General features: G+C 47.2%; 3 protein-coding genes across 3 annotated transcripts in view; 2 read left to right on the top strand and 1 right to left on the bottom strand.

Moving 5' to 3' along the window:
• Positions 1-26,895: 26,895 nt before the first annotated feature.
• Positions 26,896-75,274, top strand: LOC137531658 (CD59 glycoprotein-like). Its single transcript, XM_068251601.1, has 3 exons — positions 26,896-27,002; positions 70,202-70,330; positions 74,573-75,274. The coding sequence occupies exons 1-3, from the start codon at positions 26,954-26,956 to the stop codon at positions 74,668-74,670; spliced, it is 276 nt and encodes a 91-aa protein (XP_068107702.1). The 5' UTR covers positions 26,896-26,953; the 3' UTR covers positions 74,671-75,274.
• A 15,617-nt stretch (positions 75,275-90,891) lies between these two features.
• On the top strand, positions 90,892-113,587 carry LOC137531659 (muscarinic toxin-like protein Tx-NM3-2). Its single transcript, XM_068251602.1, has 3 exons — positions 90,892-90,944; positions 94,676-94,807; positions 113,378-113,587. Exons 1-3 carry the CDS (start codon positions 90,896-90,898, stop codon positions 113,473-113,475), a joined length of 279 nt encoding a protein of 92 aa, XP_068107703.1. The 5' UTR covers positions 90,892-90,895; the 3' UTR covers positions 113,476-113,587.
• A 25,574-nt stretch (positions 113,588-139,161) lies between these two features.
• Positions 139,162-144,179, bottom strand: part of LOC137533455 (trichoplein keratin filament-binding protein-like) — an 11,943-nt gene continuing 6,925 nt past the window's right edge. Inside the window, exon 5 of the mRNA XM_068254841.1 lies at positions 139,162-139,397. Coding sequence (XP_068110942.1) covers positions 139,162-139,397 — 236 coding nt within the window. The remainder of the gene's footprint in view (positions 139,398-144,179) is intronic.

Raw genomic sequence — 144,179 nt, forward strand, 5'->3', positions numbered from 1 at the left:
GAGTGAACTCACCTCACTGCATATACCTAGCATCCCCCCGAGATGGACAAAATGGACAAACCAGGTAGAGTGAACCCACCTCACTGCATATAACTACCTTTATTGTTCAGTGAACCCAGCTCACTGCATATAACTACCTGTTGTCTTGAGTGAACCCACCTCACTGCATATAACTACCTTTATTGTTGAGTGAACCCACCTCACTGCATATAACTACCTTTATTGTTGAGTGAACCCACCTCACTGCATCTAACTACCTTTGCTGTTCAGTGAACCCACCTCACTGCATCTAACTACCTTTATTGTTCAGTGAACCCACCTCACTGCATCTAACTACCTTTATTGTTCAGTGAACCCACCTCACTGCATCTAATTACCTTTGTGTTGAGTGAACTCAGCTCACTGCATATACCTAGCATCCCCCCGAGATGGACAAAATGGACAAACCAGGTAGAGGAAGAGGTAGAGGCAGACCCAGAGGAAGGCCACCTGGCACCGGCAGGTCTGTGTGAGGTGGTGTTGCTTTGATTTTGTGCGGACCTGGCCCAAAGTACAGTGCTCAGAAGAAGGCACGTGCCATCACTTCCCAAAATTGTGAGGATGTGCTTGAGTATTTAACACAGAAAACCTCATCTCCCGCAGCAAGTGCCACCAGCGCTACTACAAGCACCACATCTGCTGCATTTGACACTTCGCAGGAGTTATTTGGTGGTGGTGGTGAAATCACTATTTCACAGCCACTACTGCAACAACAAGAAGAAGACGCAGGTACACCACCTCATACGTCTGAGTTAGGTGGCGATAGTATGGACGTAACGTGTGAGGAGGGGGATGATGAACCACCTGATGTTGGTGCAGTTGTGGAGGTGTCTGAGGAAAGCGAAGCTGGGCAGGAGGATTATGATGACGATTATACGGATGCCACGTATGTTCCCGATAGAGGAGATGACCAGGGGGACAGTTCAGAGGGGGAGCCAGAGAGGAGTAGGAGGAGACGAGCTAATGATAGAAGCAGAGGGAGCTCATCCTCAGAAACAGCTGGGGGCAGTGTCCGGCGCCATGTATCGCCAACTATGGACACCCAGCTAGTGTTGGGCGAACAGTGTTCGCCACTGTTCGAGTTCTGCAGAACATCACCCTGTTCGGGTGATGTTCGAGTTCGGCCAAACACCTGATGGTGTTCGGCCAAACTGTTCGGCCATATAGCCGAACTAAGAGCGCGTGGCCGAACGTTCCCCGAACGTTCGGCTAGCGCTGTGATTGGCCGAACGTGTCACGTGGTTTGGACCCGAAGGCGCTCTGATTGGCCGAACAGGTCACGTGGTTCGGGTAAATAAATACCCGATCCACGTCATTTTTCTGCCATTTGTCTGTGGGTTTAGCTTTGGGTAGGCAGGCAGGGTAGTTCTCTCTCCAGCCAGGCTAGCCAGGGTCCCCCGGTCATTGTGTCGCTGCTGGGAATAGTAGTACACCGCTCACCCACACTATATAGCATTGTGTTTACTGCCACTCTGTGTGTCTGCTGGGAACAGTAGTACACCGCTCACCCACACTATATAGCATTGTGTTTACTGCCACTCTGTGTGTCTGCTGGGAACAGTAGTACACCGCTCAGCCACACTATATAGCATTGTGTTTACTGCCACTCTGTGTGTCTGCTGGGAACAGTAGTACACCGCTCACCCTGTATAGCATTGTGCTCTGTGTGTCTGCTGGGAATAGTAGTACACCGCTCAGCCACACTATATAGCATTGTGTTTACTGCCACTCTGTGTGTCTGCTGGGAACAGTAGTACACCGCTCACCCTGTATAGCATTGTGCTCTGTGTCGCTGCTGGGAATAGTAGTACACCGCTCACCCACACTATATAGCATTGTGTTTACTGCCACTCTGTGTGTCTGCTGGGAATAGTAATACATCGCTCAGCCACACTATATAGCATTGTGTTTACTGCCACTCTGTGTGTCATCTGGGAACAGTAGTACACCGCTCACCCTATATAGCATTGTACTCTGTGTCGCTGCTGGGAATAGTAGTACACCGCTCAGCCACACTATATAGCATTGTGTTTACTGCCACTCTGTGTGTCTGCTGGGAACAGTAGTACACCGCTCACCCTGTATAGCATTGTGCTCTGTGTCGCTGCTGGGAATAGTAGTACACCGCTCACCCACACTATATAGCATTGTGTTTACTGCCACTCTGTGTGTCTGCTGGGAATAGTAGTACACCGCTCACCCACACTATATAGCATTGAGTTTACTGCCACTCTGTGTGTCTGCTGGGAACAGTAGTACACCGCTCACCCTGTATAGCATTGTGCTCTGTGTCGCTGCTGGGAATAGTAGTACACCGCTCACCCACACTATATAGCATTGTGTTTACTGCCACTCTGTGTGTCTGCTGGGAATAGTAGTACACCGCTCAGCCACACTATATAGCATTGTGTTTACTGCCACTCTGTGTGTCTGCTGGGAACAGTAGTACACCGCTCACCCTGTATAGCATTGTGCTCTGTGTCGCTGCTGGAAATAGTAGTACACCGCTCACCCACACTATATAGCATTGTGTTTACTGCCACTCTGTGTGTCTGCTGGGAATAGTAGTACACCGCTCAGCCACACTATATAGCATTGTGTTTACTGCCACTCTCTGTGTCTGCTGGGAAAAGTAGTACACCGCTCACCCTGTATAGCATTGTGCTCTGTGTTGCTGCTGGGAATAGTAGTACACCGCTCACCCACACTATATAGCATTGTGTTTACTGCCACTCTGTGTGTCTGCTGGGAATAGTAGTACACCGCTCAGCCACACTATATAGCATTGTGTTTACTGACACTCTGTGTCTCTGCTGGGAACAGTAGTACACCGCTCACCCACCACTGTATAGCATTGTGCTCTGTGCCGCTGCTGGGAATAGTAGTACACCGCTCACCCGCCACTGTATAGCATTTCTGTACTGCCACTGTACTGCTGCCAGTCAGCGTGTACTTTTACGGATAAGTGAAATGAAGAAGAAATTCTGTGAAAGAGGGAGGGGCAAGGGAAGAGGTGTTCCCCCTGACGGTTCACGTACAGGCCACAGTGGAGCACCGAAGAAAACCCACTCAATACCGCCCATGTTGTCCAGGAAATCAACCCTCACAAATCCAAAAGAACAGGACCAGATAATTAATTGGATGACCTCTCAAGCGTCCAGCAGTGGGTTAAGCAGCACCAGCACATCACGCACGAGGTCCGAGTCCTCAGCCAGTTACAAGGAGCCAGTGGGCACAAAGCAGACACAACCGGCAGCGACACCACGCACACAACTGCCAAATAACCAGTCCGAAGAATTTCCTCAGGACACAATGGGGTATGCGCAGGAGCTATTCCCAGCCCAACAAACTTCCACCTTTCAAAGGTCAATGGAACTGCCAGAAATTTTGTGCCCGGATTCACAACCATTGACTGTGGGAAATGCACCGCGCACTGAAATGCAAGGCGAGTCCGAGGAGGACTCGGAAACCCAAATCCCAGAGCAAGTTGGGCAGGAGGGGTTTCAAATGCAGGAGGTCGGCCGAGAAGATCTTGAAGACGACGTTAGAGTGTGCTGCGCAGAGGTTGTTGTGGGGAGCTCTACTCCACAGCAGCGGCCCACAATCACATATGACGAGTTTGAGGAGATGGAAGAGGAGGGTATGGACAATGTTGACAGAGACCCAGATTTTGTATGTGAAGGAGAACATCGCCGTCGTAGCAGCAGCACAGATGAGTCTTTTGAAGAACCCACTGCTGCACGAGTTCGACTTGTGCCACAAGGTAGGCGGCGCGAAATTTCAGGCACCACAAGTGGAAGTTCAAGTGAGACAAAAAAGAGGCGCAAACAGAAATCGCCAGCAAGGCAGGTGCTCCAAAGTCTGGCCTTTCTTTGAAGACTGCAGTGAGGATGGTACCATGGTGATTTGCAAGGTGTGCAAGACCCGCCTGAGCAGGGGGAAACATATTAACAACCTCTCCACCACCAGCATGACCCGCCACATGGTATCCAAACATCCCACTCTGTGGCCACCAGGACAGGGTACCAGCAGCAACACTGCCTCCCTTGGGGTCACCAGACTCACCACCAGACCCTCCTCAGCAGCAGCAGTAGCCCAGCCATTGCGTGGTTCACAACAACATTCACAAACATCAGACGACGCTGACACTGTCACTTTCCGGAATAGTGCTCTTGAGGTCTCCCAGTCATCAAACACAACAACCAACAGCCGTTTGGTGTGCAGCCCTACGGTTCAGTTGTCTGTCTCGGAGATGCTTGAGCGCAAGAGGAAATTGCCAGAAAATGACCCCCGGGCCGTGGCACTAACAGCCAGCATAGCCAAGCTTCTGGCCTGCGAAATGCTGCCATATCGAGTGGTGGAGACAAACAGCTTCAAGGGCATGATGTCAGTGGCCATCCCACGTTACGTGGTTCCCAGCCGCTACCACTTTGCGCGCTCTGCAGTGCCTGAGTTGCATGAGCACGTGGTCAGCAAAATAACCCGAAGCTTGAAGAATGCCGTTGCCTGTAAGGTTCACCTCACCACTGACACCTGGACGAGTGCGTTCGGCCAGGGTCGATACATCTCCCTTACCGCGCACTGGGTGAACTTTGTGGAGCCTGGCAGCGATTCCTCACCTGCTACGGCGCGGGTGTTGCCCACGCCGCAAACAGCTGCACCGCCGTCCCTCCCACTGGATAACAACAGCAGCACCTACCTCTCTGACTCCTTCTCCTCCAACGCATTTCAAAGCTGTACCTCATCCGGAAACGCTAACCCAGCAGCACTAGGATCGTGGAAGCAGTGCAGCACAGCTGTTGGCATGCGTCAGCAAGCGTTGCTGAAGCTGATCTGCCTTGGGGATAAGCAGCACACAGGGGAGGAAAATTGGAGGGGAATAAAGGAACAGACGGATTTGTGGCTGGCACCGCTGGACCTGAAACCGGGCATGGTTGTGTGTGATAATGGGAGTAATCTCATTCGCGCTTTAAGGTTGGCTAAGCTGACACACATCCCTTGCCTGGCGCACGTGATGAACCTAGTAGTTCAGCGGTTCCTGAGGACATACCCAGGCGTGGCCGATCTTCTGTTGAAGGTGCGACAAGTGGCCAAACATTGTAGAAATTCCAGTGCTGCTTCGGGGGCACTCGCCAAGATGCAGGAGCGCTTCAATCTCCCCCACCATCGCTTGCTGTGTGATGTCCCTACGCGCTGGAATTCTACGCTGCACATGCTAGCCCGCTTTTGCGAGCAGAAGAGTGCAGTGGTCCAGTACATGACGGCGCAATACCGAGGCGCATCTGGACAGCTGCCAAGCTTCTGTGGATCCGATTGGGCCAACATGTTGGACCTCTGCCAAGTCCTCCAAAATTTTGAGCAATCCACGTTGCTTGTGAGCAGTGACAACTCTTCTTTTTTTTTTTCGTCAATCAAAAGTGTTTATTTAGGATTAACAACAGTACAAAGAGAATATATCGAAAAGTACAGCAGTATACAACGGACATTTCAAATCAAGTGGTTTAAGACCTATATAAATTAAGTACCATACATCATAACAGGATAATAATGGTTATAGTAAATATCAAGCGAGATGCCTGTAAGTAATGTACATATAGTTTACTCTAGGACAGGTTTTTGTCTATCCATTTGTCCCAAACTTTATTAAATTTATTCGGGCAGTTTCGGTGTGCATAAATCAGTTTTTTATAAGGAAGGGATTTTCTAATTTTACTTTTCCAGACCTCTAGTGTGGGTGCAGTAGGAGAGAGCCATCTAAAAGTCACACACAACTTGGCAGTGAACAAGGTTTCAGTTAGTAAAACTTTATCAAATTTGGGGGTGTCTTCATCTAGAAGATTTAATAGACAAGTTTTCATATCCAAGGAGACAGGAGAACCCATCAGATCATGTAGAAAATCAACGACCTGTTTCCAGAAGTCTGCTATTGGTGGACACTTCCAGATAAGATGGATGAAAGAGGGGTTAAGGGCGTAGCATTTGGGGCATGCCCTGGAAGAAGTGGGAGAATACTTAGCGATACGAGCTGGGGTTAAGTAACTTTGATGCAGGGTATATAGTTGTGTTAGTCTATCTTTTAAACAGGGGGAAACACGTTTAGGGGAGGATAAGCATTCCTCCCAGTCCTCCTCATCTATTTCAACTTCCAGAGCCATCCATTTCTCTCTTGCTTTATCAGTTATGGGTATAGTGTGTGGTTCTAGTAGTATCTGGTATAGTAGGCCGATGTGATGTTTATGCGGGCCATCTTTCAGTTCCTCCATAATTGGGGATACTCTAGTGGAGGGTAAGCCTATTGGGAATTGGGCCAGCAGAGCATGGCGCAGTTGGGTATACATGAAATGGTGTATAGGTAGAAGTGGAAAATGTGCCTTAAGAGTGGAGAAGGTGATGAGATTGGAGGCATGTATTATTTGTCCAAGGTAGACAATACCTGCATTCGACCAGACATTGGTATTGTCCAGCTTTGTTAGTTCGGGAAGTTGAGGGTTGTGCCAGAGTGGGGTGTGGTATTCATAGACCTCTTTGGGGTATAGCTTAGATATTGCCTGCCAGATTAGGGCGGCCTGTCTTAAGATAGTGTTTTTGGGTTGCCTTAGAAGTAGAGTACCTCTAAGTAACGCAAAGGGAAGATTATGTAGTTTACTTAGGGCTGAGTGACCAAGCAACTCCGGAGATTGGGATGAATTTGTAATAAACCAGTGTGAAATATGTTCTAATTGGGCAGCGTAGTAATAGAGGCGCATGGCTGGGAGAGCCAAACCTCCCGAGGTGGTCGGGCATTGGAGTGTTTCATAGTTGAGTTTAGAGCGAGATTTGGCCCATATAAGAGATATTAGTAGGGATTTTAATTTCCTAAAAAAGTTTGTTACTATAAACACTGGGGAGTTATGAAGGATATAGAGAATTTTAGGAAATAGTACCATCTTTATTAAATTTATGCGGCCGACCACTGACAGGGGTAGTTTAGTCCATGAAGAGATTTTTGCCTGTACTAGGGTGAGTAACGGGAGTACGTTGTCAGTGTAATATTGCTTTGGGTTAGCAGTTACCAGAACGCCCAAATATTTAAATTTGGTCACAATTTGCAAGGGGCATAGTAATGGAGTTGTGGAGACCTCAGCCTTGTCCAGCCCCATTATGGTTGATTTTCCCCAATTTACAGAGAGGCCCGAATATAGACCCATTTCTCTAATAAGGTCAAAGGCCCTATTAAGGGAAACGTATGGGTCGGCCAGATATAGTATAGTGTCATCAGCGTATTGGCTGATCTTTTCTTCAATACCCTCAATATAAAGACCCTTAATTTGTGTATCAGCTCTAATCTTGCATGCTAATGGTTCAGCTGAGAGAGCATAGAGTAGTGGTGACAAGGGGCATCCTTGCCTGGTACCACGGCCTATCTGAAACGGGGAAGATAAGGAGGAATTTGTACAGACTCTCGCCATTGGTTTTGTATAGAGTATCTGAACCCATTTGATGAAGTGGTCGCCAAAACCAAACCTCGCCAGTGTGGCCATCAAAAAGGGCCATTCCACTGCATCAAAGGCCTTTGCCGCGTCTAATGATGCAATGACTCGTTGACCAGTATTTGAGTGTGATGCTTGGATATTGGAAAATAGCCGCCTTATATTGAGTGAGGTTTTTTTCCCAGGCATAAAGCCTGTTTGGTCATTATTAATTAGGGTAGTAATTACTTGGCTTAATCTATTAGCAAGTATCTTAGCTAAAATTTTGACATCTTGGGTAAGTAAAGAGATAGGGCGGTAAGAGTCACAATAAGTGGGATCTTTACCAGGTTTTGGGATTAGAATAATTAGGGCCGTGCGCATGGATAAGGGCAGTTCTCCAAGCTCAAAGGCGTGTTGCAGGGTTAAGAGTAAGGGGTTGGCGACCACCTCACCAAATCTTTTGTATATCTCTCCTGGGATACCATCTAGTCCCGGAGCTTTCTTGTTTGGCAGTGAATGTATCGCTAGTTCTACTTCTTCCATAGTAATTGGAGCTTCTAACAACTCTCTGTGTTCTGGAGATAACTTAGGCAGATCAATCTCTGAGAGGTAGATTTCAGCTTCCGGTTTATCAAACTCTGACTGTGCAGTGTATAGATGTTTAAAATAATCAGTGAAACAGTCATTGATTTGCGCAGACCCTACTATCAGTTTACCTGTAGGATCTCGAATATGTGGTATAGTAGATATAGCATTCCTATCTTTTGCCATTCTGGCCAAGATAGTCCCGGTCCGCTCCCCTTGTTCATAAAATGATTGTTTATGGAAGAAGTTTTTAGCTTGTTGCTTCTCCTTTAGTAGATCTCTAAGTTGGTTTTGTGCAGACTTCCAAGCTCTCTCCGTGTCCCCAGAGGGGCCCGATATGTAAAGTTGTTCCAAAATTGGGATTTGTGCTTGTAGTTTCTGGATTGTATTATTGGTGTCTTTTTTGTAGTGTGAAACTGCACTAGTAAGTGTACCTCTGAGATATGCTTTAAAGCAATCCCAGATCAAAGAGTGATTCTCCTCGTCACGATGAGTGAAGAAGAACGACTGTAATTGGTCCACTAACCAGTCCTCTGAGGGAAACAGAGAGAGCCAGAATGGGTTGAATTTCCAAATATATTGTTTAGGGGTATCGTACCATCTCAAAGTAACAAAGATAGGGGAGTGATCTGAAACAATCCTGGGCAGTGTGCCTATATCGCCCACCAGAGGCAGCAAATTCGCAGAAAGGAAGCAATAATCCAGTCTAGATAGCGTATTATATGAGGTAGAAAAACAGGTATACTGCAGTGTGTTCGGGTTTAAAAGTCTCCATGCATCTAGTAGTAATAATTCTGCAATCAGGTTGGCAAATGGGGTGGTTTTGGCCGCCGCAGCTGGAAAGCGGTCTAGAGCCGGGTTACATACCGAGTTAAAGTCTCCTATCCATATATTTGGACATGGGGGAAGTGTTAAAGTGAATTGAAGGCCTTCTTTAAGAGCTATAGAAGAGTATGGTGGAGGGATGTAGAATGCCAGCAGATTCAGCGGCTTACCATCAAGAGTACAATGCATAAAAACGTATCTGCCTGTGGAGTCTGTTTTAATTTTAATTGGCAGGAAGGGTAAGGAACGATTTATTAGGATTGAGACCCCACGTGAGTATTGGGAGTATGTTGAATGATATGCTTTCCCCACCCATCCCCGTTCTAGTGCCCTGATTTTACTACCAGTAATATGTGTTTCAAGCAATATTAAGATATCGGGTTTCTGTTTGTGCATATAATTTAGAATTAGGGAGCGTTTAAAGGAGTCGTTCAAACCACGAACATTCCAACAGATAAGTTTAAATTCTCTATCAGCCATTGCAAACCTCTGGGGGGAATAACAAAACCTGCCCAGGGATATCCCAGTATACATCTATTGGGATCAAACCCGTTGCCTATATACATTCTAGTCATGTACCGTATACACTTTTGATTAAAGATTGACGTGTGTAAGCAAAATAATAAACTAAAGAGAGAAAAGAACAAAAGTAAATTCCCAGTGTAACATGTAACACCCTGTCCCAAAGCAAACGGCTTCAGGGACCTTAACCCAAACAGTAAAACTTTAGCTTGACACAAGCGCATCCAGGCTATCCGCCGTGTGGATGCGTTTAGTCGCAGTAGTGGAAGGTACTCAAAGAGTAAATATCTAGCTGTATGTGGTGGGGGGGTGTTTGGACACCACAGAGAACAGCCGTCTTACAAACTTTATAAAACTTAGAGGGGGGTTCATGTCAGAACGGGGCCAGCCCACCCTTAAACAGCATAATGTGGAAACCTATAACGAAGTGAACATAGAACACTCTGAAAATAGACATAATACCCATAAATGACATTTCAGCGTAGAGAGGAGTCTTGAGGCCATCATATTCAGCACGTAAATATGGCAATCTGTATCGTGTAGTCACACTGTAAATATTAATATTGCATTGCCAGGGCATTACCCTATAGCCAAAGTACTTGAGTTTAGCGGAGCAGTGTGCCCAGCTACAAACCAGGTGTGGGTATATAATAACTTCAAGCTTGATAAGAGTTATTGCCAGGTATCATCACAAAGGGACATGTTTATATCTAGAGTGCTTCAAGTGACCTGCAGCCGCAAGTCAGGCGCCCACTGTTCCTATGACGCAGTGTCTCAGTAATAAGAAAACATGAACATATATCAAGGGCAGCTTGAGAATATCAAAATTCCTATGAGAGTTCATCTAGGGTAATAGTTAGTGTATGGCCGGGACTTTGTCTTATAGCCATTTGAGTATCCAGGTTGATCAAGTCCGCAACAGAGGGGCAAGTCGTATTGGGCCCAAGTCCATATCAGCGTGGTGGTGACGTAGCATTGGCGCCTCGCGGTCTAGATTCCAGCCAAGTAAATACTTCTGAGGGTTCCGTAAAGAAGTGGACTTTTCCGTCCGCTTGTATGCGGAGCTTAGCTGGATATAGCATAGCATAAGGTAGCTGTGATGCACGCAGCTTCTTTTTAGCTTCCGTGAATTTAGCGCGGAGTTTCTGGACCTCCATAGTGTAGTCCGGGTAGAAGGATATTACTGTATTTTCATATTCTATGGAGCCTTTGGCACGAGCAGCTTTTAGAACTGCGTCACGGTCTCTATAGTTCAGCATTTTAAATATAAAAGTACGTGGTGGTGCACCCGGGGCTGGGATCTTAGCTCCTATGCGATGAGCTCTTTCCACAACAAAAACTTTTGAGAAAGTGGACTCACCAAACAGTTCTGAGAGTAGAGTCTCTGTAAATTTCTCGGCGTCCGCTCCCTCTGTCTTCTCCGGGAGTCCCACTATTCTAATATTCGAGCGGCGCTGCCTATTCTCTTGATCTTCTTGGCGGTCGGTTATTACCTTTAAACCTTTCTGCGAGGCGCTCATCTCCAAACTCAGGGGTCTCACTGTGTCTTCCAGGGAGCCAACTCTCTTCTCCACATCAGACACGCGGCCCTTCAGGTTGCGGAGGTCCTGCCGGAGCAAGGTGACGTCTGATTTCACAGAGTCCAGGGTAGAAGTGATTTGTATAAGGCTAGCCTGGCATGCCGTTACTGCTTCCAGCACTTGCGCCAGCGTAGGGCGTTTTGCTTTAGGTGCCGAGGATGATTCATCATCTGAGGGAGCTTGAGAAGACGAGCCGGCGCCATCTTGGTCCTCGTGGCGGAACTTCTGCAGCTTGGTAAGAGCCTCGGAGCTCCGAGATTGAGCCATCTAGGATACTGGTAGGGCTGGGATCTCGATCCAGACAGTTTAGGAGCACTTTGTGGGGTAAATAGACCCTCTAGGATCAGTCCAGGATACAAACAGACGGGAGCTCTTCAGCGGCACGTCCTCACGCCATGAGCTTCCGGTCACGCCCATCAGTGACAACTCTTCAGTCAGCATTACTATACCACTGCTGTGTTTACTGAAGAAGTCAATGTTGAAAATCAAGGAAACAGCTGTCATGATGCAACTGGGGGAATCTGAAGGAGAAAACGATCAGCGTGATGGTACCAACATCAGGCCATCCGCCTCAGGAAACGCTGGCCCCAGCAGCTATGACGAAGAAGAGGAGGAGGAACAGCTGGAGTTGGAGCAGGAATTTCATGCCACCACTGACGAGGGCCAGAGCGGTGCACGTTGGACTTCCACAATTCAGCGCGAATGGTCAGCAGAAGCAGACCAGGAAGAAGGTGACGACTATGATGCATCACAACAACTATCACAACGCTCACAAGAGGATGATGAGGATTCTGGCAGGACTCTGGCACACATGGCTCAATTCATGCTAGACTGCATTGAACGCGACCCACGCATTGTGCGCATTCTGGAGAACACCAATTACTGGGTTTATACCCTTCTGGATCCACGGTACAAACACAATGTTCCAAAACTGCTTGAAGAAAGAGTCAGACAGGTCAAAATGGAAGAATACCGGCAGGCCCTTGTGGAGACTTTAGAGAGGAGATTGACATCCTCCCCCTCCTCTAGCCAGTTGTACGCCGACAGACTGACTTCCGCAAACACAGGACGACCAGGAGGGCAGCAAACAACACAAGCCGCAGCTAGTGCCCAAAAGGGAATGGTATCGGCAGTGTACTTGGAGTGGGAAAATTTTCTGACACCCATGCAGCAGCCCACAGAACAGCAAGCGTGCAGATCCACCTCTAACACCGATCGCCTGGAGAAGATGGTCAAGGACTACATGTCAGATGGCATAGCTGTGTTGAACAATCCATCTGCACCCTTCAACTATTGGGTATCGAAGCTAGACACCTGGCACGAACTGGCAATGTACGCAATAGAGGTGCTGGCTTGCCCGGCAGCCAGCGTTATGTCGGAACGCTGTTTCAGTGCTGCCGGAGGCATCGTCACAGATCGGCGTATCCGCCTCTCCACAGAAAATGCAGACCGTCTGACTCAAATTAAAATGAATCAATCCTGGATTGGAAACGACTATGCAACACTCCCGGACCCCAACCAAGTAACATGAACAATGAACATCTGTGATGGGTTAGCGTTTCCGGTCCCTGTTTATTGAACCTCTCATCTGTATTACATTTATGACTGCATGGCGACAAAATGCATTGCTATTCGCACGCTTCTTGTCCTCATGCAAGGCCTGAGTTGTTGTGTCTCAAAGCGTGGCCTTCTCCTCCTGCGCCGCCCTCCTCCTGTTCCATCACGTGTGCTGCTGCTGGGTTAGCGTTACCGGTCCCTTTTCCTGGAACCTCTTATCTGTATTACATTTATGACTGCATGGCGACAAAAAGCATGTTACCTGTGCAAAGAAAAATGACATTTTCCGCATTTAAAAGACATTTTTTTCTTTGAAACTTTACAATCAATTTTCTCAAAAACTATAAGCTCTTTTTCAAATATTTTTTTTCCTCTTGTACCCACTCCCAAGGTGCACATACCCTGCAAATTTGGGGTATGTAGCATGTAAGGAAGCTTTACAAAGCACGAAAGTTCGGGTCCCCATTGACTTCCATTATGTTCGGAGTTCGGCGCGAACACCCGAACATCGCGGCCATGTTCGGCGAACGTTCGCGAACCCGAACATCTAGGTGTTCGCCCAACACTACTCCTGATCTATTATCCCGTTGATGATCGGGAGCAGATCGGACATTTAGGAAATAATTGTCAGATCCTGTCAGTCGGACGGGAAATTGCATTATGTGTACCCAGCATGATGTCCTACCATATTATTATACTGCATTATGCGTGGCTGAGGGAGACCTTTCAGGAATCCTCCCCTCCCCCCCCCCCCCCCCCTTGAAAATCCTGTTTTTCCCCTGCACGTTATGATTATTTTCTAATAAAACATTGCCACATTATGATTATTTTCTAGTGAAACATTGCAGCCTACCAATTCTTTTCTGGTGAAACTTTTCTGCATTTTGTTTATTTTGTAGTGCAAGATTGCTGCATTATGATTATTTTCTGGTGAAACACTGCCCACATTACGATTATTTTCTAGTGAAACATTGCCACCTTATGATTATTTTCTGGAGAAACATTGCTGCTTTACGATTATTTTATGGTGAAACATTGCTGCATTACGATTATTTTCTGGTGAATAATTGCTGCGTTACGATTATTTTATGGTGAAACATTGCTGTAATATGATTATTTTCTGGTGAAAGATTGCCGCATTATGATTATTTTATAGTGAAACGCTGCCCACATTACAATTATTTTCTAATGAAACATTGCCACATTATGATTATTTTCTGGTGAAACATTGCTGCATTACAATTATTTTCTGGTGAAACATTGCTGCATTATGATTATTTTCTGGTGAAACATTGCGCATTACAATTATTGTCTGGTGAAAGATTGCCACATTACGATTATTTTATGATGAAACATTGCCGCATTACTATTATTTTCATGGGGGGCACCACGCTGGTGGTGGTGGGGGGTCCACAAGTTTTCTCGCCTGGAGTGACAAAATGGCTAGAAGGGTCCCTGTTTGCACTGAGCCAATTTTGTGCTTTCTGGAAACAGATAGTGGGCTTGACATTTCAAAAGAGCTAAGGGTGACTTATCTGTACCAGTATTACATGAGAGTGGTTACAAACTTATCTGGTGTGGTCTCTGGAGGCTGTTCTGATAGTGTGAAGCAGCTGGAGGAAGCTTCCTCTTCCTCTTTGGTCAGTCACATCCCCGGTTCCCCTGTAGATGTGAATCAGCATGTTCGCATCCCCGGCTCCCCTGTAGATGTAGGTCAGCGTAGTCTCTCTAGAAGGACGTGCACAACACAGAGCTGCCTTTATAGGTTAAGGAGGTGTGTCTGAGGCGTGTCAGCTGATTCCTGCGGTCAGCTGACACTTGCTGCAGGGATTTTGCTGATTGGTCTAATTTTCCTGGGGGCTTGGTCTGTGCTTTATTCCTGCTATATACAGTGGCTTGCAAGTTTTTGAAGTTTTCCACATTTTGTCATATTACTGCCACAAACGTGAATCAATTTTATTGGAATTCCACATGAAAGACCAATACAAAGTGGTGTACACGTGAGAAGTGGAACGAAAATAATACATGATTCCAAACATTTTTTACAAATAAATAACTGCAAAGTGGGGTTTGCCCCCTTTGGTCTGAGTGCAGTCAGTTGCCTATAGACATTGCCTGATGAGTGCTAATGACTAAATAGAGTGCACCTGTGTGTAATCTAATGTCAGTACAAATACAGCTGCTCTGTGACGGCCTTAGAGGTTGTCTAAGAGAATATTGGGAGCAACAACACCATGAAGTCCAAAGAACACACCAGACAGGTCAGGGATAAAGTTATTGAGAAATTTAAAGCAGGCTTAGGCTACAAAAAGATTTCCAAAACCTTGAACATCCCACGGAGCACTGTTTAAACGATCATTCAGAAATGGAAGGCGTATGGCACAACTGTAAGCCTACCAAGACAAGGCCATCCACCTAAACTCACAGTCCGAACAAGGAGAGCGCTGATCAGAAATGCAGTGAAGAGGCCCATGGTGACTCTGGACGAACTGCAGAGATCTGCAGCTCAGGTGGGGGAATCTGTCCATAGGACAACTATTAGTCGTGCACTGCACAAAATTGGCCTTTATGGAAGAGTGGCAAGAAGAAAGCCATTGTTAACAGAAAAGCATAAGAAGTCCCGTTTGCAGTTTGACACAAGCCATGTGGGGGACACAGCAAACATGTGGAAGAAGGTGCTCTGGTCAGATGAGACCAAAACCGAACTTTTTGGCCAAAATGCAAAACGCTATGTGTGGCGGAAAACTAACACTGCACATCATTCTGAACACACCATCCCCACTATCAAATATGGTGGTGGCAGCATCATGCTCTGGGGGTGCTTCTCTTCAGCAGGGACAGGGAAGCTGGTCAGAGTTGATAGGAAGATGGATGGAGCCAAACACAGGGCAATCTTGGAAGAAAACCTCTTGGAGTCTGCAAAAGACTTGAGACTGGGGCGGAGGTTCACCTTCCAGCAGGACTCAGATCCTAAACATAAAAACAGGGCAACAATGGAATGGTTTAAAACAAAACATACCCATGTGTTAGAATGACCCAGTCAAAGTCCAGATCTAAATCCAATCGAAAATCTGTGACAAGATCTGAAAACTGCTGTTCACAAATGCTGTCCATCTAATCTGACTGAACTGGAGCTGTTTTGTAAAGAAGAATGGGCAAGAATTTCAGTCTCTAGATGTGCAAAGCTGGTAGAGACATACCCTAACGCCTGACAGCTGTAATTGCAACAAAAGGTGGTTCTACAAAGTATTGACTCAGGGGGCTGAATAATTATGCACACCCCACTTTGCAGTTATTTATTTGTAAAAAATGTTTGGAATCATGTATGATTTTCGTTCCACTTCTCACGTGTACACCACTTTGTATCAATCTTTCACGTAGAATTCCAATAAAATTGATTCATGTTTGTGGCAGTAATGTGAAAAAATGTGGAAAACTTCAAGGGGGCCAAATACTTTTGCAAGCCACTGTAAGCCCTGGGCATTCAGTTACTCGCTGCCCGTTATAGCTATCAGGTCACTGAGCACTGGACCTTGCTTTGCTACTCAGTCTAGTTAAAGTTCTGCTGAGATAGATATATATGCAGTGTTTGCGATATATATCTATCCTTAGTTAGTATTGTATATTGTATTATTGTGATTTTTCTCTGTGTATGACCCGGCAAGCCCTCCACTCTGATTAAAGTCTCATTGCTCTGTACTACTGTCATCTGATATTCGATATTGACCTTGGCTAGCCTAACGACCCTGTCTCTGCCTAATCCTTAACTGTACCTCAGCCATCTGACCTATGTGTATGACTTCGGCCTGTATAATACAATACAATACAATAAAATTTCTATAGCGCTTTTCTCCCATAGGACTCAAAGCGCTTAGGCTCTCTCAGATTCAGTAATTGGGAGTAGGATGAAGTATTCACACAACAAAAGTTATATTTCTGCAAATGCCAAACTGAACAGGTGGGTTTTCAGTCTGGATTTAAACACGTCCAGGGATGGAGCTGTCCTAATCTGTTGAGGTAAGGAGTTCCAAAACGTAGGGGCAGCATGACAGAAGGCTCTGGGACCAAAAGGTTCCAAGTGGACTCTCGGTATGAGTAGATTATTAGAACCTGTGGATCTGAGAATGCGGGGATTGCTACGTAGCTGCAACATATCTTTCATGTATCCAGGGCCTAGATTATTCAGGGATTTAAATGTCAGTAGGCCGATCTTGAATAGGACTCTCAATTCTATAGGTATAACGTTTTCACACCTGTCTTAGCCTACTGCACTTTAGCCATCCGATTACCAGTGTATGATCCTAGCCTGTTATTGACCTTGCTCTGCCTCAGTCCCTGCGTACCGCATATCTCTGACTTCCCGTGTATTACCTCAGTTGCCGATCTGACCTAGATTATTGTATATTCAGTGTACACTTCATAGCCTGCATCACAGCCAGCGTTACAAAAATTTTGCAGTTAATCATTCTCAGTTTTTCCTATAGAAAAAAACAATTTTATACACACTGTATGTCATTGTTCTGTGGTAACTGTAAATTCAAAAATGATTGTTTCTAGCACTCTTGTAAAAAGAGTTTTGAAAGACAAAGAGTCTGGTTGATCTTTCGTTACTCCAGTAAGGTGGCCGTACATCAGGCGACTTGGCAGCTGATCAACCATCCAATTCGAGTATTATAATCGAATTGAATAAATCGGTGTCGCCAAGTGCATGCCTGACCAACAATGTGACCAATTTCAGGATGAAATTGCTGCAAGATGTTTGGCCAACTTGCTCGATCAGGTACGTAGTGAGAATGGTGTGCACTTTCGCGACGATCAATGAATGCGACAAAACCCTTGGTGCTGCCGCTGTCCCCCTAATGAAAATTGCCCCCGTGCCCTGTGTAAAGTATACATTACCTGTCCGCAGCCTGCGCTTGTCCCTCCGCTGCTCTGGGCGCATCCCCTCTCCATACACGCACGCCCCATGTAGTTTTCTAGTAAGGGCGCACGTGCGTGAAGTCACACACATGCTCTTACTAGGAAACCATGTGGGGCATGCATGTATGCAGGAGGAATCCCGGAAGCCAGCAGGGGACAAGCACAGGCCACGGATAGGTAATGTACACATTACACGGGGCAAAGGGGGACATTTTACATTAGGGGACAGTGGCGAGGCGGACGTATGCGGCGTCACAAGGCCGATTCCAGATCGATTTCAGCATGAATTTGATCGGGAATCAGCCTGTGGTGTATGGGCAGCTGACAGACAAAAACCCTTGACAGTTCAAGTAAGTGTGCTTAGGCCCAATTGCCTTGCATTGTCGTTGCGTTACCCTGTGTAAAACGTTAATGCAATGCACATTTGCAAGGCAAGTGCAAAAGGGGCCTTAACAGGTAATGGGGTTCCAACACCCATACACACACGAAAATGGCTGATGTGAGTCATAAAGAATATTAATTAACCCAAATCATAATACATTTGTATGAACTAAAGCATGCAGAAAAACTAAAATCCACCAAGTTGAAGCTGATGATTGAGGTCAAGCAGAGATGTATTTGACTCTTTTCGTGAAAAGAATTTCACTTTTTTAGGAGGGTGCTTCAGCCCAGAATTTGTATTAGAAACAGTGGTAATTCGGTCACGATCCTCCTGCAGCTCCTTGATAAGACACTCGGAGGAGTCAGTAATGTATATGGCAAACACTGTCATGTGAGAGCAGATGGCCATCCACACCTGATGACGTCCTGATGTATAGAATTATGTGGTAACACTAAAGTGGATCCCCACTGTAAATTCCAAAGTGAAAAAAAGGTAGAATGATATTACTAACTATGACTGTCCCCCTTAAATTTTTACCTAATGTAGCAATAGTGACTTCTGCATTAACCACTTAAGGACCAGCGGTCTCTGGGCACTTAAGGACCAATCCCAACGGAATCCCGATGAATCGCTGCACATACCCGCTGCAACCGATGTCGGCGCCACAAGCTGGGACCCCCACGAGATAGACTCTGCCATCTCTATGACGGCAGAGTCATGTGTGCAGGTCAGGAGCCGCTTTCATTGGCTCCTGACGCTGTCTGTCAATGTAAGCCAATAGGAACAGCTTACATTGATAGACACGGTCAGGAGCCAATGAAATCGGCTCCTGACCAGCTCACATGGCTCTGCCATCAGAGAGACAGGCAGAGCCTGTGAGATGCGGCAAGAATCATTGGGTTTGAGCGGCGCGATCGGTGGGGAATGGCGGAAACAGCGGATGCGCACTGCGGACGGTGATTGAAATCTACATCCTGCCAGCCAAAAGCCCATCAAAACAGGACGTAGATTTTAATCACCGCGGTCCTTAAATGGTTAAGCAGTGGTGAAGCAGAGTGGCAGCTCTGTAATGCAACATACTGTAGCAGGCTCTGCACTGCTTCTCTCTCGCCTTCTCTCCTCTCTGAGATAGTGTGACTTAGTGGCAAAGGTAGAAGTAGAGAAATCTTATCACACTATGAGGCTCCTCCCAACTACAGAGGACACAATCTCTAAGCAGTTTTTGCAAAGGCAGAAGACTGCCATGGCATTTTTTCCAGAAAGTGGGAGTGGCTAACCAACAAAGCCGGTGTTTTATGTCACAAGGAGTACATGTTTAAATATTTTTTCCTTCTACATTGTTATAACATTTACTTTCTGAGCTGATAGTGTTTTTAATTTTTACACAGGAAGTCTGTTTTAACCACTTATGCTGTTCACGGCAATATATCTACGCCCCGCAGGACTTCAGTTCCTGCCCAGGGACGTAGCTATACACATCTATTGCTGAAACTGGCTGCTGCTTGCTTTTTCTCTTGCTTCCGCGTGGGTACTCATCGCCGCCCATTAGAGGGGAGATGAATGAATGGGAACACAGTTCCCATTTATTAATCTAAGTCCTTGTGTCCATGATTGCCAGCATCAATGAGATGCCTTGATCATTTGTAACTTTTGAAGTAACACGTTCACGGATTACTTCCAGTTAGCGTACTTATAGTGCGCTAATAGGAAATAATGAGCAAGGACATCTTGTAGCCAAATAGTAAAATTACACTTACATTCATTTATTTTAATAAAAATACCCATTTATACATTTAAAATTATCCCCGGCAATATATAAAATTATTATGCAGTAAACTGGCGGCGAGTGGGAGATCGGCCATGTCCCACGTGTTCAGGAGTAAGGCGGGCGGGCGGCCATCCATCTGTGGAAATACATGCAGTAAACTGGCAGCGAGTGGGAGATCGGCCATGTCCCACGTTGTCAGGAGTGAGGAAGCCATCCATCCATGACCTGAAAGAGTCACATGGTCTTTCAGGTCACGCGGTGATAGGATGTCATACACCAGGAAGTACGGGAAGCCGGTAGTGGTAGCGCTGCGTGATTTTTTAAACCGGCTGCATACGGAGAAAGACTGAGGCAGAGGAGAGGAGCGTGCGGGCTGCAGGCTAGTCTGCAGCATGTGTCATGCCCACGGATGGATGGCTTCCTCACTCCTGAACACATGGGACATGGCTGATCTCCCACTCGCCGCCAGTTTACTGCATGTATTCCCGCAGATGAATGGCCGCCTGCCTCACTCCTGAACACGTGGGACATCGCTGATTCATCCCCCGCCGCCAGCTCTCTGTGTGTATGCCCGCGGGTGGATGGTTTGAGACATCACTGATTAACACCAAGCCAGTTCTCTGCATCTATGTCTGCGGATGGATGGCCGCCAGCCTCACTCCTGAAAATTGGGGATATCGCTGATTAACACCCGCCACCAGTTCTCTGAGGCCCTTCTTAAAATCGGCTGCAGACAGAGGAGAGGAGGGTGTGGGCTGCAGCATGTGCGCATCTAAAGATGTAAGTTCACCTTTGGCTCAGTTCCTCACAAGGGGAATATATACAGTAAACCAATACTAGATAAATCAGGATTGTTCCTCTGACCTGCAAATGGGGGTTATTCTGGGTAGTGACAGTTTGGGGGAAAAGGTCCATTAAACACCCCTGCACTATAGACCTGATTTTTGACCTCTAAACCTAGGTGCGTCTTATAGTCCGGAGCGTCTTATAGCCCGAAAAATACGGTATTTAGAATAAAATAATTCTTAGTAAAATGTACCACCCAAAGAAAGCCTAACTGGTGGCGAAAAAAAACAAGATATAGATTGTTTCATTGTGATAAGTAGTAATAAAGTTATAGGCGAATGAATGGAAGGAGCACTGAAAGGTGAAAATTTCTCTGGTACAGAAGTGGAAAAATCTCTCAGTAGTGAAGGGGCTTAAGGCCCATATACACATTAAATGTTAAGTTTTATCCTTTTGTGAGGGAACTATTGTTATATGCTGATTAATTCAGGTTCTGTGTTGTTTATAATTGATTTAATTTGGTGACCTGACACCAATTACCTCTATAAAGGAATCTTCCTACTTCAAAAAAATGGCGGGTTTTTTAGATTCAATACCAGATATTAATATACTTGTTGCTGAGGCAAAAGAGGTGTTCTCTAATAAAGAAGAAAATAGTGATCCTGATCCAGTCACTATTACACAATCTGATTCCGAAATCAATGAGGCTTTTAAAAAGATCTTCAGCATATATAAAGATCACAATCGCAGTTGGTGGGAGATCTCAAGCTTTAATACTTACTTAAAAGAAAATATTACTGTACGGGGGCTACGCAATCTTGTAATACCACACAAACATACTGAGAATGCTGACTTTATGCAGGGGTGGAACAAATTAAAAACCAAACAAACGTTGGAACTCATGACATTCCTAAGGGATTTCGAGTTGAAGTCCTTGGAAAGTATTAATAAAAATTTGGCGGAAGAACACAAAAAAATCATGCGTTTTAAAGCTGATCCCGCCTTTAAAGAACTTGAGCAAAAATTACAAAATAAGGTTCATTCACATAAAGAGATGATTAAAACCAAGAAACACAGGAAGTATGTACGTGATACAAATGATTTCAAACATGGGAAGGTATATAATTGGAAACGTACCCCCACAAAGCCAAAAAACCCCCCTCAAGGCCCTATCAGTTCAGACACGGAGACAGGTACTGAATCCGAAAGTGAACAAAGTGTAGGATCTGAGTCAGGGGAACCAGTGGCGAAACCCAAAAAGCCGAAGGGGAGGGGGAAACCAAGGGGACAGGATCCACCACCTGTCCAGACCCCCAGAAATTTAAGGAACAGGAAGAGATGGGGTTACAGACCCAATCAGAGAAGGGAGAGAGAGGAGGAATGGTAGGTGATGCTATACGAGAAGATAAAATGCAAATTATTAATCTTACCGAACATGTACTTGATGAAGCCGAGATATCGGTTTTGACAAAGGGTCTCTCATATGTTCCTACTCCCAACTTTGATCTCTTTGAGACAATAAAAGATGTAAACCTCTTTGCACGGAAATTAGCCTTACATAAGTTTATGAATACACCAACGATGATGAATAGGAGAGCAGATGAGAAAGATGAGGTGGCTCTAAATGTTTTAAATTCCCTGCTAGAAGAAAACAACTCTGGGGTGGTACAACTGGGTACACCAGCTAGTAACTTGCCGATAAAGAGTAAATTTTGTCCAAGCATTAATAACTATCCCTCTATTCAATGTTTTTTGGATGTGGTCACAAAAGATCTGGAGGATCTGGCCAATAATCATGATATACGTCCGGGTGGCAGACGGTCGAATTTGAGCAGGGAAGAGGAAATAGCTCTTGAAAAACTGATGAAAGATGATCAGACTGTGATAAAAAAATCAGACAAAGGGGGGAATATCGTATTGATGACTCGTGAAAATTATGTACAGATGTGTCTAAAATTACTAAAAGATCGTAAACAATATCGAGAATTGAGAGGCAATCCCACTGACTTGTTTTATAGAGAACTGGAGGAAATACTCAAGACAGCAAGGGATAATGGAACTCTCGATAAAAAAGACTTTAATAACATCTTAAATAAATTTCCAACAATACCCACCTTTTATGCCCTCCCTAAGGTGCACAAGGATATTATCTCCCCCCCAGGACGTCCAATAATATCTGGCAACGGTAGCCTGACGGAAAATGCTAGTAAATATGTTGATTATTTTTTACGCCCGTTTGTGGAGACCCTACCATCATATATAAGGGACACAATGGACTTGCTGAATAAACTTAATGACATAAAGATCACAGAGAATACATGGTTGGCAAGCCTTGATGTGGAAGCCCTCTATAACAACATAGGGCACAACTTGGGCCTTCAGGCTATTGATTATTTTTTGAAAACTAGAAGTATACATATGAGAGAACATTCCCTGTTTTTATTGCAACTATTGCAGTTTATCCTTACACATAATTTTTTTCTGTTCCAGAACCAATTTTACTTGCAGGAGAGGGGCTGCGCCATGGGCACAGCATGTGCCCCCTCCTATGCAAATTTATTTCTTGGGTGGTGGGAGGATACGGTTGTGTTCGGGGAGGAGCTGGCAGTTTATGCGTCTCATGTGGTTTTCTGGGGCCGTTTCATTGATGATATATTCATTTTGTGGGACGGCCCCAGGGATATGTTCATAGATTTCGTGTCCCTGCTTAATAGTTATCAAATTGGTATGTTCTTTACTCACGAAATTGATCGAAATGAAATTAACTTTCTGGATGTGCAGATCCGTAAAAATCAGGACGGTGGCCTTGATACAAAAATCTATCGAAAAGCCACATCCACAAATTCCCTTCTTGCATGGGACAGCTACCACCCTGAACCATTAAAGAGGGGTATTCCAAAGGGACAATTTTTACGAGCAAAAAGAAATTGCTCGAACCAAAGGGATTTTAATAATGAATGTCGTAATTTGAATAGAAGATTCCAGGCAAGAGGATATCCAGAGCATGTTTTATTAAAAGCAGAGGAGAAAGCAAGAGAGACTGATAGACAGGAACTCCTCATTCCAAGAAATAGAGAAAAGACAAATGGGGGGAAGACAAGAATTATTAGCACGTTTACTAATAGATCCCAAAATGTCAAGAGGATCATGGAAAAACATTGGTCGTTACTGATGCTAGATCCACAATTAAAAGAAATTTTACCAACGTTTCCACAATTTACTTACAGGAGAGGCAGAAACCTTGGTGACTCATTAACACACTCCTTCCTATCACAAACTAAAAAAGCACAAAAAAAGAAGAGAACCTGGCTGAATACAGATTTAAATGGTATGCACAGGTGTGGAAAGTGTAAGGCATGTGGTTTTGTGGAAAAATGCAAACAGTTTAGGGCCCCAAAAAATGGTAGACTCTTCGACATTTGGGACTTCTACAACTGTGATACGGAAGGAGTTGTGTATGCTTTGAAGTGCCCTTGTTCATACATATATATTGGTGAAACGACGAGAGCAGTGAAAACAAGGATCTTAGAACACATAGGTGATATTAAACACAAACGCAACACATCAGTTGCCCGACATTTTTTGGAATGTCACGAGGGAGATCCTGGGGGACTTAGATATTGGGTGATTCAACAATGGAGGATGGGCCCGAGAGGTGGTAACTTAGACCAGAAATTGAGGCAAATTGAGGCCCAATGGATATATAGGATGGGCACTCTGTCCCCGGGTGGCCTCAATGAGGGGTTTACATATACCCCATTTTTATAAGAATATCTATAAGAATACTCACCTTCCATATTGGGTTACATTCTGAGAGGTCTAATGACCATCTGCCCCTGAGGACCTTCACAAATAAAGAATAAGAATACTTACCTTCTATGACCTGTTGGATTTCAAGGTGTCTGAAAACACTTGTTCTGGAGATTCCTTGTCACTAATGATCTTTGTTTATTCCCTCTTTATTTACTATATATATGTTGTTCACTATATATATGTGGATTACCTGGATCAAGGAGGTTGACAATAAAATTCTCCTGTCGCCTGCAGCAGTTATATTTACCCATCTTTGTCTGTTTGCTGTCTGTTTTTTGTTGTTCTAATAATGAGGAGAATGGTGCCCCTTTAAGATATATGTTTGTTGGTCAACATAGATACTAATAGCTGATATATACCTTTATATGTGTAATAGACAATAGGGGTTGTGACCTTATGTCAGCACTACGTTATTCTATGGGCCTCTAGCCTCTATTGAATCGTCCTGATGTGGGATTTGGCTGGTAGTCATGTGAACAAATAAACACATTGAGGAGAGTGTTTGTATTAGGATGAAGGAGGGTTTGTTTACACTGGATTGATACGCCCCCTGCTGCGTTTGACCTATAGCAGCGAGACGGGCGTCATCTGTAGCCGGCTTATCATGGCCTGTACATTGGCAACATTAGCCGTCTTCAATGACGCACACTTGGCCCCTCCCCTCCCTCCCACGCTGCGCTGTGAGCCTATAGCGGAGGACTGTGCGGATTTACCTCCGCATATGTGTCCTGCGGATTGGCTATTGGTATCTGGACGAATCACCGTCGCCCTCTGTATGCACCCGTATGCGGACATATGGCCGCATGGGGGTGCTAATTTGGCTGGGAACGCGTAGTATCAGCCGCGTTCCCCAGCCTGACGGGTCCTGACGGCGAAACCGGAAGTGGCCGCCAGCGGGACCCGGAGCATAAGAGTGACTCGTCGTGGGCACCGATCAGATGCAGGGGGCTGAGGTAAGCCCCAGGTGAGTAAAACTCAATTTTTTTGGGACACTTAAGGTACACTTTAAGTTGTAAAATTGATAGATCCTAGAAAGCTTGCATATATTTAACTTTATCAGTTAGCCATTAAAAGGTATTACTTTTACAAGATTTTGTTTTTTTCTAGCTACTCATTAAAGGGAACCAGAGACGAAAACAGCCTCATGTATTTACCATATATATCAGTGGGAACATTAGAGAAAACACCTAACCTGCTCTCTGTTTCATTATTTACTGTTCAGATTGCTTCTTGTGAACCCTGATAAAATCCCCGACTGAGCATTCAGTCTGGTTTTGTTTAGGAATCTTTATAGCTGAGTCTGTCTTCTGTGCTGTCTTTTCAAGCCCAAGCCTGCCCCCTTGTGGCTCTGCTCAGGAATCATTACAGCTGAGTCATTATAACAAAGCCAGACTGAATGCTCAGTCTGGGATTTTATAGAAGCAATCTGAACAGTAAATAATGAAACAGAAAGCAAGGTAGGGGTTTTCTCTAATGTTCCCACTGATATATATGGTAAAATACATGAGGATGCTTTATATCTGGTTCACTTTAAGTTGCAAACAGGGCTGCTCAAATCACGAATTCGGATGATTTAGGTGTTTCATCCACTTAATTGCAGCAGCTGTGCGGGTGGCCGAGAAGGGGTTAATCTTACCCATCAGACGTCTTCTTCGCTCGTCCCTCGGCGCCTCCCACACTGCATTCCAATCCGGCGTCACGTGACTATACACTTCCTCCTTCAACCCTGAAGGAGGAAGTGTATGGTCACGTGACGCCGGATTCAAACGCAGCGTGGGAGGCACCGAGGGACGAGCGAAGTAGACGTCTGATGGGTAAGATTAACCCCTCCTCGGCCACCCGCACAGCTGCTGCAATTAAGTGGATGAAATACGAATAACACCTATTCGGATTTCATCCGAATTCATGATTTGAGCAGCCCTGGTTGCAAACAGTAAAGTTACTAAAGGACAACCGAGGTGACATGTGACATGATGAAATAGACATGTGTACGTACAGTGCCTAGCACACAAATAACTAGGCTGTATTCCTTTTTTTTCTTTCTCTGCCTGAAAGAGTTAAAAATCAGGTATGCAAGTGATAGTTTCTGTCCAGGTCAGGACCGGGTCTTACTGGGTCATACTATAGCATAACCCCCACTGTTAAGTAATTACAGCCATAAAATACTTAACTGTCAGTAAATGGCTTCTGAGAGCAGGAAAGAGACAAAAGGGTCAATATTTCATAGATTTGAGCTGTAGCATACTTCAGTGAAGGTGTCATTGTGCAAAGACAATGAAACAGTAAAAAATTAAAAAACTAGTTTTAAATATAAAATAAAACTGTGGGATATCTAAAAAAAGTCATTTTCAGGAGACGGAGGATAGCTACAATTGTTTTTCTTATCAGTTTATTTTCACCTCGGATGTCCTTTAAAGATGATTTTATTCAGTAGGTGGGTACAAGGTGGACAACGTGTTTCGTGAAAGAGTACACATTGTAATAATATCGAGAGTCGCTGCTGTGTACACAAGTTCTGATGATGAAACAGAAGTCTCTGTACACACAGATCGGGAAGTAAGAGTCTATTGAGCAAGATTGCGTGGAGTTTCCCAGCAAGATATACAAAGGTGGAATTGTGAAATGTGACCACTGCTCAGCAGTGACGGTTACCTGACCATGATATAAGTGAGAGCTCTCAGGACACCTGCACAGCTCAGCGCAGCAACAACCACAAGATCCCAACATGAAGGTGGCCGTTACTTTACTGATCCTGGTAGTGATCTTCCTCCAAGGTAAACAGATGCTTTTATATTACAAACAACTTGTTTTTTGGGGATTGTTAGAATTGTTTATACAATCTCCATAGCAAAAGTAAAATTGCCTGTGCAGACAACTTTGTATGTGTCTCTAGAGGGTCAGTATCACAAGGAATTGTGCAATTTAAAATACATGGTGGCACATATTTATAAGAAATACATGTATACCAGAGTAAAATGTACTAGAAATTACTTTTATGTTTCTGTTGTTTACAGTAAGTATTAAAAATCTGACAGATATGAAAGGTTTTGGTCTAGGCCATCTCCTCATTGGGGATTCTCAATATCTCTTTTATTCTTTATAATCATTTCCAACTGTCTCTGCATCCAGTGTGTGTCCCTGTGTGTGTGTGAGTGTCCCTGCTCTGAACTAACTGCGCATGTGCGCAGAGACACTGAGGGGGAGTGACACGCAGCCTTAAGGGGCGGACGGGGCCGGGAGGCAAGCGTGCCAACCAGCATGGCCGTTTCTAGGGCCGTGCGGCCCGTGCTGGCGCACTGAGCGCTGAAGTAGGGGTGGGGGGCGCTGTAATAGAGGGGGGAGTCAGCCGCAGGGAGGGCAGCCCGACCTCTCCCTCCCTTCCTCTCCGGGCCGCCCTCTGTGCTCCCCCCTCTGATGCAGAGCGCAGCAGCCAGCAGGGAAACAATGTAATAGTCACAACTCACCTCCCTGGTTCCAATCGTCGGTCACTAGCCGCTGGTCTCCTCCTCTGCATACACGCTGATACACACGCTGCTTCCTGTTTCACCTCCCTACGGCAGACTTCCCCCTCTATTATTGGGGGGTCACCTACCTACCTACCTAGGGGGGCAGCTACCTATCTAACCTATACTGGGGCGCACCTATCTAATTAACCTATACTGGGGGCACCTACCTAATTAACCTATACTGGGGGGGGGGCACCTACCTAATCTAATTTATACTGGGGGGCAGCTACCTAATCTAACCTATAATGGGGGGCAGCTACCTATCTAACCTATACTGGGAGGCAGCTACGTAGTCTAACCTATACTGAGGGGCAGCTACGTAATCTAACCTATACTGGGGGGCAGCTACTAGAGGTGTAGCGAACGGTTTGCCGGCGAACGGTTCCAGGCGAACTTCAGGGGTTCGCGTTCGCCTGCACCAGGCGAACTTTTGCGGAAGTTCGATTCGCCCTATAATGCACTATGAGGGTCAACTTTGACCCTCTGCATCACAGTCAGCAGGCACATTGTAGCCATTCAGGCTACACTAAGCCCTGGAGCCCCACCCCCCCCCTTATATAAGGCAGCCTCCGGCGGCCATTACACTCACTCGTGTGCCTGCTAGTGAGAGGAAAGGGACAGCTGCTGCAGACTTTTTCTCCTAGGGACAGAGTAGTTAGGTTCTAGGCTGCTTTGCTTGCTCCTGACTGATTGTTATTGCTTTTATAGCACCCAGCAACAGCTCTTGTCAGAGCTCATCCTGTACTTTTTTTTTTTCTGTGTGTCAAACTGACACTTTTGTTGCATGCACAGCATTGCTAATTGATAGTGTGTGTGTGCCACTGCCAGCAGCCCAGCACATTCAGTGACTGACTGCCTGTGTGTGTGACAGGGAGCTGCACATTGTACTACCCAGTACTGCATATACCCCAGTACCTGTTGTGTATACTTAACCCACCTCATCACTGCATATACCTAGCTTTGTGTTGAGTGAACCCAGCTCACTGCATCTAAATACCTGTTGTGTTGGGTGAGAACCCACCTGGCCACCTCACTGCATCTAACTACCGGTTGTGTTGAGTGAGAACCCACCTCACGGCATCTTAAGTACCTTCACTGTTCAGTGAACCCAGCTCACTGCATCTAACTACCCAGTACCTGTTGTGTATACTTAACCCACCTCATCACTGCATATACCTAGCGTTGTGTTGAGTGAACCCAGCTCACTGCATCTAAATACCTGTTGTGTTGAGTGAGAACCCACCTGGCCACCTCACTGCATCTAACTACCGGTTGTGTTGAGTGAGAACCCACCTCACTGCATCTTAAGTACCTTCACTGTTCAGTGAACCCAGCTCACTGCATCTAACTACCCAGTACCTGTTGTGTATACTTAACCCACCTCATCACTGCATATACCTAGCTTTGTGTTGAGTGAACCCAGCTCACTGCATCTAAATACCTGTTATGTTGAGTGAGAACCCACCTGGCCACCTCACTGCATCTAACTACCGGTTGTGTTGAGTGAGAACCCACCTCACTGCATCTTAAGTACCTTTACTGTTCAGTGGACCCAGCTCACTGCATCTAACTACCCAGTACCTGTTGTGTATACTTAACCAACCTCATCACTGCATATACCTAGCATTGTGTTGAGTGAACCCAGCTCACTGCATCTAAATACCTGTTATGTTGAGTGAGAACCCACCTGGCCACCTCACTGCATCTAACTACCGGTTGTGTTGAGTGAGAACCCACCTCACTGCATCTTAAGTACCTTTACTGTTCAGTGGACCCAGCTCACTGCATCTAACTACCCAGTACCTGTTGTGTATACTTAACCCACCTCATCACTGCATATACCTAGCGTTGTGTTGAGTGAACCCAGCTCACTGCATCTAAATACCTGTTGTGTTGAGTGAGAACCCACCTGGCCACCTCACTGCATCTAACTACCGGTTGTGTTGAGTGAGAACCCACCTCACTGCATCTTAAGTACCTTCACTGTTCAGTGAACCCAGCTCACTGCATCTAACTACCCAGTACCTGTTGTGTATACTTAACCCACCTCATCACTGCATATACCTAGGGTTGTGTTAAGTGAACCCAGCTCACTGCATCTAAATACCTGTTGTGTTGAGTGAGAACCCACCTGGCCACCTCACTGCATCTAACTACCGGTTGTGTTGAGTGAGAACCCACCTCACTGCATATAGCTAGCATCCCCCCGAGATGGACAAAATGGACAAACCAGGTAGAGGAAGAGGTAGAGGCAGGCCCAGAGGAAGGCCAACAGGCACCGGCAGGTCTGTGCGAGGTGGTGTTTCTCTGATTTCGTGCGGACCTGCCCCAAAATACAGTGCTCAGAAGAAGGCACGTGCCATCACTTCCCAAAATCGTGAGGAGGTGATTGAGTTTTTAACACAGAACACCTCATCTCCCGCAGCCACCAGCGCTACAACAAGCACCACATCCGCTGCATTTGACACTTCGCAGGAGTTATTTGGTGGTGGTGGTGAAATCACTGATTCCCAGCCACTACTGCCACAACAACAAGAAGGCGCAGGTACACCACCTCATACGTCTGAGTTAGGTGGCGATAATATGGACGTAACGTGTGTGGATGGGGATGATGGTGGACCACCTGAAGTTCGTGCACTTGAGGAGGTGTCTGAAGAAAGCACAGCTGGCCAGGAGGATTATGATGACGATTATACGGATACCACATATGTTCCCGGTAGAGGAGATGACCAGGGGGACAGTTCAGAGGAGGAGTCAGAGAGGAGTAGGAGGAGACGACTCCATGATAGAAGCAGAGGGAGCTCGTCCTCAGAAACAGCTGGGGGCAGTGTCCGGTGCCATGTATCGCCAGCTATGGCCAGCCAGCACACATGCCCTTCAACGTCAGCTGCTGATGCCACCGTAGCGCCATCAGCCCAGGGGGGCTCAGCGGTTTGGAAATTTTTTCACATGTGTGTCTCAGATCGGAGCAAAGCCATCTGTTGTCTCTGCCAGCAAAAATTGAGCCGTGGAAAGGCCAACTCTCACGTAGGGACAAGTGCCTTACGAAGGCACCTGGAGAGAAGGCACAAACAGCTATGGCAAGAACACCTGAGGAAAAGCAGCACCCCTCAAAAGACAAGCCACCCTCCTTCTCCTCTTCCTCCTTCAGGTGCATCGTCTTCATCCACTTTCTCCCTTGCACCTTCACAGCCACCCTCCTCCACACCGCCTCTTCCCTTGAGCGGTTCCTTCTCCCTTGCCCACCGCAGTACCCAGCTGTCCGTGAAGGAAGTATTTGAGCGGAAGAAGCAAATGTCTGCCAGTCACCCTCTTGCCCGGCGTCTGACAGCTGGCGTGGCGGAACTATTAGCTCGCCAGCTATTACCATACAAGCTGGTGGAGTCGGAGGCTTTCCGTAAGTTTGTGGCCATTGGTACACCGCAGTGGAAGATACCAGGCCGCAATTATTTTTCACAAAAGGCCATACCCAAACTCTACCGTGCAGTTGAGAGGCAAGTGGTGTCATCTCTGGCACACAGCGTTGGGTCAAGGGTCCACCTGACCACGGATGCCTGGTCTGCCAAGCACGGGCAGGGCCACTACATTACATACACAGCCCATTGGGTCAACCTGGTGACTGATGGCAGCAAGCAGGGAGTACGTGGCCGCGCAGCAGACCGACTTGTCACACCTCCACGGCTTGCAGGCAGGCCTCCAGCCACCTCCTCTCCACCTGCTACCACCGCTTCGCTGTCGTCATCCTCCTCTTCCTCCTTGGCTGGTGCCACTATCTCCTCTCCAGCTACACAGCCCCAGCACCCCAGGGCCTATGCTGCATGCCAGGTATGACGGTGTCACGCAGTGTTAGACATGTCTTGCCTGAAAGCGGAGAGTCACACTGGAGCAGCTCTCCTGGCTGCTCTTAACAAACAGGTGGAGCAATGGCTGACCCCGCACAAGCTTGAGATCTGCAACGTGGTGTGTGACAACGGCAGCAATCTGATTGCTGCGTTGAATTTGGGAAAGCTGACACACATACCCTGCATGGCACATGTGCTGAATCTGGTCGTGCAAAGATTTGTGTCCAAGTACCCAGGCTTAGAGAACGTCCTGAAGCAGGCCAGGAAGTTGTGTGGGCATTTCAAGCGCTCTTACAAGGCCATGGCACGCTTTGCGGAGATTCAGCGTAGAAACAACTTGCCGGTGAGACGCCTGATTTGCGATAGCCCGACTCGCTGAAATTCCACCCTGCTGATGTTCTCTCGCCTGCTAGACCAGGAGAAAGCCGTCACCCACTACCTGTATCATTACAGTACAAGGACACAATCTGGGAGGATGGGGATGTTGTGGCCCAACAACTGGACACTGATGCGAAATGCATGCAGGGTCATGGAGCCCTTTGAGGAGGTGACAAACTGTTGAGTCGCGATGAGGGCACCATCAGCGACTTGATCCCCTACGCCTACTTCCTGGAGCGTGCCGTGCGTAGAGTGGTGGATACAGCTGTGGAGGAGCGTGAACGAGAAGAGTTACGGCAGCAGGAGTCATGGGAGCCATTTACACACAAACCCGATGTTCCCACAACACCTGCGGCAGCACAGAGGGGGAGGAGGAGGAGGAAGAAGAGGAGTCGTGTGGGGAAGGAGAGGAGTCAGACTCTGATGATGGTGATGATGAGGAAGGTTTTTCTGTGGAGGAGGAAGAGGCGGCGGAAGAAGAACAACCGCGGCAGCCTTCACAGGGGGCTTCTGCTGCTCCACGTTCCCGTGGTATTGTTCGTGGCTGGGGGGAGGAAGAGGAGTTGCGTCCCGTCACTGAGGAAGAGCAAGAGGAGATGGAGAGTACGTCTGCATCCAGCTTTGTGCAGATGTCCTCTTTCATGTTGTCCAGCCTGTTGAGGGACCCCCGTATCAAAAAACTCAAGATGAATGACCTGTACTGGGTGGCCACGCTACTAGACCCTCGGTACAGGCACAAAGTGGCGGACCTCTTAGCAACTCAACAAAAGGCGGAAAGGATGCAGCACTTGCAGAACAAGCTGTCGATGATGCTTTACAATGCATTTAAGGGTGATGTGGCTGCACAACGCAATCAAGATACCACTGGCAGTAACCCTCCTCCTCCCAAGTCCACGCAGGCAAGGACAGGACGCTCCAGCGATCTCAGGGTGATGTCGGACATGCGGACATTCTTTAGTCCAACTCCTCGCCATAATCCTTCCGGATCCACCCTCCAACAACGCCTGGAGCGGCAGGTAGCCGACTTCCTGGCCTTGAGTGTGGATGTAGACTCTGCGAAAAGCGACGATGAACCCTTGGAATACTGGTTGACCAGGCTTGACCTGTGGCCAGAGCTGTCCCAATTTGCCATACAATTTCTCTCTTGCCCTGCCGCAAGCGTCCTGTCAGAAAGGACCTTCAGTGCAGCTGGAGGCATAGTTACTGAGAAGAGAAGTTGCCTAAGTCACGACAGTGTTCAGTACCTGACCTTTATCAAGATGAATGAGGAATGGATCCCGGAGGGCTACTGCACGACCGAAGACTAAGTCAGTCCCCACACACTGCATCTCTGCCTGCAGGCCGCTTGACTGCCTTCTCCGCCACCACCAACAGGGTCCAGGACTCTAGGCGGATTCCTGAATTTTTAAGGCCGCTGCTAGCAGTGGCCGCTACACTAATTTTTCTGGTGCGTGTACATGCCTGCCTAATTTTTCTGGCTGCACTGCGGGCGGCTGCAACAACAAAACAAAAGGCATGTACATGTGCCCATCCCCCTTCATGATCATTACCTTGCCGCGGTGAAGGGGCTTGCGCATCACAATGAAGCAATGACCGCCGGCTATTTGAGTGTCTCGGGTGGGGGTGGCACACAAAAGATAATAAGGTCGTTGCTTCATTGTGGTCAGACCAAATTTGATCAGCTGGACAGTCACTGTTGTTCTATCATTGAGCTACCACAGCCCGGCGACCATATGGGCTTGAAAAACGCCACGGCCTACACTCTGGCCACGGTGCACACCAGTCCAGTACGGCCGTCACTACGCAAACAGCTGTTTGCGCTGCGTTACACAGTGAGTTTGGTGTGTCAGTGTGTAGCAGAACTCTAATTACACTCCCTGATTGATGTATACCCATGCAAGACGTTTTAAAGCACTTTAGGCCTGCAATTTAGCATTCAATGTGATTTCTGCCCTTAAAATGCTGCTTTGCGTCAAATCCAGATTTTTCCCCGGGACTTTGGGCATGTATCCCACTCCGCCATGCCCCCCTCCAGGTGTTAGACCCCTTGAAACATCTTTTCCATCACTTTTGTGGCCAGCATAATTTTTTCTATTTTTGAAAGTTCGCATCCCCATTGAAGTCTATTGCGGTTCGCGAACTTTTCCGCAAACCGAACCTTCCGTGGAAGTTCGCGAACCTGGTTCGCGAACCGAAAATCGGAGGTTCGCGACATCTCTAGCAGCTACCTAATCTAACCTATACTGGGGGTCAGCTACCAATCCAAACTATAATGGGGGGCAACTACCTATTTAACCTATACTGGGGGGGGACCTAACTAATCTAACCTATACAGGGGGGCAGCTACCTATCTAACCTATACTGGGGGGCAGCTACCTAATCTAACCTATACTGGGGGGCAGCTACATAATCTAACCTATACTGGGGGGGCAGCTACCTAATCTAACCTATACTGGGGGTCAGCTACCAATCCAAACTATAATGGGGGGCAGCTACCTATCTAACCTATACTGGGGGGCAGCTACCTATCTAACCTATACTGGAGGCACATACCTATCTAATCTATACTGCGGGCACCTAGTTATCTAACCTATATTGGGGGCACCTACCTACCTAGCTACCCTATACAGGTGGCAACTATACTGGCTACCTATATTGGAGGCACCTAACTAACTATCCTATGCTGGGGGCAACTGTTCTGGCTCCCTATTAGAGGCACCCACCTAGCTAACCTGTACTGGGGGCACCTACCTATCTAATCTATACTGGGGGCACCTACCTATCTAACCTGTACTTGGGGGTAGTGTTGGGCGAACAGTGTTCGCCACTGTTCGGGTTCTGCAGAACATCACCCTGTTCGGGTGATGTTCGAGTTCGGCCGAACACCTGATGGTGTTCGGCCTTTTAAGTTCGGGTTCGCCCCGAACTACTAATTGGCCACCGAACAGGGCCGAACAGGGCCCCTGTTCGGCCGCACAGGGCCCTGTTCGGCCGAATACTGCCCCCCTATGGAGTCGCAGGCATAAGGGGGGAGCATGCCCCGATCGCGGGGGGGGGGGGTCGGAAATTCCCCCCACCCCCTCCGCTAGCGCTCCCCCCTCTGCCCGCTTCCCCATACAAAAGTTTCAGGAAGTACCGGTCCGGTGGTAGTGGGTGGCTGGCAGTGGGCGGCACTGTGAAGTGAGTGACTGAGGAGGAGGAGTCCGGAGAGTGACGCGTTGAGGGAGGCCGGGCAGCGGGCGGTTCAGCAGTAGTACCGTACTACTGCTGAACCGCCCGCTGCCCAGCCTCCCTCAACGCGTCACTCTCCGGACTCCTCCTCCTCAGTCACTCACTTCACAGTGCCGCCCACTGCCAGCCACCCACTACCACCGGACCGGTACTTCCTGAAACTTTTGTATGGGGAAGCGGGCAGAGGGGGGAGCGCTAGCAGAGGGGGTGGGGGGAATTTCCGACCCCCCCCGCGATTGGGGCATGCTCCCCCCTTATGCCTGCGACCCCATAGGGCCCCCAAAAGCGGGATGTTCGGGGAGTTCGGGGTTCGGCCCGAACATGCCGAACATTGCGGCCATGTTCGGCGAACTTTCCCGAACCCGAACATCCAGGTGTTCGCCCAACACTACTTGGGGGCACCTACATATCTAACCTCTACTAGGAGCACCTGCCTATCTAACCTCTACTGGGGGCACCTACCTATCTAACATCTACTGGGGGCAACTATACTGGGGCACATATGCCTGGCTACCTATACTGGGGGGACCTTTTAGCTGGCTACCTATACTGGGGTACCTATGCCTGGCTACATATACTGGGGGGACCTATAGCTGGCTACCTATACTGAGTGCAACTAGACCTGGCTAACCTAAACTGCAGGCACCTATACCTGGCTAAACTGGGGGCACCTATACCTGGCTCTGCGGGGGGGGGGGGCGCAATTTTTACACCCTCGCCCTGGGTACATTTTAGACTAGAAACTGCCCTGCCAACCAGCCTCCATACTCATTCCCACACTTTTCTGGCAGTTGGATTGAGCAACTGCTGTTTAGTAAATGCTTCTGAAAATAAAGGAAAATAAAGGAAAACCCTGAGAAACCCCCACAAGGAGAAAGCCTGATTTTTACTACCTACTGGAAGTGAGAAAGACATAAAAAAGTATGGTAATTTACAGCACATTTTACTCTAGGATATGTACATTATATACGTATACCGTATGTATTTTGTATACAACATTTTTACATTTGCATGGCAGATATGCTTGAGGTACATCATAATAACTTAGATCATATTGTAGTCTAATTTTTTTTTTACTTTAAAGGGTTCATGAACTGAGGAAAAAAGGCAATACCTTGGGCTTCTTCCATGCACCTCTAAACTTTGTGTTTGATCATCATTATTGATCAATGTGATTGGATAAAAAATTTATGGGAGAGTATGGTCTTGGTTCAGTTTGGGAATCAAAGAAACAAACGCATTGGTGAGTTCCTGAGGGAATCTTCTGCCTTTTAAAGAGAGTCTGAAGCGAGAATAAAACTCGCTTCAGCTCTTATATTCAGCAGGGGCATGTGTGCCCCTGCTAAACCGCCGCTATCCCGCCGCACAACAGGGGTCCCTTACCCCCAAATCCCCTCCATCCTCACTGGGGATCTCTTCCTGGTGAGGCAGGGCTAACGGCCGCAGCCCTGCCCTCACACGCGTCTGTCAGCGCGTATCTCTGCCTCTCCCCCTCCCCTCTCAGTCTTCCTTCACTGAGAGGGGCAGCGATGCGCTGCTGATAGACGCGCTGTGAGGCAGGGCTGCAGCTGTTAGCCCTGCCTCCAGCTGCAGCAAAATCTACGACCAAGTTGGTCGTAGATTTTGCAAGGGGGGATTTGGGGGGTAAGGGACCCCCGTTCAGCTGCGGGATAGCGGCGATTTAGCTATATATAAGCTCTGAAGCGAGATTTATTCTCGCTTCAGAGTCTCTTTAAAGCACTATTGAACAATAAGTTGGGGGGGGAAATTTTTTTTTTTTTACTTTTTACAGTATAAACCTGAGAGGCCTTTAGGAGAACCAGGTGCATTAGAGCTTTTGAGGGAAGAAATTGCCTCTTCTATTTCCAGTATAGAGATCGGTGAATTAAGGGAGGCCCTCTGTTCATTAGTGAGAGAGGGTATCGTTAAAGAGTTTAACCACCCATCTATATCCATGTCGGGTTGTGGTTGAGGTGTGTTATATAATTTAGAGTAAAATTCACTACTGTAGTGCGGCATAACTTTATGGGGAGCAGTGTTAACCATGCCATGCTTATTTTGAAGTTAATACAGATGAGGGGGGGGGGGGGGGTTGTAGTACTGCACTATGTACATGCGCAGTTAGTTCAATGCACCAAGCATTGCCATACAGCAAAAATTTAGCTTTTGAAACCTTTAAAGTCTTCTCCTCAGACAAAAGCTGATTCAGGGATTGTTTATCTCTGATTTGAAACAATTTATTGCGAGCTAAGGAAGAACTGTGTTGTTCATATGACACATCTCGTTCTGCTGTGAGCTTAAAGCGGTATAAAACCCTGACATAATATTCAATAAAAACATGTTTTCCTACTTTTTATATGCCATACAGTTATCATATTTGCATTTGTGCATAAGTATTATTATTCATTTAGAAATTACAAGTTCCCAAAAGTACAGGTTTTTTTTGCTTTGAGAGCTACCTTTGCATTTTATTCATGACTGGTTTTATTCATGTTGTATTGAAGGCAGAAATGCTTTCTGACTGTCTGTCTGTCTCCAGGAGCTTCTGCACAGTCAGAGAATGTGTCACATTCCTCACTTGATACAGTTAAGTAAACACAAGATAACATTATCTACACTTCAGATGCATCCACATTTCTCTGCACTGAACTTTCAAGCGCTGTGTTTAACTAATTGAATGCTGTTCTAGTAAAAAAAAAAATGCTGGTTGTACATTATATGCTGTAAATGCTTTTTTTGAGCAAAGAAGAAATGCTGGGTTTCATTCCGCTTTAAGAATTATAGGGAGTCTTTTCCCTCCTCCTTCTGAAAGCCATCTGCATAAACTTTCCTCGCATTACTGTTTTGTGAGCAGCCCATAAAGTTCCCTAAGAGACCTCCCCATTATCATTAAAGCTGAAGTACATTTGCGTTTTTCATGCATTTTTCATGTGTTATGGCCCGTTTACACTTAATCAGTTGCGTTAGCACATGCGTTTCTGCGCCATGTGTTAGCACACGATGTTACACATTTTTTCCCCTCTCAACCGAAATGTCAAAAAAGAACAATTTTTTTATAATAAACTTTTATAAAAAATAAACTTGCTACATGTTCTGGTGACTTCTAACTCTGACCATGGGCGTAACAATAGGGTCTTCAGCCCATGCAGTGAAGGTATGTAGCTGCCGCTTCCCGATGCTGCACACATATGTTTATTGAAGCTGGAGGGAAGCGCAGAGGGGAAAGCCCGAGGTGAGGGAGGGGGACCGTCCCCCCTTCCCACCGTGTGTGGCCATAGCTTTCCCCTCATGCTGCGACCCCTCCAGCCCCCCAAAACGGCCCTGAGCGGGTCCGGGGGGGGGGGATAGGGGCTCACAATTTCTGCAGGGGCGCCCAGTGGGTCTTAGTTACGCCCCTGACTCTAACCTGAGCTGCAACTATGATCTATGGTCGGCCTCTCTTCCGGCTTTCCTCCAAACTACTTTCTCCGCCTCTGCTTCCCTCCAAACTTCCCTCTTCTCTTTCTGTCTCTCCCTCAAAGCACCTGTCACTTTCTCGGTCTGTCTCTCCCTCTAAGCTTCTGTCTTCTCCTGTGTGTCACTCCCTTACTTTTGGTCCTCCGTCTCTGTATTCCTCTGATGCTATATTCCGCCTCTCCTCCTCTGTCTGCCTCCCCCTCCCAGAGGAAACAGTAAATTCGGGCGCCTGAGGCTAGTGGACAAATCGGGCGCCGCCATTCACTCCTATAATAAATATCGTTTAATGGGCGCCCGATAGGAAAAAAGGGCGCCGGAGATAAATAACGTTTTAAAAGCGGCGCCCGGAGACTTAATGTTTTATTACTGTTTCTCATGATTACACATTATTTAATGATTTATACATTTTTAAATTTTATTTTTAAACGAAAAACAGTACAATATTTTTTTTAAAACATTATTTTTAAACGAAAAACAGTACATTTTTTTTAACATTATTTTTAAACGAAAAAACTAACAGGGGGGTCTTAGGTTTAGGCACCAACAGGGGGGTCTTAGGTTTAGGCACCAACAGGGGGTCTTAGGTTTAGGCACCAACAGGGGGGTCTTAGGTTTAGGCACCAACAGGGGGGTCTTAGGTTTAGGCACTAACAGGGGGGTCTTAGGTTTAGGCACCAACAGGGGGGTCTTAGGTTTAGGCACTAACAGGGGGGTCTAGGGGTTAGGGGTAGGTACAGGGAGGGTTACTTAGGCACCAACAGGGGGGTCTTAGGTTTAGGCATCAGCAGGGGGGTCTAGGGGTTAGGAGTAGGTACAGGGAGGGTTACTTAGTATTTTTTTTTTTTTTAAACGTTATTATACGTTTCACTATTTAAACGAAAGATTAACGTTTTTACAATTGCCGATTTAATGCACATTATTTAATGATTTATAACTTTATAAAACATTAATTTTAAACGAAATACAGTACAATACATTTTTAAACGTTATCCATGCTTATCGTTAAAAACCCGGCGCCCTTTTTTCCCAGCGCCCCTTTTTAACGTACGCCTCCCAGATTCTCCTTTTCACCAAGTCAGCCACTTCTAGGGCAGGGGTCCCCAAACGTTTTGGGTCGAGGGCCGGGTCAACGTACTTCAGACTGCTGGGAGGCCAGAGTATACATAAAATGATGTAGAAGTATTTGCAGGCCAGACAGTGAAGCATATCCAGGTGACAACCTGCAGTGGACAGCAGTGTCACCTGATGTGGAATTTTATTGGAAACCAGCGAATTACTGCTTTCTGGCTTCCATGTGGATGGGTGGTGCCAGCACTGCTATTCTACATGCAGACCACCAATATTTAAAGATGTAGCTGACCGCATCTATAAGTGATACAATTTGTGTGTGGGGGGCCGGTAAAAAAGCCTCAGGGGGCCACATTCGGCCCGCAGTCCTTAGTTTGAGGACCACTGCACTAGGGGCTTCAAGAATCTTTTGTCTCGCCTCTCCTCTCTGCTGTGCCAATGTAAAGTATCTTCTCGGCTGCAGGAAAATAAAATTCATAATTTTTGTTTTACAATCCACATGCTGGCATCCGCAAAAAAAGAGTTCAGCACTTTGTTGCTAATAACACAGGCGATGCAGCAGACATGGTGTAAAACACACCACAGGGGCGTTCCTAGGGTCCTTGGAGATCAGGGGCACCTGTGGGCACTAGGCGGGGGGCGTATGCACCGCGGCAAAAATGGGTGTGGCTATACAGTGAGTGGGCGTGGCCATGGGTGGGGCCAAATGTACATGAACTTAGCAGCGGTGTAAGCTACAGATAATGGGCCTGCCCATCAAAATATTGGATGGAGCCCCCTGTCCTTTATTTAGATAATTTACAATCAGCATAGGCATAGATCAAAGACGTATACGCACATACAATTTTGATTGGTCAATAACTGACCAATTTTACCACCCCCATGCAGTAAGTGGGCCAACAGACAATGCATTTGATGAACGGAGCTAAAATTGGCTAATCAAAATTGTATGTGTGTACTAGGCTTTACAGCTAATACTGTACATACTGAAAGTAGCAGGGATCAGCATACAATACAGCCGGTTTACAATCAGTAAAGGCACAGAGTAACACCTTATACTGTACACACTGGAGGTAGATCAGCACACAGTGCAGGCACTAGAGAACAGCTTATACTGTACATACTGTAGGCAGCAGAGATCAGCACACTGCAGCTAGCGTGCCAAAAATATGAGGGTTACATTGCCGAAAAATGAGTGTGGCCATGGACTAGAATGTGGGTGTGGTCACGGGTGGAGACAAATTTACATGAACTTAGCAATGGTGGGACATTAGATTAGGACAGTGGTGGCGATTCTGGCGAACCTTTTGGAGGCCGAGTGCCCAAACTGCAACCCAAAAGTCACTTATCTATTGCAAAGTGGCAACAGCAATTTAAACTAAATACTGTACAAACGTTTTAACTCATACATGAACATTATGGAAAATCCAAGTTGAAAATAAACTGTGAAGATAAACTATTTCATCCATCCTACTCCTGAAAAAATGTACTAATTTTTTTTTTTTTTAGAACCTCCCAGTTTTATTTTCTGTTTTAAAAAGCGAAAAAAGTAGGTTTAGTGCTATTGTCTCCAGGGGCAAACCGAGAATTTTCAAGGGGGAAGGGGGGGGGGGGGATTCCTGAAAGGTTTCCCTCAGCCACACACAGTACAGTATAATAATATGGTAGGACATCATGCTGGGTAAACATAATGCAATTTCCCATCTGACTGACATAATCTGACGATTATTTCCTAAATGTCCGATCTGCTCCCAAACGACAACGGGATCGATCAGGGGCAGTTTGGATACAGATAATAATGAGGACAGCCGATATTAAAGGATACCCGAACTGACATGTGACATGATGAGATAGAATGTGTATGTACAGTGCCTAGCACACAAATAACTATGCTGTGTTCCTTTTTTTCTTTCTCTGCCTGAAAGAGTTAAATATCAGGTATGCAAGTAGCTGACTCAGTCCTGACTCAGACTCAGTCCTGACTCAGTCCTGACTTTTTTTGTTTTGTTTAGTGGATGGAAACTTCCCCTGTCATGTTCTTAGTTTCGAATGTAGTGCAAAAAGTCTGAAATTTCTGGAAAATGCACAGTTTTTCAGGATAACACTATGAAGTTACATTTGATTTGGCGCTGGCTGCGTGCGCATACCCTGTTTGGAAGGCGGAGCTCAGAGACTGTTAGACGGTGAAACCGCTGTCTAATTACTTTGTACAGCTCTGCGATCTGCAGCAGCGCTGTACCGAGGACAGCCATGTGACACAGCTGTCCCCCTGGGACACTGGAAAGCAAACGTGCTGATAGGCTGGCGGGGGGAGGGAGGAGGGAAAAAAAAGAACATAAATATTTATTCAAAAATAAATAAACGGGGGGGGGGGGGGCTATCAGACCTATCAGACCCCACCAACAGAGAGCTCTGTTGGTAGGAAGAAAAGGGGGGGGGGGATCACTTGTGTGCTGTGTTGTGCGGCCCTGCAGCTTGGCCTTAAAGCTGCAGTGGCCTGTTTCTATAAAAATGGCCTGGTCTTTAGGGGGGGGGGGGGGGGTTAACACTGCAGTCCTCAAGTGGTTAAATAAGAATAACGGCATTTAATTTGTAGAAGGAAAAAAGTTTGCCCTTTAAAAGTTATCAGCTACAAAGAATGCAAATATTTGGTTCCATTGCAGCTTTAAAGATACCATTTTAAGTGTTATCTTTAAACACAAAAGCTTTTCTGTAGTCTGCCTGAAAGCAGCAAGTTATTTAGACACGGCTCTTGAAAGCTAATATTTAAGCCCTGTATACACGCTGGATGGTTCTTGGACGAGGCTGCTGGTCACGGGCGGCCACATTTAGGTGAGAATATAGTGTGTGTACAGGCGAGTGATCTGCCTGGGGGATTGACTCATTTGACCACTGGCTCAGGGCATTGTTCTCCCCGCTCACCCCTCCCAGTTTATGTGGTCCGTTGTACGCTCCCCTGTCGCCCCGTCTCCTCTCCTCCCTCCATAGCAACAGAGGCTAGCAAAGGGTCTGTACAGCCTCAGTCCCTCACCCTCAGAATCGCGTCTGACCCTCCCAGGAGACAGTGCTTCTATGTGTGTTCAAAGCCAGTGGTGCTCATCCAATATTCGGATACCCGAACTACCCTGATAATCCGAACTTGTTCAGCTATCCGACATCGGATTCGAAATCCGGATATCTGTGCAAATCCGAATAGCACTAACCAAGTTAACTCGGATATCTATCCGAAAACTGGAATCTGGTCGGATATCCGGTCGGATATCCGAATCCGGATACTGTAACCATGGAGATGATGTCCATTAACTCATTGAGCCAATCAGAGGGCTCCCAGCCTAAGCCCAAGCAACCAATCACAGAGGGGAACCCTGGCCAGCCCCTCCTGACTTCATTGAGCCAATCAGAGGGCTCCCAGCCTAAGCCCTAGCACCCAATCACAGAAGGAAATCCTGGCCAGCCCCTCCTATATATTAAGGAGGGGTGCCATGAAGAGAAATCTCGTCCTTTGTTGTGTGACTGCTCACTGAGAGCAGAGCCGGCCTTTGGGGGGGCCAACTGGGGCAATCGCCCCAGGCCCTGCGCTTGAAGAGGCCCCGCGCCACCTGACCACCCACTGACCCCCCCGGCCGTGTGCCCGTGTGGCCAGCAGGAGGAGAGCAGTGCAGTGGAAGGAGAGATGCGAGCATCGGTGGGGGACCAACATCCTCCAGTGGTAGACAGGTCATGTGTATGCTCGGTGTGTATTCGACCCCACAAGTGGGGCTTGCACACTTTTGCAGGTAGGCACTAGTCTGTTTAAGTAGCGCTGCTCATTTCCTTGCTATGTACTAATCTAATTCGTTTTTGGTCAGCTGCTCCCACTTAACAGCCATGTTTTTGGTGTATATGCAGAGCTTCTGTTTGGGTTCAAGGTGCGGTTGTAGTTCCTTGGGGGACTGAGCGCATCTCTGATTGGAGGCCATTCGGAGGCGGCCTGGTGTTGCGCTGATCCACCTTTTGCGCAATTTTCAATTTTTCAATTTTACTTGGTAGCGCACCCAGGCTATGCATATACATAGGTTAGGATTTAGTTAGTGTTAGGCCCCTCCCATGGAGGATTGACTTCTTCGCAGTGGGAGGGCCGAGTACTTAATAGGTTGCATGCAAGCTGTTACAGGAAACCAACATCCTCCAGTGGTAGACAGGTCATGTGTATGCTCGGTGTGTATTCGACCCGACAAGTGGGGCTTGCACTCTTTTGCAGGTAGGCACTAGTCTGTTTTTAAGTAGCGCTGCTCATTTCCTTGCTATATTGCTTAGATAGGTAGGTGCCAGTATAGGTTAGATAGGTAGGTAGGTGACTGCAGTATAGGTTAGATAGGTAGGTGCCTGCTGTATAGGTTAGATAGGTAAGTGCTTGCAGTATAGGTTAGCTAGGTAGGTGCATGCAGTATAGGTAAGATAGGTAGGTGCCTGCAGTATAGGTTTGGTAGGTAGGTGCCTGCAGTATAGGTTCGATAGGTAGGTGACAGCAGTATAGCTTAGATAAGTAGGTGCCAGTATAGGATAGATAGGTACGTGACTGCAGTATAGGTTAGATAGGTAGGTACCTGCTGTATAGGTTAGATAGGTAAGTTCTTGCAGTATAGGTTAGGTACGTAGGTGCCTGCAGTATAGCTTAGGTAGGTGACTGCAGTATAGCTTAGATAAGTAGGTGCCAGTATAGGATAGATAGGTAGGTGACTGAAGTATAGCTTAGGTAGGTGACTGCAATATAGCTTAGATAAGTAGGTGCCAGTATAGGATAGATAGGTAGGTGACTGCAGTATAGGTTAGATAGGTAGGTGCCTGCTGTATAGGTTAGATAGGTAAAGCTTGCAGTATAGGTTAGGTAGGTAGGTGCCTGCAGTATAGCTTAGATAAGTAAGTGCCAGTATAGGATAAATAGGTAGGTGACTGCAGTATAGGATAGATAGGTAGGTGACTGCAGTATAGATTAGGTAGGTAGGTAGGTGCTGCAGTATAGATTAGGTAGGTGCTGCAGTATAGATTAGGTAGGTAGGTAGGTGCTGCAGTATAGATTAGGTAGGTAGGTAGGTGCTGCAGTATAGATTAGGTAGGTGCTGCAGTATAGATTAGGTAGGTAGGTAGGTGCTGCAGTATAGATTAGGTAGGTGCCTGCAGTATAGATTAGGTTGGGCACAGAGGTACATCCAAGTCCCCCCCCCCCCCACAGAGGTGGTGTCCACTCAACATACCCCCAGCAGTGGGTGCCGGGTGCAAAGGTGCTTCCTCCCCCCCCCCAGGCAGGAGTGACCATGGGTGCCGGGCACAGGGGTGTCCTCCCCCTAACCCCGACCCCAGACAGTGAGTGCTGGGCACAGAGATGCTCTCCCTTCCAGCAGACAACGGGTGTTGGGCTCAAAGGTTCTCTCTACCCCCCCCCCCCCAACAGTGGGTGCCTGGCACAGAGGTGCTCTCCCTCCCCTTAGACAATGCGTCCTGGGCACAGAGGTGCTTCCCTCACACCCCCACCCCAGATGCTGGGTGCTGGGCACAAAAGTACATCCAAGCCCCCCCCCCCCTTCCTCCGTTGGTGCTGTGCACAGAGGTGGTGTCCATGCAACACCACCACCACCCCCTCCCAGCAGTGGGTGGCAGGTGCAAAGGTTCTACCTTTCAAGAGTGCTCACCCCCCCCCCCCCCCCGATGTAGGTGCTGTGTACTGGGCACAGGTGTGCTTGCAACCCCCGTTTTTTCACACACCCCCCCCCCCTAGCAGGGTGCTCCCAACCCCAGACAGGTGTGCTCAACCCCTACCCCCTTCCCCACCGTGGGTGCTGAGCACAGAGGCAGAGGTGCTTTTGCTTCCCCTCCCCAGACAGAAGTGCTGCTTAATCCCACCTTAACCTGTCGGCAAAATAGGATCCACGCAGGGGCCATCAGTGCTTCAGTTTTATTGGTTCCAGGCTGAAATGATTTGCCCCGCCTCCATCCTCCGCGGCAGCCGCTCGTTCTCTATCCCTCAGTCTTCTCTTCTGCACCTCACGTGTAATCACGTGCAGAGGAACCCTGAAGTGGTGAACAAGTAGCCGCCGAAGGTAGAGGGAAAGATCATTGTAGCCTGGAGGCAATGAGACTGAAACAGCGCTGGCCGCTGCGTGCATTCATGATAATGGTAAGCCTACCACCCCCTTAAAACCCCCATACACCACCATCCCCCATACTCCATCCCCTCTTAACCTATTAAAATAATAGACACGGACTACTTGGCATTGGATTAATTTTAAGGCCATAGCAGCCCCTTTCTTTATTCAGCCAATTAACAATGTTCCAAACAAACCAAATAACCATCATAACCAAAATAACCAAAACAGCATTCACAAAGAGCTGGGGTAAGGGGTCCGGAGGCACCGAAAGTCTGTCTGTCATAACACCCGTGTGACATGCAGCCTTGTACCGGCCCCCAGCCGCGGAACTCGGCTCGGGGACAGCTGCATGCCCCAAAGTCGTCTCTCTTCACTCCGTTAAAACCGCCGGATTTGTCCCGCGACAAATCTCTTTCCCAATAAACCGACCTCCGGAGCCCCTTTTTACCCCTCCGGCTGCAATGACAAACAAAGACATACCACACAAAAACAGAAAATAAGGGAGGGAGGGTGGGAGCTTCTTCCTTCACGCTGCTCCAAGCCGGAAGTGCCCGCCTCCTTACATCCGCCGCCTGCCCGGGAAAATCCGCCTACACCTCCCAGCGCAGAGCTGCCCGCCCCTTGCCCCAGTTAACCCCTGCACCGCCCCAGCAATACATGGCGGCTACCCACTAGCCCACCTATCTAGCGCTACCCGGGGAGGGGGGACGGCTACCTCATCATGGCCGGGCCCTCCGCACTACGCTAGCTCCAGCTTCTGGCCCTATCTTGATAATGGTAAGCCTACCACCCCCTTAAAACCCCCATACACCACCATCCCCCATACTCCATCCCCTCTTAACCTATTAAAATAATAGACACGGACTACTTGGCATTGGATTAATTTTAAGGCCATAGCAGCCCCTTTCTTTATTCAGCCAATTAACAATGTTCCAAACAAACCAAATAACCATCATAACCAAAATAACCAAAACAGCATTCACAAAGAGCTGGGGTAAGGGGTCCGGAGGCACCGAAAGTCTGTCTGTCATAACACCCGTGTGACATGCAGCCTTGTACCGGCCCCCAGCCGCGGAACTCGGCTCGGGGACAGCTGCATGCCCCAAAGTCGTCTCTCTTCACTCCGTTAAAACCGCCGGATTTGTCCCGCGACAAATCTCTTTCCCAATAAACCGACCTCCGGAGCCCCTTTTTACCCCTCCAGCACGAAAGGGCATGACCCCTTATGACCTTGAGGCCCCCAACCTCAAAGCTCTTTGTATCCCGTCTTCGATACCTAGGGCCCACAAGTCCATCCCAATGTCATTAAGATGCACCCCGTCCCTTCTAAGGAACAAACCAATGTCTTCCTCCAGTTCGAAATGACGGATAGCCAACCCCCCATTCCTGATAAAGAACCTGGCCACCTCCTTGTTCAATTTTATCCTTGCTTTGTTGACCTTTTGGACCGAATTAGCCAACCTCCAAAATTCCCGAGCCACAATGTCTGACCAAACTACAATGGTCTCGGGAAACAGGGACCGAACCCTCAAGAAATCAAATTTGATCTCCTTTATCACAATTCTGGTAGATCTAGCCGCCAGATCGTTCCCCCCAACGTGCAACACGAGGATGTCAGGGGCTCTATCTATGCGTGCCAACTTGTGAAGTTCCGGCAAAAGGCCGGGCCAAACCATCCCAGGGAAACCTATCCACCGAATACGTACCTGCTCCCTAGGGAAGCCAAGCTGCCGGCCCTCGGGCCTCACATCGGCCCTTCTCGCCCCCCTACTAACGTAGGAGTGTCCCACAATCCAGACGATGACCTGCGGACCTGCAACAAGAGAGAACAAACTAACAGCAATTGCCCTAGACCCATCTACCCCCACCCCACCTACACTAAGTGGGGCCTGATGTATGACTTGAAACGAGCCGACTCCCAGCGCCCAATCTGCTTTATGACCCCCTCGCTCAACCCCCAACGTGACGCCTCAGTAGCCGCACCAATCCGGAACGAGTGGGAGGCAAACTCCAGAAAAGGGAGGCCGAGTTGGCCTAAACATTTTCGAAACAATGCTACAAACTGAAAGCGAGACAACGCCGAGCCGTCCCGGTGCGCCAAAAACACCCGAGCCTGAGAGGGGCGAGCTGCCCCAAAACTCTGGACGTTATAATGAGGGCATAATGGGCCGCCAATCTGAAACAGGGTGATAGTCCGGCCCCTGCCTGCCTGGTCAGTTTTTGAGCGCGGCAGATAAATGACGACCGTATCAGCATGAACGGAGATGTGTTCTGCAAGAATGCCTCCCACTCCCGCTTTGTTGCGGCTAACAAGCTCCCCTATTCTAAAGGCCCCGAAAAAAGCCAGCACGAAGGCGGTCTGAAATAGACCGCACTCATAACTGGAGGAACATACGCCCGGAAGTATCCCCACCAGCCTCCCCAGCAACTCAAACGTAACTGGGCGCCTGGCCTCCCTGCGAACCGACCCAGACCGGTAACCCCTAAGGGCCTGCCTAACCCGGAAATCTTTAGTTACATCTAAGAGCCCCCTGACCTTGAACCAAAAGGCCAGAGCCGATAACTTCTTAGCCACTGCCGATGCCGAAATACCCTCTACAAAATTATTCCCCAAGAAATACAGCAACAAACATAGCCGTTCTTCATCCGAAGCACAACCTCCTGCTTGAAACATCAAAGCGTCCCACGCATTCCACACTAACGTGTACGCTGCCGCTGACGACTCTGATATGGATCTCCCAATCATACAGGATACCGCTCGAAAGGAATCCTCCACGCCGCGGGCGGGCAAGGAACCCCACGCTCTTCCGCCGTGGGAACCGCAGCCCGGAATCTGTCCCACTGGAATCGAGAAAGTGCATCAGCAATGACATTGTCGACCCCAGGTAAATGCACAGCAAACAAGTAAATATTAAACCGCAAGCAATCCAACACCAATTGCCGCATCAGACTTATCACCGGGGGGGAAGATGCCGAACAGCTGTTCACTGCCAACACCACACCCATGTTGTCGCAGTTGAACCTCACCCGCTTGTTGGCCAGCTGCCTTCCCCAAATCTGTACCGCCACCACTATGGGGAATAACTCCAACAGCACCAGGTTGGACGTAAAACCCGCCTCCACCCAGGTTGTGTCCCAGGGAACTGCGCACCATTGGCCCGCGAAAAAGGCCCCGAAACCATGAGAGCCCGCCGCATCAGTAAACAGCTCTAACTCCGCATTGCTCACCGTGTCTTGCATCCACAGTGACTTGCAATTGAAATTAGTCAAGAAAATCAACCACACTTGTAGGTCGGCCTTGATGTCCGCGGTTAGCCGAATCCGGTGGTGTGGCGCCGACGCTCCTGCAGTCGCCATTGCCAGGCGCCTGCAGAAAATACGCCCCATGGGCATGATTCTGCAGGCGAAATTCAACTTGCCCAGCATAGACTGCACCTCCCTCAAAGTCATCTTTCTGCTACTGAGTGCCAATGAAATGGAATTCTTGAGGTTCACCACCTTATCAGCTGGCAAGCTGCATTCCATAGCAACGGTGTCTATAGTAATGCCCAAGAATTTCAACGCCGTGCCGGGTCCCTCCGTCTTTTCCTCGGCGAGTGGGACCCCGAAGCGCTCACATACGTGCCGCATAGTCGCCAATGCGTACGCACAATCAGGAGAGTCTGCTGCACCCATGAACAAAAAATCGTCGAGGTAGTGTATAATTGACTGCACACTCGAATCATCCTTCACTACCCATTCCAAAAAAGTGCTAAACCTCTCGAAATAAGCACATGAAATGGAGCACCCCATGGGCAGACACCTATCCACAAAGTACTCTCCTTTCCAAAAACAACCCAACAAACGGAAACTTGAAGGATGAACCGGCAGTAACCTAAAAGCTGATTCGATATCAGTCTTTGCCAGTAACGCCCCTTGACCCAGACGCCTGACCCAACTCAAAGCCGCATCGAATGAGGTGTACACCACCGATGCATCATCACCCGACAATCCATCATTGACAGATGAACCGCGAGGAAAAGACAAGTGGTGAATTAGGCGGAACGATCCCGGTTCTTTTTTAGGAACCACGCCCAGCGGTGACACGATCAGATCAACCAGAGGGCGAGAAGGGAACGGACCCGCCAATCGACCCATTGCCACCTCCTTAGCCAATTTCTTGTCCACGACACCCGGCAACTCATAGGCGGACTTCAAGTTCCTAAAGGGGGGGGGCCGACCGCAACGAACAACTACTGGGAATCCGGAACCCCTCCTCAAAAACCCGCCCTCAGGAACTCCGCCGCCTCGTGGTCGGGATACCTACTTAGAAACTGTGCCATCACCTCCCCCTTCACTGGCGTCATCCCTTTTTCGCGCAGAATCCCCCGACTTCCCCCTTCGCTGCTTGTAACATCTGGAAGCCGCGTGTGAGCCTCCGCAATGGGAGCACTCATGCTTGAACCGGCAGGACTGGCCAAAACGACAAGCTCCATCGTTGTATTGCCAACAGGTACCCTTTCCACGGGTCGCCGGCTGGCCGGCGGGGGCCGACCCTCCGGCTGTTGCTGGAAAGGACTGAGAGGCCCTTGCCGGAATCATCAACCGCATCCACAAGGTGATATCCTTATGGTCCCACCGAACCTCCGGCCGTACCGCCTTTGTCTGCCTAAACTGCTCGTCATACCGCAGCCAGGCATTCCCCCCGTACGACCGGTAGGCCTCCCCGATCGAATCCATGTAACCAAACAGCGCTGTGCAATGCTCAGGCTGCTTTTCCCCTGTCACGCTTGCAAGGATTGAGAAAGCCTGGAACCAATTCTGGAAGGTCCGGGGTATCAATCTATAGCGCCGTTCCTCCTCCCTCTTCTTCTCGTCCGGCTTACCCTTATCCAGATTGAACTTCTCCAGCTGGAGGAGCGAAAATATCTCAATATATTCGCCCTTCCAGATTCGCTCCTTCACTTCCTGCTTCAAATGAGAACCAAGAAGGCCATTGAAACAAACGTACAGTTCCGCATGCGACGCATCTGCCAGTCGCACTTGGCCTGCACCCCCATCAACAGAAGAGCCGCTGGCTGCCCCTTCCGTCTGCACCGCCACCTCCGCCTGGACACTACTCAAACCCAACGCCGCGGGTGGAGCCACCTGAACCACCCCCTGTACGGCCAAACCTACTCCTTGCGCCCCTCCATGTACCAGCCCCACCTGAGGGGCCGCTCCCGGGGGTGCCAAAGACCAAGCCCCCACGGGTGAGAGGGGCGATCCCATTGGTAACAACCCCGACGCCCCCGCCGGCATGTAAGGTGAAGGCTGCACCTGCGCTAACTGCGACCCCGCTGGCGCTGCTAGGGTACCAGCCCCACCCTGTCTTCCCCCGCAAATCCCCAACAATAAAGTGGCTAAGGCATTAACTGCGGCTAGATTGGCCTCACCTGGCTGCTCCGGACGCATGTCCCTGCCAGCCGTCACTCCGGATCCACCCGCTGCGACGTTGTCATCATCCTCTACAGAATCCAACTCGGAGCCAGAGCCGTTATCCGCTGGGGGGCCCCTGCCGTGCTGTGCGTGCTGAGCCTGTGGCCGCTGATCACCTCTGCCCGACTTGCTCTTCTGCCTGCTGGATCCTCCCGACTTTCCCTTGCTGGTGGAGCTCCTGCTCGCACCGTGCGCTTGGTGGGTCGCCGCCGCGGAGGGGAGGGCGGCACCCGTGGGGTTGGAGTCCTTCCGTTGGGCCCGCTTAGTCTGCCGCGCAGCGCGGGGACTAAGGGCCGCATCACCTCTCGCCTGCTGTGTATGTGAAGAGCCGGCCGCGCTGGATGGCCCTTCTCCTGCTGCCTCATGCCGTTGGTTGGGATTCCTCCCGCCAGCCCCCTTGCCCTTGGACAACCGTTTTGCAGGGGGAGGCGGAGGGTCCCTAGGGGGGCTCCCTGAGCGGCGCCGGGGCCCGGCATGGTGCTCTGGGCTGAGCCTATCCGGGGGCCTGGACTGCCTCCTCTCTTCGCTTCTCCCCTCACCTGCTTGCTCGGATGGAGCGCTGGGTGCCGCAGCCGCGGGTGGCTCGCTGGCCGCCGCAGCCTCCGCCGTTGTGCCTGCTCCTATCGCCGCCAGCTGGACCTGGACCCACGAGGGGCCCCTTGACTCCGCTTCCGCCCGGATCCTGGCCACCAAACGGTCTAAATCTGCCATAGTTGCGGGGGCACAGGCGGGCGTCCGGCAAGCAGCTTCTTCCTTCACGCTGCTCCAAGCCGGAAGTGCCCGCCTCCTTACATCCGCCGCCTGCCCGGGAAAATCCGCCTACACCTCCCAGCGCAGAGCTGCCCGCCCCTTGCCCCAGTTAACCCCTGCACCGCCCCAGCAATACATGGCGGCTACCCACTAGCCCACCTATCTAGCGCTACCCGGGGAGGGGGGACGGCTACCTCATCATGGCCGGGCCCTCCGCACTACGCTAGCTCCAGCTTCTGGCCCTATCTATTCTGCTGACAGGGATACAGGAGCATATGGCCAGCCCGAACACGGAAAGATGCGGGGGGGAACCTCCCCCATTCCCTCAGGCCAGTTCGCACATGATGCCCGCCGCTGCGCCCTTCCACCGGCAGCTCCACCTGGCGCTAAGTGCAGTCGCACTGACCGCACGACCCTGGAAACTGGCCTGAGCTTACTATAGATTACTGCAGTGCTGCTGTTCTAAGCAGTGTCGGTGTGACAGTGAGACGGTTAGTGTGCACTGTCTTCTACTCTGCTGTCTGTCACTCCATGCTGATTAGGACGAGCTTGTATTGCTAGATCTGTGCTGCGTGGGCTCTCCAGCCCACAGCACAGATCAGGGACCACGCAGGGCGACCAGACTTCCCCCCTTTTTTCCCCACTTGGGGGATGTCCTGCTGGGAGGGTTATCTGCGTGTTGCGGGGGGGCTCCTCAAAGCCCCCCTCCGCAGCGATATTGGGCCTCCCTCACCTTCCCTCCCTTTCTTCTTCATTGTGGGCAGCACAGGACAGCGATCCGTCCTGCGCCGCCTCGGTTCAGCCTATCAGATGCCCGGCGATCCCCGGATAATCAGAGGCCGGGGATCGCCGATCTCCTTTACGCCACTGCTGCGCAGCAGCGCCGTATGATGTAAACAGCAGGAATTTCTTCCCCGCGTGTTTACATTTAGCCTGCGAGCCGCGATCGGAGGCTCGCAGGCTATTCACAGAGACACCCTCCGTGAACTGACATGGTTTCCATGGTAACACCACTTCGACCTGCCGACGCCTATCGGCGTCAGGCGGTCGTTAAGTGGATAAAGTCCAACCCCCATTTTAATAAAGTACAAGTACCCTACATCATCTGGCTGAAGCAAGCTGGCACTGGCAGTGGTTAGACTCAGAGCACCAGAACCCCCTCTGCCACTCCTGCCGACACTGAGGCCTGTTCAGGCAGCCAGTCTTCAGTGGCCTCCTCTGCTCCCTCCACCGCTTCTCGTGCAAGGAAATACCGTCGCCAGACCCTGTTGGGCGAGTCTTTCCCTGTTGTTGGCAAAAGGGGGACATGAAGTGGCTGGGAATCACTATGCCTGCCTTACCACCCTTTACCACCACCACAACCTCCTGGCTCCTCCTGATTAACTATTACTAACTAAGCCGCCTGGTTCACAATTTTTTTTACAGCCGTTGCACCAACGCTACGTGCCACATGCACGTGCCACGTACACGTGCCACATCCGGCATGCTCCTGGCACACATTACACCTGCTGCTGCTGCATTGCCCTGCTCCTGCTGCCTGTGCTGGTCTCACCGCCAGGGTGCCACAGGCTACTGCTGCTGTTCTGATATCACCTATATTTAACCCAAAACACAATTGCTGCGTAATTTTTTTTGAGGTGTCTGGGCTGAAAACTGTTATGTCCCAGTTGTGCGGTTGGACTTTGGACACAAAGGGCTTGATTCACTATGCGTTGCTAACCTACTTAGCACGTCTAAAGTCTTTAGGCACGCTAACCAGGGTGCTAAGTAGGTTAGCACCGGTTTTCTCAATCAGATCGCTCGTTAAGTACCGCGCGCAAAGTCCTATGCACGCGCTAAGTCCCATAGGCTTTAATGGGCACTTAGTTTAGGCATGATAAAAATGGTTATCACGCCTAAAGTCTTTAACTGGGTTATCACCGCTTTGTGAATCGAACCCATAGTGTAAACTGTCAAAATGGACAGTAGAAAGCAGTGATTAATGAGAGTATAATTGCATAAAGCCAGCCCACTATAGTGATTTGGAATTCACTCATGATTTCCAAATTGTGGAAGTACTGTGATTTTCTCTGCAATTCCCAGAGTGATTAAGAAAAGGCCCTCACTGCCTTGCATAGCGATTGCTCCAGGTAAATCGCAAAATTGCTGCAGGCAGTGGTTTTGCTATCACTGGTGGGGAACTCTCCGCACAAGGTTCTAGTGGTGCAGTGCTTTGCCGATTCCCGTGATCGGCAAGCGATGCAAAAGCACTGCTAATGGACTTTATCCATAAGAGATCTGACCATCTGAATACTAATTAGGGGGTAATGTGATCTCCCCTCTTAAAGTGGGATTGTCTGCCACAAAATCAAATTCCATTTAAAGAGAGTCTGAAGCGAAAAAAAATTGTATTTTTACCTTTTATTTCGCTTCAGTACTCTCATCAGAGGTAAACCGCTGCATCCCCGCCGTAAAACGAGCACTTTAGATCCCCAAATCCCTGGGGGGCAATCCAGGCAGCGCTTCCTGTAAGAGGCAGAGCTTTCAGCTGCAGCTCTGCCTCTACAGATGTCCATCGCTGCAGATCACCACCTCTCCCCACCCCTCTCACTCTTCCTTCACAGAGAGGGGTGGGGAGAGACGGAGATCTGCACGGCGATTGACGTCAGGAGAGGCAGAGCTACAGCAGAAAGCTCTACCTCTCAGGGTAGCAGAATCCACGACCAAATTGGTTGTGGATCTTTGCCCCGGGATTTGGGGGGTCTAAACCCCTCGTTTTGTGGCAGGGATGCAGCTGTTTACCTCTGATGAGACTTCTGAATCAAAATAAAAGGTAAAAAGCTTCAGAGTCTCTTTAAACACTGCAATGTGTTTGTAATGCTGCCAGGAATATCACCGTGCAGTGCAAGTTCTCCAATCTATTCAGAACTGTCTCTGCTGTAGTTCTCTTTTCTCAGTCACACAGGATCTATTGTATATCTGATGCCAAGGAGAAAGCTTGTCATGATGACTCCCCTCCCTTCCCACTTTCCTGCTTCTCACTGATTGGTCAGAACATACTTCAGTGTGACAGGCTGAGGCTGCAACATGATCCTGTGCTCACACGTGTTTACAAGAAAGCCAGAGATGACACAGCAGATTGGAGGAGAAAAGAAAAAAAACTTAAGGGAGGAATTGACATCAGGACTTAGCTTCATACTATGGGAAGAAGACATGGCCCCTGCCAGCAACACAATTCTCTTCATTTACTATATAAAATTCACTGAAATCAAAATGTGGACAGTAAAATACATCTGTTTTTTAAGTAGATCAAGTATATATCTATCTATAGGGGATGCAACACCATCAGCTGCAGGGGGGCCCGGGGCCCCTCTGGGGCCCGCCTGCTGCCCGATTGTGGGACCCCCCAGCAAGGTGTTGAACTGGTCGCGGCGTCTAATAGACGCCGCGCCAGTTCATTCCCCGCAGACCGCAGTCTCCCGGGAGGCAGAGCAGGGCTACAGAAAGATGGCATCCTATGCCCTGCACTGGAGACTATTTGTGTCTCCAGTACAGGGCTTCGGGTGCCATCTTCCTGTAGCCCTGCTCTCTGCCTGTCAGCGCGGGAGATTTGCTGCGTGCCAGAGGCCGGCTGGGAGAGGAGACTTCTGTCAGGTGAGTGAATTGTATTTTTTTTACAGGTGCATTGTTTTCTGGTGATTGCTGCCCACATTACGATTTTCTGGTGAATGCTGCCGTTGTTACGATTTTATGGGGAATGCTGCCCACGTTATGATTTTATGGTGAATGCTGCCCACATTACAATTTTATGGTGAATGCTGCCCACATTGCGATTATTTTCTGATGACTGCTGCCCACTTTATGATTATTCTCTGGCGACTGCTGCCCACTTTACGATTATTTTATGGTGAATTGCTGCCCACTTTATGATTATTTTATGGTGAAATTACGATTATCTGGTGACTGCTGCCCACATTACAATTATTTTCTGGTGAATGCTGCCCACATTACGATTATTTTCTGGTGACTGCTGCCCACATTACGATTATTTTCTGGTGACTGCTGCCCACATTACGATTTTCTGCTGACTGCTGCCCAATTTACGATTTTATGGTGAATGCTGCCCACATTGCGATTTTCTGGTGACTGCTGCCCACTTTACGATTATTTTCTGGTGACTGCTGCCCACGTTACGATTATTTTTTGATGACTGCTACCCACTTTACGATTATTTTCTGGTGAATTGCTGCCCACTTTACGATTTTTTTGTGGTGAAATTATGATTTTCTGGTGACTGCTGCCCACAATACGATTTTATGGTGAATGCTGTCCACATTACGATTATTTTCTGGTGACTGTTACCCACATTACAATTTTCTGGTGGCTGCTGCCCACTTTACGATTATTTTATGGTGAAATTACCATTTCCTGGTGACTGCTGCCCACAATACGATTATTTTCTGGTGAATGCTGCCCACATTACGATTATTTTCTGGTGAATGCTGCCCACATTACGATTATTTTCTGGTGAATGCTGCCCACATTACGATTTTATGGTGTATGCTGCTGATGTTATGATTTTCTGGTGACTGCTGCCCACATTACAAATTTATGGTGAATGCTGCCCACATTATGATTTTATGGTGAATGCTGCCCACATTGCGATTATTTTCTGGCGACTGCTGCCCACTTTACGATTATTTTATGTTGAATTGCTGCCCACTTTACGATTATTTTATAGTGAAATTACTATTTTCTGGTGACTGCTGCCCTCATTACGATTTTATGGTGAATGCTGCCTACATTACAATTATTTTCTGGTGAATGCTGCCCACATTACGATTTTCTGGTGACTGCTGCCCACTTTACGATTTTCTGCTGACTGCTGCCCACTTTACGATTTTATGGTGAATGCTGCCCACATTGCCATTTTCTGGTGACTGCTGCCCACGTTATGATTATTTTATGGTGGAATTACGATTTTATGGTGACTGCTGCCCACATTATGATTATTTTATGGTGGAATTACAATTTTCTGGTGAATGCTGCCCACATTACGATTTTCTGGTGACTGCTGCCCACTTTACGATTATTTTCTGGCGACTGCTGCCCACTTTACGATTATTTTCTTGTGAATTGCTGCCCACTTTACGATTATTTTATGGTGAAATAACGATTTTCTGGTGACTGCTGCCCACATTACGATTTTCTGGTGTATGCTGCTAATGTTATGATTTTCTGGTGACTGCTGCCCACATTACAAATTTATGGTGAATGCTGCCCACATTATGATTTTATGGTGAATGCTGCCCACATTGCGATTATTTTCTGGCGACTGCTGCCCACTTTACGATTATTTTATGTTGAATTGCTGCCCACTTTACGATTATTTTATAGTGAAATTACTATTTTCTGGTGACTGCTGCCCTCATTACGATTTTATGGTGAATGCTGCCTACATTACAATTATTTTCTGGTGAATGCTGCCCACATTACGATTTTCTGGTGACTGCTGCCCACTTTACGATTTTCTGCTGACTGCTGCCCACTTTACGATTTTATGGTGAATGCTGCCCACATTGCGATTTTCTGGTGACTGCTGCCCACGTTATGATTATTTTATGGTGGAATTACGATTTTCTGGTGACTGCTGCCCACATTATGATTATTTTATGGGGGAATTACAATTTTCTGGTGAATGCTGCCCACATTACGATTTTCTGGTGACTGCTGCCCACTTTACGATTATTTTCTGGCGACTGCTGCCCACTTTACGATTATTTTCTTGTGAATTTCTGCCCACTTTACGATTATTTTATGGTGAAATAACGATTTTCTGGTGACTGCTGCCCACATTACGATTTTCTGGTGAATGCTGCCCACATTACGATTATTTTCTGGTGAATGCTGCCCACATTACGATTTTCTGGTGACTGCTGCCCACTTTACAATTATTTTCTGGTGAATTGCTGCCCACTTTACAATTGTTTTATGGTGAAATTACGATTTTCTGGTGACTGTTACCCACATTACAATTTTCTGGTGAATGCTGCCCACATTACGATTTCCTGGTAACTGCTGCCCACTTTACGATTATTTTATAGTGAACTGCTGCCCACTTTACGATTATTTTATGGTGAAATTACGATTTTTTGGTGACTGCTGCCCACTTTACAATTGTTTTATGGTGAAATTACGATTTTCTGGTGACTGTTACCCACATTACAATTTTCTGGTGAATGCTGCCCACATTACGATTTCCTGGTGACTGCTGCCCACTTTACGATTATTTTATAGTGAACTGCTGCCCACTTTACGATTATTTTATGGTGAAATTACGATTTTTTGGTGACTGCTGCCCACTTTACGATTGTTTTATGGTGGATTGCTGCCCACTTTACGATTATTTTCTGGTGACTGCTGCCCACATTACGATTATTTTCTGATGACTGCTGCCCACTTAACGATTATTGTCTGGTGATTGCTGCCTACTTTACGATTATTTTCTGGTGAAGTGCTGCTCACTTTACGATTATTTTCTGGTGAAATGCTGCACACTTCCCGGACGGCATTCCAATCGAATGGTATGCAAAAAAGAAATCACTCATGGTCCCACACTTAGAATCTTTATTTCAACATATACTCAATACTGGCTCCCTTCCCGACACAATGTATGAAGCACTCATTACTCTAATTCTGAAACCTAATAAAGACCCCACCCTCTGTGACTCTTATCGTCCGATATCACTCACCAACACAGATATAAAAATCCTTACCAAAATCCTAGTCACCAGGCTCAACGACTGTATCACTTCCATTATCCACCCAGACCAAACTGGCTTTATCCCCGGCCGTTCCACTAGAATGAATATCAGGCGACTGTTTTCCAACCTACAATACCCACATGTAAACTCTGGTACTAGAGTGATTTTATCTCTTGACGCCAACAAGGCGTTTGACTCTATTGAGTGGCCATATGTAAAGGCAGTGCTGAAGACTTTTGGCTTCGGGCCTGTCTTTCAGAGATGGTTTCGAATTCTGTACGATAGACTCAGAGCCAAAATACGTATTAACTCCTTAATTTCCCCCCTCTTCTTCATCGCTAGAGGCACTAGGCAGGGCTGTCCTCTATCCCCCCTCCTCTTCGCCATTGCCATTGAACCCCTTGCCCAAGCCATCCGCAGCAGCTCTGACATTCAGGGCCTAAAAATAAATAAGGTACAGGAACGCATATCTTTATATGCTGATGATATGTTGGTATACTTGGCAGATCCAGGTCCCTCTCTAGAAGCTACCCTAAGCATATATGACACATTTCATGGGATCTCAGGATTATCTATCAACTGGTCCAAATCCATTTTATTCCCTCTTGACACCTTCGATCTCCAAATTATTACCAAATCCTCACAATTACAAATCACTGAAGAGTTTAAATATCTGGGGGTATGGGTGAGACGTCACATTTCTTCATTTCTAGAGATAAACCTTGTCCCCACTCTGACACAGGTGGAGGCGAGGCTGCGTAAGTGGTCCTCTCTGCCCTTAAATCTATGTGGCAGAATATGCATTATCAAAATGGTAATCGCCCCCAAAATCCTATACATTATGCAAATGTCCCCAACATGGATACAACAATCCATCTTTAAACGGATAAACTCCATAATAGTTTCTTTTATCTGATCCGGATCCTCACCTCGTATTTCCCTGGCCACGCTCCAACTCCCCACAGCTCTTGGAGGCTTAGCCTTACCCAATTTCTTTATCTACCATCTGGCAGCCCAATTAGTCCCTATCCAAAGCTGGCTTAGCAATGACAGATCAAATGCTACATTAGCAACAGAGGCGGACATAGCGGGCTCTTATGAGTCTCTCTGCAGCGCGGTTTACAGATACAAAGTGTCTGCTGGGTCTGAGGGAACAGCTCTTATATATAACACTATTAGAACATACAGGAGAGCGGGCAAACTTCTTGGGGAACCCCCATCGTATATCTCCTTCAGCTCTCCCTTTTGGGGAAATCCCAATTTACCGGAACTCCTGACAATCCCTGATATAGTTTTCTGGCACAGACATGGCATCAAATACACAACGCAATTGTACACTGAAGGCCTCTTCAAAGACTTTAATACACTACGTATGGAATTTAGTCTTCCTAGACATTCCCTCTTCCGCTACCTACAATTGCGACATGCGATGCAAACACAGCTAGGGCTGTCAGGAGTCTCTCTTGAACCCTCTGAGCTAGAGAACATACTACTTAAAAATGAACCCACAAAACAAATATCTACTTTATATAACTTCTTAAACTCTAGGGGGAACGACAGGAAGGCCCAGGCCCTTAGAGAACGATGGTCGTCCCACGACCCTAGTCTCACCCCGGAAAAATGGTCGGAGCACACAGAATTTTTCAATAGAGATATTATTGCCTCACACGATAAACTCATAAATATTAAATGGCTTAACCAAGCATATATCACACCACTAAGACTAGCAAAAATGAGCCCAGCTCATAATGACTGCTGCTTTAAATGTAAGACCCCCCATGCTAATTTCCTACATTGTGTGTGGAATTGCCCCTTAGTTAATGGCTACTGGAAATCGGTCATACATTTCCTAAGAGACACCCTACAACTACCAGTGGCTTTAGACATGCAATTATGCTTGCTGGGAATTGTGGGCGACATCCCCTGTAGCAAAAATCAAGCGACCCTTACTAGAATTCTCCTTTTTTACGCCAGGAAAGCCATTTCCCTGAAATGGAAACTACAGCCCCATGCCTGAGGGACTGGAAAAGACTGGTGAACTCCGCTCTCCCTCTATATAAAATCACTTATCAGTCAAGGAACCAATTCAAGAAATTCGATAGAATATGGTCCAAATGGGTAGACGCTTCGGAAACCACAATCCCTAACCTTGACATTAATGTGGCCATTCAAGATCTACAATGGATCTAAATCCGCTAGATACACTTCTGTTAGACGGGTATACAGGTTATATCCTACAGTCGCTGTGAGATTAGACTGCTAGATTTATACATATGTTAAGCATGGTTTTGTATACTTGCTGGAAACTTTTTATCCTTCATGTACTGTTCTTTTTCTTGAAAATTAATAAAAAATCTCTTTAAAAAAAAAAGAAATGCTGCACACTTTACGATTTTCTGGTGACTGCTGCCCACATTACGATTATTTTCTGATGACTGCTGCCCACTTTATGATTATTTTCTGGTGATTGCTGCCCACTTTACGATTATTTTATGGTGAAATGCTGCCCACTTTATGATTATTTTATGGTGACTGCTGCTGCCCACTTTATGATTATTTTATGGTTACTGCTGCCCACTTTACGATTATTTTCTGGTGAAGTGCTGCCCACTTTACGATTATTTTATGGTAAAATGCTGCCCACTTTACGATTCATTTCTGGTGAAATGCTGCCCACTTTATGATTAATTTCTGGTGAAACATTATTTTATGGTGAAGCGCTGTACCATTACAATTATTTTATAGTGAAACGCTGCCCCATTACGATTATGTGGCACCTATGGGGGGGGGGGCATCCAAATTTTCCCAGGGGGGCCCAGTGATTTCCAGTTACGCCCCTGTTATCTACTTATTTCTGTTTTTTTTTCCTAGCATAGAATGGCTAATCCTCCTGCTTGAAGGTAGCCATACATCTAGCAATGATGGGCAGATTCATCCAAGAGACAAATCTCTCTCTGATCAAATCTCAATCTGGAATCGGTCTTGTGACGCCGCATCTGCCGCCACACCGTCCCGACCCTGCACGTGATTAAGCAAGTCGGCACTACATCTTGCAGCATGTCCGACTGATTCATGTAACCAATTTCAGAATGAAATTGGTTGCATTGTCGATCAGGAAAGCACTTGGCGGCACCAATTTTCATCCGATTTGATTATAATAATTATAATTGTATGGTCGATACACCAAGTCACTTGATGTATGGCCACCTTAAGGCCTTGTGTAAATGAACAGATCCCCAGCCCTTTGAGCATTCAATCATTCCTATCAATTTCTTTACTGATAATGGAGTAAATAGTAATGCTAAATCTATGCACACACAGTATGGTGGCTCTTCCTGGCAAGCTCCACCTGGTTTACTACTCATGTTTATTGGACAAGTTTCCTTTGGTTTGACTTACAATTTAGGCTGGTTTCACAGTGGGACGTTAAAGTACGGCGATGATACGTCCCGCTTTACCCGGGACGCGTCCCACCTTCGGGGGGAGCTGTCCCAGGCTGCATGAGGTCCCGGGAAATGTCCTGCTTTTAGCAGCGGGACGTCCCGGCCTCGGGACCCTGGCCACCGTACATGAACTAGCCACAGCGTCTAATAGACGCTGCGCTAGTTCATTCCCCGCAGCCCTGCTCCAGCATCCTGCATTGTCCTTCGGCAGCGGCAGGCATAGGCAGAGCAGGGCTACGAGAAGATGGCGTCCGGAGGTGGAGCCCTGTACTGGAGACTGTTTGTGTCTCCAGTGACTGCTGCTGCCCACTTTATGATTATTTTATGGTTACTGCTGCCCACTTTACGATTATTTTCTGGTGAAGTGCTGCCCACTTTACGATTATTTTATGGTAAAATGCTGCCCACTTTACGATTCAATTCTGGTGAAATGCTGCCCACTTTATGATTAATTTCTGGTGAAACATTATTTTATGGTGAAGCGCTGTACCATTACAATTATTTTATAGTGAAACGCTGCCCCATTACGAATATGTGGCACCTATGGGGGGGGCATCCAAATTTTCGCAGGGGGGCCCAGTGATTTCCAGTTACGCCCCTGTTATCTACTTATTTCTGTTTTTTTTTTTCCTGGCATAGAATGGCTAATCCTCCTGCTTGAAGGTAGCCATACATCTAGCAATGATGGGCAGATTTATCCAAGAGACAAATCTCTCTCTGATCAAATCTCAATCTGGAATCGGTCTTGTGACGCTGCATCTGCCGCCACACCGTCCCGACCCTGCACGTGATTAAGCAAGTCGGCACTACATCTTGCAGCATGTCCGACTGATTCATGTAACCAATTTCAGAATGAAATTGGTTGCATTGTCGATCAGGAAAGCACTTGGCGGCACCAATTTTTATCCGATTTGATTATAATAATTATAATTGTATGGTCGATACACCAAGTCACTTGATGTATGGCCACCTTAAGGCCTTGTGTAAATGAACAGATCCCCAGCCCTTTGAGCATTCAATCATTCCTATCAATTTCTTTACTGATAATGGAGTAAATAGTAATGCTAAATCTATGCACACACAGTATGGTGGCTCTTCCTGGCAAGCTCCACCTGGTTTACTACTCATGTTTATTGGACAAGTTTCCTTTGGTTTGACTTACAATTTAGGCTGGTTTCACAGTGGGACGTTAAAGTACGGCGATGATACGTCCCGCTTTACCCGGGATGCGTCCCGCTTTCGGGGGGAGCTGTCCCAGGATGCATGAGGTCCCGGGAAATGTCCTGCTTTTAGCAGCGGGACGTCCCGGCCTCGGGACCCTGGCCACCGTACATGAACTAGCCGCAGCGTCTAATAGACGCTGCGCTAGTTCATTCCCCGCAGCCCCGCTCCAGCAGCCTGCATTGTCCTTCGGCAGCGGCAGGCATTGGCAGAGCAGGGCTACGAGAAGATGGCGTCCGGAGGTGGAGCCCTGTACTGGAGACTGTTTGTGTCTCCAGCACAGGGCTTCGCCTCCGGACGCCATCTTGCCGTAGCCCTGCTCTGCCTGTGAGAGAGAGCGGGAGATTGGAGGAGGATCGTCCAGGGGAGCTGCACACACACCAGAGGCCGGCTGCGTGAGAGGACTTCAGGTGAGTAAATGCTTTTTTTTCCAAGTGAAATGTGCCCACATTGCGTTTATTTTGTGCTGACTTGTTTGCCCACATTGCGTTTATTTTGTGCTGAAATGCTGCCTGCAATGCGTTTATTTTGTGCTGACATGTTGCCCACAATGCGTTTATTTTGTCCTGAAATGTTGCCCGCAATGCGTTTATTTTGTGCTGACATGTTGCTTGCAATGTGTTTTATTTTGTGCTGAAATGTTGCCCGCAATGCATTTATTTTGTGCTGAAATGTTGCCGGCAATGCGTTTATTTTGTGCTGAAATGTTGCCCGCAATGCGTTTATTTTGTGCTGACATGTTGCCCGCAATGCGTTTATTTTGTGCTGACATGTTGCCCGCAATGCGTTTATTTTGTACTGACATGTTTGCCCGCAATGCGTTTATTTTGTGCTGAAATGTTGCCTGCAATGCATTTATTTTGTGCTGAAATGTTGCCCGTAATGCGTTTATTTTGTGCTGACATGTTGCCCATTGCGTTTATTTTGTGGTGTCCGGGGTAACTGTTGCTGCATTTATTATTTAATGGTCATAGTTGGCTATGCTTGCTGCTTTGTGGTTACGGTATACTATTAAATAGCATCACACAGTTTCTGCACACCCATGATGCAAATCCTCGTTTGACCACATCATGGCGTAAACAATGCTTTCTTATGCCTCGCTGTTACAACATTACCATAGCTCCGCCCATATAATGTCATGGTCACGCCCACTTTCCTGCGCGCCGCTGCCCCCCATTTTTCGGCATTTTTCGGCTTTGCGCGCCTATCCTGGAGCGGCTGCTTTGAGAGCTGCATAACGCGGCTCACTCTGACGACCAACTTCAACACCACCACGCTTTGCGTTAGGGGCACGTTATGCGACCTTAACGTCCCCTTGCGTCTTGGTGTGAAAGTAGCCTTAAAGTTTTCCATCGAATTGTTCTTTGATTGAATTGAAAATTGGTGCAAGTGTGCAAACTAGCTGCATTGCTTAAAGGGAAGGCCCAAGCAAAATAAAAAAATTAGTTTCACTTACCTGAGGCTTCTACCAGCACCATGCAGCCATCCTGTGCCCTCGTAGTCACTCACTGCTGCTCCAGTCCCCCGCTGGCAGCTTGCCGACCTCGGAGGTCGGCGGGCAGCATTGCGTACATTTTTACGCATTCCTGCTAGTGCAGGAACATTAACACATACATTTTTATGCATTACTGGTTCAATGCGTAAAAATGTACGTATTGAACCAGTAATGCGTAAAAATGTATGTGTTAATGTTCCTGCACTAGCGGGAATGTGTTAAAATGTACGCAATGCGGCCCACCGACCTCCGAGGTCGGCAAGCTGCCAGCGGGGGACTGGAGCAGCAGTGAGTGACTACGAGGGCACAGGATGGCTGCATGGGGCTGGTAGAAGCCCCAGGTAAGTGAAACTCATTTTTTTATTTTGCTTGAACCTTCCCTTTAAAGCAAGTCTGAAATAAATTTTAAAAAAAACAGATACTCTCCTATGGAGAGGGAAGGCTCTGTGTCCTATAGAGCCTTCCCAGTCTCCTCCCGGTCTCCTTGTTCCCCCGTAGGCTGCTCTGTTCGAATATGGCGCCGCAGTAGATTTCGGCAATCTTCGTAAGCACTTGGGCTCCTGAAGACCACCGGCTCTGTACTGTGCAAGCGCAAGTGTGCCAGAGAGGGTGCTCGCACTTGCGGAGCCATGGAGACTGGTAGGAGAATGGGAAGGCTCTATATGACCCAGAGCCTTCCCTTTCCTTAGGTGAGTATCTGTTTCAGACTACCTTTAACCAGGGCCGGCCCGCTCATGAGGCGGGGTGAAACTTTTGCCTCAGGCGGCACATTTCTAGGGGCGGCATCCGCCCGTCGGTGGGTGCGGGGACCTGGCCGCCGAGCTGGAGGGGTAGCGGGCAGGACGGGGGTATTGGGCCAAGCGGCGGGGAGGGGGGTCGGACCCCCCCTCCCTCGCCTGGGTCCCCCGTCCTCCGCTCCCCTCCAGCCTTAAATAGATCAGAAGCGCTACTCATAAGAGGCAGTGGGCAGGGAGGACTCACCTCTTCCTCAATCCAGCGTGCGCTCCACTGACGTCACTTCCTGTATTGTAAGTGGACGGCGTTGCAGGAAGTGACGTCAGTGGAGCGCACGCTGGATCGAGCGAGGAAGAGGTGAGTCCTCCCCGCCCACTGCCTCTTACGAGTAGCGCTTCTGATCTATTTAAGGCTGGAGGGGAGCGGAGGACGGGGGACCCAGGCGAGGGAGGGGGGGTCCGACCCCCCTCCCCGCCGCTCGGCCCAATACCCCCGTCCTGCCCGCTACCCCTCCAGCTCGGCGGCGGCGGGGGCGGCAGCAATAATTTTTTCTAAATTTGCCTCAGGCGGCAAAAAGTCTAGGGCCGGCCCTGCCTTTAACCTTTCCAGTCTACCCAATAGACTGTAAGAAAAAGTAAGAAAATATGTTTAACAGCATGGCACATGAAAAATAAAATAAGCATTTGAAGTTGAACTCTGAGCAGGAATTCTTGCTGTGAAATCCCCCCACGACACCTTTCCTTTGCTACTCAACCACTCTCAATGCAGTTCTTTGGGTGGAGCTTTCCCTAAGTCTATTGGAAGGGCTATGACTAATTATGTTTGGGATGTTTGGCATTTTAAAGGGGGAGCTCAGCATAATTATGTCTGCGGATTTATGGGGTAGTTTGCCTCATTATACATGGGGATTTAATGGGGGAGCAGTCCCTTTAAAATCCTCACAGATAATTAATCAGAGGCCCTCTCATAAATCCCCAAGAATGATAAGGCAGAATCCTCCTTTCTGCAAACATAATTAGCCATATCTCCACCCACCAATCTACAAACATAATAAACGTAATTAGACATAGCGGTCCACGACCTCTTCCTCTCCAAATCCCTCACCATCCTCGCACTCACTGAGACATAGCTCACCCCCTCTGACTCTGCCGCAGAGGCTGCCCTCTCCAACGGGGGGCTTCACCTCAGTCACACCCCCAGACCAGTCAACAGGCCAGGGGGAGGGGTGGGTCTGCTCCTCTCCCCATCCTGCACATTCCGTGTTCTCACGCCACCTTCCTCCCTACAATTCACATCATTTGAGGCCCACACTATCCGCCTCTACAATCCTCTCCCAGCCATTGTTGCAGTCCTATACCGCCCTCTGGGCTCCACACGACAATTTCTCGATAGCCTTGCCTCCTGGCTCCCACACATCCTCTCCTCTGACCTCCCCACCATCATCCTCGGGGATTTCAATATTCCCATCAATGAACCCAAGAACTCTGTTGTGACCCGGCTACTCACCATAGCCAACTCACATGGCCTAGTACAACACACCAACGCCCCCACTCACACTGCACGTCACACTCTCGACCTTATATTCACTAAATCCACCACCATTGCAGACCTCGACATCGCACCATTTCCACCCTCAGACCATTACCTTCTCACCTTCAACCTCCTCACGGAAGGCACCTCCAAACTACCCGCCCACCCACCTGGCCAATGGCAGCGAGACCTACGCAAGCTCAACCCTGGCGTCCTTGCTGACTCCCTCCATGGCCTCTCCTCCACTCTCCCCACCCTAACCTGTCCTAATCTTGCTGCAACTCAGTATCACCAAACTCTCTCATCAGCCCTAGAGAAAGCTGCTCCACCAATATTCCGCCGCAACCGACCCCCTAACCCCCAGCCCTGGCGCACTACCCATACTCGCAACCTCCAGAGGGAAACACGTGCCAATGAACGAAAATGGAGGAAAACTCGACTAAACCAGGATTTCTTACAGTACAAGACTAACCTGCTGCAGTTCCACACTGCCCTTACTCATGCAAAGCAGGAATACTTTACCAAGCTCATCGGAGCACAAGCTTCCAATCCCCGGCGTCTTTTTGGCACCTTCAACTCCCTGCTTAGACCCACCCCCCCCACCTTCTGTTTCCTCCCTCTCTGCCACAGATTTAGCTACCCACTTTACTAACAAAATAGTCTCCATCCGTCAGGAAATATCCAATCTTCAATCTTCACCTCCCACCCACTCACAACCTACTCCTCCTCCACCCTATCCTCCCCTCACCTCCTTCACTCCTACTACCACTGAGGAAGTCAACCACCTACTGCAGACTTCCCATACCACTACCTCCCCAATTGACCCCATCCCTTCTGATCTACTTCAGCCTCACTTCACGGATCTGGCCCCAGTCCTCGCTACCCTGTTTAACCTCTCCCTATCCACAGGCACCTTCCCCTCAGACTTCAAGCAGGCCACAGTACTGCCCCTGCTCAAGAAACCCTCCCTCGACGCCTCGCTACCCTCCAACTACTGCCTGATCTCCCTCCTCCCCTTCGTCTCAAAACTCCTTGAGCGACTGGTTCACAAACGCCTGACCCAGTACCTCAATGCCAACTCACTACTAGATCCCCCGCGAATTGGATTTCGGCCTGCACACTCAACCGAAAATGCTCTCACCAAAGTTGTCAATGACCTTGCCTTAGCTAAAGCTGAAGGTAAATACTCCATTCTCCTCCTCCTTGACCTTTCAGCAGCTTTTGATACAGTAGATCATCCCCTACTCCTCCAGTCCCTCCAATCCATGGGCATTCACGCTCTCGCACTGACCTGGCTTTCATCCTACCTCTCCAACCGCTCCTTCACGACCTCCTTCAACGAGTCCTCGTCCACCCCCAACCACCTCTCAGTGGGAGTCCCCCAAGGCTCGGTCCTTGGCCCCCTACTGTTCTCCCTATACACATCCTCCATTGGCAAGGTTATCTCCTCCATGGGTTTTAACTATCATCTGTATGCAGATAACACCCAAAGCTACCTCCACACCCCTGACATATCCACCACTACCATGGACAAGGTCTCCTCCTGCCTATCTGCCACCTCCTCCTGGATGTCCGCTAGGTTCCTGAAACTAAATCTAGACAAAATGGAATTTATGATCTTCTCACCCCGGTCATCCCTGCATCTCCCAGATGTGCAGATCACTGTTAACCACACTACCATTCGCCCTACCTCTCAAGCCCGCTGTCTGGGTGTCACCATGGACTCCACACTCTCCTTCACTCCCCACATCCAAAACCTCACAAAGTCCTGCAACTTACACCTTCGTAACATCTGTAAGATTTGCCATTTCTTGACCTCTGCCACCACCAAACTCCTCATCCATGCCCTCATAATTTCCCGCCTCGACTACTGCAATGCCCTTCTTTCAGGTCTCCCTATGACCCGAATAGCCCCACTGCAGTCCATCATGAATGCGGCAGCCAGAATTTTCCACTCCTCTCATCGCTCCCCCAGGGCGGCTCCCCTCCGTGAATCTCTCCACTGGCTTCCTATCCAGTCCAGAATCAGATTCAAGGAACTCCCTACCTGCACCCATTAGGGCAGCCCCCTCCTTCAACACCTTCAAGAAGGCCCTCAAAACTCACCTTTTCACTCTGGCCTACCACCCCTCACAATTGCTCTAAACCCACAGCTGAACTCTGGTCCCCTACCTCTCGTGTCCCTACCTCTCCCTCTAGATTGTAAGCCTTTGGGCAGGGTCCTCCTCCTTTTGTGTCCTACCTGATCATGCACCTCCATTACTGTGCACCCATGCTATGCTTTTGAGTGAACCTAACTTGCCTTATCTCCATGCTCCCCTCCAGTGACTGACTAAGCATTACCTTGTACTCATACTGTGCTGTGTGATCTGGTTTCATATTGCTGGGGTCACCCCTAAATATTGTCTGTAACCTAAATTAATGTCCAGCGCTACGTAATATGTTGGCGCTTTATAAATACAATAAATAGTAATAATAATAATATATGCTTATTATGTTTGCCACCAATCTGCAAACATAATAAGCATAATTAGGAATAGCCCCACCCACCAATCTGCAAACATAATAAACATAATTAGGCATAGCCCCACCCACCAATATGCAAACATAATAAACATAATTAGGCATAGCTCCACCCACCAATCTGCAAACATAATAAACATAACTAGGCATATTTCCACCCACCAATCTACAAACATAATAAACATAATTAGGCATAGCTCCACCCACCAATCTGCAAACATAATAAACATAATTAGGCATAGCAACACCCATTAATATGCAAACATAATAAACATATGTAGGCAGGGGATTCATGTGTTGTATTAGGTGGGGATTGATGTGTAATATAGCAACGTAAATGTTTTTGTCAAGGGGTGCCTTGAAAAAATGTCATAGTCATCAAGGGTGCCTGGAACCTTAAAAAGTTTCAGAAGCACTGCTCTACACTTCACTTATCTCTGTCCTGCTAAACACAATGCATATCATTGCAGGAGAGGCTCTGAAGTGTCGCAAGACTAACTGCCCCAATTACAGACCCAACAGCTGCAGCAGCACCATGATGACCTGTCCAGCAGATGCTGACAACTGCTTTGTTTGGACAAGTGTTATTGGTTACCAAGGTAGGTGACCTCAATTTACTTTTCATTTTAGGCTACTACTACACATTGCACTGAAGCAGTGCTATACATACTGTATTCTTCTGTATATTGTCTAGAATTAGAGATGGACAAGATGAAACCTCAAAGACTAAAGTACAAACTGCACAGCAGATACTGTAGGGGGGTCGGGGGAAAATGAGTTGAAGTTGCCCGGGGCTTCTAATGGTCCCCCGCAGACATCCTGTGTTGGCGCAGCTACTCACTGATGCTCTGGCCCCGCCTCCGGGTCACTTCTGGAATTTCAGGCTTTAAAGTCTGAAAACCACTGCGCCTGCGTTGCCGTGTCCTCGATCCCGCTGATGTCATTAAGAGCGCACAGCGCAGGCCCCATATGGTCTGTGTCTACACAGTACACTCCTGGTGACATCAGCGGGAGCGAGGACACGGCAACGCAGGCGCAGTGGTTTTCTGACTTTAACCACTTCGTCCACAGGTCAGTAGATATACGTCCTCTGGGACTTCATCTAAGCCACAGGTCAGTAGATATACGTCTTGTAGCAGAAGCAGTGCTGTGCAGGATTGGGCTTGCTCCTGTGCACATTTCTGGCACTATCTGATGCAGCACTAATTGGTGAATGGGAATATAAGTTTCCTGAGCTAATGAGATTGATTTTTACTATGAAAAATACTTGTATTTTCTCATTTCATAGTGAAAAACACACTCTGTAGCATTATTTCAGAATCAAATATCTTCACCATAAATTGTGACAGGAACATAATCTAAGTTTTGTGATAAGCAGTAAGAATTGCCAAACAAAATGTGTGTTTTTAATCTACAGTAGCACTTTTTATTTTTAAACTGGAATTGGTAAAACTGAAAAATACATGTTTTTTCTATTTTTTTCTTTGTTTTCCCATTAAAATTCATAGAAAACAAAATAGTTTGAGGGAAAAAATGGCATACAATGAAAGCCTAGTTTGTCTTGAAAAAAACAATATATATTTAATTTCTGTGTCATAAGTAGGGATAAAGTTATTTCTGATTAAATAGGGACATAGCTAAACTGTCAAAACTGCTCTGGTCAATAAGTACAAAACAAGGTCTGGATGCGAAGTGGTTAAAGTCAGAAATTCCAGAAGTGAACTGGAGGCGGGGCCGGAGCATCGGTGAGTGGCTGCGCGGGCACAGGACGTCTGCGGGGGACCATTAAAAGCCCTGGGTAAGTTCAACTCATTTTCCCCCGACCCCCCTACAGTATCCCTTTAAACTTGAGAACTTCACTGATAATTTTTTTTTCCAGAATTGTTTGCTGTTAGATGGTAAGGTTTGCAAATGTCATGTGGGCCATAGAAAACCATAGCCCAGCTGGTGAGAGGCTAGCAAATTACTGATTGTGTGATTGCTGTTATTATTATTACTGATTTATGAAGCGCCAACATATTCAGTGGTGCTGTACAAAGTAAGAAATGAACATGGGGTACATAATAATACAGACAATAGTGTACACTGATAAAGAGTTGGCACAAAATACAGAACAAGTACAAAATACAGAATTGGTCATTACAGTGATAAAATGAATATGAATAAATGTGTAACAAATTCCAAGACACACCAGTGCTTATCTAAAGGATCAATGTGTTACAGTCTGTTATGTGCACATGCTATTGGCCATTAATGATATTATTTCTTTGGATGATCAATCGCCCAGTTCGATCGTAATATTGCTCGGAAACGGTCCTTTTGACCCAATAACGGATGGAAAGCTGCTATCCAATTCAGATTGATGGAATGGATCCATTTTTTTTATTGATTCTTTCAATCGCATTAAATTGAATAACAGCTTTCCTTGCATTAGTGGGCCCAAACGATCATTTCTGATTGTTATTAGGAACTAATCAGAAGATCAATCGTCGGGAGAATTACATTGTTAAAGAGAGTCTGAAGTGAGATCAAAATCTTGCTTTTTATGTCTAGGGCTTAGCCGCTGCATCCCCGTGGCAGAATGAGGGTTTTATACCCCCCAAATCTGAAATTGGGAAGTGCTTCCTGAAAGAGGCAGAGCTTTGGGCTGTAGCTCTGCCTCTACGTGCGTCAATCCCCGCTGACCGCCGCCTCTCCAAGCCCCTCTCAGTCTTCCTTCACTGAAAGGGGCAGGGAGAGGCGGAGATCTGCGGTGGATTGACATGAATGGAGGCAGAGCTGCAGCTCCAAGCTCTGCCTGCCCAGGCAGCAAATTCCACAACTTAGGAATTCTTGGATTTTTGCCCTGTGATTTGGCGCGGTATAAAACCCTCGTTCTGCCGCGGGGATGCAGCGTTTCAGCCCTGGACATAATGCTGCACATAAATAAAAGGTAAAAACAAGATTTTAATTTCACTTCAGACTCTCTTTAAAAAAAGTAAAATAAATTGGGGCTGTCAGGATTCAGTAAAGAGTACCTGAAGTGACATGATGAGATACACATAGGTACAAGTATTACTAGTCCTACCAACACATTGTTCAAAGTCCCTTTCTGTTTTCCTGTTAAAGAAGAAGGTATAGAGTCCCTCCAGTCTTGGTTATTTTTAATGTACTCTTTATTGCCCCTTTACAGGATATCAGCGATGTAACAAGTAAGAAACTCACCTGTTAATTTCAAACCCTGCCCCCCCCCCCCCCCTGTCACTTGCCTGAAGCCTGCTGAGACATCTGCAGCTCTCTGGCCACCCCCACCTGTGTTGCCGTGGCCTGCACCCAGCTAGGCGGACACCTATCAGACCAAGGCTGCTGAACTGCGGGTGGGTCACAGCAGTACAGGTGGGGTAGTCACAGAGCTCCAGATGTCTCGGCAGACTTCGGGCAAAACTTGTCACAGTGTTTTTTTTTTCAATAGGGGCAGGGTTTAACACTATGTTCATTTACCGGCAAGTGGAAGAGTTCACCCATTCGAACAACAAAGAGGACATTAAAAATAAGCTTAATTTGATTGAATGTACTCTTCAAAAAAAAATGGAATTGCTATCTATGCAAATGAGTTTGTGAGCAGCCTACATCACAAAAGGGAGTCTGCTCAACTGGAAGTTAAAATGACCAATCTTTATTGGAGTGCAAGTGGAACATGACCCTAAATATCTGAGAATCATTTTCACAGGGAAAGTTGAGCTTTCCTTCTTCGTTACGGACGAGCTCAGCTCGTCCAGTAACGTCGCAGGGCACTGCTCAGGCCCTGGTCGGCCGATTTGGACAATTTTTTTTTCAAACAAGCAGCTAGCACTTTGCTAGCTGCATGTTTGTTCCGATCGCCGCCGGTCTCCGCTGTTGCGCCGCTGCCCACCGTGAAAGAGGCACCCTCCCACACACCCCGTGCACAGCCTGGCCAATCACCGGCAGGCTGCGCTATGGGGTGAATCGGGACTCCCCGATGACGTCATTACGATTGTCGCCATGGCGACGGGGAAGCCCTTACAGGAAATCCCGTTCAGAACGGGATTTCCTGTTGTACATGGGCGGCGGTGGCGATCGGAGATGCTGGGGGGATGCCGCAGGGAGGGGGAATCATGTAGCTAGCGCTAGGCTAGCTACATGATAGGAAAAAAAATAGGGTAAAAAAAAAAACATCGCACGGCCGTGGAAATCAGAACGCCAGGGAGGTAATGTAAAAACATCTCATATGTATTAACAATAATTGTAAATAGCAACAATGAATAAATTTGGAAGAAAATAAACAGTAGGTAATATTTGATCTGTGGTGCTGAAGAAAGTTCACCAAACACAATAGGAGTCAACCACTTATCTGCATAAAAGCAGCATCCTAATGTTTGCAAAGGACCACCATGGCAAGTAGGAATGGTTAATGAATTGCCAATAATAAGAGTTTATGCAATTGTAATTTTAATTGTATACAAATTCATGCAGACCGATCAAATCCAGAAGCCCCTGCTTTGATTGGTCCATTTCTTAGCTACATACATTTGCAATAGGAAACCCCATAGGGAACAGTTCTCCAAACACAGCACCCTCTTACAGCACAAAGTGTTGTGGTTGGCCAAATAGTGTGGGAATATTTTACTACAACCTATTGGAAACCTAGCAGTTCAAAGGGTGCCATCCACCAATTGAATTTCCCTATGAGGTCTCCTGCTTGGTCCTCTAAAGTAGACTAGCACCCAATTTTTTTCTTCCTTTTTTACCCTTTCAGTTAAATTAAGTTTTCTTTGGTATCAGCTTAATTTACTATATTATTAGATACAACTAATTGTTTTTTTTAAATATTCCTCCTTTAGTTTCATTCAGCCGTGGATGCATGAAACGGGCCAACTGCCAACTGATGAGTTCTACTCAGCAAAACTTCAGGTGCTGCTCTGCAGATCTCTGCAACTGAGGCCCCTGCTGGATGCTTGATAGCCACTATCACTGGGAATACACATTATTGGTTTTAAAGGGCCTGATTTACTTAGCTTTCCCAGGGTTGGGGATGATTAAGGTACATGAGTTATCCTGAAAACCTGGACTGGGTCTTATTACTAATCACCTACTATAGCGACAATTTTACAGCTTCTATGTAGCATAAGAGCTTATCTACACAACTTGTTGGATAACCTGTTACTTATCGAGATTGGATGTGTGTAGGCACCTGATTGCTCTGCCCTGTTAGTTTCTCATATGCAGGTTATTAGCTTTAACTGAGCGAAGCAATTGCTTTTCCCATTTCTGTAATTATTGAGTTGTGTTTTCCAATGATGTCATCCCCTGGAGATCATTAGTAAATCAGGAATCAAAGATCATGGCACTTCTGCAAATCTATAAAGTTTCTGCACTCTGCTTATTATAATCTACTGTTCAATGTTGTATATATAATCTATCTCTCATAGTAATGGAAAACTTTTGTAGATTAATATTTTCTGTTTTCTGGCACAAAATCTGATACATTATCCTGTTCATGTAATGTTTCTGCTGAATAAAAAAAAACTATTAGATGACCACAATTTCTCTTTTTTATTGTGTTAATAAATTAAGTATACATATTGTTTTTAAGTGTAATATTCAACAAGCCTAGCCCCCCCCCCCCCCCCCACAGGTGCTCTTTTCCTCTAGCACATTACATTTTTCTATATACAGATCTTTTTTTCTTATATTACACCAGGGACATACTGTACCTACAAACCTGGAGCAAAGAAAGAAACACAGCCCCCCCTCCCTAAGACCCAACCCACCCTCTGATACATTTGCATGGTTTAACACAACCCTTTTCTCTCCCCTCACAAGTTTGGCCAGTAAAATGCCCCCCCCCCCCCCCCCCATATGAATTAAAATCTCGGACTATGTCCAACACTCTGATCGCTGCCGCTCAATCCCCTATGCCACACAATATAAATGTTACATGGTTGCTTTTGGGATGGTCACTAGGGGCACCATTGCTGGAGCTAGTTTGGCAAAGTGTCTCCCTATGTGTATCAAACTGCTGACAATTTGATACTCTCCAGCACCAAACAGTAGAGATGTCGCGAACCTCCGATTTTCGGTTCGCGAACTTCCGCGGAAGGTTCGGTTCGCGTAAAAGTTCACGAACCGCAATAGACTTCAATGGGGAGGCGAACTTTGAAAAATAGAAAAAATTATGCTGGCCACAAAAGTGATGGAAAAGATGTTTCAAGGGGTCTAACACCTGGAGGGGGGCATAGCGGAGTGGGATACATGCCCAAAGTCCCGGGGAAAAATCTGGATTTGACGCAAAGCAGCGTTTTAAGGGCAGAAATCACATTGAATGCTAAATTGCAGGCCTAAAGTGCTTTCAAACATCTTGCATGGGTATACATCAATTAGGGAGTGTAATTAGAGTTCTGCTTCACACTGACACACCAAACTCACTGTGTAACGCACCGCAAACAGCTGTTTGCATAGTGACGGCCGTGCTGGACTGGTGCGCACCGTGGCCAGAGTGTAGGCCGTTGCGTTTTTTAAGCCCATATGGTCGCCGGGCTGTGGTAGCTCAATGATAGAACAACAGTGACTGTCCAGCTGATCAAATTTGGTTTGACCACAATGAAGCAACGACCTTATTATCTTTTGTGTGCCACCCCCACCCGAGACACTCAAATAGCCGGTGGTCATTGCTTCATTGTGATGCGCAAGCCCCTTCACCGCGGCAAGGTAATGATCACGAAGGGGGATGGGCACATGTACATGCCTTTTGTTTTTTTGTTGCAGCCGCCCGCAGTGCAGCCAGAAAAATTAGGCAGGCATGTACACGCACCAGAAAAATTTGTGAAGCGGCCGCTGCTAGCAGTGGCCTAAAAAATTCAGGAATCCGCCTAGAGTCCTGGACCCTGTTGGTGGTGGCGGAGAAGGCAGTCAAGCGGCCTGCAGGCAGAGATGCTGTGTGTGGGGACTGACTTAGTCTTTGGTTGTGCAGTAGCCCTCCGTGATCCATTCCTCATTCTTTTTGATAAAGGTCAGGTACTGAACACTGTCGTGACTTAGGCGACTTCTCTTCTCAGTAACTATGCCTCCAGCTGCACTGAAGGTCCTTTCTGACAGGACGCTTGCGGCAGGGCAAGAGGGAAGTTGTATGGCAAATTGGGACAGCTCTGGCCACAGGTCAAGCCTGCGCAACCAGTATTCCAAGGGTTCATCGTCGCTTTTCGCAGAGTCTACATCCACACTCAAGGCCAGGTAGTCGGCTACCTGCCGGTCCAGGCGTTGGTGGAGGTGGATCCGGAAGGACTATGGCGAGGAGTTGGACTAAAGAACGTCCGCATGTCCGACATCACCCTGAGATCGCTGGAGCTTCCTGTCCTTGCCTGCGTGGACTTGGGAGGAGGCGGGTTACTGCCAGTGGTACCTTGATTGCGTTGTGCAGCCACATCACCCTTAAACGCATTGTAAAGCATCATCGACAGCTTGTTCTGCAAGTGCTGCATCCTTTCCGCCTTGTGTTGACTTGGTAACAGGTCCGCCACTTTGTGCCTGTACCGAGGGTCTAGTAGCGTAGCCACCCAGTACAGGTCATTTGTCTTAAGTTTTTTGATACGGGGGTCCCTCAACAGGCTGGACAACATGAAAGAGGACATCTGCACAAAGCTGGATGCAGATGTACTCTCCATCTCCTCTTGCTCTTCCTCAGTGACGGGATGCAACTCCTCTTCCTCCCCCCAGCCACGAACAATACCACGGGAATGTGGAGCAGCAGAAGCCCCCTGTGACGGCTGCCGCAGTTGTTCTTCTTCCGCCGCCTCTTCCTCCTCCACAGAAACACCTTCCTCATCATCACCATCATCAGAGTCTGACTCCTCTCCTTCCCCACACGACTTCTCTTCTTCCTCCTCCTCGTCCCCCCTCTGTGCTGCCGCAGGTGTTGTGGGAACATCGGGTTCGGGTGTAAATGGCTCCCATGACTCCTGCTGCCGTAACTCTTCTCGTTTACGCTCTTCCATAGCTGTATCCACCACTCTACGCACGGCACGCTCCAGGAAGTAGGCGTAGGGGATCAAGTCGCTGATGGTGCCCTCATCGCGACTCACCAGTTTGGTCACCTCCTCAAAGGGTTCCATGACCCTGCATGCATTTTGCATCAGTGTCCAGTTGTTGGGCCACAACATTCCCATCCTCCCAGATTGTGTCCTTGTACTGTAATGATACAGGTACTGGGTGACGGCTTTCTCCTGGTCTAGCAGGCGAGAGAACATCAGCAGGGTGGAATTCCAGTGAGTCGGGCTATTGCAAATCAGGCGTCTCACCGGCAAGTTGTTTCTACGCTGAATGTCCGCAAAGCGTGCCATGGCCTTGTAAGAGCGCCTGAAATGCCCACACAACTTCCTGGCCTGCTTCAGGACGTCCTCTAAGCCTGGGTACTTGGACACAAATCTTTGCACGACCAGATTCAGCACATGTGCCATGCAGGGTATGTGTGTCAGCTTCCCCAAATTCAATGCAGCAATGAGATTGCTGCCGTTGTCACACACCACGTTGCCGATCTCAAGCTTGTGCGGGGTCAGCCATTGCTCCACCTGTTTGTTAAGAGCAGCCAGGAGAGCTGCTCCAGTGTGACTCTCCACTTTCAGGCAAGACATGTCTAACACTGCATGACACCGTCGTACCTGGCATGCAGCATAGGCCCTGGGGTGCTGGGGCTGTGTAGCTGGAGAGGAGATTGCGGCACCAGCCAAGGAGGAGGAGGAGGATGACGACAGCGAAGCGGTGGTAGCAGGTGGAGAGGAGGTGGCTGGAGGCCTGCCTGCAAGCCGTGGAGGTGTGACAAGTCGGTCCGCTGCGCAGCCACGTACTCCCTGCTTGCTGCCATCGGTCACCAGGTTGACCCAATGGGCTGTGTATGTAATGTAGTGGCCCTGCCCGTGCTTGGCAGACCAGGCATCCGTGGTCAGGTGGACCCTTGACCCAACGCTGTGTGCCAGAGATGACACCACTTGCCTCTCAACTGCACAGTACAGTTTGGGTATGGCCTTTTGTGAAAAATAATTGCGGCCTGGTATCTTCCACTGCGGTGTACCAATGGCCACAAACTTACGGAAAGCCTCCGACTCCACCAGCTTGTATGGTAATAGCTGGCGAGCTAATAGTTCCGCCACGCCAGCTGTCAGACCCTAGGCAAGAGGGTGACTGGCAGACATTTGCTTCTTACGCTCAAATACTTCCTTCACGGACAGCTGGGTACTGCTGTGGGCAGAGGAGAAGGAACCGCTGAAGGGAAGAGGCGGTGTGGAGGAGGGTGGCTGTGAAGGTGCAAGGGAGAAAGTGGATGAAGACGATGCACCTGAAGGAGGAAGAGGAGAAGAAGGGTGGCTTGTCTTTTGAGGGGTGCTGCTTTTCCTCAGGTGTTCTTGCCATAGCTGTTTGTGCCTTCTCTCCAGGTGCCTTCGTAAGGCACTTGTCCCTACGTGAGAGTTGGCCTTTCCACGGCTCAATTTTTGCTGGCAGAGACAACAGATGGCTTTGCTCCGATCTGAGACACACACGTGAAAAAATTTCCAAACCGCTGAACCCCCCTGGGGTGATGGCGCTACGGTGGCATCAGCAGCTGACGTTGAAGGGCATGTGTGCTGGCTGGCCATAGCTGGCGATACATGGCGCCGGACACTGCCCCCAGCTGTTTCTGAGGACGAGCTCCCTCTGCTTCTATCATGGAGTCGTCTCCTCCTACTCCTCTCTGACTCCTCCTCTGAACTGTCCCCCTGGTCATCTCCTCTACCGGGAACATATGTGGTATCCGTATAATCGTCATCATAATCCTCCTGGCCAGCTGCGCTTTCCTCAGACACCTCCTCAAGTGCACCAACTTCAGGTGGTCCACCATCATCCCCATCCACACACGTTACGTCCATACTATCGCCACCTAACTCAGACGTATGAGGTGGTGTACCTGCGCCTTCTTGTTGTTGTTGCAGTAGTGGTTGGGAATCAGTGATTTCACCACCACCACCACCACCAAATAACTCCTGTGAAGTGTCAAATGCAGCGGATGTGGTGCTTGTTGTAGCGCTGGTGGCTGCGGGAGATGAGGTGTTCTGTGTTAAATACTCAAGCACCTCCTCACGATTTTGGGAAGTGATGGCACGTGCCTTCTTCTGAGCACTGTATTTTGGGGCAGGTCCGCACGAAATCACAGCAACACCACCTCGCACAGCCACAGACCTGCCGGTGCCTGGTGGCCTTCCTCTGGGTCTGCTTCTACCTCTTCCTCTACCTGGTTTGTCCATTTTGTCCATCTCGGGGGTATGCTAGCTATATGCAGTGAGGTGGGTTCTCACTCAACACAACAGGTAGTTAGATGCAGTGAGCTTGGTTCACTGAACACAACAGGTAGTTAGATGCAGTGGAAAGTATAAAGATTCCTTGCGCTCCCAAACCAGATCTCACAGATGTTCCTCTTTGATTCTCTGCACTTGTGCCGCTCAATGTAGGGGTCAACGAAATGGATCTATGTAGGAATAGAGCGCTCCATAGTGCATTTATCAAAGGGCGATTTTTATTAAAAAAGTGTAATGATCGCTGCTGCAGCAGGTATTGCTGGAAGCAGTAGTGCTGCAGCTCAGGCAGTTCTGATCTATTTCCATGCAAGCTGCATAGCTTTGTCTGCCTTTCCCTGCTGTCAGCTTGTGACTGATTATCATTCACCTGTGTGGGAATCTGCATGTCTGCTCCCATTGGATGACCTCAGTATAAAGATCTGCTTCCTGCAGGGTTTCCTTGGGTTTTCATAGCTTCAGTTTAAGCTAGTCTTGCCGTCGCTTCAGCCCCCGATCGTGTTTCTTGTTCTAAAGATACTTTGCTGGTTTTGCATCATATATTGGTTCATTGCCCATATATATGCATACCAGCACGTTTATTATTTTCCTTGTATTCGTGTTACGTTGATACATCAGTGTCGCTGATGTATACGTACACGAACTGTTTATATCCTGTGTGCAGTTAGTCAGCTTTCCAGCACGTTTTGGTAGGTTGCGCGTACCGTGACCACCCGTGCTGAGGTAGTTACCCTGCTCCTGGTTCCGTTTGTGGATTGCGTTCATCTCTGCGAAGAGATAACGAATCCTTCTGAATCCTGTCCTGTTACCGTTTGTGGATTGCGTTCATCTCTGCGAAGAGATAACGAATCCTTCTGAATCCTGTTCTGTTACTGTTTGTGGATTGCGTTCATCTCTGCGAAGAGATAGCGAATCCTTCTGAATCCTGTTCTGTTACCGTTTGTGGATTGCGTTCATCTCTGCGAAGAGATAGCGAATCCTTCTGAGTCCTGTTCCCTGTATTACTCCAGTCCTAGTCAGCGTTCCTGCTTATGTCATATATCGGTTCATTGCCGATATATACATATGTTAGTCAGACGTTACAAATAGTTTCATTGATAGCTGTAATTGTAATACGCTAGGAAAACATACTTCTTGTATATTTGTCTGTGTTACGTTCATCTATCTTGATCCTGCTATTTCCTGACTATCCTGTCCTGTCTTTGTGAGGCACGCCATCGCCGCAACGCATTGGCTGCCTCATTCCAGTCTGTGTTATTGTGGACGCTTGCTGTCACTAAGTAGTGGCTAGTTTAGCAAGCGTTCATTCTGTTTACCTGTCCTGATCTCCTCAGTTCTGGTTTGTGCGCTCAGCGCTACTTTGCGCTGAGACGTTATAGCGAAAGCATTGTTTGTGGCTGTCAGATCTGCACCGGCTCTGTGCGCCACAATCTCCTGTTGGAGTCAGTCCTCCCCTCCACTATACTAGGGATAGCCTGTTTCCTTGTGCTAGTGTGTGTACCTCCTCCACGTCAGCTCATGCGTTGCATGCTGACTGTGGAGAATACACCACCAAGCCTTACATTATGAAAACCCCCTTACCAATCCCCATTGTGGGGGGGATTCCCAGAAAGTATGACACTGTTAATTATGGTTCCTGTTCCTTTAAGAAATTTGAAGAACTTAGCTCTGAAACAGAAAATGAGTTTTTCTCTGAATGTGCCAGGTTCCTGACCAATCCTGATCTCCAAGCGACTCCTGTTTCAACCTGGGCACTCCAACTAAGTTATATTTTGTTTAAAGGGGAATTATTCCAGTGGGCATTTGATGTTCTCAATCATTCCGATTTGAAAGAGAGACCGCTGGAATTTCTAGCGTTTGTGATCCATAACTGGTTGCGCATAGATCCATTGCCTTTTCCTCTTAATGAACTCCTGGCAGCAGGCCAATCAGCTACTCCTTCAATTGCTTGCAAAAATGTTCAGCAAGCAGAAAGTGTTACTGATAATTTTCCTGCAGCCTTGAATAAATCACCAAAAACAGCAGGGTCTAAGGCCAAACGCAAACGTTCTAAGAAACGTGTCCGATCTGCAGAGTCGTTATCCTTAGCGACTGAGACCTATAATGAGATTCTGCCATTAACAGATAATGAAATGCAATTGTCTTTCAGGGGAGTTAAATGGACTTATGAAACTACTAATGAACTTTCCTCCCTGGCTAGGGAAAATAAAGATTTTTGTTTAAAAGAATTATCTGAGTATGATTATGAGGAGATATTACAGAGTATTGAACAAATCAACTTATTTGTGAAGCAAGGAAAGGTTGCATACACTACAGTTCAGCACTTGCTACAGGTATTGGAGATTGTTAGGAATAAGGAATCTGCCAATCACCTGCTAATTAACCCAATATATGTCCCTGCTACAATCATATCTGCAAACCATGATCTGCCTGTTAAGTATGCTTGGAATCCTCCATTTGAGAAAGGAGAGATGGAAGCTCTGGTCAATGAATGGAAGAATGATTCAAGTTCATTTTGTCAATTTTACAGTGCAAAAAGTGAATTAGTATTGAATGCATGCATTAAGTCTGCCTATAACCTAATAAAAACTGGTGTGTGTGAGTATGACTTTGTGGCTCCATTGATTGATGTGTGGGAACTGATTTTGGATGATTTTTATGTGACTCCGAATTCGCAAATTTGGCGTTCTGACCCGCCTGCTTCAGCACCTTTGGCTGATTCAGCAGGTGATTCGGAGCTCTTTTTGTGTGAAATTGAAGTTCCTGCAATTCCACCCTGTACCATGGATAACTCAGTGTTACTTACCAGTAAAACAGAAGCCACTGATACATTCTTAACCTTGCCCTGCGCAAATTTCTCAGCAGAGAATCCAGAGGTCCTGCTGACTTCCGAGTCCAGCCTAGCCAGTACTCATGACTCTTTGTTCAGTGAAACAGACACCAGAAAAATCTTGCCTGCCTCTGCAAATACTTCTGCAGAAATTACCTGTGTTAATAAAGTTCAACTCCTGTCTGATCCAGCAGATGCCAATAGATGCACTACATCAGTTTCCGAGTCCCAGCAATCCTGTCTAGAAACCTCAGAACCCCAGCATCTGAATTTTCCAATTTTACAAATGAATGGTGATTCAGATGCGCAAACATTGTGTCTTGATCTTCCTGTTTCTACACCTCGCTCTAGTTTCGTGAATAGCTCAGAGCATCTGCTATGTGAACCTGAAATCGCAGAATTATTACCTTGTTCAGAAAATATTCCAGTAAATTTGCCCTGTACCATGAATTGTGCAGTAGATCTCTCCAATGAAACTCAGGTCACAGAATCATTATGCTGTCCAGCAGGTGCTTCCATGGTTTTGCCCTGCAATATGGACTGTTCAGTGATCCTGTCCAGTGAAGCTGTGGTCGCAGAGTCTTATGCTTCACCCAGTACTTTGGATACTTCAAACCCTCTAGCAGAGGAGTCTGAGGCACTGCTTGCCCCAGTTGGTGTTGCAGTAATATTCACTTGTCTAGCAGCTGTTTTGGAATTACAGTCTGCTGTAATAAAACTTGATGAATTTCTGCCCAGCAAAGTAGAAGCCATTGAAATATTGTCCTCGTCAGCAAGTGTGTTAGATACCTTGCCCTGTACACAGTCTGATTTAACCAATGTTGTTGAGTCCCTCTCCAGTGTTGTAACAGCCGAGGAACTCCAGCCCTGTCCTCTGAATGTTTCAGAAGTCTTGCCCTGTAACATGGATAATTCTGATTCTCTGGTCAAAATAATAGAAATCTCAGAATTTCAGTCCGGTCTGATGAGTGTTCCTGAAACCCAGCCCTGTATCCTGAAAGATTCTGGTCCTCTGGCCGCTGTGGCAGAGGTTCCAGAGTCCCCTTCCTGTCCAGGGAATTCCTCAGTTTTGCCTAGTCCAGTGGGGGCTGCTGCAATACTGACTTGTTCTGCAGCGCCTCCAATCCAGTGTATTAGATGAGTCTCTGTCCAGTCCAGAGGTAGTTGTGGAGTCCCTATCTGGTTCAGTGCATACATCAGAAGATTTGTCCTGTCTTGTTAGTGCCCCTGAATCTGATTTGTTACTGACTTTGCTGGAATCAGCGACATCTAAGTCTGATCCTGCATTCTCATGTAAAAGTCCAGTAGTTGCGAAGTCTAGTCATGATTTTTTTTTGGCCAGTCCTGGTTTTTGTCCTGTCTTGGCTGACCCTGAGGCTCACAGTTCCTTGACATGCCCAGAGGTTTCTCTTGTGCCAGTGTGCCCAGATGTTCTTTGTGTGCCAGAATGCCCAAGTGTGTCTAAGGTGTTAGCGTGCTCTGATGCTTCCTTAGTGGGAACATGTTCTGATGTTGCCAGTCTGCCTGCATGCCCAGAGATGGTTCTGGTCCCTGAAAGCCCTGATATTGATGTTTGTCCTTGTGGCCCTGACTCGGGAATAGCCCTAGGTTCCATAGGGGTTCTTGATAGTTCTCCATGTGAGCCTAAGGGGCATTCTGACCTATGGGGATCTCTTTGGAGCTTCAAGGTGTTCTGGGAGGTCTCTGAGAAAACTTGTCCTGGTGCCTTGGACTGGTTCAACAGTGGGTTTTGTGTTGGTAAAGACAGTACCGGTGGGCATTGCAAAGGCTTTGGCGTTTCTGAACGGTTCCTGGAAGGCGGTGGGTATCGCTCAGGGAGTTTCGGAGGGCTTTCTTCTGGAAAACATGGTTCTGATGGGTGTCACACTGGGGCTTGTAGTACTGATGGGCATGGTTCTATAGGTTCTGGTTCTGATGGGTCCAGTCTTGTGGGGACTGATTCTGGAATTCGGTCTTGCCGGGCTGTCCCGGTCATCATGAATTATCAGTCAGACTGTTTTGTTGGGAATTTCAGTTTTGAAAAGCGTCTGGAATCCGCTTTTAAGGGCGGGGGTACTGTAATGATCGCTGCTGCAGCAGGTATTGCTGGAAGCAGTAGTGCTGCAGCTCAGGCAGTTCTGATCTATTTCCATGCAAGCTGCATAGCTTTGTCTGCCTTTCCCTGCTGTCAGCTTGTGACTGATTATCATTCACCTGTGTGGGAATCTGCATGTCTGCTCCCATTGGATGACCTCAGTATAAAGATCTGCTTCCTGCAGGGTTTCCTTGGGTTTTCATAGCTTCAGTTTAAGCTAGTCTTGCTGTCGCTTCAGCCCCCGATCGTGTTTCTTGTTCTAAAGATACTTTGCTGGTTTTGCATCATATATTGGTTCATTGCCCATATATATGCATACCAGCACGTTTATTATTTTCCTTGTATTCGTGTTACGTTGATACATCAGTGTCGCTGATGTATACGTACACGAACTGTTTATATCCTGTGTGCAGTTAGTCAGCTTTCCAGCACGTTTTGGTAGGTTGCGCGTACCGTGACCACCCGTGCTGAGGTAGTTACCCTGCTCCTGGTTCCGTTTGTGGATTGCGTTCATCTCTGCGAAGAGATAACGAATCCTTCTGAATCCTGTTCTGTTACTGTTTGTGGATTGCGTTCATCTCTGCGAAGAGATAACGAATCCTTCTGAATCCTGTTCTGTTACCGTTTGTGGATTGCGTTCATCTCTGCGAAGAGATAGCGAATCCTTCTGAGTCCTGTTCCCTGTATTACTCCAGTCCTAGTCAGCGTTCCTGCTTATGTCATATATCGGTTCATTGCCGATATATACATATGTTAGTCAGACGTTACAAATAGTTTCATTGATAGCTGTAATTGTAATACGCTAGGAAAACATACTTATTGTATATTTGTCTGTGTTACGTTCATCTATCTTGATCCTGCTATTTCCTGACTATCCTGTCCTGTCTTTGTGAGGCACGCCATCGCCGCAACGCATTGGCTGCCTCATTCCAGTCTGTGTTATTGTGGACGCTTGCTGTCACTAAGTAGTGGCTAGTTTAGCAAGCGTTCATTCTGTTTACCTGTCCTGATCTCCTCAGTTCTGGTTTGTGCGCTCAGCGCTACTTTGCGCTGAGACGTTATAGCGAAAGCATTGTTTGTGGCTGTCAGATCTGCACCAGCTCTGTGCGCCACAATCTCCTGTTGGAGTCAGTCCTCCCCTCCACTATACTAGGGATAGCCTGTTTCCTTGTGCTAGTGTGTGTACCTCCTCCACGTCAGCTTATGCGTTGCATGCTGACTGTGGAGAATACACCACCAAGCCTTACAAAAAGTTAAAATGTACTCACAAACATCAAAGTCACAATCGCTTGTCAGCGGTAAGCCAGCCGCTTGAACACCGGGCGGTGGATGGCAACGCACTGTGGCCAGCAGCGCGATCTCCGTTGTCCTGGACTACCGTCTCGCTTCTGGGTGGGCGTGGCTTGTCGTTAGTCACTAACTAACGAGTTGAGTGAGAACCCGGTGTTCAAGCGGCTGGCTTACCGCTGACAAGCAATTGTGACTTTGATGTTTGTGAGTACATTTTAACTTTTTTAATAAAAATCGCCCTTTGATAAATGCACTATGGAGCGCTCTATTCCTACATAGATCCAGTTAGATGCAGTGAGCTGGGTTCACTGAACAGTAAAGGTACTTAAGATGCAGTGAGGTGGGTTCTCACTGAACACAACAGGTAGTTAGATGCAGTGAGCTGGGTTCACTGAACAGTAAAGGTACTTAAGATGCAGTGAGGTGGGTTCTCACTCAACACAACAGGTAGTTAGATGCAGTGAGGTGGCCAGGTGGGTTCTCACTCAACACAACAGGTAGTTAGATGCAGTGAGCTGGGTTCACTCAACACAACGCTAGGTATATGCAGTGATGAGGTGGGTTAGGTAAACACAACAGGTACTGGGTAGTTAGATGCAGTGAGCTGGGTTCACTGAACAGTAAAGGTACTTAAGATGCAGTGAGGTGGGTTCTCACTCAACACAACAGGGAGTTATATGCAGTGAGCTGGGTTCACTCAACACAACGCTAGGTATATGCAGTGATGAGGTGGGTTAAGTAAACACAACAGGTACTGGGTAGTTAGATGCAGTGAGCTGGGTTCACTCAACATAAAGCTAGGTATATGCAGTGATGAGGTGGGTTAGGTAAACACAACAGGTACTGGGGTATATGCAGTACTGGGTAGTACAATGTGCAGCTCCCTGTCACACACACAGGTAGTCACTGAATGTGCTGGGCTGCTGGCAGTGGCACACACAATATCAATTAGCAAGGTTGTGCATGCAACAAAAGTTTCAGTTTGACACACAGAAAAAAATAATGTACCGGATGAGCTCTGAAAAGAGCTGTTGCTGGGTGCTTTAAAAGCAATAATAATCAGTCAGGAGCAAGCAAAGCAGCCTAGAACCTAACTAATCTGTCCCTAGGAGAAAAAGTCTGCAGCAGCTGTCCCTTTCCACTCTCTAGCAGGCACACGAGTGAGGCTAATGGCCGCCGGACCCTGCCTTATATAAGGGGGGTGGGGGGTGGGGCTCCAGGGCTTAGTGTAGCCTGAATGGCTACAATGTACCTGCTGACTGTGATGCAGAGGGTCAAAGTTGACCCTCATAGTGCATTATGGGGCGAATCGAACTTCCGCAAAAGTTCGCCTGGTGCAGGCGAACGCGAACCCCCTAAGTTCGCCTGGAACCGTTCGCCGGCGAACCGTTCGCTACATCTCTACCAAACAGCACCTTGTAATAACAAAATTATGCTGGCATGCATGGAAAGGGGCAGAACTACAGCGTGTGAGCTGATGCTGGCCACGTCCCCGCCACTGATGCCAGGTCACCTCCTGGATCTAGTGTGAGGTGCCCTACTGATGGGTACTGCCACCACAAATCCCCAATGTCCACTCCAGGCAGCACACCAAATAAAATTAAGTACTTGGGAAAGGGGATGGGGGGGGGGGGGTCATGCGTGATCAGGAAAAAAGATTGGAAAAGGTTAAGCAACTTTGGGCAAATTCACAAAGCTTTTTCACCTGTTTTCATCTTATCTACGTTATATTTTTAAGCTCCCAAAGACCCCAAAAAATACAGTTAAGGTAATAAAAAATATCCGCTGTGTAAGGCGCTCTGGAATATAAGACACACCTAGGTTTAGAGGGCAAAAACCAGGGGAGCTGTCACTTCGGTTGGACGTAATCATAGATTATGTCGCTAGCAGGACTGCCCCGGGCAGGCATCCCTCCCACAGGGGTCCCTGCGGGCATCCCTCCCTAGAGCTGGGAGTGAGCAATTGCGTTTGTTGCAGTCAGCAGCATTCAGTATAGAGGCAGTGAGGGTGAATTCCCTGGTGGTGAGAGGGCCGGGGCCCACCCACACTTCCCTCTAGGTATCGCATGGTGGTTTGGGGGCCCCAACCAGTGAGAGAGTCCAGGGCCCCCAGCTGTTGTGTGAACCAGTGTTTGGAGTATTTTTTTTGGTCATTTTTTGCATTCTCTGATTGGCCAAATACTTCTGAGTTGACTCTGCATTCTCTGATAGGCCAAATACAAGTTCTGAGTTGATTTTGCATTCTCAGATTGGCCCAATGCTTCTGAGTTCTGTGATTGGGCTAAAATTGTTTGAATTGTTTGCAAGGGACCACCATGGCAAGTAGGGATGGTTAATGAATGAATTGCCAATAATAAGAGTTGATGCAAATGTAATTTTAATTGTATACAAATTCATGCAGACCAATCAAATCCAGAAGCTCCTGCTTTGATTGGTCCATTTCTTAGCTACATACATTTGCAGTAGAAAACCCCATTGGGATCAGTTCTCTAAACACAGCACCCTCTTACAGCACAAAGGGTTGTGATTGGCTGAATAGTGTGGGAATATTTTATTACAACCTATCGGAACCCTAGCAGTTCGAGAGGGTGCCGTCCACCAATGGAATTTCCCCATGAGGTCTCCTGCTGGGTCCTCTAAAGTAGACTAGCACTTCCTTTTTTACCCTTTTAGTTAAATTAAGTTTACTTTGGTATCAGCTTAATTTACTCTATTATTAGATACAACTAATTGTTTTTCTAAATATTTGTAATGAACGTTGGAGAGACAGCTGCGGTGAACAGCGCTACCACCGCAGCTGCCTCCACCTCCCTGCCTAGAAATCTACCCGTGCCTCGGGCGTCTAGCACGCCGAGGACGGGTCTGTGAGCCGCACATTAGTTCGCATTGTCGCATGCGCACGCGCACAGACGGAACCGTTTTGCGGGGAGGAGGCGTGTCAGCTGACCGGCCGGTCGGCTGACGCCAGAGGCGACACTTGGCTGTTAGGGGTAGGCATGCCGGAGGGGTCTCCTCTGCTTCATAAGCCTCGCTGTGTCACTTGCAACTTATCTGCTGTTGCGAATACTACGTGTTAGCGCCCAGACCCTTTGATAGCTATAATTATAATTCATTGGAGATTGTTTGATTATCTGTGTATGACTCTAGGCTCCTTTTGACTACTCTTCTGTTCAGTGATTCTGTACCTTAGCCCATCTGATCTTGCTGCCGACTCTGTCTGTTTACCGTTTCCTCTGTGCCTTCCGATTTTGTACTGTATCTGCCTGTCTGTTGCCAACTCGATTAGTCTGACCACTCTACTCACCAGTGAGCCCTCGTCACTGGTGAGGTGTTCGCTGTACTGACAGTGCCCACCAGCTCTTCTAGTGAGGTGTTGCCAAACCTGTCAGTACTTACTGTTGCACCAAAACACCACTGTGCATTAAAGCTATCACAGTTGTCTGTTTACTATACTTGCATTATTGGTGATTCTGCAGATCACTATATAATCAGGTATAGCATCTGTATTATTGGTGATACTGCAGATCACCACATAATCAAAAATCTGTTTCTTGCTGACACCAATCGTTACAATATTCCTCCTTTAGTTTCATTCAGCCGTGGATGCATGAAACGGGCCAACTGATGAGTTCTACTCAGCAAAACTTCAGGTGCTGCTCTGCAGATCTCTGCAACTGAGGCCACTGCTGGATGCTTGACAGCCACTGCACCATTTATCGCTGGGAATACACATTATTTGTTTTAAAGGGTCTAATTAACTTAGGTTTCCTAGGGTTGGGGATGATTAAAGTACATGAGTTATTCTGAAAACCTGGACTGGGTCTTATTACTAATCACCTACTATAGGGGAGCTGTCACTTCGGTTGGACGTAATCATAGATTATGTCGCTAGCAGGACCCTGCGGGCATCCCTCCCTAGAGCTGGGAGTGAGCCATTGTGTTTGTTGCAGTCAGCATTCAGTATAGAGGCAGTGAGGGTGAATTCCCAATGCTTCTGAGTTCTGTGATTGGGCTAAAATTAGTGAGTTGTGGTTAGGGTTGCCACCTCATCCCTTTAAATACCAGCACATCTAAGTTATACAGGTTCTGGGGCTACTCACACCTAATCAGTGCCTAAACTGCATCTAATTAGCCACAAGGCATGTATAATTCATATGTGCCGGTATTTAAAGGGATGAGGTGGCAACCCTGGTTGTGGTAATGCAATATTTCTGCAGAAGTCCAATTTCTGAGTTTTAATCGGAAATGCGGAAATTTCATTTCTATGTAATCTGAATAAGCATCCCTGAGTTAGTGGCCCCCTGTAGCCATATTGTATGGACATGTGTGTCTTCTGGATCAACCCATGGCAGTTGCATTTAATTCTTTTCACACAATGGACCATTTCTGAGTAATGAAAGTAATTGATTAGCTCAGGGTCTGTGGTGCTTTGAATATTTGATCTGCTCAATATCTTTTAAACCATGACCCCTTCTACTGTCAGAGGTGTAGATAAGATATTTTCTGAGCTGAGGAGTGAGGTTTTTGCATAAGTAAATGACCATTACCTGACCCCTTCTGCAGGGATATAAGTGAGAGCTCACAGGACACCTGCACAGCTCAGAAAAAACAACAACCACAGGATAACCAACATGAAGCTGGCCGTTATTACTCTGATTCTGGGAGTGATGCTTCTCCAAGGTAAATGGATTGTTTCTTTTGATTTGCTTCTTGGGCCATGTTATGTTTGTATGATTTCCATAGCAAACCTAAAATTGCCCATGCAGACAATATTTTAATCTCTGCTATAGTTCTAGAGATCCTATCATAGTCTAAAACTGGCCATTCTCTTAAGGTACCCATACATCTAGTGACTTGGCAGCTAATTGACTATCCCATTCAACAATTATTATCAAACCGGATAAAAATCAGTGCCGCCAAGTGCGTGCCTGATCAGACATGCTGCAAGATATAGTTGATCGAGTGCGCAGGGTAACGGCGAGCAATATGGAGACAAGCAACAAATGCGACTTAACCCCAGTGCTGTTTCCCCAGTGTATAAATGTACATGTATGTGTGCAGTTATACATTACCTGTCCTGTGTCACGCCGCCGGCGTGTACAGCGCTAATGGAAGAGCGGCAGATTAGGAAGATGGGCGGGCATCGTGACACAGGACAGATAATGTACAAATACATATACATTTATACACTAGGGAAACAGTGGCTAGCCGGCGGACGCGGCGGCCAATTCAGCACAAAATTGATCGGGAATAGGCCTGCGGAGTATGGGCAGCTGACGGAACGCTTCCCCTCCCCCCTTCATGCTGTCCACCCTAATGTTCCATGTTACCTACCCCATGCCCAGTGCTCTATACATTGCCGCTCCACCTCTGCCACTTGTCTGCTGCTGCCTCTGGGCACCTCCATCCATACACACGCTCTACATAGTTGCCAGAGTAGCACAGGTGTATGTGTGACATCCCACTCGCACCCTGTGCATGCCAGCTACGTGTGGGGAATGTGTACAGATGAAGTATAGCGCCCAGAGGCAGTGCTGGACGTGGAGAGGTAATGTATTGTGCACTAATCACTGGGGAGGAACATCCAACATTAGGGGGGACCACATAGGGGGTTTTGTCGATTTCATCGCTGGCCCCTATATTGCTTGCCGTTACCACCGTGTATCCAACCGACCATGATGACCTGACATCTTGCAGCATATCCAACCTTTTAATGCACTCAATTTAAGGTCGAAATCATGGATCAAGCATGCACTTGGCAGCACCGATTTCCATTCGATTCAATTATAACAATCAAATCAGATGGCCGATCATCTGCCAAGTTACCTGATGTATGTATACCTTCATTTTCTTTTATTCTACATACACAGGGGCATTGCTAGCCCCAAAGATGAGTGGCACGTGCCCCGGATCTATTCTGGGGTGCCCTGGATGTCCCCCAGGCAGAGTCATCTGTGGTGCCTCAATGGTGGGCATGCTGGGAGCTGTGGTGCCTCTATGTGGGCATACTGGGTGCTGTGGTGCCATGCTGGGCGCTGTGATGCCTTTATGGGGGCATGCAAGCAGTTGTGGTTCTTCTATGGAGACATGCTGGGAGTTGTGGTGCCTCACCTGCTTACCTAGGTAGAGGGATAGTTCAGAGGCTACTCTCCTGGCAACCACCATTGCTGCGTGCATGAGCATAGCCATACTGCGCCTGCCTGAGTACGGCCACGCCTCCGCCCTGCTTGTATACTTACGATGTTGTGTCACGGTACTCTCCCAGTGACCATTCATTCATGTCTATGAGACAGGCCACAGTACTCAGAGTACAACATGATGTGATGGAAGTTGTTCAGATGACGCAGAGGCTTCAGTGCGTTGCGGTGTGTAGCAACGCATGGTGCACGACTCTAAAGGAGTCAATGGCATGGCGCATGACTCTGAGGGAATCAATGGTACCGCAAACTATCTTTAAAGATGGTAGCAATGTGCATGTACATATAGCCAAATTCACGTGACACACCTCCTGTCCTCAGTCCTGATTTTTCTGATGTCTGACGCCACTAGCTTAGACGTTTGGGGGCGGGGTCATGGTGAGTCTGTCACAGGGAGCAATATGTATGTAATGATGCAATGCGCTGCAGTATGCTCTTATGCCGCGCATGAATCGCGCCACATCATGAGGTCAATTCATAAAAGAGTAAAAACTGCTATCACAGCAGTTATAACGCAAGCGGTCGTGCGCAAAGCTTTGCGCGCGAACAACGTTACTTCACGTGATAAGCAAAGGTTATCGCACAATCACATACACGCTTCATGTGAAAAGCGCATGTGATCGCACAATAGCCTTCGCTTATAATGCGAAGTAATGCAGTTTGCGCGCAAAGCCTTGTGCAAACTATCTTTAAAGATGGTAGCAATGTGCATGTACATATAGCTAAATTCACATGACCCACTTCCTGTCCTCAGTCCTGATTTTTCTGATGTCTGACGCCATTAGCTTAGTTGTTCGGGGTCATGGTGAGTCTGTCACAGGGAGCAATATGTATGTAATGGTGCAATGCGCTACAGTATGCTCTTATGCCATGCACAAATTGCACCGCATCATGAGGTCGATTCGTAAAAGCGTAATAACTCTATCACAGCAGTTATCATGCAAGCTGTCGTGCGCAAAGCTTTGCGCGTGAACAGCGTTACTTCGCGTGATAAGCGAAGGTTATCGTGCAATCACGTGCACGCTTCATGTGAAAAGCACATGTTATCGCACGATAACCTTCTCTTATCATGCAAAGTAATGCAGCTTGAGCGCAAAGCCTTGCACGCGTCAGCTCGCGTGATAACTGCTGTGATAGCAGTTATCACACTTTTGTGAATCAACCTCAATGGGCTTGATTCACAAAGTGGCGCTAAGTGTTAGCGCCGCTGTGAAAAGCCTCTTAGTGCCCCTTAAGTAGCTCTGCGCGCACTAACGGCCGCGCAGAGCTACTTCGTGCACAGCCCCACTCAGTGCACGCACTAATAGTGTGCGGTGCGACAATAGTGTGAGGTGCTGCCCCCTAAACCGAAAACGGCGCATCAGGTGCCCCCGAAACGGCGCATAAATGCACTGCTTTACGGGGACCCAATAAGCCGTTTACAGCGCACCGTGTGTGCCGCTTAGGGGGCAGCGGATGTGACGTTATTGTCGCACTGCGCACTATTACCAGCGCACACCACAGAGCACGCACTAAGCGAGACTTTTTTTATTTATATATGGGCTCCCATTAGCTTTAAGTGGTTTGCGCCCACACATCACACAGATACTCACCTAAGGAGAAGGAAGGCTCGGGTCCTAATGAGCCTTCCCTCTCCTCTCCCATTGCCCTCGGTGCTGTGCTGGCTCCCCCGCTCACATCCCCCGCCGAGGGGTCTTCGGAAGTCTTCGAGAGCCGAGTCCTCCCAAAGACAGGTGGCTCCACACTGCGTATGCGCGAGTGCGTCATGGTTGCCGCTCGCGCGTGCGCAGTGTAGAGCGGCATAGTCTTCGGGAGCACTCGGGCTCCCGAAGCATTTCCGAAGCCTCCCTTTGGCCGGGAAACAGCGGTATTTGACCGAAACGGTCGAATACCGCTACGGGGAGCCAGTGCAACAGTGGAGACCGGGAGAGGAGAGGGGATGCTCTATGGGACACAGAGCCTCCCTCTCCTTAGGAGAGTATCTGACTTTTTTATTAAAATATGTGTTCCCATTCACTTTAACTCCGTGGTTTGTGCCCACTAAGTCTTAGGGCACACTAACCGGCTTAGCACCGGTTAGTGAATTAAGCCCAATGTGTGAAAGGGTGAAAGGGGTCTCAAACTGAGCACTTTTGCCTTGTAACTCTATATACCGTTTTTTATTATACTTTTCAGTTTTCTCTGTCTCACTAAACACAATGCTTGTCATTACAGGAGAGGCTCTGAAGTGTTACCAGGCTTCCTGTCCTACTTACCCCGGCAATTGTCACATTAGTATAGAGACCTGTCCAGAACATAAGAACACATGCTATTCTGTGCTACATAGCAAGATGTTTAGTCTCCGATGTAAGTGACTCCATTTTATCGTTTGTTGTAAATTAATACAATACTCATTGCGACATGTTTTCTGTATACTGAGCATTAGGCCTGGTTCACATTAGTGTTCCAGGTCCGGCTTCCCCGGACCCGGAGCACTCCGTACACAATGGATGGTGAATGGATACATTGTTAATCAATGTATCCATTCACACTCGTGCGACCATCCGGATCCGGATCCGATCTGGGAACGCAGCTCCGGGACGTACTGGCTTTTTTCCAACTTGCTGCATTTTTGCTGTACGTCCCCGTGCGGCTGCGGCGGATCAGTGAATAATGGCGCACAGCGCCTATGCATAAAAATGGCGCCGCATTAAAAAGATCGCTTATCTCGCTATTTATCGTTAGTACTGCATAATAATGGTGCACAGGGAAAAAAGAAGAAAAACGGCAAACACTAACGTTATTTATCAATAGTGGCACACACTAACGTTATTTATCAATAGTGCCGTTCATTTGCCAAACAGCAGACGTTATTGCCCACAGTAACGTTATTTATCAATAGCGCCCTACATAAGCCAAACTGCAGACGTTATTTAACTGCAAAATGGTGAATGGATTTAATGTAACACTGTCAAGGTTAGGTTTAGGCACCACTGGGGGGGTCTTAGGGTTAGGCACCATCAGGGGGGTCTTAGGGTTAGGCACCACCAGGGGGGTCTTAGGGTTAGGCACCACCAGGGGGGTGGTTAGGGTTAGGCACCACCATGGGGGTGGTTAGGGTTAGGCACCACCAGGGGGGTGGTTAGGGTTAGGCACCACCAGGGGGGTCTTAGGGTTAGGCACCACCAGGGGGGTCTTAGGGTTAGGCACCACCAGGGGGGTCTTAGGGTTAGGCACCACCAGGGGGGTGGTTAGGGTTAGGCACCACCAGGGGGGGGGGTTAGGGGTTAGGGATAGGTACAGAGAGGGTTCTGTGTGTTAACGCTAAATAACGATAAGGCTTTAACGATAAATAACAATAAGGCTTTAACGTTAAATAGCGATAAGCGGCAAACGGATTAGCGGCAACACTATGCGCCATTATTTGCAGGCGCCATTTTCAGATGGATCCGGCTGCGGACCCGGGCCGGATCCTGACCCGAACATGCGGCCATGCTGTGCAATGAGAAACGGATGGTTCTCATCACACTAGCAATAGGACCGGATGCTTCCAGCACCGGTCCTATGCCACTTGGGGCTCCCGGACTACACGCCGGTATCCCTCATGCTTGCTGTGCCTTTCCGGCACTGCAAAGTATCTAGTTCCGGCTACTTTATTGTAGCTGGAACTGATAAATTCCGGATTCGCAACTTGTGGCCAACGCAGAGACCTGTACGGTCTCTTTGCGGCCCCCGGACCCGGACCCCGGACACTTGCGGACTTGAACCGCAAGTGTGAATGGGGCCTTAGCGATAAATGTTAAGACGTATTTGCAAATAGTTTTTCTTTTTAACGTTTCACTTCAGGTTTACTGTATCAGTTTGTATTCTCCCAAAAAACTTGCTACACTGCAATAAATGTGTTCCATTTTAACAATCAATGAAAAAGTCCTTCACAGAAACCTGAGTCAGTTGCAGGCAGCTATGGCTAACACTAAATTAAACCTAAAGTGAAAATAAACCAATAAAATAAACAATTTTATCTATAGTCCTAAAAAGTTTTTACTGTCTTATGTCGACAGTTTTCCTAATGTTTTTCAGCTCCCACACAGACAAATCTTGGACTCTGTGTTTCTTAGCCACGCAGGGCCATATGCAATTAACTTTTTCACCTGAATTATCTCCTAGGAGATAGTTTTCATCTTCTCTTTTAAAATAATTTTTCAGTATCTTACAATTGAAAAAGTACCCAAAAGTTGGTGAAAAAGCACTATCAAATCTATCTTGAGTACTCTCTTGCTTGCTGGTGGTTTAAAGAAAACCTGTACTAAAGATAAATCCCCTGGGGGTACTCACCTCGGGAGCGGGAAGCCTCTGGGTCCCAGTGAGGATTCCCCACCCCTGTAGCTGCAGGCATGGGACTGTAGACAATACCTCTTAAACATAGCTATAAACTTAACACTAAAATAAATACCAAGACACTCCAGACTGGCGAAAATTGGCCGTGGCCATCTTTATTAAGGAACGTTAACTTTAATAATAAAATGAATAAATAATTGAGGTCAGTATCAAACTTTAATATCAAACAATTTGTAATGATACATAAGAAATAACAGTTGCGTATCTGACTACCACAGCCCAGATACGGTTGATCAGCAAATAAGACCCCAAACGTTCCAATAAAGATTTTGACCACGACGTCTTAAAGAAAGGGGAGGGGGGGGGGGGGGGTGAGAAGAGCTCACCTAGTAGCCACTGAGGTGACAGGCAGCTAGTGCTGTCCGGACCTTACTTATATATACCTAACTCAGCCCTGATTGGTCGCTGAACTCTGCCCTAAACCCTAGTAACACCTGCAAAAATAAACCTGCCTGACAGCCGACCAATCAGGGGTGACCAACCTGTGTGACACACATTTACCACACACACTCTCTGCACCAGAGTTCAGCCAATCAGCTCTGACTTTACCTCATAGTGAGGGAAATATGAAATCACCTCATGACAGACTGTATTGATCCTATTTAGGCTTGTCACAGACCCATGCAGGGCCTAATTTATGGCTTAGGCCCTTTGTATGGGACTGTAGACAATACCTCTTAAAGAGACACTGAAGCGAAAAAAAAATGATATAGTGAATTGGTTGTGTACTATGAATAATTACTAGAAGATTAGCAGCAAAGAAAATATTCTCATACTTTTATTTTCAGGTATATAGTGTTTTTTCTAACATTGCATCATTCTATAATATGTGCAGATTACACAACACTCAGCATTCAAAATGAGTCTTTCAGAGCAGTCTGTGAAGTAATGACCTCTCCTCTAGCAGAGGAAAAGTAAATAGTCCAGGAACAGTTGAGATAATAAAAGTCAGATAACAGCCCCCTCCACGACTAACTTAGTCGGAGAGCTTAATGGCTTGTTTGCATAGAGATAACAACTGGAGTTTCTCAACTCTTCCTGTACTGGAAACAATTACACTGATGTATCTGATCTTAATGTTTTATTTCTTAGCTGTGCTACACATATAAATCATAATATCATCATTTTTTTTCGTTTCAGTGTCTCTTTAAACATAGCTATAAACTTAACACTAAAATAAATACCAAGACACTCCAGACTGGCGAAAATTGGCCGTGGCCATCTTTATTAAGGAACGTTAACTTTAATAATAAAATGAATAAATAATTGAGGTCAGTATCAAACTTTAATATCAAACAATTTGTAATGATACATAAGAAATAACAGTTGCGTATCTGACTACCACAGCCCAGATACGGTTGATCAGTAAATAAGACCCCACCAGCCAGACTCCTAGGCTGGCACCCCACCCACGACCATTTCAACACAGTACTGGAGGTCTAAATTAAAGATATCCAATCCAATTTCACTGAGGTGTACCTCATCCTGCCTATAAAGCCCTACCACACCCCCTTCTAAATCAATGTGCCTGTATGTAAGGATCCCGATTTTTGGCAAACACTTCGACAATTGGTGATTAAGACGTCTCCGGATCTTTTCACAAGGAACCAGACCCGGCGACGACAACCACTTCAACCGGGGGATAACCTCAGAGAAAACTATAGTTGTTTCTTTGGAAAATGTCTGAAAACTGCTGAGATCATCCCTGATATTGAAGAATAGTTCAAGTGTCTCAAGTTTTCTTTGCAATGTCATTACCTCCCAGGTGTACTATTAAAACATCAGGTACTGGAAAAACTTCTAACAAGCGAAAAAGCTCACTTTTCAACTGAGACCACAACATTCTCCGCACACCATACCAATATACTGCAAAGTAGCGAGGGTCCAGATTCAAGTTGGATGTATAAGATCTCTTGCAGGCTCTCTCGTATGCCCAAAAGACGAAAGAGTGTCCCACGATCCAAACTATAGTTTTCTTTCCTGTAGTTAAAAAGGTCAAGGACGGATATACAACTTGAATGCTGCTGACTTCCAACGCCCTAGTCTTTTGATAACACTCTCATCTAAGCCTAGCCTAGCTGCCTCTGTAGCTGCACCTATTCTAAATGAATGGGCGGTTAATCTACAATGACCTAAACCTGCCTGTAGCGCAACTAACTTTAACACTGCATTGAACTGAAAGATTGTTAAAGAGCGGCCTGACTGATGTCTAAGCAATGAACCTGGGGACGATCCTCTGATTGTCAGAAATTGCTTTAAGTTTACTAAAGGGCAGAGCTTATTGCCCGGCCAGGCATTCAATTCAACTAACACTCCTGATCTGTTTTTGACCTCCTGATCCATAAAACTACCTTCCCGTCAGATCTACTCACATCTTCATATCTCAAACCTGTGTCCTTGCTTGAACTTTGTGATACAAGCTCCAAAATACGCAACGCCGCAAAAAATAGCAGTGAAAAAGCACATCTAAAAAGTAATAACTCAAAATTAGATTGGCATACTGCTTCAGCTTTAACCCAAAGTAAAGAGAGGATATCTAGCGTTATCGGTTGCCTAGCATCTGGCTGATTAGTGGCACGCTTATAACCCTTCAAGAGCTGCCGCACAAAAAAACAAGAAGTGCAAGAAGGGATGTTATGCAATTTAAGAAAAAATGCAATTCCTGACAGCCTTTTTGAGATATGAGAATGAGAGTAACCTTTCCTAATATCTACTGCAATAAACTTCAAAACTGCTTCCTCTGACACATTCCATTCAGTAATACCCATGCTGTTAACAAATATTTTCCACTCCCTCCATGCGACAGAGTATGACTGCCAGGTCGCCATGGAAACTGACTGTTGAATTCCTAAACTGATTAGTTCCATATCAGATTCCATGGAAAAGATGGAATTTCTTCCCCACGGGATTGAGCGGTTGGAGCCAACTGCCAAAATCTGTTCATCTGCAAGCGGGACAAAGCATCGGCAATATCATTCTTTGAACCTGGCACGTGTTTTGCTTTAATCCATACATTAAATTTTAAAGAATATAGGACCAAAATTCTTAACAACTTAACTACCAAAGGGGATTTAGAAGAAAGACAGTTTATGGCAAAAACAACTCCCTTATTGTCAGAATGAACTACTATACGTCTTCCTTCAAAATACTCACCCCAAATGTACAATGCTGCTGTTACTGGAAATAATTCAAGTAGCACGATATTTTTTGTTATCTCTGGCTGCTGCCATTCTGCTGGCATTCTATATTGGGAACAAAACCATTTTCCTGACCAATATGCACCGCATCCCACACTGCCGGATGCATCTGTGAAGAATTCAAGTTTTGCATTTGATATAAATCCATCCTGCCAGATTGATCTACCATTATATGATTGTAAAAATTCAGCCCACACCATCATGTCAGCCTTTAAATCCGAAGTCAGTCTAATATGGGCATAAGGGGATTTTAAACCTTTCATTGCCGAAGATAAACGCCGCGAAAATACCCTGCCCATGGGCATAATCCTGGTTGCAAAAACTAAATTTCCTAGCAACCCTTGCATTTCTTTCAACAGGATTTTCTTTTTGCGCAACAACGTGGCTATTAAACGCTCAATTTTTTTTAATTTTGCTATCGGGCAACCTGAATTCCATTTGAACGGTATCAATCGTGATACCAAGGAATTCGAGGCATGTACAAGAACCAACCGTCTTCTCACCAGCTAGAGGGATTCCGAAATGCTCACATATAGCTGTAAAGAGAAGTAACAAGCTGGTGCAGGTTTCCGAATCCTTTGGGCCCATGAAAAGAAAGTCATCCAAATAATGTATGAATGACTCCCTTTTTGAAATAGCATAAAGAACCCAATCTAAAAAAGTCGAAAAGCTTTCAAAATAATTACAAGACAGGGCACAACCCATGGGCAGGCAGCGATCAAAATAATAAGCATTATGGAATTGAAAACCGAGCGAATTAAAAGCGTCAGGGTGAATTGGGAGTAAGCGAAAGGCTGACTTGATGTCGGCCTTTGCCAGCAAAGCCCCTTTACCTAAGGGGTGAAGGACTTCTAAAGCGTCATCAAAAGTTGCATAACACACCGATGCTAATTCACCGGAGATATCATTATTCAACGACTGACCTGATGGGAATGATAAGTGATGGATCAATCTGTAAGTACCAGGCTCTTTTTGGGAACTATCCCTAAAGGTGACAATCTGAAATTTAAGAATGGTGGGTGCGGAAAGGGGCCAGATATCCTACCTTCTTGTAATTCTTTGTCTATTTTAAAGAGACTCTGTAACATTAAAAAGATCCCCTGGGGGGTACTCACCTCGGGTGGAGGAAGCCTCCGGATCCTAATGAGGCTTCCCACGCCGTCCTCTGTCCCACGGGGGTCTCACCGCAGCCCTCCAAACAGCCGGCGACTGTGCCGACTGTCATTTCAATATTTACCTTTGCTGGCTCCAGCGGGGGCGCTGTGGCGGCTTTCCGTTCCGAACTACACGGAAATACCCGATCTCATTCGGGTCCGCTCTACTGCGCAGGCGCAGGAAACTTGCGCCTGGGCAGTAGAGCAGACCCGACGGCGATCTGGTATTTCCGTGTAGTTCGGAGCCGACAGCCGTCAGAGCGCCTGCGCAGGAGCCAGGAAGGTAAATATTGAAGTCACCACTGCCCGGACTCCACGGAGGGCTGCAGCGAGACCCCTGACGGATGGAGGACGGCGTGGGAAGCCTCATTAGGATCCGGAGGCTTCCCCCACCCGAGGTGAGTACCCCCCAGGGGATCTTTTCATGTTACAGTTCCTCTTTAAGCTACATCCTCCATTGAATTAACAGATTTTAAATTATTCACCCAAATACAACCAGGGCCTTTAAATGCAGGCAACGGAAAACCATTGCTAAAACCATCAATTAACAGCTCCGCTTTCTCCCTGTTTGGATACAGCCGCAGCCATGGCAGCATGTTTTGAAGCCTCACCGGCGTGACTGCTTTTCAGAAAAAGCTCTTTTGAGCTACTGGTCACTGAGTTTGCCTTTTTAAAGCACTTAGCTATAGAGTGAGCACCTTCACAAAATCCGCATTCATGCCTATACTTGCATGTCCCAGGCCACTTACACTGCGTGTCATTGTATGCGTAGCATACACCTTTCCTATAGCTAGAGGCAGGGCCGTGCAGAGGATTCTCAAGGGGGGGTGCTCAAATTTGAAAAAGGGACCCTAATCGATAAACCGTGCTAAATAAATTGTGTATGTAATACCCCTTCTCCAGAAAGCACTAGGCAGTCTTAACACCACCACCAACACCAACACCAACACCAACACCAACACCTTTATAGAAGTATCAGGCAGACTTTGTGTCTTCTTCCAACCAACTTCTTTGGTGCCACCACCCTCAAATCAGCAGTCATAGGTGCGCACTATTAGAGTGGGCACAGTGGAGCCTGATGTAGGCATGGATTCACCTTTCATTATTGGGACCTCTGTCCCTCTAGATCAGCACCCAAGCTTCTTTTCAGGCAAAGAAGCAGTGGTTGCCAATATGCAGTGGTTGCTAAGCATTAGTAGATGCAAAACTGCAGTAAGTGCCAAGGTGCAGTGGGTGCACAGATGCAGTGGGTGGTAAGACGCAAAGGTCCAGTTTGTGCTAAGTTGCAGTGGGTGCCGATGTGCCAAAGTACAGTCCGTGTCAAGCTGCTGTGGGTACCAAGGTCCAGTTTGTATTGGGTCTTTATTTGCAGTGGGTGCTATGCTGTATTAGGTGCTGAAGTGGGTGCCATGTGAGTGCTAATTGGTACAGGGAGCCATGTGAGTATTGGACATGAGTGAGTAGGGAGTGCCATGTGTGGTCTGCATGTGTGCCATGGGAGAGTACTGAGTCTCATATGGGTTCAGACCAAGGGTGGGTACTGGTTGCTATTTGAGTGCTGGCCATGGATGGGTACTAGGTGCATATAATGGCTTTGGAACTTTGTGCTGTGTGAGTACTATGCCATGTGGGTGTTGATTATGGGGGTTATAGGGTGTCATGTGGGTCTTAGGTGCAAATACTGAGTGCCAAGTGGGTACTGGGAGCGAGTACATGGTAACATCTGGGTGATGGCTAGTGGGGTATTTGTTGTCATGTGAGTGCTAAAGGCAGATGCTGGGTGCCATGTGGGTTCTGGAGGCTGGCACAGGGTGTCATGTGCATTTTGGCTGTATGAATTGGTGTCAAGCATCATGTAGGTGTTGATTGCAGTTACTCAAGCCCTTGTGAGTTCTGGGTGCAAGTACTAGATGTCATATGTGAGTGTTTGGTGTTTGTGCTGGGCACCAAGTGGAGGCTTAGTGCAACTGGAACTACTGCAGATGAAACATGTGGGTGTTGGGTGCAGGTACATTGGTGCGAATACTTGGTGCATTGCCTGCACTAGGTGCTAGCTATGGGTGGGCATTGTGTGTCATGTGGATTCTGAGTGCAGGTACTTTGGGTGCTAGTACTGGTTTATGTGAGTTCAGATAATGTGCAAGTACTGTGTCAAGTGGGTGTGAGTACTGGGTGCCAGCTATAGGGTGAATGATGCAAGTACAAAGTGCCATATGGAGGTCGGATATAAGTATTGGGTGAAAGTTGCTTGGTGCAAGTACTGGGTGCTTGCTCTAGTGGGGGTTACTGGTTGAGTGTAATGTGGGTGCTGAATATTGGTGGGATTGTGGTGGGTGCAGGGAGTGGGAGGTCACTGTGTGTACTGCTATGAATGGCATAGTTGCTGCTAGGAGAGGTAGAGGTCAGTGTGGTTGCTGGGGGAGGTAGAGGTCAGTGTGGGTGCTGGTGGAAGGGTAGGTCACTGTGGGTTCTGTGGAAGGAAGAGGTCAGTATGAGTGCTGGAGGAAGGGGAGGTCACTGTGGGTGCTGGGAGAGGTCATTGTAGTTGTTGGAGGAGGGAGTAGTTGTGGATGCTGTGTGTTCGGAGAGATCAGTGTGGGCGCTGCTTTTGGGATTGGAGGTCCCTGTAAGTGCTGCAGGGGACAGGAGGGTAGCCTCTGGGGGAGGGAAAGATCACTGTGGGTGCTGGGGGAAGGATAGGTCAGTGTGGGTGCTGGGGTAGGCAGGATCACTGCTAGATTTGGGGAAGGAGAGGTGATTGTGGGTGGTAGGTGAAGGGAGAGGTCACTGTGGGAGGGAGAGGTCACTGTGGGTGCTGGTGGAGGGAGAGGTCACTGTGGGTGCTAGGTGGAGGGAGAGGTCACTGTGGGAGGGAGAAGTCACTGTGGGTGCTGGGGGAGGAAGAGGTCACTGTGGGTGCTGGGGGAGGGAGAGGTCACTGTGGGTGCTGGGGGAGGGAGAGGTCACTGTGGGTGCTAGGGGGAGGGAGAGGTCACTGTGGGTGCTAGGGGGAGGGAGAGGTCACTGTGGGTGCTAGGGGGAGGGAGAGGTCACTGTGGGTGCTAGGTGGAGGGAGAGGTCACTGTGGGTGCTAGGTGGAGGGAGAGGTCACTGTGGGTGCTGGGGAGGGAGAAGTCACTGTGGGTGCTAGGTGGATGGAGAGGTCCCTGTGGGTGAGGGAGAAGTCACTATGGGTGCTTGGGGAGGTAGAGGTCAGTATGGGTCCTAGGTGGAGGGTGAGGTCAGTATGCCACACTAGGATTCCTATCCAGGCCTCTTCACCTGAAAGTGCCCCAGGCGGAGGCGGAGCTTCTCGAGGGTGGGCGGGGCTTACCGCGGTAGGGGCGGGGCTTATTTTGCGCGACCAGAGGGGCCTTTTTTGCTGATTTTAAAAAGGGGGGGGGGCCTGGGCACCCAGAGCACCCCCCTCTGCACGTGCCTGGCTAGAGGAAGACTGGCTAGGTTGTTGTTTAAAAGTAGAAACTCGTTGAGGCATCATTAATTCCAACCAAAGGCCCACATCTTTTGAGCCCCATTTAACCTGCGAATATACTGCCATCCTTTGGCGGAATGCTTCGTCGTAATGATACCACGCTAATCCGCCAAGGGATTTGTAAGCCACTAATATAGTGTCAATGTATCCAAACATATGCGAACACCTGTCTGGGAATCTCTCACCAAGGACACTAGCATAAATGCAGAACGCTTGAAGCCAGTTGTTAAAGGATCTTGCGACTGGCTTTCTTTGATCATCATCACTTTTATTGTCAGTTTTGTCTTTTTTCAAAATTTCTTTAGAACCCGGTAAGAGAGATAACAACTCAATGTAATCCCCATTCCATATTTTTTCTTTTATTGACATAGCCAAATGAAAGCCTAATGGTGAGAGATCACATGACAGGTTCTCTTTATAAATGTTTTCGGGAACCCCTGGTTTGTTCAATGGAACAATCGTGTCATTGGGGTTAGATGTAGGATTAGCTACAGTGGGTGCAGGCTCAGTGTGAGAAGAAAGAATAGGAGGGGGAAGCAAAGGTGTATTCACAACATTTAGATCCCTCTGTCCCCCTACCTGCCCGCTCCACACCATACCAGCATTACTTACTAAAGTGCTTCCAGCACTTTGACTCTGTTGCTTCTGCAGCGCCTGTAAAAGAGCTTGTATTATTGGTGATATAGCATTATACTCACCGGCTCCTGAAGGCTACTGCTGCGCCGATCCGGAAGGCTGTCCCAGAAGTGTAATGCTGCTAGCAGGAGCACCAGCATGAGGCGGTGACACACCGCTGGGCGCCGCATGAGACGCTCCCAGTTGCCTAGGAAACGCTTCAGCAGCCGACCCATCGTGCATACACCCGCCCCCACCGCCAGGCTCACTGCTCTGGTCGCGTACTGCGACCCGATCGGCTCCGGCTGCAGGCAAGGGGAAGCTCCGCCCCTCGGGAACACCTCTCGCTCCTACATAGGTCGCCGCCGGATGGGCGGGACCGCCGCCATCTTCTTGTAACTTCTGGCTGAGCTACCAACACAGGCTCCAGAACTCCGCTCTGCCCACTTCCAAGCGCCGCGACCCGACTGGTCGGCGCGCCTAAGCTCCCGCCCAGGAACGCCTCCAGAGCAGCCGGACTGGAACCTGGGGACTCTGCTGCTGTGCGATTGGACCGGACTGCACCAACCGCCTCTCCCGCGACCCGAATGGCCGCGCTTGCACCAGCTGGCTCCACTGCAGTCCGGTTGGCTGCGCTCGCTGCTTCCGCTTCCCTCACAGCCCGAGTGGCCGCGCACGATCCCGCCTCCTCTTCGGCAGCCGGAATGGCCGACACAGGTCTCGCCGCTGCACCCGGACCGCCCGATCTTCCTCCCTTCTTCTTCTTCCTGGCGGAACGATCACCGCCGCCGCTGGCCATCTCGGGGGGTGCGCCGCTTCTGGCCTGCCGATTTTCCGCCGGGGAACTCCGATGGGAGACACCACTGGACTCTCCCGGCGAGTAGGGACGCTTCGCCGACTTCTTCCTCTGCGACTGCCTGCCGAGTCCTCCTGTTCCTCCTCTTCTGCCGACCTCTTCCATCCGACCTCCTTGCTCCGCTTCAGCCAGCCGTAGGCATCTCTCCAGGACCTCCAGACCTCCCGGCTCCTCCGCTCTCGCCGCCAACTGCCTGAGTACCTCCATTGTGGCCAGGTGAGCAGAGTATTACAGCTCGTATTACAGCTCAAGAGCTCACCTAGTAGCCACTGAGGTGACAGGCAGCTAGTGCTGTCCGGACCTTACTTATATATACCTAACTCAGCCCTGATTGGTCGCTGAACTCTGCCCTAAACCCTAGTAACACCTGCAAATATAAACCTGCCTGACAGCCGACCAATCAGGGGTGACCAACCTGTGTGACACACATTTACCACACACACTCTCTGCACCAAAGTTCAGCCAATCAGCTCTGACTTTACCTCATAGTGAGGGAAATATGAAATCACCTCATGACAGGCTGTATTTATCCTATTTAGACTTGTCACAGACCCATGCAGGGCCTAATTTATGGCTTAGGCCCTTTGTAATCCAGCACTGGCTCCCCCAAAGCGTCCCGCAATCCTCCCCCGACAAGCCTGACAAGCGCTGATTGCGCCTGCGCTGCCGGGATCCAGTGCAGGCGCAGTAGCGGCTCTTCCTTCGGGTAAGGCGGAAATAGCTGAACCCAATCGCATCCGCTCTACTACGCAGGCGCAAAAGGACTTGCGCCTTCGCAGTAGAGCGGATCGATCAGGTTCGGCTATTTCTGCCTTACCTGAACGAAAAGCCACTAGTACGCCTGCACTGGATCCCGGCGAGGTAAATATTTACATTGCCGCACTTTGTGGGACCCGGGCAGGCTAACGGAGGCACGCAGGAGGACGGGGGAAGCCTCGTTATGATCCAGAGGCTTTCCCCTCCCGAGGTGACTACCCCTCAGGGGCGTTTTTTTTAATACAGGTTTTCTTCAAAAAGGCATTGTATGTCAAGGTATGAAAATATCACCTAGGAGAAAACTCTGGAGAAAAAGTGAATTGCATATGGGCCACAAATTTAGAACTTGTAAACTCAAATATATAAACTGGTGCTTTTTATATATTTTAGTTTACAGGTGCTCAGTTTAACGAAGCGTGAAAAGACCCTAAGGTGCGTGTTGTCTAGAGTGACCAGATTTTTGTGGGTCCAACCTGGGAGTTGGAGGGGGGCGTGGGGGGGGGGGCGCGCGCAGCGCGCCGCGGCGAAAAGTGGGGAGGACTGAGGAGCGCGCAGCGATGAAGACTGGGCGTGGCGTGGGCGTGGCCATGACATTTTATGGGCGGAGCTAACGTAATGATGTAACAGCGAGGCATAAGAAAGCAGTGTTTACGCCATGATGTGGACAAACGAGACTTTGCATCATGGGTGTGCAGAAACTGTGTGATGCTAATAGTATACCGTAAACACAAAGCAGCAAACATAGCCATCTATGACCATTAAATAATAAATGCAGTAACGGTTACCCCGGACACCAGAAAATAAACGCAATAGGCAACATGTCAGCACAAAATAACCGCAATGCGGGCAACATGTCAGTATAAAATAAATGCAATGCGGGCAAACATGTCAGTACAAAGTAAACGCAATGCGGGCAAACATGTCAGTACAAAATAAACGCAATGCGGGCAAACATGTCAGTACAAAATAAACGCAATGCGGGCAACATGTCAGTACAAAATAAACGCAATGCGGGCAACATGTCAGTACAAAACAAACGCAATGCGGGCAAACATTTCACCAGAAAAGAAACGCAATGCGGGCAAACATTTCACCAGAAAAGAAACGCAATGCGGGCAAACATTTCACCAGAAAAGAAAAGCAATGCGGGCAAACATTTCACCAGAAAAGAAACGCAATGCGGGCAAACATTTCACCAAAAAAGAAACGCAATGCGGGCAAACATTTCACCAGAAAAGAAACGCACTGCGGGCAAACATTTCACCGGAAAAGAAACAATGCGGGCAAACGTTTCACCGGAAAAGAAACAATGCGGGCAAACATTTCACCGGAAAAGAAACAATGCGGGCAAACATTTCACCTGTAAAAGAAACAATGCGGGCAAACATTTCACCTGTAAAAGAAACAATGCGGGCAAACATTTCACCTGTAAAAGAAACAATGCGGGCAAACATTTCACCTGTAAAAGAAACAATGCGGGCAAACATTTCACCTGTAAAAGAAACAATGCGGGCAAACATTTCATTCACCTGTAAAAGAAACAATGCGGGCAAACATTTCACCTGTAAAAGAAACAATGCAGGCAAACATTTCACCTGGAAAAGAAAGCATTGATTTACTCACCTGGCAGAAGTCTCCGGCCTCTGGCGCGCTGCTCCTGGGACTGTCTTACTTCTCCTGCAGTCTCCCGCGCTGACAGGGCTACGGCAAGATGGCGCCCGAAGCCCTGTACTGGAGACACAAATAGGTCTCCAGTACAGGGCTTCAGCAGCCATCTTGCCGTAGCCCTGCTCTGCTCTGCCAGTGTCGGAACAGACACCGGAAGAGGAGGCTGGAGCGGGGCTGCAGGCAATGAACTGGCACGGCGTCTATAGACGCCGCTGCCAGTTCATTGAGGAGAGAGTGGCCAGAGTCCCGAGGCCGGGACGTCCCGCTGCTGAAAGCGGAACGTTTCCCGGGACCTCATTAAGCCTGGGACAGCGGACCCCGAATCCGGGACGCGTCCCGGGCAATCCGGGACGTCTGGTCACTCTAGTGTTGTCTAGTAACGCACAGTTCACCTCATGTAATTACAATGGAACACAATTGGCCTGATTCACAAAGCGGTGCTAACAGTTAGCATGCTGGTGAAAAGCCCTTTATCATGCCTAAACTCAGTTTAGGCATGATAAGTTTAGGTGTGATAAGTTTAGGTGTGATAAGTTTAGGCATGATAACTTTAGGCGTGATAAGTTTAGGCGTGATAAGTTTAGGCATGATAACTTTAGGTGTGATAAGTTTAGGCGTGATAAGTTTGAGCGCCAACTGGGTTAGCACCACAGTGCACAGCTGATCAAAAGTTTTGCGCTAGCAAAGTCTGGTGCACTTTGCATAAAGTTTAATCGCGCTGCTTTGCGTGCGGGACTTTGCAAGCGATCTAAACTTATCTAAACTTATCATGCCTAAACTTATCACACCTAAACTTATCACACCTAAACTTATCACGCCTAAACTGGCTTTTCACCAGCGTGGTGCAATGGTTATCATGCCTAAAGTCTCTAACTGGGTTAGCACCGCTTTGTGAATCAGGCCCAATGTACCATGGAAGCATCATGCCAATGTGAATTTGCCAACTGTGGAGCCATTGCCGTACATTGCTGTGTAATTATCACTAAAATTGTATGCATTAAAAATATTTAAAGCAACATTTAAATAAATAGCAGACAAAACGTAGGCGATGTATGACACTCAGCAATATGCAGCTTACTAGTATTTGGATAGTATTTGGACCATTTGGTTTTAACCAATTACCATTGCAAAGAGGTATGGTCAATACATTGCTAAGAATTTGAAGTTGATGCAAACTTTTATTTTAATTTTATGTAAATATATGCAGCTTAATCATACACAAATCAAATAAAGCAACTCCTGCTTTTGATCGATCCATTTCCTAGCTTCATAAATACAGAAAGTCCCCAGACAACAAACAAGATAGGGAATGTAGATTTGCTCCTAAAGCGAACCTGAGGTAAGAGATTTTTGGAAGCTGCCATATATTGATGCCAATATTGTCAGAACTGACAACAAGATTAGCTGCATGCTTGTTCCTGGTGTGATTCAGACAGGACTGCAGCCAAACAGATCAGCAGGGCTGCCATGCAACTGCAATTGTTTAAGAGCAAACAAATATATCAGCCTCCATATACCACTAATCTTGGGTTCACTTTAACTTGAATGCATAGCTCCCAACTGTCCATTTTTTTGAGGGACAGTCCCTCTTTGGAAACCAAATCCTTCAGTCCCCCTTTCTTTCTCATTTGTCCCTCTTTCCGGACTGATGTACAGATCCAGGCCCGGATTTAGCTCAAAGGAGCCTATAGGCACAGATGTCCTGGCACCTTAGACCATAGCTGGCCTTGACCTGAGCGACCCGAGCAGTCGCTCAGGGCGCCTGCTTCTAAGGGGGCACCTAGTGCTGGCTATCTAATGGAGGTTGGACACCTACTCCTGGCTACAAATACTGAGGGCACCAACACCTGGCTACCTATACTGGAGGCACTGACACCTGGCTACCTATGGGGGGAGACCTACACCTGACTTCCTACACTGAGGGCACCTATGCTTGGTTACCTATATTGAGGGCACCTACACATGAGATCCTATACTGGGGGCACCTATGCCTGGGGGGGGAGAGGCGCACTGCGGCTATAACACGTGGTTCAAAATTGTCGGTGGTGTGCTATCAATTCAAATTGGGGGGGGGGGGGGGGCATCTTATACATATGTGATGTGTCACAGAGATCTGAGAATTTGGATGCTCCGGCCCCGTCTCCGGTTCACTTCTGGAATTTCAGACTTTAAAGTCTGAAAACCACTGCGCCTGCGTTGCCGTGTCCTCGATCATGATGTCATCAAGAGCGCACAGCGCAGGCCCAGTATGGTCTGTGTCTGCGCAGTACACTCCTGGTGACATCAGCGGGAGCGAGGACACGGGCGTGCAGGCGCAGTGGTTTTCTGACTTTAAAGTCAGAAATTCCAGAAGTGAACTGGAGGCGGGGCCGGAGCATCGGTGAGTGGCTGTGCCAACACAGGATGTCTGCGGGGGACCATTATAAGCCCCGGGTAAGTTCAGCTCATTTTCCCCCGACCCCCCTACAGTATCCCTTTAAGGCAGAACACTGTTCCACCTCTGTCCCCAGTGCCCCCCTCTCTGTGCCTCTTTGTTCCCTTCCATGCCTCTTTGTCCCCCTCTGTGCCTCTTTGCCCCCCTGTGAGCCTTTTTGTCTCCTTCTGTGGTTTTATTTCCTTCTGCACGTCTCTGTCCCCATCTGTACCTCTCTGTCCCCCTCTGTGTCTCTTTATTTCCCTCTGTGCCTCTCCTGCCTCCCTGCAATAGCAGCACTGAACTCACCTTCCAGCTCAAGTCCAGCACTTTCCGTCTATTCACTTGGCCTCCTGCAGCCTCTATTGCATGGCATCTTTTCCTGTATGTTACAGGACATACAGGGAGATATTCCATACACAAGAGCAAGCAGGTGGTGGAGAGAGGAGGACAGACAGTGTTGGACTCGGTTCAGAGGTGAAACCTGCACTGCTTCTGTAGTGGCTGGAAAGTGTAATGGTTAAAGAGGAGCTGTTAGGTATAAGGTCTCAGAGAAAATAAACACATATATCAGTAGCTAAAGATTGGCTGTACTTACATTACATATGCATTTCACTGTCCACGTTTGGATTTCACAGAATTTGTATATAGTATTTGCAGAGATAGATGCTCCTGACAGCTCATGGCAGGCTCCATGTTTTTCTGTCAAATGTGTCGTCATGTCCTGACTGCTTCCTGATCACAGATAAGCTCCTACTTGAACAACACAGTGTGCAGTGAATATTAATGAGCCATGTGGCTAGGAACAATAGCTGACTCCTGCAGTGTACTCTGCCCGGATATTTATCAGTGCTAGGCGCTGGACTGATTAGAAGCTCCTGTACCGTCTCATTAGCAGCCGAGGGGAGGGCCCCAGAATGCTTTGCAGTTTAGTATGCGGCTTGCGTCCTTATGGCTCTGTAACAGACTTGCTAATAAGCACACATCAAAGGTAACTGAGATTTTTATCTTCACTAATTGCTTTATGGCTTCCTTCTAAACTGTTTAACACAGGAGAATAGAGGTTTAAATTAGCTTCTGCAGCCTGACAGTTACTCTTTAAGGGCTCTGCCTCTAACACAGGAGACCTGGGTTTAAATCTTATCTCTTCTTGCTATGGGGTCCTTGGGCTAGTCTCCCTGACACTTCTATTGCCTACTGGGCATGCCCTAGTGGCTGCAGCTCAAGTGCTTTTAGTCTGCCAGGAGAATCCTATACAATAAAACCTAACTGTCCCTGCGTCATCCACTTTCCCTGTCTGACCGTCCGAAGCTTTTTGGTACTGCGCATGTGCGCAGTACAGAAAGCCGTTGGGACGGGAGGTGAGGCCAGGGAGCAGGACAGCGGGCGGCTGTAATTTCTCTACCTAGACCCCGTTTTTAAACAGGCTTAGGTAGACTAGTAGTAGCTCAATATAAATGTTATTTGTCTTGTCTTCTGCTGTGGGTGAAATGGGCCAGGACACAAGGGAAGTTTGAAGTTGCTCCTTCAATCTTCCTCCACAAGGAAAAGATGTCCTCACGACAGAATCAGGCCATTCGTATCAATTGAGTTGTTTGTATGTCGAGCGATCGTAATGAAGGGACTACCTGTATGTACAAGATGGCATAACATTTTACATGAACTATTAGCAACTCGTTGACCATACCTATTTGCAAATTGCAAACATAAAATTAGCAGTTGAATCGGCTGGTAGAGTATGTGTGTGATGCACAGCTGATCGTTCACTCATGTAAATGAGGCTTTTTTTCCATTGCAATTGAATTAAAGGGGAACTTCAGCCTAAACAAACATACTGTCATTAAGTTACATTAGTTATGTTAATTAGAATAGATAGGTAATATAATTTTTTACCCACCCCGTTTTAAAAGAACAGGAAAATGTTTGTGATTCATGGGGGCTGCCATCCTTGTCATGGGGGCAGCCATCTTTTTGGTTGAAAGGAGGTGACAGAGAGCATAAGACACAGTTCCAACTGTCCTGTGTCCTGATAACCCCTCCCAGCTGCATGCGCTAGGCTTCAAATGTCAAATTCAAAATGTAAAAAAAAAAAAAAAATTGCACCAAAACAGCAGAGCGAGAACAACAACATCAGAAATCCCATCATGCTTTGCACAGCATCAGGGGAAAAATGCCCGTGCAGTTTTCTTCTGTGCAGCTAAAAATGAGGATTGTATAAGAGAAACAAAGTTCTTATGCTGTGAAACTGTTAAAGAAACACCAAGCCTTTTCAGTGCTGCTGAGTCGATTTTTAGTCTGGAGGTTCACTTTAAGCATACTTTATTGTTAGCTTAGGCTATTTTATTATTATGTACAACTAATTTATATTTTAACTGTTGCTCCTTTAGATTCCCTTAACAAAGGATGCACCACCAAAGCTGACTGTAAACCGATGAAGACAGATGACACATTCATTCAGTGCTGTTGTACAGATCTCTGCAACTGATACCACTGCTGGATTCATGCACCATTTAACGTGGGATGGAACTCTACATGCAAGTTATTAGCTTTGACTAAATGAACCAATACCTTTTTACTTTATTTGTACCTAATGGCTTATATTTTCCAAAACTGTAAATCCCTGGAGATGATTAGTAAACTACTGTAATAGTTCAGGACCTTTGCAAACCTATAAAATTTCCATGTTCTGCATATCCTTTTCATCTGAGGGCAGCGCATGACAACAAAACAACTTCACTTGCAGTCTTCACCACTGGGAATATGAGGCACAGATCTACACAGCTCTGATCATGTGCGTAGCCTGGGAGTTCTGATCGATGGGGATTTAAACTTCAAAACTCACATTTCTGCTGAAGTGAAATCATCCTATTTTCACCTGAAGTACATTGCAAAAATCAAGCACCTCATCCCCCCAGATCTGTCAACATTAGTTCATGCATCATTACATCCCGACTGGACTGTTGTAATGCTTTCTACACCCGCCTTCCAAACAATGACATGTACTGCCTACAGTTTATACAGAATACTGCTGCCAGACCCGTCACTGCCACATAAAACCAGTCCTGCAGTGCCAGCACTCCATTCACTGGCCCAAAACACAATTGCGGTGTCATTTTTTGGAGGTGTCTGGGCTGAAAACTGTCATGTCCCAGTTGTGCGATTGGACTTTGGACACGATGTGGGCTGCACGACCGCTGTCTGGAACCTAGTCCTGATGTTAATTGACAGCTTTTTTTTTTATTAATGTCCACCAAATAATACATTACTGTTTCCCTTTAAAAAAACATGATGCTACATGCATCATTTACCTTAAAACCCCTTTTTAAAGCTATGTAAAGAGCACTTCCGGTTTTTCTATCCAGATACCCGAATAGGTCGGGTACCCGCGGGTAATTTGGTCGGATACCCAAATTCACTCGGGTATCCGCAAGGTCGGATCCGGGAACCCGAATCGGATCGAGATATCTGGGTACCCGGATCCGGGCGGGTATTAAAAAGTACTACCCGAGCAACCCTGCTTCAGATGTCTCGGCAGACTTAGGGCAAAACCTGTCACAGTGCTTTTTTCAATAGGGGCGGGGTTTAACACTATGTCCATTTACCAGCAAGTGGAAGAGTTGTTCACCCATTTGAACAACGAAGAGGACATTAAAAATAAGCTTAATTTCATTGAAGGTACTCTTAAAAAACAAAAACTAGAGTTGCTATCTATGCAAATGAGTTTGTGAACAGCCTACATCACAGAAGGGAGACTGCTCAACTGGAAGTTAAAATGACCAATCTTTATTGGAGTGCAAGTGGAACATGACCCTAAATATCTGAGAATCATTTTCACAGGGAAAGTTGAGCTTTCCTTCTTTTTTTTAATCGAAAAACATCTCATATGTTTAATCAATATTTGTAAATAGCAACAATGAATAAATTAGAAGAAAATAAGCAGTAGGTAATAATTGATCTTTGGTGCTGAAAAAAGTTCACCAAACACAATAGGAGTCAACCACCAATTTGCATAAAAGCAGCATCCTAAAGGTCCGTACACACGCCGGACTTTAGGCAACGACGGGTCCGTCGTTGCCTCCCGCTGGGTGGGCGTGCCAGCGACAGTCCGGCGTGTGTACGCTCTGTCGTCAGACTGATACGGCTGTTTCTGAGCGATCCGCCGGGCGGATCGCTCAGAAACAGCCGTATCAGTCTGACGACAGAGCGTACACACGCCGGACTGTCGCTGGCACGCCCACCCAGCGGGAGGCAACGACGGACTCGTCGTTGCCTAAAGTCCGGCGTGTGTACGCTGCTTAATGTTTGCAAAGGACCACCATGGCAAGTAGGGATGGTTAATGAATTGCCAATAATAAGAGTTGATGCAAATGTCATTTTCATTGTATACAAATTCATGCAGACCCATCAAATCCAGAAGCCCCTGCTTTGATTGGTCCATTTCTTAGCTACATACATTTGCAATAGGAAACCCCATAGGGAACAGTTCTCCAAACACAGCACCCTCTTACAGCACAAAGTGTTGTGGTTGGCCAAATAGTGTGGGAATATTTTACTACAACCTATTGGAAACCTAGCAGTTCAAAGGGTGCCATCCACCAATGGAATTTCCCTATCAGGTCTCCTGCTTGGTCCTCTAAAGTAGACTAGCACCCAATTTTTTTCTTCCTTTTTTACCCTTTCAGTTAAATTAAGTTTTCTTTGGTATCAGCTTAATTTACTATATTATTAGATACAACTAATTGTTTTATTAAATATTCCTCCTTTAGTTTCATTCAGCCGTGGATGCATGAAACGGGCCAACTGCCAACTGATGAGTTCTACTCAGCAAAACTTCAGGTGCTGCTCTGCAGCTGAGGCCACTCCTGGATGTTTGACAGCCACTGTACCATTTATCGCTGGGAATTCACATTGTTTGTTTTAAAGGGCCTGATTTACTTAGATTTCCTAGGGTTGGGGATCAGGGATGCTCAAATCCGGATCCGGATGAAGTCCGGATAGTTGTTATCCGGATTTCATCCGGTTAAATCAAATCACCTGTGTGGGGTGGGCCGGGGTTAATCTTACCCATCTGATGTCTTCTTAGGTCCGTCCCTCGGCGCCTCCCACGATGCGGTCCAAGCGGCGGTCACGTGATTACAAACACTTCCTCCTTCCGGGTTGAAGGAGGAAGTATTTGTAGTCACATGACGCACGTGGACCGCATCGTGGGAGGCACTGAGGGACGGACCTAACAAAACGTCATATAGGTAAGAATGACCCCCCCCCCCCCCCCCCCCCCGCCCAGGTGATTAGATTTATCCGGATGAAATCCGGATAACAACTATCTGGACTTCATCCGGATCCAGATTTGAGCATCCCTGTTGGGGATTACTAAAGAACACGAGTTATCCTGAAAACCTGGACTGGATCTTATTACTAATCACCTACTATAGGGACAATTTTACAGCTTCTATGTAGCATAAGAGCTTACCTACACAACCTGTTAGATAACCTGTTACTTATTGAGATTGGATGTGTGTAGGCACCTTATTGCTCTGCCCTGTTAGTTTCTCATATGCAGGTTATTGGCTTTAACTGAGCGAAGCAATTGCTTTTCCCATTTCTGTAATTATTGAGTTGTGTTTTCCAATGATGTCATTCCCTGGAGATCATTAGTAAATTTCGGAATCAAAGATCATGGCACTTCTGCAAATCTATAAAGTTTCCGCACTCTGCTTATTATAATCTACTGTTCATTATTGTATATGTTATGGCCAGAACCCGAAGTTTGGCCAGAACTAGAAGTGGCCGGCCACTTCGGGTTCTGGCCGGCCAATGTGCGAACTGGCCGCTGCGCTGCGGCCAATGGGAGAAATGCAACAATTCCTGTAAGGTTAATGTTATGTTGTGGCCGCAGCGCAGCGGGCAAATGTATCACATCTTAGTTTATTCAATGAAATTAAGCCGCCGGCTTTTTCTCTGCCTCTCTCCTCCCCCCGCCTCTCTCTCCTCCCCCCGCCTCTCTCTCCTTCTCTTATGGGCAGCCGACGGGGACACGCGTGTCCAGGAGAGTCGTTCGTCGCGGCAGGAGAGCAGAGCGGGGAGGCTGCAGACATTGCTTCTGCCAGCACCCGCTCTGCAAGAACGGCAGGATTCCCTGCCGTGACGAACGACTCCGGAGGGACACGCGTGTCCCCGCCCGGCTGCCCATAGGAGAGCGAGAGAGGCGGGGGAGGAGGAGAGAGAGGCAGAGGAGGAGAGAGAGGCAAATAAAAAAGGTAGTTCGCACATTGTCGCCGGCTTAATTTCATTGAATAAACTAAGATGCGATACATTTGCCCGCTGCGCTGCGGCCACAACATAACATTAACCTTACAGGAATTGTTGCATTTCTCACATTGGCCGCAGCGCAGCGGCCAGTTCGCACATTGGCCGGCCAGAACCCGAAGTGGCCGGCCACTTCTAGTTCTGGCCAAACATCGGGTTCTGGCCGTAACATATATATTAATCTATCTCTCATAGTAATGGAAAACGTTTTTAGATTAATATTTTCTGGTTTCTGTCACAAAATCTGATACATCATCCTGTTCAAGTAATGTTTCTGCTGAATAAAAAAAAAAAAAAAACTATTAGGTGAATACCATTTCTTTTTATTATTGTGTTAATAATTTAAGTATACATATTGTTTTTAAGTGTAATATTCAACAAGTCCCCCCCCCCCCAGCTCTTTTCCTCTATCACATTATATTTTTCTATATACAGATCTTGTTTCCTATATTACACCAGGGACATACCTACATACGGTACCTAGAGCCAAGAAAGAAACAACATGGGCCCCTCTCCCGAAGACCCAACCCACCCTCTGCTAAATTTGCATGGTTTAACACAACCCCTCTCTCTCTCCTCACAAGTTTGGCCAGTAAAATGCCCCCCCATTAGAATTAAAGTCTTGGACTACTTGGACTATGTCCAACACTCTGATCGCTGCCGGCTCCACCCCCTATGCCACATAATATAAATTGTACATGGGTGCTTTTGGGCTGGTAACTAGGGGCACTGTTGCTGGATCTAGTCTGGCACCGTGTCTCCCTATGTGTATCAAACTGCTGACACTTTGATTCTCTCCAGCACCAAACAGCACCTTGTAATAACAAAATTATGCTGGCATGCATGAAAGGGGGCAGAACTACAGCACGTGAGCTGATGCTGGCCCCGTCCCCGCCACTGATGCCACGTCACCTCCTGGCTCTAGTGTGAGGTGCCCTACTGATGTGTACTGCTGCCACAAATCCCCAATGTCCACTCCAGCCAGCACACCGAATACACTTAAGTGCTGAGGAAGGGGGGTTCATGGGTGATCAGGAAAAAAGATTGGAGAAGGTTTAGCAACTTTGGGCATATTCACAAAGCTTTTTTACCTGTTTTCATCTTATCTACGTTATATTTTTAAACTCCCAAAGAGCAAACAAAATATAATTAAGGTAATAAAAAAATTTCCACCGTATAAGACGCTCTGGAATATAAGACACACCTAGGTTTAGAGGGCAAAAACCAGGGGAGCTGTCACTTCGGTTTGACGTAATCATAGATTATGTCGCTAGCAGGACTGCCCCGGGCAGGCATCCCTCCCTCCCACAGGGCAGGGAAGCCATCAGGGGGGGGGGGGGGGACAACTGACACTGCAGTGAGGGGCCCAGGGCTTGTGAGGGCCCCCCCAAGCGCTGGAAAGGCCGCATGTGCTGGCTGCGGGCCGGTGACTCACTAACCAGCACACCGCATTCCAGCACTGAGAAAAGAGTGACATCAGCGCTTGAACATGGGGAACAGATGAGTGAGCCCGCTACAGCGGACTTTTTATACTGGGGCACCACCTATATCTGGCTACAGGCTACCTATACTAGGCTATCACCTATACCTGGCTACCTATACTGGGGTGGAACCACCTATACCTAGCTACCTATACTGAGGCACCACCTATACTTGGCTACTTATACTGGGATGCCTATAGCTTGCTACCTATACTGGGGGCACCTGTACCTGGCTAACCTATACTGGTGCACCACCCATACCAGGATACCTATACTGCGGGCAACTATACCAGGCTACCCATACCAGGCAACTATACCGGGGCACCACCTATAGTTGAATACCTATACTGGGGCACCTGTATCTTTCTGGCCTATACTGGGACACCACCTATAGCTGGCTACTTATACTGGGGGAACCTATACCTGGCTATCTATACTGGTGGCACCTATGTCTGGATACCTATACTGGGGGCACCTATACTTGGCTAGGGCAGGAGGACGAGCTGAGACAGAAAGGTAACACGGGGATAAAAGAGGCATAGGGCGGGAAACAGAGGCAGACAAAAGAGGCACAGGGAGAAATGAGATGAGGAACATGAGGTTACACAGAGGGACACAAAAGAGGCACAAACTGAGGTAAGACAAAGGGTGACAAAAGATGCACAAGAAGAAAAGAGAAGGACAAAAGAGAATGGATAAAGGATAAGAACGGACCTACAAGTCCCTATCTCATTTGTTACTACCTGTATTTTGCTATTAATTGGCTTCACCCACAACGTGCCATGGTCACACCCACTTTTTGCCGCATTACGCTGTGCATGCCGCTTTCTTCAGTTTTGGAGCCATGCACATTTTTCGCCACAGCACACGGACAGGGGTGTGTGGTGGCTTGTGGGCAGGCACAGCCAACCAGTAGGTGGGCCCGGGGGGCGGGGGGGGGGTTGGTGCCAGGCCTGATGTGTGAGGGGCCCCAAAATTTGTAATGGCGGCCCTGCACAGGGGTCCCTGCGGGCATCCCTCCCTATAGCTGGGAGTAAGCAATTGTGTTTGTTGCAGTCAGCATTCAGTATAGAGGCAGTGAGGGTGAATTCCCTGGTGGTGAGAGGGCCAGGGCCCACCCACACTTCCCTCTAGGTATCACATGGTGGTTTGGAGGCCCGACCAGTGAGAGAGTCCGGGCCCCCAGCTGTTGTGTGAACCAGTGTTTGGAGTATTTTTTTTTTTTTGGGGGGGGGGGGTAATTTTTTGCATTCTCTGATAGGCCAAATACTTCTGAGTTAATTCTGCATTCTCAGATTGGCCCAATGCTTCTGAGTTCTGTGATTGGGCTAAAATTACTGAGTTGTGGTAATGCAGTATTTCTGCAGAAATCCGATTTCCGAGTTCCGATCGGAAATAGGGTTGCTCGCTCGGATATCGCGGAATTGTAATTTCCGCAATTCCGGCCGGAAATTACGTTTCCGCATCGGAACGCGGAACGCGGAATTTTCCGTTAACGGAAACGGAATTCCGCGGAATTTCCGCGATTCCGGCAGAACGGTATTTTTAAGCCAATCATTGCATTCGGAATGAATGAACCAATCAGGCAACTGCCGGAATTCGGATTTCCGCGGAAATCCGCGAAATTGCTGAACAAATAGGGCTGCTTTAAAAAGATAGACCAATCATACGTTAGCAACCATTTCCTAGCGACCTATCACAACTTATCCCACCCATCTTGTATAAAATAGAGGAGAGGCTGTCCTCCATTTTGTGGGTTTCAGTCTTGTGGAGCAGAGGAGAGAGACAGACCCATATTTTGTTACTGACTGAGTTTGAGATATATACTTTACTGTATAAATAATAAACCAATAGTCTTTTTAAAGACTGTGTGTGAGTGAGCTTAGACTAGAGTGAGGATTAGTGAGTTAGCTGGGTATTTGTGACAGATTGTAGATTGAGTGTGAGAGCTAGATTGTAGTGTAGTGTGTAATATTTGCTGTGAGGAGAATCAGAGAGGTAGGCTTAGGTTAGTGTGATAGAGATTCAGGCTTAGGTTAGTGTGATATAGAGAGAGAGAGTCAGGTTTAGCTTAGAGTGATATATATATAGAGAGAGAGAGTCAGGTGTAGTGTGATAGAGAGTGTACTTGCTGTAGTGTGCGAGGGTCAGGGATAGTTAGCTTACTGTGGTGTGACAGAGAGAGTGTGTGTGTGTATATATATATATATATATATACATATATTTATAATTTTATATATATATATATAAAATTTTTATTTTATCTACTGAGTCCAAAGGCAATGGATCGAAAGCAGCAGGATGCACCTTTCACTCCAAAAAGACAGTGGAGCGATGGTGGATCACGCAAAGCACGTGATCAGGCAGAAGGTGGCAGCAGGAATAGATCCCCTTTGGTACGCAATTTGTTCCCTGTGTTTGGTCGCAGGATAACTATTAATGAGGAACGAGCCAATACTGTCCTGAACTATTTTGAAAAGGAGCCCTGTACCCAGTCTGAGGAATTGTTAGGTAGTCTTGACAGTCACAGCAGCACCAGTTCTCATGTTCCTCGTGAGGCTGCGAAAACCCTGGCGGCAGTTGCTGATTGTGATGTGATTGCCTCCTCCCAGTGCTCTTCTCCAGAGCTAAATTTAACATTTCAGGATGAGGAGAGGGATTTGCAAAAAGATTTGGATGAGGCATTGGCAGAGACCTTGGGTCCAAGCTCTCAAGAAATAGTGGGTGATGTTTTGACAGAAATGGCCCCCATTTTTTTGTCATGCAGAAAAGCTCCACAAGCTTGTGACACCAGTGGTACTACTCAACTTCTTAATACAACCACTGATTTGCACAGTGTGCAGGTGGAGGAACAAGATGATAATTCTGTGGTTGAAGTAGATGATTGTGAGGCTAATGTTCCTACATGGACGGCATCTCGTGGCCTAGGTGTCAGCAGCAGTAGGCACAATCACCATGGTCAAAGTGATCATCCAGTTGGCCAGCAACTTCCAGCTGTAATTCCTGTTGCTGCCAATTCCAATGCTGGTAAAAAAACAACCAAAAAAACCAGTAGGAGTGCAGAAAGGTCATCCCCAGCATGGCATTTCTTTACAGACCATGCAGAGGACGTTTGCAAGGTGGTCTGTACCATATGCCGCAAAGCGGTAAGCAGAGGCCAAAAGGGCAGCGGCTTTGGCACTTCTGGCATGAGAAGCCATCTGCGCGTCCATCACCACAGTGCATTTCAGTGGGTACAGAATTCTGGGAAGAGTGTGGCTGGAACAGCAGCAACAGCAGGCCCACCCCTTCCTCCTTCCAGCCTTCGGCCTGTCCCTATTCAGCCTGCACCTTCCCAATCCTGTCCGATTCTCTCTGCATGCCAGGCTGGAATAGTGCACCAATCCACCTCATTAGGTTTTCAGCGCCAGCCTTCGGTTCCTGAAATGTTGCAGAGGAAGCGTATGCTCCCTGCAAATGACAAATTTGTTGTAAAAAATAATGGGCTCCTGGCAAAAATGTTGGCCCAACAGCTGCTACCCTACAATTTTGTGGACAGTGCCCCCTTCCGCAAACTTATGAGCAGTGTGGCGCCACAATGGAGGATCCCCAGCCGACATTATTTTGCCAGGAAAGCGATACCTGCCCTACACCAGCAAATGGTGGCGTGTGTAGCCCGGTCAATGGACCATGCGGTGGGTGGAAAGGTCCATTTTACTACAGATGCCTGGAGCAGCAGGCATGGGCAGGGGAAGTATATAACTTATACAGCCCATTGGGTCACTCTACATCGTGCTGGGGATGGTGGAAGATCTTGTCCAGTATCTCAACAGCTTGTGGTGCCACCTCGTGGGGTCAAGGGGAGGCCCGCTCCACTCCCCTCTGCCACCTGTTCTGTGGCAGGCCAGGTAGTTGATGAGCCTCCCATCAAGCAGTTTCGCTCGTATACTGGCATGCAGCACCATCGATGCCAAGCAATGCTGAAGCTGGTATCGATGGAAGAGAAGAGGCAAACAGGATCTGAAATCCTTAGTGCCTTTGAAGATCAGATCCGCCAGTGGTTGGCCCCACGGAAACTTCTTACAGGAATTGTCGTCTCTGACAATGGGTCTAATATGCTGTCTGCTATGCGTCTAGGTGGCTACACCCATCTTCCCTGTTTGGCCCACGTCTTCAATCTTATAGTTAGTAAGTTCTTAGGAACATATGAAGGGTTAAAGGACGCTGTTTCAACAGCACGAAAGGTGTCAGCTCACATCCGGCGCTCAGCAACCGCCTCCGCTTCTTTGAAGTTGTTGCAGCGCCGTCATAATCTTCCGCAGCACAGACTCATAAGTGATTGCCCAACGCGGTGGAACTCCACCCTCTACATGTTGCAGAGGTTGTGGGAGCAGCGAATGGCAGTCAGAATCTATCTTTCTGAGACAGCTTCCTCAAATTTGTCACTGGACTACATTACTGGGGACCAGTGGGAGCAAATTGGTCAGGTTTGCCAAGTTTTGCAGCCTTTCGAGCAAGCCACAAAGTTGGTCAGCATGGAGAACTGTAGCATCTCACAAGTACTCCCCCTTATCTTCATGCTTGACAAAATGTTGTTTAACTTGCTTGGACGTGGAGATCAGAGTGCACAGGCAAATTTGGGAGTGTCTGATCATGCTGATGCCCAGGAAGAGGACGTAGGAGAGGCAGAGGTTGAGGAGGAGGAGGAGGAAGAGGCAATTGTACGGGGGTGGGAAGAGATTGATGAGCTGCTGGAGCAGGATGGTGACAGCTGTGATAACAGGCCGGAAGAGGAGATTTCTGGCAGGCACCTCTTTCCTATGGCTGCTCACATGATCCAGTGCTTCAAGAGTGACCCCCGGATAAAGAAATTGAAAGTGAGGCTGGACATGTGGGTGGCCACCATTTTAGATCCCCGCTGTAAAGGGAAATTAAGGCAGTTCCTTCCCCCATCCCAGGCAGACAACATGATGCGAAAGATCCATGAAGCCCTTGCTCGCTGGGTTGAAGATGCTTTTCCCGCACCTTCACCCCGGGCCACAGTTTTCCCTCCTCTGCAAAGTACTCAGCAAACTTGTGGTGGTCCCAGCAGTACCAAAAAACCACAAAATTTGCTGAGTATGTTTTATGACTTTTATCAGCCAGAGTCTTCCAATGCTCCATGCAGCAGCACCAGCAGCAATAGTAGTCACCGCCAGCGGCTGGACCGTATGGTGAGTGACTATTTAGGGTCGGCTAGTGCTCCTGATAACATAGAGAGTAATGACCCCATGGAGTACTGGACCAAAAAAATTGACACCTGGCCAGAACTTGCTCAGTATGCGCTGGAGGTACTTGCATGCCCCGCCTCAAGTGTTCTATCTGAGAGAGTGTTTAGTGCGGCAGGTGGCGTGGTCACTGACTACCGGACACGTCTGTCTGCAGAAAATGTGGACAGACTCACATTCATCAAAATGAACGAATCCTGGATTAATGATGATTTTAATGCCCCTCTTATTGATCCTTAAGGAGACCAAATAAAATAAAATTGTTGAAGAAAATGAAAATTATCCCTTACAAACTTGGCGAATATTGTATCTGATTTTTTCCCCCGTGAATTTTACATCAAAAACCTGCAGTCTCAAACCTAATATGATACTTACTACTACTGCTGTGACAAGTCTACTGCCGGACGTTATATCCTTCAACACAGGTCCCTAAGGGGCAAGGGCCTGTGTACTCTGCTGCCGTTACCTGCTGTCTCAAGACTCATAAACCTAATTATACTTACTACTACTACTACTGCTGTGTCAATTCAACTGCCGGACGTTATATCCTTCAACACAGGTCCCTAAGGGGCAAGGGCCTGTCTACTCTGCTGCCGTTACCTGCTGTCTCAAGACTCTAAAACCTAATGATACTTACTACTGCTGTGACAAGTCCATTTCCTGGACGTTATATCCTTCAAACCATGTCCCTAAGGGGCAAGGGCCTGTCTACTCTGCTGCCGTTACCTGCTGTCTCAAGACTCTAAGACCTAATGATACTTACTACTGCTGTGACAAGTCCATTTCCTGGACGTTATATCCTTCAAACCATGTCTCTAAAGGGCAAGGGCCTGTCTACTCTGCTGCCGTTACCTGCTGTCTCAAGACTCTAAAACCTAATTATACTTACTACTGCTGTGACAAGTTTATTTCCTGGACGTTATATCCTTCAAACCATGTCCCTAAGGGGCAAGGGCCTGTCTACTCTGCTGCCGTTACCTGCTGTTTCAAGACTCTAAGACCTAATGATACTTACTACTGCTGTGACAAGTCCATTTCCTGGACGTTATATCCTTCAAACCATGTCTCTAAAGGGCAATGGCCTGTCTACTCTGCTGCTGTTACCTGCTGTCTCAAGACTCTAAAACCTAATGATACTTACTACTGCTGTGACAAGTCCATTTCCTGGACGTTATATCCTTCAAACCATGTCCCTAAGGGGCAAGGGCCTGTCTACTCTGCTGCCGTTACCTGCTGTCTCAAGACTCATAAACCTAATGATACTTACTACTGCTGTGACAAGTCCATTTCCTGGACTTTATATCCTTCTACACAGGTCCCTAAGGGGCAAGGGCCTGTCTACTCTGCTGCCGTTACCTGCTGTCTCAAGACTCTAAGACCTAATGATACTTACTACTGCTGTGACAAGTCCATTTCCTGGACGTTATATCCTTCAAACCATGTCTCTAAAGGGCAAGGGCCTGTCTACTCTGCTGCCGTTACCTGCTGTCTCAAGACTCTAAAACCTAATGATACTTACTACTGCTGTGACAAGTCCATTTCCTGGACGTTATATCCTTCAAACCATGTCCCTAAGGGGCAAGGGCCTGTCTACTCTGCTGCCGTTACCTGCTGTCTCAAGACTCTAAAACCTAATGATACTTACTACTGCTGTGACAAGTCCATTTCCTGGACTTTATATCCTTCAACACAGGTCCCTAAGGGGCAAGGGCCTGTCTACTCTGCTGCCGTTACCTGCTGTTTCAAGACTCTAAAACCTAATGATACTTACTACTGCTGTGACAAGTCCATTTCCTGGACTTTATATCCTTCAACACAGGTCCCTAAGGGGCAAGTGCCTGTCTACTCTGCTGCCGTTACCTGCTGTCTCAAGACTCTAAAACCTAATGATACTTACTACTGCTGTGACAAGTCCATTTCCTGGACGTTATATCCTTCAACACAGGTCCCTAAGGGGCAAGGGCCTGTCTACTCTGCTGCCGTTACCTGCTGTCTCAAGACTCTAAGACCTAATGATACTTACTACTGCTGTGACAAGTCCATTTCCTGGACGTTATATCCTTCAAACCATGTCTCTAAAGGGCAAGGGCCTGTCTACTCTGCTGCCGTTACCTGCTGTCTCAAGACTCTAAAACCTAATGATACTTACTACTGCTGTGACAAGTCCATTTCCTGGACTTTATATCCTTCAACACAGGTCCCTAAGGGGCAAGGGCCTGTCTACTCTGCTGCCGTTACCTGCTGTCTCAAGACTCTAAGACCTAATGATACTTACTACTGCTGTGACAAGTCCATTTCCTGGACGTTATATCCTTCAAACCATGTCTCTAAAGGGCAAGGGCCTGTCTACTCTGCTGCCGTTACCTGCTGTCTCAAGACTCTAAAACCTAATGATACTTACTACTGCTGTGACAAGTCCATTTCCTGGACGTTATATCCTTCAAACCATGTCCCTAAGGGGCAAGGGCCTGTCTACTCTGCTGCCGTTACCTGCTGTTTCAAGACTCTAAGACCTAATGATACTTACTACTGCTGTGACAAGTCCATTTCCTGGACGTTATATCCTTCAAACCATGTCTCTAAAGGGCAAGTGCCTGTCTACTCTGCTGCCGTTACCTGCTGTTTCAAGACTCTAAGACCTAATGATACTTACTACTGCTGTGACAAGTCCATTTCCTGGACGTTATATCCTTCAAACCATGTCCCTAAGGGGCAAGGGCCTGTCTACTCTGCTGCCGTTACCTGCTGTCTCAAGACTCTAAAACCTAATGATACTTACTACTGCTGTGACAAGTCCATTTCCTGGACGTTATATCCTTCAAACCATGTCTCTAAAGGGCAAGTGCCTGTCTACTCTGCTGCCGTTACCTGCTGTTTCAAGACTCTAAGACCTAATGATACTTACTACTGCTGTGACAAGTCCATTTCCTGGACTTTATATCCTTCTACACAGGTCCCTAAGGGGCAAGGGCCTGTCTACTCTGCTGCCGTTACCTGCTGTTTCAAGACTCTAAGACCTAATGATACTTACTACTGCTGTGACAAGTCCATTTCCTGGACGTTATATCCTTCAAACCATGTCCCTAAGGGGCAAGGGCCTGTCTACTCTGCTGCCGTTACCTGCTGTCTCAAGACTCTAAAACCTAATGATACTTACTACTGCTGTGACAAGTCCATTTCCTGGACGTTATATCCTTCAAACCATGTCTCTAAAGGGCAAGTGCCTGTCTACTCTGCTGCCGTTACCTGCTGTTTCAAGACTCTAAGACCTAATGATACTTACTACTGCTGTGACAAGTCCATTTCCTGGACGTTATATCCTTCAAACCATGTCCCTAAGGGGCAAGGGCCTGTCTACTCTGCTGCCGTTACCTGCTGTCTCAAGACTCTAAAACCTAATGATACTTACTACTGCTGTGACAAGTCCATTTCCTGGACTTTATATCCTTCAACACAGGTCCCTAAGGGGCAAGGGCCTGTCTACTCTGCTGCCGTTACCTGCTGTCTCAAGACTCTAAGACCTAATGATACTTACTACTGCTGTGACAAGTCCATTTCCTGGACGTTATATCCTTCAAACCATGTCTCTAAAGGGCAAGGGCCTGTCTACTCTGCTGCCGTTACCTGCTGTCTCAAGACTCTAAAACCTAATGATACTTACTACTGCTGTGACAAGTCCATTTCCTGGACGTTATATCCTTCAACACAGGTCCCTAAGGGGCAAGGGCCTGTCTACTCTGCTGCCGTTACCTGCTGTCTCAAGACTCTAAGACCTAATGATACTTACTACTGCTGTGACAAGTCCATTTCCTGGACTTTATATCCTTCTACACAGGTCCCTAAGGGGCAAGGGCCTGTCTACTCTGCTGCCGTTACCTGCTGTCTCAAGACTCTAAGACCTAATGATACTTACTACTGCTGTGACAAGTCCATTTCCTGGACGTTATATCCTTCAAACCATGTCTCTAAAGGGCAAGGGCCTGTCTACTCTGCTGCCGTTACCTGCTGTCTCAAGACTCTAAAACCTAATGATACTTACTACTGCTGTGACAAGTCCATTTCCTGGACGTTATATCCTTCAAACCATGTCCCTAAGGGGCAAGGGCCTGTCTACTCTGCTGCCGTTACCTGCTGTTTCAAGACTCTAAGACCTAATGATACTTACTACTGCTGTGACAAGTCCATTTCCTGGACGTTATATCCTTCAAACCATGTCCCTAAGGGGCAAGGGCCTGTCTACTCTGCTGCCGTTACCTGCTGTCTCAAGACTCTAAAACCTAATGATACTTACTACTGCTGTGACAAGTCCATTTCCTGGACGTTATATCCTTCAAACCATGTCCCTAAGGGGCAAGGGCCTGTCTACTCTGCTGCCGTTACCTGCTGTCTCAAGACTCATAAACCTAATGATACTTACTACTGCTGTGACAAGTCCATTTCCTGGACGTTATATCCTTCAAACCATGTCTCTAAAGGGCAAGTGCCTGTCTACTCTGCTGCCGTTACCTGCTGTTTCAAGACTCTAAGACCTAATGATACTTACTACTGCTGTGACAAGTCCATTTCCTGGACTTTATATCCTTCTACACAGGTCCCTAAGGGGCAAGGGCCTGTCTACTCTGCTGCCGTTACCTGCTGTCTCAAGACTCTAAGACCTAATGATACTTACTACTGCTGTGACAAGTCCATTTCCTGGACGTTATATCCTTCAAACCATGTCTCTAAAGGGCAAGGGCCTGTCTACTCTGCTGCCGTTACCTGCTGTCTCAAGACTCTAAAACCTAATGATACTTACTACTGCTGTGACAAGTCCATTTCCTGGACGTTATATCCTTCAAACCATGTCCCTAAGGGGCAAGGGCCTGTCTACTCTGCTGCCGTTACCTGCTGTCTCAAGACTCTAAGACCTAATGATACTTACTACTGCTGTGACAAGTCCATTTCCTGGACGTTATATCCTTCAAACCATGTCTCTAAAGGGCAAGGGCCTGTCTACTCTGCTGCCGTTACCTGCTGTCTCAAGACTCTAAAACCTAATTATACTTACTACTGCTGTGACAAGTTTATTTCCTGGACGTTATATCCTTCAAACCATGTCCCTAAGGGGCAAGGGCCTGTCTACTCTGCTGCCGTTACCTGCTGTTTCAAGACTCTAAGACCTAATGATACTTACTACTGCTGTGACAAGTCCATTTCCTGGACGTTATATCCTTCAAACCATGTCTCTAAAGGGCAATGGCCTGTCTACTCTGCTGCTGTTACCTGCTGTCTCAAGACTCTAAAACCTAATGATACTTACTACTGCTGTGACAAGTCCATTTCCTGGACGTTATATCCTTCAAACCATGTCCCTAAGGGGCAAGGGCCTGTCTACTCTGCTGCCGTTACCTGCTGTCTCAAGACTCATAAACCTAATGATACTTACTACTGCTGTGACAAGTCCATTTCCTGGACTTTATATCCTTCTACACAGGTCCCTAAGGGGCAAGGGCCTGTCTACTCTGCTGCCGTTACCTGCTGTCTCAAGACTCTAAGACCTAATGATACTTACTACTGCTGTGACAAGTCCATTTCCTGGACGTTATATCCTTCAAACCATGTCTCTAAAGGGCAAGGGCCTGTCTACTCTGCTGCCGTTACCTGCTGTCTCAAGACTCTAAAACCTAATGATACTTACTACTGCTGTGACAAGTCCATTTCCTGGACGTTATATCCTTCAAACCATGTCCCTAAGGGGCAAGGGCCTGTCTACTCTGCTGCCGTTACCTGCTGTCTCAAGACTCTAAAACCTAATGATACTTACTACTGCTGTGACAAGTCCATTTCCTGGACTTTATATCCTTCAACACAGGTCCCTAAGGGGCAAGGGCCTGTCTACTCTGCTGCCGTTACCTGCTGTTTCAAGACTCTAAAACCTAATGATACTTACTACTGCTGTGACAAGTCCATTTCCTGGACTTTATATCCTTCAACACAGGTCCCTAAGGGGCAAGTGCCTGTCTACTCTGCTGCCGTTACCTGCTGTCTCAAGACTCTAAAACCTAATGATACTTACTACTGCTGTGACAAGTCCATTTCCTGGACGTTATATCCTTCAACACAGGTCCCTAAGGGGCAAGGGCCTGTCTACTCTGCTGCCGTTACCTGCTGTCTCAAGACTCTAAGACCTAATGATACTTACTACTGCTGTGACAAGTCCATTTCCTGGACGTTATATCCTTCAAACCATGTCTCTAAAGGGCAAGGGCCTGTCTACTCTGCTGCCGTTACCTGCTGTCTCAAGACTCTAAAACCTAATGATACTTACTACTGCTGTGACAAGTCCATTTCCTGGACTTTATATCCTTCAACACAGGTCCCTAAGGGGCAAGGGCCTGTCTACTCTGCTGCCGTTACCTGCTGTCTCAAGACTCTAAGACCTAATGATACTTACTACTGCTGTGACAAGTCCATTTCCTGGACGTTATATCCTTCAAACCATGTCTCTAAAGGGCAAGGGCCTGTCTACTCTGCTGCCGTTACCTGCTGTCTCAAGACTCTAAAACCTAATGATACTTACTACTGCTGTGACAAGTCCATTTCCTGGACGTTATATCCTTCAAACCATGTCCCTAAGGGGCAAGGGCCTGTCTACTCTGCTGCCGTTACCTGCTGTTTCAAGACTCTAAGACCTAATGATACTTACTACTGCTGTGACAAGTCCATTTCCTGGACGTTATATCCTTCAAACCATGTCTCTAAAGGGCAAGTGCCTGTCTACTCTGCTGCCGTTACCTGCTGTTTCAAGACTCTAAGACCTAATGATACTTACTACTGCTGTGACAAGTCCATTTCCTGGACGTTATATCCTTCAAACCATGTCCCTAAGGGGCAAGGGCCTGTCTACTCTGCTGCCGTTACCTGCTGTCTCAAGACTCTAAAACCTAATGATACTTACTACTGCTGTGACAAGTCCATTTCCTGGACGTTATATCCTTCAAACCATGTCTCTAAAGGGCAAGTGCCTGTCTACTCTGCTGCCGTTACCTGCTGTTTCAAGACTCTAAGACCTAATGATACTTACTACTGCTGTGACAAGTCCATTTCCTGGACTTTATATCCTTCTACACAGGTCCCTAAGGGGCAAGGGCCTGTCTACTCTGCTGCCGTTACCTGCTGTTTCAAGACTCTAAGACCTAATGATACTTACTACTGCTGTGACAAGTCCATTTCCTGGACGTTATATCCTTCAAACCATGTCCCTAAGGGGCAAGGGCCTGTCTACTCTGCTGCCGTTACCTGCTGTCTCAAGACTCTAAAACCTAATGATACTTACTACTGCTGTGACAAGTCCATTTCCTGGACGTTATATCCTTCAAACCATGTCTCTAAAGGGCAAGTGCCTGTCTACTCTGCTGCCGTTACCTGCTGTTTCAAGACTCTAAGACCTAATGATACTTACTACTGCTGTGACAAGTCCATTTCCTGGACGTTATATCCTTCAAACCATGTCCCTAAGGGGCAAGGGCCTGTCTACTCTGCTGCCGTTACCTGCTGTCTCAAGACTCTAAAACCTAATGATACTTACTACTGCTGTGACAAGTCCATTTCCTGGACTTTATATCCTTCAACACAGGTCCCTAAGGGGCAAGGGCCTGTCTACTCTGCTGCCGTTACCTGCTGTCTCAAGACTCTAAGACCTAATGATACTTACTACTGCTGTGACAAGTCCATTTCCTGGACGTTATATCCTTCAAACCATGTCTCTAAAGGGCAAGGGCCTGTCTACTCTGCTGCCGTTACCTGCTGTCTCAAGACTCTAAAACCTAATGATACTTACTACTGCTGTGACAAGTCCATTTCCTGGACGTTATATCCTTCAACACAGGTCCCTAAGGGGCAAGGGCCTGTCTACTCTGCTGCCGTTACCTGCTGTCTCAAGACTCTAAGACCTAATGATACTTACTACTGCTGTGACAAGTCCATTTCCTGGACTTTATATCCTTCTACACAGGTCCCTAAGGGGCAAGGGCCTGTCTACTCTGCTGCCGTTACCTGCTGTCTCAAGACTCTAAGACCTAATGATACTTACTACTGCTGTGACAAGTCCATTTCCTGGACGTTATATCCTTCAAACCATGTCTCTAAAGGGCAAGGGCCTGTCTACTCTGCTGCCGTTACCTGCTGTCTCAAGACTCTAAAACCTAATGATACTTACTACTGCTGTGACAAGTCCATTTCCTGGACGTTATATCCTTCAAACCATGTCCCTAAGGGGCAAGGGCCTGTCTACTCTGCTGCCGTTACCTGCTGTTTCAAGACTCTAAGACCTAATGATACTTACTACTGCTGTGACAAGTCCATTTCCTGGACGTTATATCCTTCAAACCATGTCCCTAAGGGGCAAGGGCCTGTCTACTCTGCTGCCGTTACCTGCTGTCTCAAGACTCTAAAACCTAATGATACTTACTACTGCTGTGACAAGTCCATTTCCTGGACGTTATATCCTTCAAACCATGTCCCTAAGGGGCAAGGGCCTGTCTACTCTGCTGCCGTTACCTGCTGTCTCAAGACTCATAAACCTAATGATACTTACTACTGCTGTGACAAGTCCATTTCCTGGACGTTATATCCTTCAAACCATGTCTCTAAAGGGCAAGTGCCTGTCTACTCTGCTGCCGTTACCTGCTGTTTCAAGACTCTAAGACCTAATGATACTTACTACTGCTGTGACAAGTCCATTTCCTGGACTTTATATCCTTCTACACAGGTCCCTAAGGGGCAAGGGCCTGTCTACTCTGCTGCCGTTACCTGCTGTCTCAAGACTCTAAGACCTAATGATACTTACTACTGCTGTGACAAGTCCATTTCCTGGACGTTATATCCTTCAAACCATGTCTCTAAAGGGCAAGGGCCTGTCTACTCTGCTGCCGTTACCTGCTGTCTCAAGACTCTAAAACCTAATGATACTTACTACTGCTGTGACAAGTCCATTTCCTGGACGTTATATCCTTCAAACCATGTCCCTAAGGGGCAAGGGCCTGTCTACTCTGCTGCCGTTACCTGCTGTTTCAAGACTCTAAGACCTAATGATACTTACTACTGCTGTGACAAGTCCATTTCCTGGACGTTATATCCTTCAAACCATGTCTCTAAAGGGCAAGGGCCTGTCTACTCTGCTGCCGTTACCTGCTGTCTCAAGACTCTAAAACCTAATGATACTTACTACTGCTGTGACAAGTCCATTTCCTGGACTTTATATCCTTCAACACAGGTCCCTAAGGGGCAAGGGCCTGTCTACTCTGCTGCCGTTACCTGCTGTTTCTAGACTCTAAAACCTAATGATACTTACTACTGCTGTGACAAGTCCATTTCCTGGACGTTATATCCTTCAAACCATGTCCCTAAGGGGCAAGGGCCTGTCTACTCTGCTGCCGTTACCTGCTGTCTCAAGACTCATAAACCTAATGATACTTACTACTGCTGTGACAAGTCCATTTCCTGGACGTTATATCCTTCAAACCATGTCCCTAAGGGGCAAGGGCCTGTCTACTCTGCTGCCGTTACCTGCTGTCTCAAGACTCTAAAACCTAATGATACTTACTACTGCTGTGACAAGTCCATTTCCTGGACGTTATATCCTTCAAACCATGTCCCTAAGGGGCAAGGGCCTGTCTACTCTGCTGCCGTTACCTGCTGTCTCAAGACTCATAAACCTAATGATACTTACTACTGCTGTGACAAGTCCATTTCCTGGACGTTATATCCTTCAAACCATGTCTCTAAAGGGCAAGTGCCTGTCTACTCTGCTGCCGTTACCTGCTGTTTCAAGACTCTAAGACCTAATGATACTTACTACTGCTGTGACAAGTCCATTTCCTGGACTTTATATCCTTCTACACAGGTCCCTAAGGGGCAAGGGCCTGTCTACTCTGCTGCCGTTACCTGCTGTCTCAAGACTCTAAGACCTAATGATACTTACTACTGCTGTGACAAGTCCATTTCCTGGACGTTATATCCTTCAAACCATGTCTCTAAAGGGCAAGGGCCTGTCTACTCTGCTGCCGTTACCTGCTGTCTCAAGACTCTAAAACCTAATGATACTTACTACTGCTGTGACAAGTCCATTTCCTGGACGTTATATCCTTCAAACCATGTCCCTAAGGGGCAAGGGCCTGTCTACTCTGCTGCCGTTACCTGCTGTTTCAAGACTCTAAGACCTAATGATACTTACTACTGCTGTGACAAGTCCATTTCCTGGACGTTATATCCTTCAAACCATGTCTCTAAAGGGCAAGTGCCTGTCTACTCTGCTGCCGTTACCTGCTGTTTCAAGACTCTAAGACCTAATGATACTTACTACTGCTGTGACAAGTCCATTTCCTGGACTTTATATCCTTCTACACAGGTCCCTAAGGGGCAAGGGCCTGTCTACTCTGCTGCCGTTACCTGCTGTTTCAAGACTCTAAGACCTAATGATACTTACTACTGCTGTGACAAGTCCATTTCCTGGACGTTATATCCTTCAAACCATGTCCCTAAGGGGCAAGGGCCTGTCTACTCTGCTGCCAATTACCTGTTGTGTCAAATATTATGATACTTACTTTACTTCTGCTGCTGCGACCCGTCAACTACCGGACATGATATCCTTCAACCAAGGTCTTGAGTGTGTGAGGACCTGTGTCTACTCTGCTGCCAATTACCTGTTGTGTCTAACCTTGTGATACTTACTTTGCTTCTGATGCTGCGACCAGTCAACTACCGGACATGATATCCCTCAACCAAGGTCTCTAGTGTGCGAGGACCTGTGTGTACTCTGCTGCCAATTACCTTTTGTGTCAAACCTTATGAGACGTACTTCTGCTGCTGAGCCTGTGACAATTCAACTACCGGACGTTGTGGTGCCTACAACAGACAAAAAAGTAATGCCAGGCAGGCAAGAGCCTAATGGTTGTCATCACCAGCCAGTTAGATATGCATTGTGCAATACATACAATACAACAAAGACCAGGTTTTTTTAAAAACTTTTATTGCAATTTGCAATAAGTTTTGTCAATTTTTTTTAAAAAAGGTACAAAACAAGAAACACAGGAAAACATAAAACTTTCCTTTCTTACAACAGAAAGAGTTTGCGAGAATTGTAGTTGGACGAGACAGGAAACTTCTGATGTCTACTACTCCATCAACATAACAGTGCATTGCCTATCAACTGGGAGGGGTGACCAGGACACAGGACAGTTGGCACTGTGTAACATAGTCCCTGGGCCAGATTTCTCAAAGCATTACCGACAGTTTATTCTTCTAAAACTGTTCTAGCCAGTTGAAGAATAGTTCTGCATGATAGTAAGAAAATTCGCAAAGCCTATGTAATAGCGACAGTTTAGCGTGGATTTCTAGAGCTACACTACAGTTAAAAAGACTCTGAAGAGAAAAAAAAATATATGATATAATGAATTTGTAGTGTACTATGAATAATTACTAGATGATTTGCAGAAAAGAAAATATTCCCTTTTTTTAGGTATATAGTTGTATTTATAACATTGGATCATTATACACTATGTTCAGATTACACATCACTCAGCATTCAGAATTCTTCTTTCCGAGCAGTCTGTGAACTACTGACCTCGCCTCTGGCAGAGAAATATTAAATAGTTCAATAACATTTCAGATAATAAAAGTCATAAAACAGCCCATTCCACGACTCTGAAAGCCGTAGAGATTAATGGCTTCTTTGCATAGAGATAACAACTGGAGTTTATTAACACTTCTTGTACTGGAAACAATTAGACTGATGTATCTGATCTTAACGTTTTATTTCTTAGCCGTACTACACATACAAATCATAATAGCATAATTTTTTTTCGCTTCAGTGTCTCTATTTGAAGGGGCAGTTTATTGATAATTACTATTTACATTAATCACATATCTGTTATTTTATATGGAGAGCTTATCTTTCTCCATCGACCTTGGCGTCAATTCACCAGAGGTTAACAACCTAAATATCTCTTGGGAGGTAATTAACCTCCTGTGATATCTCCAAGTAGCAATTATCCAGAAGTATAGGGGAAATTATCGATCGAGAGAAATGCAAGAGATAAATGTGAGATAAGTATGAGATAAATAAGTGATAGTTAGTAGTTAGTTTTTCCCCAAATCACATTTCACCAGGGAAGAAACGGTGTGTGGTCATTCGTAATTTTTACATCTCTTAACCCCCTGAATTAACCTGGAGATATCGTGGTTTTCACACAGCAGCTGCTGCTGTGGAAGATGGAGCCTTTTGAGCTTACTCTGTTAGGCCTGATGCACACCAAAAACCGCTAGTATATTCGCAAAATGCTAGCAGATTTTGAAACGCTTTTTCTTGTTTTTCTGTAGCGTTTCAGCTAGCATTTTGCAGTTCTGTGAAGCGTTTTTGGTGTAGTAGATTTTCTGTATTGTTACAGTAAAGCTGTTACTGAACAGCTACTGTAACAAAAACCGCCTGACAAACCGCTGTGAAGTGCAGGTTTTCAGAGCGGTTTGCGTTTTTCCTATACTTAACATTGAGTCAGAAACGCCTCCGCAATCCTAAATCTGCAGCAGCCCGGGAGTATGCGTTTATGCAAAACGCCTCCCACGCGTATCCGCAGCCGCAAGCGGATCGCAAAAAATGCAGCCGAACCGCTCTGGTGTGCACTAGGCCTTAGAGCTTGCTTCTATTATGAGGATACGAAGGCGCAGGAGGAGGGTCTGTTTAATCGCCCCTCGTATTTTTCGTGTGAGAACAGTTCGTGATAATTTTACTGAGACAGAGGTGGTTAAGACGTTCAGAATCACTCGTGAATGATATGATTAATGATGTGATCCGGCAGTATAAGGCGGGAATACTCTGGTCATGTAGTGGTTAAACTCTGCCTCCTACCCACAATGCTTCACTTTCATGCTTACAGAGCGGAGAAGTAACCCATGTAAATCATTAATACCGATTATTACCTAAATCTCTGCTTTCTCACACTTTCCTCATGCATATCTCTCCATTATCCCCTGCTATCGAACACTTTTCTCTCTGTCCTCTCACACTGGTGAATTGACTCCAGAGTGTTAAAATACCTCATGAGATAATCTACCTACCTTTTTTCTCTTAGTAAATCCTCTCTGGTGAATTGACGCCCTTGTGTTAAAAAAAAGTAGATGCTATCACTTAGTTTTGCTTTGGCCGATGGCTCATTAGCATAGTATGCGACGACAGGCTTCAGCCTGCTTATAGGCTAGCAGACACTCCAGCTGATTTATAAGGCTGTCTCATACACCACAGAGAGCTGGGCTGTGTCATGCGCCGGACGGACTTCTCTGATAGCAGACACTCAAGCTGATAACGCTAACTCACTCACTACAGAGAGCTGCGGTTCTCTGTAACTAGATAAGTAAATAAACAAACATGCTTTTTCATAAGTACATAATTAGCCGACTGCTTTATCTATTCAATTAACTGGTTACAGAGAACTCAGAACAGCAGCTGTCTGTAGTGTGTGAGTCAGCGTTATAATAAATCAGCTGGAGTGTCTGCTATAAGCAGGCTGAAGCCCGTCGTCGTACAGTATGCTAATGAGCCAGCTCAGCTCGCTGCCAAAGCAAAAATAAGTGATAGCAACTATTTTTTTTAACACAAGGTCTATGGAGAAAGATATGCTCTCCATATGAAGTAACTGATATGTGATTCATTTAAATAATAAAAATCAATAAACTGAACATTTAAGAAATGTGCAAATCCATTCCTTTAATGTTGCAGAAAAGTGCTCATTAGCAGTTCTACAGATAGTGTAGGCTAGATGTGATTTGTGAAGGGCTCCTCCCCTCTCAGTCAGAGTTTGCTGACAGCAGGTGTGTTGGTAGCCTTAGCCACAGCAATTTTCCGCACACATTGCACTGCCTGAGAGACCTTCCTATCTCCTTCTATTCCTTACAGTTTAAGAAGGAATCTTCATTATCTAGTGATTTTTTTCGGCTGTCTGAGACAGTTCTGCAAGGATTTTTAAAAATAATACTAATATTTTGTTTAAAACGCTCTTGATAAATCTGGCCCCCTGTCACCTCAACAAAAGGTTGGCTGCCAACATCAAATCAACCATTTGCCTGCTCTTTTAAAACAGGGTGGGTAAGAGATTAGAGTGCACCTGTCTGTAATGTAATCTCAGTACAAATACAGCTGCTCTGTGAGGGCCTCAGAGGTTGTCTTAAGAGAATATTTGGATCAACAGCACTGTGAAGTAAAAAGAACACACAAGACAGGTCAGGGATCAAGTTATAGAAAAACGTAAAGCTGGTTTAGGCTACAAAAACATTTCCAAAGCCTTGAACATCCCACAGAGCACTGTTCAAGCAATCATTCAGAAATGGAAGGAGTATGGCACAACTGTAAACCTACTAAGACAAGGCCGTCCACCTAAACTCACAGGCCAAACAAGGAGAGCGCTGATCAGAAATGCAGTCAAGAGGCCCATGGTGACTCTGGACGAGCTGCAGAGATCTACAGCTCAGGTGGGAGACTGTCCATAGGACAACTATTAGTCATGCACTGCACAAAGTTGGCCTTTATGGTATAGTGGCAAGAAGAAAGCCATTGTTAACAGAAAAGCATAAGAAGTCCAGTTTGCAGTTTGACACAAGCCATGTTGGGGGACACGGTAAACATGTGGAACAAGGTGCTCTGGTCAGAGGAGACCAAAATGGAACTTTTGGTCCAAAATGCAAAACGCTATGTGTGGCAGAAAACTAACACTGCACATCACTCTGACCACACCATCCCCACTGTCAAATATGGTGGTGGCAGCATCATGCTCTGGGGGTGCTTCTCTTCAGCAGGGACAGAGAAGCTGGTCAGAGTTGATGGGAAGATGGATGGTGCCAAATACAGGGCAAACTTGGAAGAAAACCTCTTGGACTCTGCAAAAGACTTGAGACTGGGGCGGAGGTTCACCTTTCAGCAGGACAATGACCCTAAACATAAAGGCAGGGCAACAATGGAATGGTTTCAAACAAAACATAACTATGTATTAGAAAGGCCCATCCAAAGTCCAGATCTAAATCCAATGTAGAATCAGTGGCAAGATCTGAAAAAAGCTGTTCACACACGCTGTCCATCTAATCTGACTCCGGAGGACTCCAGGAGGACCCGCCTTACATCCTCCTTTTCCCGGCAACCTGGGCAAAATACTCATGGAGCCGTTCTCCCTCCTCCCTGCAGGCCAGAATCCTCTGCCGTTGGTCCTCAATCTGTACCTCCAGCTGTTGTTGCAGTTGCTCTATCTGCTGCTGAAAAGCAGCTTGTAGCTGCTGGAGGCGCGCTTCATATTCCACCCGCTGCTGCTGTACTTGTTGCTCAAGGGCAGCAACACGGGCGGTTAGTTCAGAAGCTGTAAAAAACAAGATGTACAAAATTACAAAATTACACTATACATGGACATTGTACAATAACGTTTAATAAAAGTCAAACCAGTACAGTGTGGTACTGTATTAGCCATAAAAACAAGGAGTTTTGAAACAGGATGATAGCATTTATTGGCTGTTTTTGAGAAAAATAACATGAGATTTTTCTAATTATAAAAAGGCTTCCTTGTACTTTTCCCTGACCAACACTGAAAACACGGCTTACAAACATTGACATTCACTGTATTAATGGGTGGCTTAAAGTCAGAAATGAGATTTAAAAAAGAGACAAAGTACATACATTGGATCATATCTGTACAACATGGTTAAAACCAGGACTCTTGTTTACAACTTCTCTTGCTGGTACAATGGCTTTTCAATATTACAATATTCTTTTTATTTTATTTTTAATTTTTCAATTCAATTTTTCTGTTATATGCTTGCGTTTGATGGTGTTTACTGTTTACTGTCACTATGCATTATTTTTTACTTGCATATGCTGGTTTGAAATGCCAGAATGCTCTTTAGTTTAAAATTAATGTGGCATATGACTACTAGCCCAGTTAGTATTTCAACTTGGAATTTCCAATAGTTACCCATCATCATCACCAGAGTGTACTTTACGTTACATGAAGGGAACTGTTTAACTTATCAATTTAGCCCAGAGGCCAGGAAAAGTGTTCTGAGTAACAGTTAAGACATGTAAAAATACATTAATGTTTGCCGAAAAATTATTCAACTCTGTATGTCAGTGTACATAAAGTGTGGTTTTCATTTTTAGTCAGGAACCAGTCCGCCGAAGGCATTTTAAAATCCGAAAGCTCACTGTTTACTCATGTCTAAGTTTGACAATGAATGGTATCATCCAGATTCAAAAACAAAACTCCTGGTTTTACCTAAAGTAAAGAAAGAGTAATGAAATATGACTGCCAAAAGTAGTGCCTTGCAATCCACCCAAAAAAATCAAACATGTATTAGAACTTGTTGTGGCTACAATGGATGTGAAATACCTTTATACTACCATTCCACACATGCATAGTACTGCAGCTTGTCAACATTTCTTCAAGTGATATGTTGCCCCATTATGTACATTTATTTATGGCCAAATTTGAATGAAGCTTCCTTTGAAGTTGTGAAATTAAAGCATGTCCTTACATTATATTTACAGATGATACACTAGTTTTACTATGGACATAATCACTGGCCGGAAGAAGTGTTCTAATTTGGAGGCAGGGTGATGTAGTGGTGGTTGGTGTGTTAGTGCTCTTGCTTTTCAACGATTCCAATCCCTTCAACATCGGGATGTAGTTCTTAAAGGGGGGACAGGCAAAAATGGCGCACAGCGCCAATAGTGTCAGAATGGCGCTGCATTACAACGATATTTAACGTTTTATATGTTCAATTTTTTTAGCAGGGATCGTGCTGGAGAGGCAGCGGGCTGGCAGCGGGGTCGGGCTGGAGAGGCAGCGGGCAGTAGGGGGTCGGGCTGGAGAGGCAGCGGGCAGTGGGCTGGCAGCGGTGTCAGGGTGGAGAGGCAGCGGGCTGGCAGCGGGGGTCGGGCTGAAGAGGCAGCGGGGTGGAGGGAGGATTACGCAGCATGTGTATATTGTGTATACATTACCTTGTCCCGGCCGGCGATCGTTCCTTCACTTCATAGCTTGCACGAGTTCTGCATCCAGCCAATCACCATGCGGAAACTGAAGCCGCATGGTGATTGGCTGGATGCAGAACTCGTGCAAGCTATGAAGTGAAGGAGCGATCGCCGGCCGGGACAAGGTAATGTATACACAATATACACATGCTGCGTAATCCTCCCTCCACCCCGCTGCCTCTTCAGCCCGACCCCCGCTGCCAGCCCGCTGCCTCTCCACCCTGACACCGCTGCCAGCCCACTGCCCGCTGCCTCTCCAGCCCGACCCCCGCTGCCAGCCCGACCCCCTCTGCTAGTTCCCTGCATTTTTCAATGGCGCACCATTCTGCTGTTTTATAAAACGCTATTTACCGTTTTAATGTATTTACATTAAAACGGTAAATAGCGTTTTATAATCGGCAGAACGGTGCGCCATTATTTCCTCCGCGCCATTTTTTACTGTATGCCTTAAAGGACCACGAGCGCAAAAAACAGTAGGCATTGAAAATCTGACATAACCGACAGATTTTGGGACAATCCATCTCCTCATAGGGTATTTCAAGGGTTTGCTTTGTTTTCAACTGCATTTCCTGAACAATAACATCTGATTAACTGAAAAATTAGCAAGAAACCAGCCGGCCACACTAATCACTTGAACAGTCCACTGTATTATGTCAGTGACATTTTGCAAATGTTCAGGAAATGCTGTTGCAAACAAAGAAATCCCTGAGAATCCCCCTTAAAAACATGGACTGGCCCAAAACCTGTCATCTGTCCCATTTTAACTGCCAACTTTGTTCAAGATAGTGGTCCTTTAAGTTTTTACTTCTGTCAGAAGCTATGCTCCTGGGAGCAAAGAGACCATCTTCCCAATACACAACTATCCAGGCTCTCTTGCTGGCATGGGAACACTTTATCAAATTCCCGCCTAAGTCGTCCCTGACTCATAGTCCTACCATCTCTTTAAATGCCCTTAAAATCCTCAGCCCCCATTTGAACCTATCCGCATGGGATAAAGTTAAAATCACCTCACTAAACCAACTGTCACAAGGCTCTCAGCTTAAAACATTTGAGGAATTACATAAAGAATTCCAATTACCATTCAACCAACTCTTTACCTACCATAGGATATATAGCCTGATCAAAAATAACACAATTAATATACCCCAGCTCAATAGTCATATCCTAATCCTAACAGCCATTAACAATAAAGGCCCCCCCCCCACACACACATTTTGGCCGGAGGTATCTCCACTTGGTATACGTCGATACTAGAAGTGAGTGATGCCTCACTGAAAAGATATGCTTTAGCCTGGTCCAATGACCTACAATCTAACATAACTGACCAGCATGTGCTCAGTCAGGACCACTTCTAAAAGCCTAAAACTCTCAAAGAACAACTCCCACTGTGAACTTTCACGTAAAGTTATTTTCAGGTGGTATCTGACCCCCAGAAGAATGGCCTCGTTCTCAGAGGATAACTCCCCCAACTGCTGGCATTGTAAGAACTCAGTGGGGACTCTACTCCACATGCTATGGGAGTGCCCTAATATTGCTCAGTTTTGGGACCATGTGGAACTCTTAGGGCTGGTTCAGATGGACGTTTGGAGGCGTTGCGTTCGTTGGCGTCGCGTTCAGCAGCGTTCGTGTGCGTTTGGATGCGGTCGCGTTTTTTCTTCCCCTAGGGGGACATTAGCCGTCGCGGTTAACCTCCCCTGGAAGCTACATGTAGCTTCCAGGGGCTCCTTGAACGCCAGGGAAAATCGGGACCCAAACGCCGCGTTTGTGTAAACGTGCTTGAAAGCTTGGTACAAACGCTCCCATTCACTTGAATGGGAGCGTTTAGCACCAAGCCCTGAACGCTGGCTGTAAACGCTCTGCAAACGTCCGTCTGAACCAGCCCTTAATTAATAGCTTTTTCCTTCCCTACTTACGTACGTCTATCAGCTAAATTAGCTTTACTCTTAGTAGGGCTAGAGGAGATCCCACTAAATTTGCAGCCCCAGGTTATGCATATCATTCTGTCGGCACTCTCCCAGATAACTAGCAATTGGAAATCGGCCGACTACCTATCTATTACCCAACTAATCTCCCTAGTAAACAGCAACCTGAATATGGAATATAAAATTAGACTAAGATCCTCAGTGGACCATAAGATCTTCACCCTTCCTAGTACCTGGTTGGAATACACTAACTAGAATCTCACTTCCAATATAGCTCCTGGTATACTATACACTATAAGTTAAGTAGGTAGTGTTACTTATGGTAGACTAGTCAGAACTCGTCCGTCCTTCCCACAGGTGTTGTACTTTATACTCACTACAGCTAGTGATGGGCGAACAGTGTTCGCCACTGTTCGGGTTCTGCAGAACATCACCCTGTTCGGGTGATGTTCGAGTTCGGCCGAACACCTGACGGTGCTCGGCCAAACCGTTCGGCCACATGGCCGAACTAAGAGCGCATGGCCGAACGTTCCCCGAACGTTCGGCTAGCGCTGTGATTGGCCGAACGGGTCACGTGGTTCGGGCCCGAACGCGCTCTGATTGGCCGAACGGTCACGTGGTTCGGGTAAATAAATACCCGAACCACGTCATATCTCCGCCATTTCTCTGTGGGTTTAGCTTTGGGTAGGCAGGCAGGGTAGTTCGCTCTCCAGCCACGCTAGCCAGGGTCCCCCCCAGTCATTGTGTGTCGCTGCTGGGAACAGTAGTACACCGCTCGCTCAGCCACACTATATAGCATTCTGTTTACTGCCACTCTGTGTACCTCGCTCAGCCACACTATATAGCATTCTGTTTACTGTTCTGTGTCTGCTGGGAATAGTAGTACACCGCTCGCTCAGCCACACTATATAGCATTCTGTTCACTGTTCTGTGTCTGCTGGGAATAGTGGTACACCGCTCGCTCAGCCACACTATATAGCATTCTGTTTACTGTTCTGTGTCTGCTGGGAATAGTGGTACACCGCTCGTTCAGCCACACTATATAGCATTCTGTTTACTGTTCTGTGTCTGCTGGGAATAGTGGTACACCGCTCGCTCACCCACACTATATAGCATTGTGTTTACTGTTCTGTGTCTGCTGGGAATAGTAGTACACCGCTCGCTCAGCCACACTATATAGCATTGTGTGTACTGCC

This window comes from Hyperolius riggenbachi, chromosome 9, assembly GCF_040937935.1.
Source record: "Hyperolius riggenbachi isolate aHypRig1 chromosome 9, aHypRig1.pri, whole genome shotgun sequence".
NCBI lineage: Eukaryota > Metazoa > Chordata > Amphibia > Anura > Hyperoliidae > Hyperolius > Hyperolius riggenbachi.

What these genes read in the sequence shown, in the direction of transcription:
- LOC137531658 (XM_068251601.1), top strand. Translation starts at nt 26,954, where the DNA reads ATGAAGGTGGCCGTTACTTTACTGATCCTGGTAGTGATCTTCCTCCAA. An exon ending in GGTAGTGATCTTCCTCCAAG is followed by an intron (nt 27,003 to 70,201) that starts GTAAACAGATGC and finishes ATATCATTGCAG; the next exon opens with GAGAGGCTCTGAAGTGTCGC. An exon ending in AAGTGTTATTGGTTACCAAG is followed by an intron (nt 70,331 to 74,572) that starts GTAGGTGACCTC and finishes TTCCTCCTTTAG; the next exon opens with TTTCATTCAGCCGTGGATGC.
- LOC137531659 (XM_068251602.1), top strand. Translation starts at nt 90,896, where the DNA reads ATGAAGCTGGCCGTTATTACTCTGATTCTGGGAGTGATGCTTCTCCAA. An exon ending in GGGAGTGATGCTTCTCCAAG is followed by an intron (nt 90,945 to 94,675) that starts GTAAATGGATTG and finishes TTGTCATTACAG; the next exon opens with GAGAGGCTCTGAAGTGTTAC. An exon ending in CAAGATGTTTAGTCTCCGAT is followed by an intron (nt 94,808 to 113,377) that starts GTAAGTGACTCC and finishes TTGCTCCTTTAG; the next exon opens with ATTCCCTTAACAAAGGATGC.